The sequence below is a fragment of the Vigna umbellata genome, chromosome 8 (genome assembly GCF_029865625.1).
Source record: "Vigna umbellata cultivar VRB3 chromosome 8, Vumbellata_1.0, whole genome shotgun sequence".
Taxonomy (NCBI): Eukaryota; Viridiplantae; Streptophyta; class Magnoliopsida; order Fabales; family Fabaceae; genus Vigna; species Vigna umbellata.
Window position 1 is genome coordinate 29,229,723 of NC_142172.1, and position 144,179 is coordinate 29,373,901.

Consider the following 144,179-nt stretch of genomic DNA (forward strand, 5'->3'; position numbering starts at 1 on the left):
AGGAGGGCACATGTCTTGACCATCCACCCTTCTCTTGTCTACCAACTTAGCTAAAAATGTTGATCCCTTAGTCAACCCATGGCTTGGACATCCCACCTTGATCAACATTGGGCCTTGATCCTTTGTTGACTTGGGTGGTCAAAACCTTATTCTACTTGGCCCAAAATACAAGGTCCAAAATAAATCCTACACTAATAGGCCCATAATACAAAGTCCAATTAAATCCTATACTACTTGGCCAAAAATACAATACCCAACATTATTCTTACTTTACTAGAAGCTTCATGATGCCCAAGATGTCCTAGGAGACATAGATCTATCTTCCACATATGACTTTAACTCTTTCTGAATGTGCTTGGCCATTACTAGGGGATATGTCATCAGGTGCTCTATGATAGCTTAAGAGAAAGATTTTTGTTTCACCTTGCATAAATGATTGTAGTTCTTCTTGAATGTGCTTGGGCCATGACTAGGAAATATCATCAATAAATCCAACTTATTATGACAGGTGTTGGTAGACCTAACATTGTAAGTTGACATATACAAATCAAACTCTCATATTTGTAACGTTCTAACAAGGATTTCACAGGAGAAACAACTTGTGTTCACGTTCTAACAAGGATTTAACAGGAGAAACAACTTGTGTTCTTGCGTTGTTTTTCATGATAGAAGATTTTGGATCATCGAATGCATATATTGTGAGCCAAACTAACATCACCTTTGGTGTTCCCGAGTTATCTTCATTGTTAATATTGTTGCTTCCTATATTATAAATCCAATGTCAAATTTAACAATGGTTAAGTTTATAGTCTAAGACTTTATCACAAAATATTATTTAACTAAATTTATATATATTATTGTCCTTCTTTCTTGCCTTCAACTCTTTAACGTGTTGGGCAGTGTGTAAGTGAACTCTTGGTTGGTATGTAAAAAATATTGCATGTCTCTTGAGGTGCCTTGCCGCATCACGTAGATCTCTCTCTGTCCTAGCTTTTCTGAGTGACGGTTTGACGTGACAACGATGTACTCGATCCAGTTAGATTTGTTGTCTTAGACCTTGCGTAAGTGTTGAAGAGGAAGTCCTTGAGAAAGAAAACTTTGGTTCTGAAAAGGAGGTCTTACCATAGCAACTCAAGTAAAAGAATGGTGAATTTTTTTCATTGTTGAAGGCATCACAAGTGGCTTAGATGAAGTTAATGCAATGATGACAAAGTCATCCACTAGTGCAGAAACGACTTTAGACGTTTGTTATTTTGGACTTTTAACGTTTGCTCTATGTCCGACGTCTATATGGGTGATGTTAATGAGACATCAGACACTATAGGTCAGATGTCTATATAAACATCTGATTCATATAAGTCAGACGTCTCTGAGGTTGCTCTTGACTCATGGTGATTCGAGTTTACAACTTTATATTTTAGTTGAAGAGAATGTATTATACATTTTCTTATTGGATGGTTTTAAAAACGTGGTGGAGGGAATTGGAGAAGTGCAAAACGCAAGAAATCGCCGCCGAAGAACGCCGCCCAAGGACACGAGAATAACTGCACCAGAACCCAAAGAAAATGCATTTTAATCCGTTCAAATGAAAGATAATGCATCAAAAAGTGATGTAATCAGAGTAAAATTAATTTAAAACGGTGCAAAAGTGAGAAAACGAACCTGAAAAGCGTAACCCGTAGAGAGAAAATGCAACGAATATGATGAACAATGAGTGCGCGTAACGGTTGTCTCGCGTTCGCGGTGTTTTAATGTCGATATTTAGAAGTTGATTCCCCCATAACAAACGTTTAAAGGGCTTTAGAAGTCGGTTACCCCCCATAACAGACGTCTAAATGGAGTCAAAAAGTGATTTTTTAAATTCTTGGGTTGTGTATTTAGACGTTGGTTCCCCCCATAACAGACATCTAAATGGTTTTAGAAGTCGGAGTGGCTGGATCAGACGTCTAAATGAAGTCAAAAAGTGACTTTTTAAATTTTTGGATTGTGTATTTAGATGTCGGTTCCCCCAGTAACAGACGTCTAAATAACTTTAGAAGTCGAAGTGGCGGGATCAGACGTCTAAATGGAGTCAAAAAGTGACTTTTTAAATTTTTGGGTTGTGTATTTAGATGTCGGTTGCCCCAATAACAGACGTCTAAATGACTTTAGAAGTCGGAGTGGCGGGATCAAATGTCTAAATGGAGTCAAAAAGTGACTTTTTAAATTTCTGGGTTGTTTATTTAGACGTCGGTTCTCCAATAACAGACGTCCAAATGACTTTAGAAGGCGGTTCCCCCCATAACAGACGTCTAAATAGAATAATTTTTTTTTAACTTTTTTGTTTAGTTTTGGCGTTTATTCGAGGGAGCCGACGTATATGAGTATCTAGACGTCGGGTCCCGCCATAGCCGACGTTTAAATAGTTGTTTTATTTATGAAAAATGTCATCGGTTATTTTTTACGTTGGATATTCGAGGGTCAGACGTCTAAAGAGTGACGTTAAAAGTCTTTTCTGTACTAGTGATCGTAGGTATTAAACATATATGGTTTATACCTATTGTCATCTAGTCTCATCTATAACATATAATGTTAATTGTGGTGATATTTGAGCTTCTGATGATAAAATATTTACTTTAGAATCAGTACAACAAAAATAAAAGTTTCTTTTATGTATGGTAGTCAAAACGTTCTCACTTTAAGTTATAATCTATCTTTAGTTCTTGAACAAAACACCTCTTTTTTTCTTCCTTTGTAATCGCAATGATGATGGAGACATTAGTGGTGTGATGTAGTGTTTGAATCTTCTCTATTAGTGTAAGATGCCATTAGTAATCGTGAGGGGGCAGGGAGCAATAGCCTACATATTTTCACAAATTTTAACGGCTCTATATTACATCACTACACATTGATTGTTTTACGCATATACCCTCTAGATCTAATTTTAATGGGAGTGTTTCATCCTATACCTCCAAGATCTCATCCTGCACCTCCAAAAATTCCACTTTTAACCTTCTGACATCTCATCATCATTCTGCACTTCCAATTTTTCAAAACTTTATTTCTAACTTTAATAAATATTTTTCCATTTTCTTTTCTTTTTTATTAAAAACAATCTTCACTACCTTAATAATAATTTAATTTATTTTATTTTAAAATTTAAATATTATTTAAAATAATTTTGTATTTTAATAAGTATTAAAATATAATTTATATTATAATAATAGTTATATTAAAAACATAAAAATAAAATAATAATAATAATAATAATAAATAATAATAAAAATAAATTTAATTTAATATATTCAAATATATTAAATTATAATAAAATATTAAAATAAATTAAATAATTATTAAATTTTAAATAAAAATGAAAATTTTAAAAAGCTTATTTATATATTAAAATCTATAAAATATGTTAATACTTTGCTTTTTATTTAAAATTTAAATAATATTAAACTTAAATAAAAATTATAATATGTACTTATTATATTTATATATTTTGATAATTAATAAAATATAATTTATATTTTTAAAATAGTTTTATTAAGAAAATTGAAAAATAATAACTAAAATAAGAATAAAAATAAAAATAATACATAAAATCATATTTAATATATTTAAATATATTAAATTATATCAAAATATTAAATTAAATTTAATAGTTATTAAAATTTAAAATAAATAAAAATTTTGAAAAATTTGTTAATCGGATATCGATATCCGATAAGTTATAAATCGGATATCCATATCCGATAAAGAATGTTAAAATTTTATTTTATATAAATTTTAATAATTATTTAATTTAATTAATATTTTAATATAATTTAGTATATTTAAATATTTTATTTAATATAATTTATTTTTTTGTTATTATTTTTACTTTTAATTATTTTATTTTTTGCTTTTAATATAATTATTATTATAATATAAATCATATTTTAATAATTATTAAAATATAAAATTATATTAAATAATATTTGAATTTTAAATTTAGTTATTATTAAGGTGATATAGAGTCTTTTTAACAAAAAAAAGAAGAAAAAAAATGTATTTATTAAAATTAAAAATAAAATTTTCTATAAAGTTAAAGGTGTAGGATAATGATGATATGTCAGAAGGTTAAAACTGGAATTTTTGGAGGTGCAGGATGAGATCTTGGAGGTGTAGGATGAAACACTCTTTTAATAGCCACTCTCAATTTTTATTTATTCAATATTTTTGGTGGGCTCAAACTCAAAGCCCAAACAGGTATACCTAAGCCCATAGATACTCACAAAAGAAGAAACATAAGTACGCCAAAAACCCTTGGGACGTATTTCTTCCATACTCTAAAGTGGTAGCTCAACGAAGGTTTCATCTGTGGAGCAAGTGGAGAAGATCGGCGGGCTTATGTCTCACATTTTCATTTTGAGAGTTTTTCCCTGTACCACAATGTTTTTCTCCCTGCACCATCACATCTCCAATTTACCCTTGACACACATTTAAAGTTGGCGGTTAAAAAATTTTGTTTTTTACCAATATATAAACATGCACCCCCACCCCACGGAAATGGAGAATCCGTTAACGGATCCCCATTCCCGCCTACAACCATTTTTATTTTATTTTGGTTTTTTAAACAATTATGGAGAATCAAAATGCAACCTTCACTAGGGTAACTCTACTTTTCTCTTCCTCAAACAAAACCCTTGCATTTTTCACGCTAAACACCACACGAATCTACTCATGAGCTTATGCCCTTAGTCTACTGCTACATATCCACGGTTAGCTACCTCGTAACCCAAGCATTCTCAACCCAAGAGAGACTCATATGACAATGTAACAAATACCCTCGTACCATACGAATTCTAGAATTCATTAACACAATGCCTCATACGTGTAACAACATCATATATCCATGCACCATAACCAAAACCGAGACTCATAAACACCAACCATAATGCGTGAAAAGGAACACTCAAAGAGATCAACTCACAGGATCCCAACCTCAACCAAAACAACAACCATACAATAATGGAGGGAGACGAAACGAAATTCACAAAAAGGGAGAGTAAGATGAGGAGAGTAGGAAGAAGAGAGAATGAAAAAAAATGAGATTCTGTTAGGTGTGGGGTAAGCATCACAATGAAAGAGAGAGAAGAGAAGATTAGGGTTTTAGATTAAATAAGGTAAAAGTAAAAAAAAAATTACTGAAGGTTACTTTTGGAATGAAAAGAATTAGAGAGAAGGGTGTGGTGGTGTAGGGAGAAATGTGTGGTGGTGTAGGGAGAATCACTCTTTCATTTTTAAGCATGTTTATTTCTTGCATTGTTCCAAAAACAATCATATGTAATTTATGTTACTATTGATCTAGAAGTCACCACAATAATTTTGTTAATCACGGATGAAATACTACTAAAAATAACAAATCTATTGATATATTTAAATTAATCAAATAATTTTTATCTCCAAATTTTATTTATTGACAAATATTTCTATCAAAGCCATATTCATCTATAAAATTTGTTAAAAAAAACGATAAAAAAGTCATTTGAATTGTTCGTGGTTAAATTATAATTTTTGTTATTGATGAATATTTTAGTTGATATTCATCATAATTACTAACGATCTCATTCTATTAGTAAATTTGTCAAAGATTTAGACAATAAACTTTTCATCCAATACGACGTTTTATATATATATATATATATATATATATATATATATATATATATATATATATATATATATATATATATATAAATAAATAAAAACTTGTTGGTGATGTACGTTGATAATGTTCACCGAAAATGTCAATGATCGCTGATGATGCATATGTGGAGATGATGATTGTTAGAGTTAGAGAAAGAGATAGAAGAGGAAGGAAGAAAAAAAGACCTAGAGGCAAATAAGACCCAAAAGATGAAAATGATCGGGAGGTGGTAGTGGTAACCTAACGACGATGAAAAGGAAAAAGTAGTGTTGCCAAAATGGGTTAGAACTCACGGATCAATCCGGCTCACTACGGATTTAAGTTAGGTTGAGTTTGAAAAAAATGAAATTTTTTTATACAGGACTTTTGACTCATTTAGAACCCACCTAATTTAATTTAATTATTTATTATTTTATGTAAATAAAGCGAAAAATATTTCAAGAGAGTAAAATATTATAAATTTATCCACTCAAGACTCTAATCTTATAAATGGATAAGTGACACAAAAATTATCAATATTATTAGGGCTTGGCAAAAATAACTAATTTGTACTAGTTAACTATACTATGTTATACTAAAAAAACTGATCCATTTTTACTAAAAGTTAAATATACTATTTTATGGTTATTTTTTAAAAATTGAACTTATGACATTTTCGGTTGAGAGAAATGTAATGTGGTTTTCATCCTTCTTTCATTTTCAATTTTTCAATTATTTCTAAAACTGTATTATATTTTTTATGATTTTGTTCAAATTAAATTCAAATCTCAATCTCATTAAATTAGCATTTGATTATTTTTACTGATTTTTATAATTATTTTTATTTTTATTTTTATTTAATATTTATATAATTATGATATATTTTTAATATTTGATAATTAAAAATTGCGCTTCCATCAAATTAATTATAATATTATGTTTATCTTATTTTGATTTTTATATTTTATATAAAAATTAGTTAATGTGTAAAATAATAAATAAATAGATATAATCCTAGATACAAGTACGTTACTTGAGAATGATAAAACAAACTTATTTAGTATAAAAATATAAATTAAAATAAATAAATGAATGATAAAACTTTACTCGTCTATTATATTAAAAAATATTTATTTAATATATTTTATTTAAAATATCTTTTAGAAAACCTTTCAATATTTAAAAAATATAAATATAGTTAATTATTATTTAAATTCAAAAAGTCAAAATTAAGATATTATTAATATTTCATATGTTACATTTTTTTACTATGTATAAAATACATTCATAAAATAAATAATTAACTATTTGGTATAAATCTCTAATATAATAAATCATTGTGATGATTATCTGTAACGACTTGAACTCCATTATTTACCTAGTTCGGTTAAAATTAGTACAGTTTACAATTCAATTAGTAGTTCAGTTAAGTTTATATTGTAATTTAGTACAATTCACTCCAGAGTTTGATAAAACAAAAAACAATTCAGTTCAGTTTGTCTGAACTATTTTACAATTCAGTTTAGTTTAGACAAATTAGTTTTTAGTTTAGTACAATTTTTAATAGTGCAGTGTAGTTCAGTTCCATTTGCCTACCCGTAAATATTATAAATTATTATTCACTTTTTGGGTTTGCTTTTGAATTATATTTGAGTTGTATGTTAATTTTTTACGTTGAATTGTCTTTAGAGTTTAATATCAGTTTAGAGTAAAATTATTTAAATTTGAATTACAAAAAAATAAATTGTAATTGTTTTAGATTTAAAAAAAATTGTAATAACCCATCAACCCGTAGTAAGCCGGATCGGGTTTGAATGTTTCCTGCTCACTAATAAATGAATCGGGTTGAATTAGCTCACTAATAAATGAATTTGGTGGAGAGTGATTCAATGAATTTGAGAGAAGTTGAAGATAAATTTTTTGTTGTTTATTTGAGTGAATTTTTGAGGTAAGTGAGAACGAATTTGGAAGTAAATTTTTTTAATTTGTCACATTAATCAAATTCTATACCAATTCTTACAAATTGTACTTCTAAATTCACTCTCACTTACTTCCAAAATCTACTTAAATAAACAACAAAAAATTTAATTTCAAATCCATTCAAGTGAATATGGACTAAATGACCAACTCGTGGTAGGTCAAATTAGATTGAGTTGTGTCAAATAATCCATTTTAACAATACTAGAAAAAAGATAAAAAGAAAAGAGAAAAAAGAAAATCTAATTACACATTCTACTAACCGATGTTATCGGCAAATATTTATCTACAAACATTTACCTACAAATATTTATCTACAAACATTTATCCATGAATATTTATCTATGGACATTTATTAATAATCACTTTACCAATTGATTTTCGTTCGTTTCATCTATAAAGTTAATTTACTAACATTTTTTTATTATCAACAAATTGTTTTCGTCTTTTTTTTTTATATGCTAAACTTTTCTTATTCTTTATATTTTTTAATTAAAAACTGCATAATATTTGTTCAAATTAAAACGCGTTTAAAAATTTATGATTATTTTATAAATGATAATAAAGTTTCGACAAAAAAAATAATAACCAAATTACTTATTTCAAGGTTCAACAATTTGACTTGCAAATGTAGGTATATAAGTAGTGAAGGCTTGGTAGTTACTAGTATGATAATTTAATAATTAAGGAATACATTTTCTTAATAATGTGAATCGACCTTGCAATTGTTTCAGATTAATACAATTTGGACGTGACATAATGGTAATAATGTAAGTATGGTAGAGATAATGAGTTCTTAGCAATAATTAATTAGAGCTTACCTAGATAATAAGCATTTAAGTAGAAGATTATATCTGTGCAGATAAAATGTCACGTTAAACATGAAAAAGATAATTATTAAGTGACACGTAAGATAACCTGGGTTAATTTTTTCTTCACAAAAAACCATTTACCTTACGAGATTGACCAGGTGAAGTGTTCCATCAATTGAAGTAAAATTCATTCATTTCTTTACCTTTTCTACTCAAACTCGTATAAGTTTGATTGTTTTAATTTGTATACTACGTAATAATTTAATAGAAATTTCTAATTTTAGTTTGAAAACGGAACTAAACTAAAACTTGGCAAGAAAAATACATATGCTACGTAGACAATATTGTTAAATACTCTTATTTTGTGAAATGAAAAAACAATTATAAAGATCAGTTTCATGAAATATCTGATTATAATTAAACGAAATTTGAGAAGTATGTTATTTTGCACCACACAAATTTATAGAATTTTTTTAAAGTCGAAAAGTGATTATGAACAATATTTTATCATCCTAAGTTACTTTTTATCAACCATGTATTTATCAGAATGGTAACTACCAAACCTGAATCAATGCTGGTGGTGATCGTTGTCGATCTCCTTCTCTTTGAATTCTTCATGGTCAATACTCTAGCGAACATGGAAAAAAATATTAATGGCATGAGAATAATATAGAAAGACAAATATATATATATATATATATATATATATATATATATATATATGTATTATAAATTGTGTTTTTATCAAGTGAAATATCAAATAAGAAAAGAAGATCTAAAAATATAAAACATAATTTGAAAAGTAAAACAAATATGGTACCATTACTCTTTGTTAAGAAAAATATTCTTGACCCACTTACATTTTTTTACATTTATTTAATACTATCCTTTTTTGTTTTTTATTCTTTTTTTTTTAAATTACAAAAGTTTATATTTTTATAATTATTTTATCTTTGTAACAGTGTGAAATGAATATAAAAAGTGTGTCATGAGTTATGACTTAATGGTATTTATCAGATTCTCTTGACTATTGATTGTTTCATCACATTATCTATTACATGTAACTTTTTTCATCTTATATTTTCTTTTTTTTTCTCTCCTCATCTTTCCCTCCCTCTTCTATGTTCCCTTCCTTTTTTTTCTTCTTTTTTTTCATTTCATTTTACTTTCTATATTATACCTATCACTTTCTTCCTCTTCTATATCAATTCACTCACACACAAAAATAAAATAAAATAAAGCATTTCCACTGCCTACCTTTAAATTTGGAAGTCCGTTTGTACAGAGAGGGTTTTGCATGCATCAAGAGCTGCAATGGCATAATCACTAGCTCTCACTCCCGAAATAAAGTCCGTTAATTAACAAGAAAATTCACCATGACAAACTAAAATATACATAACAACATCAATATTGGAACTTTGAACCAAACCAAGAAAAGTTAGAGAAGAAGGGTGTGAACATAATATAGCTGATGAAGCAGCAGAATGTTGGGAGAAATGGGATTGATTTCGGGAGTGAGATCCAGTGACTAAGCTAGCAGCTAAGAAAGAGAAAGTTTGGTGTGTGAAATGAATGAAGATATTGTAGAGAGGGTGAGAGGAAAATAGAAGAAGATGGTATTTATATGTAGAAGAATCGATTTGGGTGGTGAGTTGACAATAAGATATCATCTGCAAGTGTTTGAATTAGGAGAGCAGTGTCTGTCAAACAGCGAATGTGTGGTTTGAGTCTAAGTTGTGAGAGATGCATTGGTGAGATGAGAATAAAATATCAAAAGTTTGAACACGTTGTGTTCATTTTCAACATTGCTTGCCCTCAAAGTTCTCTTTCCTAAAATTTTTAATGGATAGAAGGAATAATGTTCATGCAAATGCGGGTTGGAGCGTCACGTCCCTACCTTATCATGGTACAATACGAAACATTGGTGTATGATCAGAAAACAACCAAATCTGAGGTTCTCGACATGATGAGACTTGGGCAGTTTGAACCTAGCCATAATGTTTCTGATTAATAATGACGTGTGTTAATTATGAGACATTTCTTACTAATTGATTCTTCTATATCAGCACAACTGCTTGTGATTGATTGTCAACTGTCTGAGGTTTTAATTTGCATATATAGAAATTAATTCATGTTTCATTTTGACAACAAAAAAACATTGTACCGTATAATTTACGTCAAAACTACATACCACGCACTCTTTCGCTTGCATATCTTAACTTGTGAAATAAGTCTTAACTGTAACATGTTCTCCTTCACACAATATTATTTCTGTTGGTTAAATTTTATTAAAATATTACTCAGAAAATTTGAAAATAAAAAATTATATTTTTTAATGCTTTTTTTGTGTGTGTTTATAAAAGTGTTTTAAAAGACGTATAACTTACGTTAATCCTCAGAAAAAAAAAAGATGGTCATAATAAAAACGATGGTCTACCTTCATCAATTCTAATATTCCTTTACCCATATACTTTCATTTGCAACAACAGATATATATTTATACAGAGAGAGAAAGTGTGATATATATATATATATATATATATATATATATATATATATATATATATATATATATATATATATGTTGGAAAATAAACAAAACAGAAGCTATTCTGTTACTGTGTGTGCAGTTGTGTATAAATATACTTTGTATCATTCATTTCAAGAAAAATAAAAAGTTTTGAAAGTTATACAGTATACCTGTGAGTGTGTGCTTTCTTTTGATCGGTCTGAAATCCTGAGTGGTGGTGCTCCGCCGTGTGTGTGTGGTGGTGATCAGGCAAAGGGGTTGAAACCCTAGCAGAGCTCGGTGACCTTCGTTCTCTCTGATTCTCATTTTCTCTTTCCACGTTTTGTCTCTCTCTCACTCTCACGTGCTCACATTACATTTAAAAGTGAATGTAATATCTAAGTGTGGGAAGTGACACTTCTGCCCTTTATTCTAACATGGTATCAAGAGCTTAGGTTCCTGTCCTGAGGTGTGTGAAAAGTGAGTATTGTATTCTGGAGGTGTGTGTATCCAGAACTGCAGAAAAGGAGGTTTCTTTGACTGGGTTTAGATCAAAGATTCAGAAAGAGAGTAGCAAGAAAGGATGGCTGGAATAGGAGGAATTCAGGGGTCATTACCTGTGTTTGATGGCAAGAATTTTGCAGATTGGAGGATCAAGATGTGGGCTGTGTTTGGCTTTCAGGATGTGTTGGAAATCATTGAAGATGGAGTGCCTGTGTTGAGTGAAAAGGCAACCCAAGAACAGAAGAAAGAACACAAGATACTGGAGAAACTGGACAACAAGGCCAGGTTCTTGATGTATCAATGTGTAAGTCAGAAAATTTTCAACAAAATCTCTAATGCAGCCACTGCAAAGGAGATTTGGGGAATGCTGATGAAAACCTACGGTGATGGAGATAGAAATGCAAAGGTTAAACTGCAAGCTTTAAGAAGGAAATTTGAAACTCTGATCATGGAGGAAAGTGAAACCGTGGCTGAGTATTTTGATAAAGTCCAGGAGTTGGTGAATAAAATGAGAGCTTGTGGTGAAAAGGTAACTGATGAGTACATAGTAGATAAAGTTCTCAGAACCCTAACTCCCAGATTTGACTATGTGGTGACTGCTATTGAAGAAACCCGTAGAAGAGAGGATATTGACAGTGAGGAATTACTGCATTCACTAGAGGCTCATGAGTTACGTCTCAATGAACGCAGGCAATGTCAGGAGCAGGCCCTGCAGGCCAGATCACAATGGAGAGGTAAAAAGGGGTTCAAGAAAGGCGAAAAAGGAGGAAAGAAAGGAAAAGATTATGTGGATCAGCAAGGAGAAGAATCCACTGAATCTGGAAAAGAGAAGAAAGCAAAGAATGCTGATGAAGAATGGAAATTTGATAAGAAAAAGGTGAAGTGCTATAACTGCCAGAAGCTGGGTCACTATGCAAAGGAGTGCTGGAAGGGTGAAGGGGCCAAGAATAAACCTAAGAGGGCTAATCTGGTCCAAGAAGAATCAGATTCAGAGGCAGTAATTTTGATGGCCTATGATGATGAGAAGCAACCAGAAAGCACTGTGTGGTATCTTGACTCTGGCTGCTCAACTCACATGACTGGGAGAAAAGACTGGTTTTTGAGAGTACAGAGAGTGAAGAATAGAAGGATCAAATTTGCTGATAACAGCAGTTTAGAGGCAGAATGCTCTGACAGAGTAGCTTTGAGGGGTGAAGATGGTAGAGAAGTGGTTATTGAAGAGGTACTATATGTACCTGGGTTAAAGACTAATTTACTTAGTCTTGGACAACTGCTTCAAAAAGGCTATGTGATGAAGATGGAAAACAATGGCCTGAGTATCTTCAACCAAGATGGAAAAAAGGTGATACAGACTGAACTTTCCCAGAACAGAACGTTTAAATTGGTGATGGAGGCAGTAAACCATCACTGTTTTACTGCAGCAGAAGAGGAAAATGAGTGGCTGTGGCACCTCAGATTTGGACATCTGAATTTTAAAGACCTATCAATGCTAAGTCAGAAGAATTTGGTGACTGGTTTATCAAAGATAGACGTACCAAGAACTATTTGCAGGGAATGTGTCCAATGCAAACAGACTCGTGGCAGTTTTCAAAGGTTTTTACCCCAGAAATCTGCAGAGAAAATAGGAGTGGTGTACTCGGATGTTTGTGGCCCTATGCAAGTAGAGACACCTGGTGGCAGCAGGTACTTTCTACTATTTTTAGATGACTGGACCAGAAAATGTTGGGTTTATCTCTTAAAGAGAAAAGGGGAAGTACTGCAACATTTTCAGCAGTTCAAAAATATGGTTGAAAGGCAGAGTGGGAACAAATTGAAGACACTGAGAACAGATGGAGGAGGAGAGTACATCTCCACTGATTTTAGTGACTATTGTGGAAAAGAAGAGATTGTTCATGAGGTTACTCCCCCTACACGCCTCAACACAATGGGGCAGCAGAGAGGAAAAATAGAACAATTCTAAACATGGTAAGGTGCATGCTGAAAAGCAAGGGGCTACCTAGTTTCTTATGGGGTGAGGCTGTGTTGACAGCCACCTATGTATTAAATTTTTCTCCAACAAAGAGACTTAATGATGTCACACCAGAGGAAGCTTGGTCTGGAGTGAAGCCAGATGTGAAGCATCTGAAAGTGTTTGGGTCCCTATGCTACAAACATGTCCCAGAACAGTTGAGAAAAAAGCTGGATGATAGAGGAATTCCACTAGTGATGATTGGGTATCATGTTACAGGAGGATACAAATTGTATGATCCTGTAACAGGTACTGCTTCAGTCAGCAGGGATGTAAAAATTGATGAAACTGGAGAATGACAGTGGGAAGATAAAGGAAAAGAGAGCCCAACCATTGTGTTGGAGAGTGAACCTGCAGCAAAATTGGAAGCATGCAGGAGGGAGGAGAGTGTTAGGGGTCCTCTCGGGTTACTCAATTGCCAACCCATTTGAGAGACTATGACCTAGCATATGAGGCAACTATCTCATCAGAAGGTAACTTTGTTCACTTTGCCTTAATAGCAGAAGCAGAACCAGTTAACTTTGAGGAGGCTGTGAAGGATGAGAGATGGAACAAGGCTATGCAGGAAGAAATTGGGTCAATTGTGAAAAACCAGACTTGGGAGCTGACAGAATTGCCTCCTAACAAGAGACCCATAGCTCTAAAATGGGTTTATAAGTCTAAAATAAATCCTAAAGGGGTTGTGACTAGATACAAAGCCAGGTTAGTGGCTAAAGGATTTTTACAGCAAGCTGGAATTGACTATGGAGAGGTGTTTGCACCTGTGGCCAGATTGGAGACAGTGAGACTGGTAGTCTCAATGGCTGTACAAAACAACTGGGCTTTACATCAATTAGATGTAAAGTCTGCCTTTTTGAATGGAGACCTGGAAGAGGAAGTTTATGTGGTTCAACCTCAAGGTTTTGAAGATAAAAGGCACATTTACAAGGTGTATAAGTTGAAGAAGGCCTTATATGGGCTCAAGTAGGCTCCAAGGGCCTGGAACCAGAAGATAGATGGATTCATGAGCAGCATTGGCTTTGAAAAATGTGTGTCTGAACATGGGGTATACGTTCAGTGTTATGAGAAGAAGGACAAGAAGGATATGGTAATTGTGTGCCTGTATGTAGATGATATGCTGATTACAGGCAGCAGTGATGAGAGAATTAACAAGTTCAAAGCTCAGATGCTACATGAGTTTGAGATGAGTGATTTGGGTAAACTGAGTTACTTTCTTAGGATTGAATTTACTACAACTGATACAGGTATGATGATGCATCAGTCTAGATACATTACAGACATGTTAACTAAGTTTAACATGGATCAATGCAACTCTGCTACTACTCCAGCAGAGGTGGGCATAAAACTGGAGAAAGATCCCGAGGAAGAAGCTGTTGACCCGACTGAGTATAGAAGAATGGTTGGAAGCCTAAGGTACTTGTGTAATACAAGACCTGATATTAGCTACAGTGTGGGATTGGTCAGCAGATTTATGCAAAACCCCAGAGTGTCTCATCTAAATGCTGTAAAAAGGATTCTAAGGTATCTAAAAGGTACCATTGAATATGGAATTTTGCTGCCTAAACATGGATCAGGAGGAGAGGTAAGAGTAATTGCTTACTCTGACTCGGATTGGTGTGGAGACAAGGGTGATAGGAAGAGTACAGCAGGGTATGTTTTTTTCTTTGATGGGGCACCTATTTCCTGGAGCTCTACAAAGGAACCTGTTGTAGCTCTGTCCTCATGTGAAGCAGAGTACATTGCAGCATGTGAAGCCACTTGTCAGGCAGCCTGGCTTGACTCACTGATGAAGGAGTTAAAAATTGAAGGGAGAGGGAAGGTCAAACTGCTTGTTGACAACAAGTCAGCCATTGACCTGACTAAACATCCTACTTCGCATGGTAGGAGCAAACACATTGAGACACGATTTCATTTTATCAGAGAGCAAGTCAGCAAGAAGAAGCTAGAGGTGGTGTTCTGCAGATCTGAAGACCAGATTGCAGACATTCTTACCAAAGCACTGAAAGGGGAACGCTTTCTAAAACTTAGAAAGCAGATCGGAGTAGAAAAATTGAAGATTTCACCGATCAATCGGTGAAATGGGTTGAAAATTTTAGTTTTTCTTCAGAATCATGTTATCTTTACCGTTTTGTTTAGGAGGAGTGTTGGAAAATAAACAAAACAGAAGCTATTCTGTTACTGTGTGTGCAGTTGTGTATAAATATACTTTGTATCATTCATTTCAAGAAAAATAAAAAGTTTTGAAAGTTATACAGTATACTTGTGAGTGTGTGCTTTCTTTTGATCGGTCTGAAATCCTGAGTGGTGGTGCTCCGCCGTGTGTGTGTGGTGGTGATCAGGCAAAGGGGCTGAAACCCTAGCAGAGCTCGGTGACCTTCATTCTCTCTGATTCTCATTTTCTCTTTCCACGTTTTGTCTCTCTCTCACTCTCACGTGCTCACATTACATTTAAAAGTGAATGTAATATCTGAGTGTGGGAAGTGACACTTCTGCCCTTTATTCTAACAATATATATATATATATATATATATATATATATATATATATATATATATACACACACACACACACACACACACCGTACGATCTCTCGCACATCTAGGCCGACCGTCCAGGGTCGACCGAACGATTCTCCTAAAGTCGACTCTCTCAGGTCTGACTGAACAGCTCTCCCAAGTCTGACTCTTCCAAAGGTCGATATACTGTATGGTCCTCCCGACCCTGTGAGTCGAACGGTTCTATCCAGGCCGACCACCCATGTCGGTCGCTGACCATCCCGCCCGACTAAGTGCTAGGTCGACCACATGGTAGGTTACAAACGATAATAGCTTATTAAAGCCCCTAATGAAGATTAAGGCGTGATTGAGCCGCCATTAGACCGACGACATGTAAAAGTTCATTACAACCCGTATAAATAAGAGTCCCAGGTATGATTTCTAGGCAGACTGCACACACTGCACATTATGCACTACTTGCATCACTTATTATAATCGTTCGGTCACTTTACTGACTTGAGCGTCGGAGCACCTTTAATAGGTACGCCCCCGTCCGGCTTGGAGAAGGAGGGAGAGCGAGTTACTTCCGACCAGGCCTCAACACTCGTCCGCTACAAGAACTGTCTGTCCGCTTCAACGTTCATCCAGCTCCCAACGTCCGTCCGCTTGGAGCTACGTTCGACAAGTCTCCGACACCCGTTCGTTTGGAGCAAGGTTCGCCCGGTATTCAACCCAGTGCATGGAGCATCGTCCGTTCGCCCTGAGCCCTTCCGTCCGATCTTCAAACTGCTTCGTTTGTCCGATCTGTAAGGTTCGCCAGTCTTCGGTACAATCAGCAGTGTTTTAGCATAGTTCCACTAAACCCGACTGAAACAATATATATATATATATATATATATATATATATATATATATATATATATATATATATATATATTGGAAATTATTAGGAGATTTTGAAAATTAGAGAAATATGAAATATATGAGAGATAGAAAAGATATATTGTATAAAGGGACTTATTTTATTTTATTAACGTATTTTATGTATAAAGTAAAACTTAACATAATATTAAATATAAAATATTTATAATATTTCTAAATATTTATAATATTTCAATATTAATTTTCTAAATTTTCTAAAAGTGAAAGATATTTTTTAAACTGGAATAATTCTTAACAACTAATTTTAATTAAAAAAACATAAATATGTTCAACATTCTTATTTGTTTAACATAAATTTTACTTCTTTTAGTGTTTGATTTTTTCATTTCTTTTGTTTGTAATTTTTTATGTTCTCTTTCTTTTATCAAATCACATCTTTGTTTAATTTGACATTCTTGATTGTTTTTTCTTTTATTAGCATCATTTTCATTTTCTTGGTTAACTGTGGATTTCATGCCACTAACATTCAATTAGACCTTGAATGTTAGAATGTTGGTCTTCATCTTTTTTAAAGTCAAACATTTTTCAGAGACATTAATTTTTTTTAATTTTGATAATTCTTTTATATTTTTTTCATTTGTAGTCAATTCTTCTCTCACTAAATCCAAAACAATTTTTTGATCTTTTATATGAACTTTGAACACTTCTAGATTGTTAGCATATTTGATCACATAATATTTGTTTTCAAAGCAGACCTTGTAACCTTTCTTTTAATATTTTAGCAACGCTTAACATATTTTGAATAATCTTAACATATTTTGATTAATCTTAGAATAAGACATAAAAATTAATTTGATACTTGAATGAGTTTTAATTAAAATTGTTCATGTACCTTTCACATCAAGTTATTCTCCATTCCCAATTTTTACTTTGATAATATTTAATTTGTTGAGCTCCTTGAAAATTTTTCGATCGAATCATGTGGTTCATACAACCACCATCTATAATCCAATTTTTGTATATTTGTTGGTTGTAACACATAATGTTGCAAGGAATAGTTTCTCCTCTTATTTATCCTTCTACAAGCTTTACATTTTTTTGAGGATCTTAGGATTTTCATACCATGTTCATAGCATTTGTAACATTTTACATCCAGAAGTCGTCGGTAATGACCTATTACCGACGGCTTCGCGACGATCAGATTACCGTCGATAAGTCCTTTGTCGCTAACCATTACCGATGACCTTTGTCATTCGGTAATTACCAAAGGGTAAAAGCCTTCGATAATTATCGAAGGACAATAGCCTTCGGTAAATCCTTCGGTAAGATCCATGCAAAACTAAGTCATTTGTATTTGTTATCCAACCAAACAAACCTGCATAAAATATTCACAGCACAGATAGACCTGCATAACATTTTCAAACCACAGACAGACCTCCATAATATGCATCCCAAAATCATCCAATCATTGATGACAAAAACAACTTTATAACATCATTTGTATTCTTCAAATTTAAGAACTTCTATTTATAAATGAAACACGAAACATAAAACAATATCATCTAGACATGAAACATAATGTTCTAACATCCAAATGTTCTAACAACTATGTTCAATAACAAAATAAAACTAATAATCTATATAGTCATCATCAGAATGATCTTCATCATCCTGCTACTTTGTAGATGGCTGGACTGGTGTGGGCTAGATTGATGTGAGTTGGACTGATGTGGGCTGCTGAGGGACGGTGGGTGACAGGGAGGGTCGTGGCTAGGTCGGAGGGATGGTGGAATGAATGTCTGAAGCATCAGGAAACGCTCTCATGACTAGGGACTTGAAGTTTGTAAACTCGTTTCTCAAGTCACTATATTCTTCTCTCAAATCACGATTTTCCTGGTCACGTTGTTGTAGTAGTTGTGTCAAGCGCTCAATGGCTTTGTCAGTAGTAGTGGTGGAAGAAGAAGGTTGGTGCTTCAGAGTACCTCCTCTTGAATTTTCTTTATCAAAAGGAGGGGCCAGCATGTTTATTTATCAAATCGTTGCATGGCTATTAGCTTTTAGAAAGATCAATCAGGAGCAAAATAAAGCAAGGGAAACAAAATAAGAAATCATTTACCTACCTAGAAATGATGAAGTCTTCGACACTTGAGTGTAGTCCTTCAACAATGAGACTTTTGCAACCAGCTTTAACCCATTGTGTTCGAAGCTTCCAAATGTTTTGTGCCCCTGATCGAAACCCCAAAACCTTGTACAATAATAAACAATTTTAATTAGCAAAACACAACAACAACAACAAAAGATTATTCATCAAACACTCTGTTACCAAGAATAGGGGCTCAACTTAAAAGCATTTAAAAATAAATTTGTTGCACCAACTAAAACATAATCTAACTTAAATTGGTTGGGACAAAGTAAAACCAATGATCAATTTCCTCTCCCAATCAACTATGTGCCTATTAACGACAATCATCATCATGCATCATATTTAATCCAAAACTGGTCTTATCCATCCACAAGCCTAATTACTCCAAACAGATCACCTCGTGCACAACTATGCCACCACAACAGATATATATATATATATATATATATATATATACACACACACACACACACATACACACACACCTATTTAACAATGAATCAAGTAGGTGGCATTCAAGAATAAGCAAGAATTCAATGATACTAATGCATTCAGAAACAGAATTTGCAAATTGACTTAAACCAAGATTTGGAAACAGGACTGCAGTAATCAATTTAAAGCTTACAATGAATGTGGGAGCAACTTTCTCTCTTGATTTCACTCCAACTTAAACGTTCACAATTTTCAATTCCTTGATCAAGCAAATTCTTAATTCTGCACAAATAACATTCAACAAAATTGTTAGACTAAAAACTAAATTTTATCTCTCAATTTACCAAAGAAAATAGGCCAAGTCAGCCTCATAAAGCTCTCACAATATCAAAACTATTAGAAACAACAATTCAAGTATCTCACACCTACTTATCTCCCATTTCAAGTCTATCATTATCTAGCAGAATGAGTACACTTGGTGAGTCCAATTTATAGAATGTAGATAAAACATTCACAAACTATATAGTTATAATGTTTCCAAATTCTGCATGATATTATTATAGGTTACTATGTTTGATACTAAATTTTGTTCATAGTCATTATAATGTTGTACAAGATTGATTAAGTTATTCTAATTATTATAATGTTGATAATTCAACATGAGAGAAATCTCCACATTATAATCTATCTATAATAGGAACAATCATATGATATAAGTACTCTTGAAACCTGATTGAACATAATTAAGGCATGGAAAAAAGGAATAGGGCAATATAAGAAAGCAACAAGCAATGACCCGAGTAATGTTGTGACGGATGAAATCTGCTAAGCTTTTTTTTTCACTTTTAGACCTACGTCTACAAGAGTCAATAAAGTTTCTAAGAACATCATATGAGCAATATATACATCAATGCTTAATTCAATCACAACACCAACCACAATGCAATTACACCAATGCCTAATTCATTACTTTTGTTAATCTTTGTTTCAGTGAATTTCAAGTTCAGAGCACACCTCTTTCATTTATCATAATCAGTTTCAAACCATTCATAATCAAGTTTGTCAAACCTCACACTATACAAAATGATAAAACTCCAATCGACAGAACCTCAAACTCAAAATGAACATTCACAACATTTTAGAACAACGTCAAATTCAGGAAACAAGAATCAAAATAAAATGACAAAGTACATCACATCATGCAAATTCAATTTAGCCTTTATAGCAAAATAAAATGACAGAGCACATCAAATTCACCACGACTTTGCAGCACCAACCCATACCTTGGGCTTTGCTTTCCTTGCCTAGTCACGTTTGCTCCCAAGACTCTATTCCTCCCTTCCCCGCTGCAATTCCAATTCCTTCTCAACCTAACCTTATGTTTTTTGGAATGGAAGTGAATTAAGGGTTTTCATTATACATTTGCACACTGTTCATTCACACAGAAGGACCTTACCTCGTCACAAACCCCCTACATTGGCCTCACCCCGGATAGTGGAAGCCCTGGTCAGGCCGCCACAACACCGTCGTCACGTCGCCACAGCACCGGCGTCACACCACGACAACATCGTCGTCAGGTTGCCACAACACCGTCGTAACGCCACGACAACAACCTCGTCAACAAACACCTTCGAACAGCCCCCTCGCAACAATGTAATCCGTCAACCACCACCCTCTTCACCAGCACTATCCTGACGTCGACACAACGATTGCAGAAAAAAGGGGTTAACAATTTCCATTATTACCTAAAGGAAAGAATATCACTCAATAGGCAGAGAAGGTTGAAGAGAATGGTGAAAATTGATGTGGAAGGCCCACTCCTATTTATAGCCAACCACCCTTCTGCCCTTGAGTGATATCAACCGTTAGATCCAGCGATATTCCACGACCTAGATCACGCGACCTTGCGCATTTTACCAGGCACAAATCGCAAAGCGTTTCGCGCCTCTTTTCCAACGATCATTTTATACAATAGGATGAACAACCTCGAACACCACTAATACACCCCAGACCAAATAGTTGTAGTCGCATCTCACAAACCTCTTTGTTAGTTATTCCAAGCCCAGGCTTGGGGGATCGATGTACCGTATGACCTTTCGATCAGTAGTTGACTGGGTAGTCAACTTCCTCATACCCTTAGTTAGCTCTTGGAAATCGGACGACCCTTACTAGAGAGTTAGTGACTGATCGGTAAGGCACCGAATGATTGTTCAGGGTTGTAAATTAAGCACATTTATAGGTAAAGTATGTTTATCAACTATTGAGTCGTAATTAGATGATGTTAATTGAAAGTTCATTCTTAAACTTATAATACAGGTTTAAGATAAGGAGGTAGGTGATCACATTTATTGCACTATTGAGAATTAACTCTAATCACAAAACGGTCATCTACTAACTTAAACATCAGAGTACCTTTTTGTAGGTAACCCCGTATGGTATAAGGAGTATTGGATTAAAAACTTGGATTGTTGAAAAAACTTAGAGATTGTTTAGAGTTTGATACTAAAGATAGTTGATCTTAACCTCACTACCAAAACAGTAAAAATAATTTCTTTTTTATAAATCTTATATATCTACGTTATCTGGTTTGGATATTATTCTAATAATGAATTAGTTATTTTCCTAAACTTCCAATCATAATTTCAAATTAAAAACATAAAAAATTTGTATATCAATATATAAAAATATATAAAAGAGATTATACTACATATTTCATATTTCTATTTCACTATATTATATTTTAAAATTAAAAAGAAATAATATATATATATATATATATATTATATTTCAAATTACTTAAATTGTATTTTAAAATTAAAAATTGTATTTAAAACATAAAAATAAATTAATGTTATTAAATTAAACTAACTATATTTATTTATAAAGGTTGGATATCAAATTGTATTAAAATTTAATTAAATGATAAATTCTAATTTTACGTTTCAAGGAATAAAATCATATTAATTTCTATTATTTTTCTTTTATACATAGTATAAAATGGTACTTTTGTTTTCTAATAAATTATAATTATAGCATGGTTTGTATATTTGAAAGTTTAATTCTTATAGTTTTAATGAATATTTAATGAGATAAAATACCAATTTATTTTTAAATCTTGAAATTTTTATTAATAATATATTATGTTGGTTTAAATTTTGCCATAGATTTTGAATTAGACATGTGTACTTATCCTATTTAGATTTTAATATCTAATGCGAATTCAAATGTGTTGTTTGAAAAGGAAATGTATGAAACCTACCATTTTAATTGAGAATAAAACGACGCCGGTTTTGACGTTTGATCGTGTAAACATGAAAACCTAATTAGTTCCTTCTTCCTTTCTGTTGTCGTTGCGACTCATTAATCCCCTCAAGGCCACCGTCACCGTCGCGTCGTCGATCCCCTTACGCCCTGATTCCGGCAACCGCCATCACCGTTTCTCCTCGTCGCCGGAGGTAGTCGGTCCTCCTGGTGTTTCTCTCCTCTGTTCGCAGAATCGTCGAATCGCATAGCGGGTCCGTCCTCTTCATGCGTATGTCTTTAATTGCGACCTAGTACGAATTTAATATCAGTAGCAACAAGTGTTACAGGTACTTGTTAAATTAATATAAAAATTCAAAGTTTGTTCATCATGTTATAATTCTTAACCTAGAGCACTAGGGCAAACGGCAACCCAAATAATGTATTCTGAGATATATGTAAGAACTCAGAATCTGCTTTTTGCAAAACAAAAGGGCTTATCAAAATGGCTCTGTAATTGCTTCTTATGGCATTCTCCACTTTTCTAGACTATGTATCAAAACTTATTTTTGATAATGGTGGTTTATTTAGACGAAGAATTGAACAATTATTTTTAATCAAGGCTAATTGGCCCCGGTGGTTTGCGGCATTTTGGTGAAGCAATGGCTGGAAAACAGGGTGGCGGCGAGGACTTGTCGGTTAACCTAGCTGGAATGTCGAAGAACCAGCTCTACGATATCGTGTCTCAGATGAAGGTGCATATATCTCTTCTTCATCTTCTTCTTCAGTCATGGAGAACACCATGCTAACCGTTTTGTTTGTTGTCGTCCCTCAGAGTCTGATAGAACAGAACCAGCAACAGGCCAGGCAGATCCTAATCCAAAACCCTACGTTGACCAAAGCGCTTTTCCAGGTTCTTAGGGTTTCTGAATGTCTTGCTTTTATTTTTCTCTTTTTGTTGCTTCACTGAATGCTTCGAATTTCACACATATAACTTCTAAACATGAGTTCATTTCATTTACCAAGGCACGTCTGTATTTGATACTTATTAGTTAGGTAAGGTCATGCAGTTATTTTCTGGTGATTTACATGAGATATTTTCCCTAATGTTTTGTCATCATCAAGTCGTAATTTTTCATGTACGTGTGTCAGTGTATCTATTACTTGGACTTCATTTGAATTATATTCAGAACAATCAGATTTGTATTTGTTTGTTTTAGAACTGTTCTAGTTGTGGTCTCACTGAAGCATTAATATCTGCAAGTGTAGGAGAATCAACTTATTTGTTTCTGGGGCAGTTCGGAATTCTTTAATGAAAACAGTAGTCGTGTCTTTTTTATTTGGAGTTATTGTTCAGTAACCGTAGTATTCAATTGAGGGTCTTCGGCTACTCAAAGCTCTTTGACATTTTTGTCTATTTTGTTTGTTCAATCAGGCCCAAATTATGCTTGGAATGGTGCAAGCTCCTCAAGTGGTATGCACTTACTTTCTTTTGATGTGGTCACTACCATCCCTCGATAGAATTTTGGATGATAAATTTTGTTTGTTTCTAGGTTCCAAAAGTCCAGCCAATGGTTTTGCAGAACAATCAGCAGTCAGTACAACCAGTACAACAACCAAATACTCAGCCTGCTCCATTATTGCCCGGGCATGGTGGGGCACAGGATCAAGCAGGTGTATCTCAAACACAGACTCCTCTGAGGAAACACCATAATCAATCTTCAGTGCCGGTTTCATCTGCTGTTCCTGCAATGAGTCATCAATCTCAGCCCATTTCTGCACATTCTTTGCCAATGCCACAACAGCCTAAAGGACATCTTGCTCCCCAAGTGGCTCTTGCATCGCTTCCACAATCATCACAACTTCCAAACATACCTCCTCCTTCACTTCATTCATTGTCACAACCTCTTCATCCTACTCAAATGCCAACTGCTTCCAGTCAGTTACAGCAACCATTGCAGTCACCTGGATTTCCCCATATACCTATGCAACAACAACTGCCACCGCAGATTAGACCACCACCTGCAGTGCCAACCTTCCATCCCCAATATCCCCCCCAAATGGGTGCAAACTTAGGTTTTCAACATGCTGGTGCATCTCACAACCTTTCACAGTCTATGTTTCATGTAAGATGATGAGCTTCAGTTAACAATTCATAATTGAATGAGATGTTTCATGTAAGTTGAATATTGTTTATTGATTAAATTTTCAGCCAGGTTCAAAACCCACTGCTAGTGTTGGATCTGCATTCCCACAGGGTCAGACACAACTTCCAAGTCAAAAATCATCTCAGCCACCTTATCAGGTATGTTGAGGTTTCCTGATGATTAAGACTTAAAGACTGCGTTTTGGCACCTTGAATTGTGAGGGGGAACAACTAGGCACTAGTGCACCTGCATTATTGGTTTGTGTAGGGCTTTCTATTACTATTATGAATGTATGATTCCTTGCTTCATTGAATAGTTAATCCTAACTTGTCTGCATTAAAGCTTAGTCTTTTGTTTTAAATATAGGCCTTCCCCCCCTAAGTTATTAGTCATTAAACTATCTGCTAGTTTTAATGAATAGCACTGTTTCTCCCATGCTGTCTTATAGACTAGCTTTTACATCAGAAAAATTATATTTTTATTTTTATTGGCTACATTTAGAAGTGTTATTGAAGGGAAATGGAATGAGAAGTTTGTGATTTCTAATAAGCATTCTTTAATTTAACAATCAAAGAAATAAAATAACAAATTATGTTAAACTAAATTTGCAAATTTTTTTGTTTATTTTTGAATTATAATTTAAATAAATAAAATGTTCCCTGTCTTTATTTTCTCTTCAATATTCAACTTCTAAAGATACCCTTAAAAAGAATATATTTGACAATCGAATTATGGTGGTAATGGTAGAACAGGAAAGTAGTTCGTTTGTTTTCTATCCTAGTTTTCTCATACAATTGTTTCTAGAACAACTATTTTTTATTTGGAGTTAGAAGATTTTCCACACTTGAAACGTTTTTTTTTTCAGATATCATTTCTTTTTCCTGCCATTTTTAGCCTTCTCTGTACATAACTGATAATATTTATCGTTGCTTCATTCGAAGGTACTTAATCAGCTTGGTTAATTGATTAACGCGCTGGCATTTCACCTAATCGTAAATTTATTTTGGTTATTTGATTATAAGAAAGTGAATCTATATTTATTTTGTTAGGTTGGGAATATGCCTTTAGGGCCTGATTTTGGCAATCAAGCTGGAAATGCTATGCAAGTTGACAGAGGGTCTTCTTTGATACCTGGTCCCTCAGATAACCTAGCACATCTTTCTGGTCCCCCTGGACCTCCATATGTAGTTTCTGGTCCGATGGGTGCTGCTAATCAGGCTCTTCGACCTCCTGCGGTAGTTGTTTTGAATTACAGTTTAGTTTGTGTAGATATTTCTGCTCAGTCTGTTGATATTCTTTTCTTGGTACATTCAGTTGACACCAGAGATGGAGAAAGCTCTGCTTCAACAGGTCATGAGCCTCACACCAGAGCAGATAAATCTCCTGCCTCCAGAGCAAAGAAACCAAGTGCTGCAGCTACAGCAGATGTTGCGTCATTGATGCAATTCGCACGGTGAAAGTTAGGCAACCTTCGATCCTTCCAGTTTGGCAGAGATTGTTGTCTTATATCCAAACTGACTGGCTGCTAAGTTTTGTAGAAATTAATACAAGTTCATGTAACAAATTAGAGACCATAGTATTCTTTTCTTCTGGAATTGGGCTCCAGTTAAATATCAGCCGTTTGTTGGTGGGTCTATTTGCAAAACCTCTCCCCGTGTTCCGCATTTATTGTTAATTTCACTTGCCCTGTTTTACCGGTTATCTAAATCTATTATGCATGTCTATCTGTATATATACTATAAAATGATGGAAGGATTCACACATTTCCTGGTGGATGCACCATGGTTGGCTAGTTTTATGGAGCTTATGGACGCAGAGAATTGGGTTACTGTCATTAACACCCTCAGCATAGGAACACGTCTTTTTGTTTTCACATTTCTTTGATGTGTCAGCCTTGTAAGTCTTGGGTTTGGTACTTCATGGGCTAAATTTTAGCCTTCTCATCGTTGATGTATTGTTTTGCTTATTAAAAACACATTTTCTCTTGTTGCAACCAATGACTCGTCTATTTTATTCATTTATATATAGAAAATTATGAAATAATTATGTGGATGTTACAAGCTAGGCATTGCGGAAGATGCAGAGTGACAGATATAACTGGACAAAGACGGGATAAGTAGTGACGCCTGGCTTTGGTTTGCTTCGCATTGTAAAAACGATAGACAGTCAAATTCTTAAAATGTTTTTTCTGAGCAATAGAATCAGGTACAAAACTATGTTTCCAATTGAAGTTAAGTATTAAACAACCTTTTATTCATTAGTAGTGGTTTGAGCAATACTAAAGCAAATTTCATAGCAGTTTTGTTTCACGAGTAATATTCCTTAGGTTGGTCTCCAAATTTAACTCAACTATAATTTCAAATTATTTTGTATTGTTAGGTGACAGCATATCATAATTGTTACAAGCTGAGTAACATTTTCCCTCATGAAGTTTCCTGTGTTCTGGTCTTCGTCCTTACTAGGAGTTTTATAATTAATATTAGTCCAAATAAAATTTCCCTTGTTGGCTATATATATATATATATTCTGTTGAAAGGAACGCCCATGGAAGAATAAGGGAAAAGAGGAAGGACTAAGAGGAGGCGGTGGTGGAGGAGGAAGAAGGGGGAGAAGGGTATGTTGGTGGAAGAGGGTGGAGATGAAAGAAGTTAAGAGCAAATAATTTCACAATTCTATGAGGGTACACTTTACGAAGGTGCAGGTTAAAAGGGTTAAAAATGTAATGTACGGAGATGTAGGAAGAAGTTAAAAATATATAGATGACCAAAGAAATTTCTATGGTAAATGAGAAAAAACGAAATAAGATAAACATTTGGTGTATTGTTTTTTTGTTTTGTTTTGTTTTGTTTTTTATCAGAAAGATTTGGTGTATTGTGAACCATGGTGACACTAGCCTTTTTTACTAGTTAAGAATTTTAATTTTAAGTTTGGGGTTGCTTTTTACAGTTATCTTTACACCCCTATTTGAACATTATAACTATCCTTTGCATATTTGAAGTTAAATTAGCGTACAGTTAAGGATTTTTTTAAGAATCAAATACCACTTCAGTTAAATTTGTTGTTTTTAAAATTGAAAATACAATTTTAGTTAAATTTATTTTAAAAACTTAATCAGTTTAATTATAATAATATAACTAAAAAAGTTGTATACAAGTTCAAGGTAAGACAATTTTCATATTTTGTACGACTTTATCATGATAATTGTACTATACGGATCAGACGGTTCAAAGAGGACAACGCTGAATCAACCTAACCGGACGGGGACTAAGATTGGCAGGTAGGTTCTTTGGGTTATTAAGACCATGATTAACTTTTCACTAACCTCAAGCCCATGGCGAAAACTATAAATACAGGTCAAAGGTAAGTGGTAGATAGGTTACATTTACTGCACATTATTATTGTTCTATTGAATTGTCGAACGATTCGTATACTGACTTTGCCATCGGAGGATCTTTGACAGATTCTCTGCCGGATGGAAGAGCAAGACAACGGAGTTTGGAGCGAGATCAGACGACAAGAAGGCAAATTGTGAAGGAGCGTGGTGACTCAACCCCATAACCAAAACATTTTGGCGCCCACCGTGGGGCCGAGTTACTTGTAAAACCCAATGCTAACCACGAGAAACATGAGCATTGACGACCTAGTGGAGATGATCCGGATGCTACAACAAAAGATGGAGGAGATGCAGCAGTGCCATGAGGCGGAATTCATAGCCGTCAGGGTTGAATGTTCGACGCGGATTGCCCGAGAGGGGGCAAGAGAGAAAGGGAAAGGAGAACTGGCTAAGGAACACGGCAAGGCCGTACTGGAAGATCAAGCCGAACACAGTAGTGGGCCGGACAAAACGTGGAAACCCACAGAATCGGAGGTCGATGGAAGCAAAGTCAAATCAGTACACACGGAGAGTGTCGCGGGGGACAAGCAATTGGTAGTAAGAATCGAGACCTCGTCAACATTACTCCCCTTCGTTTAGGAAATCATGGATGTCCAGATATTAGAGCAGTTCATCCCGCCACAGTTTAATATATACGACGGGACGACGGACCCGAAGGCCCACATCAAGACCTTTTCGAACACAATGGCGTTTCGAACGGGCAACGACGCCATCTGGTGCCGAGCGTTTTCCTTATCATTGGAGGGGGAGGCGCTTAAGTGGTTTAACTCACTTCCTCCCAACTCCATCGAGAATTTTGCTGAACTGCAGTGTATGTTCAATCGTCAGTTCGTTGGCAGTAGCACTCAGGACTTGACCATTTTCGAGTTGGTCACCCTGAAACAGGGAAAGGAAGAAACTTTGAGAGCATTCATGGATCGCTACCAGAAGACTGTCCGACGAGTGAAAGGTTTGAGGCCAAAACTTGCCTTATAGTACATCCTACCTGCTCTCAAGCCCGGACCATTCAAGGATAGCGTCTGCCGACGAGCGCTCAAGACCATGGAAGAACTGCGAGAGAGGGTAGCTGATGAGATAAGGGTGGAGGAGATGGTTAATACAGTGACAGGGCATCCCACTTTTGGCAAAGATTTCTACGATAAGGACATAATCCTGTAAGCGCTTAATAAAAAAGAAATCCAAGTTGATGAACGGAGAGTTCCAAACGGAGCCAATGTCAACTTGGTTGGGTGGTGAACAACGAGTTCTTCCCGAAGAACCACTGCCGCCCGGATTGTGCGAAAGTCCAAGTTGATGAACGGAGAGTTCGAAACTGAACCACTATCAACTTGATCGGCGGTGAACAACGAGTTCTTTCTGAAGAACCACTGTCGCCCAAACCAAACAAAATCCCGAGTTGATGACTTTCTATCGATAAAAGTTATTGATAAAGATAACAAGATAATAAAATCAAACGAGCGGTAGGAAAATAATAATAACAAGCTAATCGGAAAGAAATTATATTAACGCAAAGAGGGTATATAAAAAGTCAATAGTGGACCGGTAAAGACAACACCTAGCAAACATTATGATGTTGGTCGCCCGGCCACATGTATGGTTACATCAAGAAATTGTTTCTAACCAAAAACCAACCCCTAACAAAACTAAAAACCCTATCTGGCACCACGGCCGTCAACATTGTCGGCAGCATTAACCCTTTCGGCATCCCCGATATCTTTGTCTTCAACCCCAACCCCTTGCTCTACAGCATCAGCATTCTCCAACTCCGGTTGATGCTCCTCGGCGGCTGGCGACTCGAGTGGGACCAAGACCCCATCGAACACGTCCTTTTCCATGTCGAAACCCAGGGCGAACGACTCCTTGACTCCCATTAGGACGGACGCTTGGCGGAGAGCTTTGTTGAAACTAGAGCTATCAAAACGGGTAACCCGGCCCGACCCGACTCGACCCACCACGGGTTGGTCACTTAGGGAGCCAACCCAACCCGACTCATTTATTAGCGAGCCAAAAAAAATCGAACTCGACCCGACCCACCACGGGTTGGTGGGTTAAACGGGTTGGCTCATTGACTCACTTAATTAACTTTTTTTCACTCTCTTCTTCTCAGATTCTTATAACATGTTACTTTGATCGATCAAATTGAAACAGTAATAATTGGACCAATTGATATAAAAGAAAATGAAAGAAAAGAAATATATTGTTATATATATATTCTAAGCTATCAAGCATAAAATTTTGCCAATTTAGTTTAATGATACATACACAACTGTTTGACTAAGAAACTACATATAGCCGTTAACAAAAATATATAGCACAAGATAAAATTGTCATGTTTGTACATAGGTCTAAAAACAAGATAAAACAAATGATATATTCCTGAATTATCAAATCTATAATATTATCCATCTATTAAATTTGAGTCCTGAATGGATAAATCCACAATATTATGCTCTCCTGAAACATCTTCTTCCTTATCTCCATCTATAATATTATCCAATCTATAATCTTAGGGTTTCATTTGTAGAGGGGAACTTTTGGAAAGACAACATCACGAAAGACTCTATTACTAAGTAAAGGTTGTGCATTTTGAATAATTAATTTGGTTTCAATAAAAAAATAGGATTTGAATAATTAGTTTAATTAATTTAATTTAATTAAAAAAATTAGGTGGGTTGGTGAGCCAACCCGACACACCACGGGTTCAACCCGTGTGAGCTGGGTTCTTAGTGAGCCGGGTCAAAATTGGCTCGCATAAAAAATTTTGCATTTTTTTCCAACCCAACCCGGCTCAAACCCATGGTGAGCCGGGTTGGCTCACGGGTTTCAACCTATTTTGACGACACTAGTTGAAACCTTCCTCATGCTCAAACACGATACCCGCGTTCAACTCAAATATCTTCTCTTTGGCCTTCGCCAAGTCGTCCGCTAGTGCTCGGTTCTTCTAGAGGAATCTGTCCTCCATTTTCTTATGGCGGGCAACTACCACCTTCAACTGCCCGCACTCATCCACCAACCGGTCGTAGTTCGCCCAAGTGTTGCGAAGCCGATTCGTGCTTCGGCTAACTCCTCCTTGACTTCATCAAGTTCGGCTTGGAGCTCGTCATTCTTCTTATCGGACTCGTCTTAAGCCATCAACACCTGCTCCATGGCCGCTCGAAGATCCTCAGTAACCTTCTTCTCGACGAGCAGCTCGGCCCGGACGTCCCCAGCTCCCCTACGATCAACAAACTCCCTGAGATACCAAGCCATAGAAGCTGCCCGAGTAGACATTTCCAGCATAGCATTAGTCAACTCTGCCTCCGACATTGGCTCGATTAACACCCGGTGTGTTGAACTCATGAAATTTCGTTGGTTCACTCATGTTGAACGCATGGCTAAAAACTCCATCCGGAAGCGGGTGGGAGGAGTACCCCTATTTTCCTTTGCGCCTCTTCTTGGAGGATGATCGGGAGGAGGACCCTTCTTTCTCCTTACGCCCCTTCTTGGAGGCATATTTCTCTTCTTTGTGCACCTTCCTCTTCCTAACAAAGGCCTAAGCGAAAGTGGTGGCCGCTTCAGAAGAAGGGTCTACGAATACGGCCAAAAGGCTATGTGGGGGCTCACTTCCCGCAGCAGCAGTAACGCCTTCAGGGACATTAACGGTTGGAGCGGCCTTGGAGCCGGCCGGAGGAACTGCCGGTATCCGACTGGTAGAAGATGCACGTTTGATAATAGGAGGACGGAGAGTGGTCGAGGGGACCCGTTCCTGGACGCTCGAAGAGCTAGCACCAGCTTCTTTCCTCGAAGCCATGAAGTTGGATTTGCGGGGAAGAGGAGCAGACATGATATCTGACAAAAACATGAAAATTAAGCTAAGTTAACATCGACCTATTGAAAAAGACAAACTGAACATAAAATACCATACCGAACGTCTTTCGTTCACAATCCACATGACTAAGGCATTGAACTAAGTTGCGGGCAGAGAGGCAGTGAGGGAGAGCGTTGATGGTTCGAACGACTTTCAAATCGACCGGGTTCATCGTACCAACTGAGTAGGCTTTTATTTTCTTGGTGTTCCTTATCCAATAAAAAGGGAACAAAGGATTTCCCGCCGCATCATGAAACTCATGACGACCGGCCTCGTCAATGATGACTTTGAAAAATTGATTCTTAAAATTCCCTTACGAATTAGAATAAGGACGGAAGAGGGTCTTATCTTTGATGGACGTCAAAGAAACCCAACCACCCTTCTGGAGTGGGCGGACGTCGAAGTAATGAAAGAAAATCGGGATCGTTGGGGTTATTCCAATCGCCGAACACATCGCCAAAAATGCCTGGACGGCTGCCCAAGCATTCGATGTAGCTGTACAGGGGCCACGTTCAACTCTTGGAGAACGACCATTTGAAACTTAGTAAAAGGCACCCGAATACAGAGTTGATCGAAAAAATTGACGTACATAAAGAAGAAATCATCCGGACTCGACCCCTTCCCGTGATAAACCTACTCGTTCCTCAGGCTGACTCATGCCCATATCAATCGGGAATCCTCCACGTCTTTGACAATGTAGAGCCGACCGATTCTCCACGTTAACGCCTTTTTAGTACCATACTCTGATGCGAACAAACTGGCATCGTGTGGTGCCCAGTCGTACCCCGGAATAACGGTCCTGTCACCGTCCGGTTCCAATGGCGCATCATCTACAGGAATACCACCCTTGAGAAGATGGATGGGTATCCCGAAGATAATCCTTTTATCCACACTCATGGGGGAGTTAGGCTCCAGCGACTAATCGTCATTATTTACAACAGAGCGTAATCCCGGTGACCGGTCGGACGCTTCCAAAAAAGAGGACGACACCGAGCTCGGAGAAGAACTACGCTCGCCTTCACCGCTCGTCAACCCCCCGCCATTTCTGCCTGACGACTCCAAAGAAGACTCAACATGGACGACTGCCATTTATTACCTGAGGGAAAAAAGAATGCTCTAAGGACAAAAGAAGAGGAAAGAGTGAAAATGACATCGTTTTCACGCTTCTATTTATAGGAAAATTTTTGTAACCGTCGATGCATCTTCACCGTCAAAAATTGTCACGATTAACGGTCCAGATGCGGGGACACTTCAACTTCTGCCTCTATGCGTACGATACTTGTATTCCCGCCTAAACTCATTTTCAAAAATTGGTGAGCAAAAGCCCAACAGAGTTGGGCCAGTAGCCAAGTTGCACGCCCTCGAGGACGGACGGTCGACAACAGGAGCCCCCACACCCATAACCAAGATATTAGTCGGCCTTAAACCCAAGGTTCACTATGTGCATTAGAGCTTGGGGGGCTTGTGTACCATACGGACCGGACGGTCCAAAGAGGACAATGTCGAATCAACCTAACCGGACAGAGACTAAGACCGGCCGGTAGGTTCTCTGGGCATTAAGATGATGATTAAGGTAAATATCGATTAGAACCATTGGGTCGTGATTAACTTTTCACTAATCCTAAGCCCATAACGAAAATTATAAATACATGTCAAATGTAAGTGGTAGATAGATTGCATTTACTGCATATTTATTACTGTTCTATTGAATTGTCAAACGGTTCGTATACTGATTTTAACATCCGAGAATTTTTGACAGGATCTTTCCCGGACGAAAGAGTAAGACAATAAAGCTTAGAATGAAACCGGACGACAAAAAAACAAATTATGAAAGAATGTAGTAACTCAGCCCATAACCAAAACAATAACCTTCGTGAGCATCCAGACCTAAAACCAAACGAATGGAAATTTTGAAGAATGAAAACTGACTTGTGAAGAAGCTATGCAATGTTCATAGCTTATTGAAGGTTTAAAATTCTTCACTTTGTTACAGCTTGTTTCAATTTTTTTTAGATGAACCGAAATCGTATTATTTTATATTATTTTAAATAAATAAATTTAATCGAAATCGTATTTACACTTGGTCTAACATTTGTCTTTCTAATTTAGCATAATGCAGTGGTTGTTCAGTATAATACTTGATTTGAACAAGGGTTGAGATGTAATTGTAGATTAATTATCATAACTTTTGTAGATTAATGATAAAATACCATTTAGTTATTACTTTATTTATTTGATACAAAAATCTTAATATATTGTATGACCGATTGATCTTTGATATATGACTGTTAACGTTTTCAATCTTATTTATTTTTTTAGGTCGAATGGGTGCACTGAAAAATAAACAACATATCGGTTAAATATATATTAGTTGATCACATCATAAATTAAATATTTTTACAAGTAAAATATATTTATATCTTTATTATGAATTTAATATTTTACTTTATAAATAGATCATCAAATATTTTTTACAAGTATTCATTCAATGTCAGAGAACTTAGAAAAAAAAAATATAAAGGATTGTTTTAATTGTTACCCCAAATCCAAAATGTAATAATAATAGCCTATGTTTAAAATGTAATTAAGCCGAAAAGAAGAATAACAACTTTTTTAATACATACAAGTTGCCCTTGATAAATCTGAACCACAGAATATTCTAATGACATATCTAACGGAGCAGGAAAACTCGTCCACACCGTAGAATTCGTCTCCAACAGAGAAACTGCAGAAAGAGTTGAACTTTAAACTTTAAGCTTTGAGAGGCAGTAGCCGAAGAAATTGAAGATGGCGCTGTGGATGGAAAAGGGTTCGGAGCCCTTAACAGAAAGCGAGAAGGCTGACCTTGAAGCCATTGCTGCACTCAAAGAGTCTGCTGCCTTTGAATTCAAGGTATATATTAATGTTTTGGGAATGCTAAATAAACATTATTTTTCTCTTGTTGGCTTTTGATTCCAGTTCAACCTTCAAATTCAGGAAAAGGGTAACCAATATGTGAAGATGGGTAAGAAGCATTATTCTGATGCCATTGATTGCTACACAAGGGCAATTGATCAGAAGGCCTTGGGTGACTCTGAGACCTCTATTCTTTTTTCAAATAGAGCCCATGTTAATTTGCTGCTAGGAAATCTTAGACGTGCTCTCGTAGATTCTCAAGAGGCCCTCAAGTTGTGCCCTTCAAATATTAAGGTATTTCTGTTGAAGGTTTGTGGTTGTTTGATTGTTTCTTTATGATTATAATTGCCTGGTTTGTTGTCTGAAAGTGTTACCAACTGTGACTAGGCAATTTATAGAGCTGCCAAAGCTTCCCTTTCACTAAATATGTTGGCTGAAGCAAGAGAATATTGTCTGAAGGGTCTTCAGTTGGACCCCAATAATGAGGATTTGAAGAAGCTTGACAGACAGATTGGTCTGAAGATATCAGAGAAGGAAAAACATGAGGCTCAAGTCTTGAAGGCTGTTGCAGAGGCAAAAGTATCGAATTTGAATTTTGAATTGTTTTCTTGTGTGTTTGATATCTGTTTTGGATGTATGAATGCCAATGCCCTTGTTTACTAAACAAAAAACATGCAGGACCTTGTGTCTGCTATAGAATATAGAGGCTTGAAGATCGGAAAGGCAATGTATCGAGAACTTACTGGATTAAAGAAACCTGTGTTGGATAAAAGTAATATCCTTCATTGGCCTGTTGTACTTCTGTATGCAGAGGTTATGTCTAGTGACTTCATTGAGGATTTCTGCGAGACTGACATGTTTTCGGTTCACCTTGATATGATATCCTTTTCTGAGAATTGGGTGATAGGAAAGCAATTTTTTATGAATATGAATGTGTTACATGCACCCTTAGCTATCAAACATATTTGCAGAAGATCAGCCTTTGTCATGGGATGTTGAAAACAACTACAAACGTGAATTTATTGAATTATACTATGAGGTAAGCTCTTGAAATTCTTTTGCCGTTTGACTGTGTTTGTTTTTCTGAATGTAAATTGTAATTTTGAATTTCACATGGGGCAAGATCATATCAGTATGTAGTATATATCAACTGTAAACAGTTCATCTGTATTTTGTCTTACTTAAGGATGGGATACTGCAGGGGATGCTTTATGGAATCAGCACTTGGGGACTTTGGGCATGCAAAATTTGTGGTTATTTACATAAATACTCAAGCTTGTGTTCTGGATCTTAAAATAAAAAAAATAAAAAAAATGTCGCTTCAGTTTGCACATATAGATCTCAAAATGTGTCAAATGGTCCCAATGGTGATCAAATCTGAATGGGAAATTGTAAATGAAAGTAAAAGTTGGCTTTGGATACAACTTAAGTACATAATTGTTGTTGTCATAAGCCCAATCTTCAATTCATTTTGACTCTTTGTTGAGTAGTTATCATCACATTCCACGTTTTCTTTTATAAACATTTTTTTTCTGTTACTAACTTGGACTACTAAGATTATATTTGCAACATCAATTTTTGGGAGCATAGTTCTAATTTGATGTATTATGTATCGGATGTTTGACAATTTCAAAGCATTTTTTCTCACCTTTGGTTTCTGATTTATAAGGCTGGTTCTGGACATTGTCTATCGAAGGAAAAACTTCTTTGTTGTCTATTAGAAGGAACTGCAGCTGCTCACAGTGATAGTCTTGGTGATGAAGAGAAAGATGCTGTTGAGGATTATAAGCAACAAACGGGTATGTTACTTCTGAACTACTTTTCCTCCTTTGCTGTTGATGTTTGAGTCTTACTAGTTTCTCCTTCTTTAGTGATTTATAATGTATGAAGTATTGCAATCTAAATACGAGGAAAGCATGTATTGCTCTAATTTTCGGTGAACCATTTTTGTGATGTATGATAAAACTTTTCGAACTTGTCTAATCTTTATAATTATGCTTCAGAAGGTGTTTGGTTTGGATAAGAAATAAGTATTTCGGAAATGTTTGAGTTCAAACTGACATTGTAATATTTGATACATGGCTTGTCTTAAATTTGATTTTGAACTGTTCAATATCTTTGGTAAATTTTGGTTAATCCTTTTTTAAAATTCAAATAAATTAAAAAGCAACAACGAAGAAATTTTCAGTTAAAATAAACATAGTTAGTTTAATACCAATGTTATAATGGATATTTAACTGGTCGCTGCAAAATTGATCAAATAAGAACTTATTTAAAAGCTCAAGTGATTACAATACATAACACTTAAAGAAAACAGCCGCATCACACTTAGCAAGGCAAAACGTCTGCATAATGTACGTTAAAAACTTCTTTTGTTTTGCCAAATTTATGTCTTCTATTTGACTTCTCTTAGAGTAAGGATTGAATACCCAGAGAAAAGTGAGGACTTCTAACTATTGATTGAAAAGTCAACTGTTAAAATTATGATTAATTATATGCACATGAATGGTGAATCCTCCTTCCTTGGCTAAATTCTTAGGTCTTATGTTCTTGGATTGATCAAATAATTAATCCTTGGCTAAATTAGGACTTCTATTTGACTTCTCTTAGAGTAAGGATTGAATACCCAGAGAAAAGTGAGGACTTCTAACTATTGATTGAAAAGTCAACTGTTAAAATTATGATTAATTATATGCACATGAATGGTGAATCCTCCTCCCTTGTCTAAATTCTTAGGTCTTATGTTCTTGGATTGATCAAATAATTCTTGAATGATATTGTCATGAAACAACCGTACCCAAAGTGTGAAGACGACTGAATGCTTTTTATATTACTTTGCTGATACCCCACATAAGAGCCCTTTAGGACTGAAGCGGGGATAATTCACAGACCCATCTACTGTGTACTAAAACTCAACCTTTTGTTAGAGGAATGAGGACAACAAAAATCATCTCAGTGATTGGTCATGAAGGCTTTAGATGTAAACTATTCCAAAAGCTTAAGCTGTCAGATGAATCCAATGGTTTTATATGTTTTCTAAAATGGATATCTCAAACCATATCAATGTTAAGTGATTATTAATAGTAGTTTGTCTGAAAAATAAAGCAGTGCTTGTGTAAGATTAGCAGAATATATATATATATATATATATATATATATATATATATAAGCAAATTTTAACCATTTGATTACATGGATTTTGTTGTTTGATTTTTCAAAATATAACCTGCGAGATAAAACATCAGGATCAGTTGAAAACTTGATGTGATCTTTTATGTTCACAGGTTCCCCAAAATGGATCAAAGTGAATGAAAGGAGGACACTCCATGATGTTCTCAAAGAGCCTAATTTCATCATTCTTGGAATCCCAGGTAAAATATAGTGCACGAAAATGTATTGTCTCCTTTATCATTGGTTTTGTTTAGAATTTCCTCTGTGATGTATTTGCAGTCTTCTATGTTATATCGAAGAGATCCAGCTTTTACAACAAGTTCAAAGCTGGAAAGTGGGCTCCTCCAAATGTATGAAGGAAGAAACAAGCATGGTTTAAAGGTTGAATGTTTCAAACTGAAAGTCTTGAAGATTGCTTGTAGTTCTTCCAACTGTATGGACTTCCTTTTAAACTAGAGTTACCTTCCCATTATTGAAATTGTTTGGTTAGTGAAAGATGTTAGGCAGGTCTAGTGGCCAATGATAGTACTAAAATACGAGGAATCTCCCTTGAATGAGTCCAAATCTTCTCCCTTATTACGTAGTCAACAAAGTACAATGTTATGTAGCATGTATTTTTTTGGCACAAATGTATAATTTGATAAGTTTTGTTATAGACTTTTATAAGTTCTTGGTGCATAATAGTTTTCATTATGCAGAATGTCCTGGTTATATTTTCACTTAAGCACACCACTGTTGGCTATACGTGGTTTGTTTATTTTTGTTTTCCACTCGATTGCCTTTCGTCATCTTCCTTATAATCCTTTGTACAATCAATAAATATAAAACTAGATAAAAACAGTGCAATAGGGACTAATTTAGCAGCAAAGAGATGATGGATTATATATAGTGTAGTTATTCAGGTCAGAATAACCTATTATTTTAAAAAATGAAAACAAAGATAAACTATTACATTTTATTCACATAATTAAAAGTTGAAAAAAAAAGTACATAAATAACGTGATCACTAAGTTTTTATTTTAACCATTATATATGTAATTAATCAAATTTGATTATGGCAAGGTTTCTGAAAAAAAATTATTCACTTTTTGTGTGAGCATGATTTGGTAAAGGAAAAAAAGAAGTGCAAGAGGACTAGACTTTCCCATTTGGTGTTTTAATTTCGAAACTTTGTAAAGATTTGGCCTTCCTAGTTAAACTTGTAAAAATTTATTTATAAACAGTTTGTACTTTATGACAGAAGGAGAATGACATGAGTCATCCAGTGTCTCTGTTTGCACTCTAGGATTATTTAAGAAGAATTGGTATGGGTGATAACTCACTCCACACTTTTTTGGCAGATATTTGCTACCGTGACAGCATACATTCGAATGTTATTCAGTATCAACATTTGGCACAGTTAAAACTAAATCCACCGCAAAAAGAATTCTGATAGCTAGCTAGTTTTCATGCCAACTGACATGAGAAGATAACATTCATATTATTATCAAGGCATGCATGCATGCACGTCTTTATGAAGTCTACATAGTCATAATTGATTTTACTTGATTTCATCATCACTCATGCATTGCAAGCACACAACGGAGACATCCTCCTTCATGCATGAGGTCAAATGCCTTATTGATCTCCGCAAGAGTCAAACTGTGGGTGACGTACTCATCAACCTTGATTTCCTGCAAAATGATTCAGTCAAGCTTATATATTTTGTCCATAAAACTAATCATGCATTTTCACTTTCATATTTACATTTAAGCTTAATGCAAACACTGGTTCAAAACCTTTACCTTATTCATGTACTTTTCTACAAGCCAAGGCACTTGTGATCGGCTCTTGAAGCCACCAAATGCTGTTCCCTTCCATACACGTCCAGTCACCAGCTGGAAAGGTCGAGTACATATTTCCTGACCTGATGCTGCAACCCCCACAATAACTGATGTCCCCCAACCCTGCAATTTTTCAACAACCTTAAACTTAGACCTTAAACTTACTAACAACTTTGTTTTATGTATTACTTTCTGCTATCAATGTTCAACTAACTTTGTTAACTTTAGATGTTTTAATACTGTCACTAATTTCAGTTTGATAATGTAAAACCTTCAGCACTAAAATGGTTTCACCATGCCCAAAATATGTCAGAAACATCTTCACTTTTTAATTTCAGTTAACTCTGAAACCAACTTTGATTGTTAGACAACTATCAGAAGAAGTTATAAGGGTTTTACAGTATCAATTTTAATTATATACATGTTTCAATACTTTTACTTTACTTAACATAAGATGTTCTGACACTATCATATATACTAAAACACACTTTAGGCAAACGGTAAGAGCTAAAAGATAAAAAAAAAAATGCTTGAACAAGGACTAAATCGTAAATTTGTAAATGATTAAAGACTAAATAATTAATTAAATCTACTTATTTTTTACATCCATGATGGTATTATGCATGAGGGATTGAGCCAAAAAATTGAGGTATAGCACTAGAAGGAATGCAGCAGAGTCACCTTATGGCAGCATTCCAAAGCAGCTCTCATCACAGTGACATTTCCAATACACTCAAAACTGTAATCAACTCCACCATCTGTGAGATCAACTATGACCTGCTGAATTAGTTTCTCGTGTTCTTTTGGATTAAGAAATTCGGTCACTCCAAAGTTCTTTGCTGCAAGTGAAGCAAGACAAGTAAATAAAAGAAGAAATGCAGCTTTTTATGTAGAAAATGAATAAAACGAAGGCTGAAAATAAACAATAGGTTAAAGTAGCACACAGAAGAAAAATCATGAAGCAACAATCGATAAATACAATTACAAACCCAAAGAACAAAGATACTCAGATCATATTTGGGGCTATAATTATCCCACTTGTAAAAATGAAACCATCTTTATCAGACAACATAAAAAAAATGTGGTTTTTGTATGATTGGATCCACAGATGATGGTTAATACACTGAATTTGACAAGTATTAGTCAAAATACATAATAGAGATACTTACAGCATTAAAGGCACACTCATGTCAAAACTATGTCAATAAGCTTAAGGTGTACCTCTTTCAAACTTATTGCTATCAATATCTATGCCAATAATCCTTGATGCACCAACAGCTTTTGCACCCTCTGCTACCTGCAAGTGCAAATTTTGAGTCACATCTCATAATGGTAGCACTGACTCCAAGAAAAAATTTGCCAAAGTTGACTACTGTTATTTTACAAACTCACAGCAAGCCCAACAGTTCCAAGGCCAAAAATAGCAACAATTGACCCCTTTTCCACCTTTGCAGTGTTCCAGACAGCTCCAAGACCTAAAATTTCATACAAAATAATAATTGTATTGGGTACAATATTAAGCAAGCAATATTGTTTTTAGAACTCATACAAAACGGACATGGATAATTTTGAGTTCAACCAAACTAGGAGAGTAATATCACGATTAGTATTTAGTGATGAAACTTGTTTGTTCATCCATAATCTCTTCGTTGGATAAAAGAGAGATATGAAAACTTAGGAAGAGAATATGAAGATGGTTCTCTGTTGAAGGGTTTTGTGAATACATAAATAACGGATAATAATTTCAGAGTACACACTTAGACAAAAATAAAATAAAAATTATAACAAATTAACATGAATACAATCACACGTAATCAAGTATATGTATATAGTTGTAGTTAGCATATATAGCTAACTACATAAAAAAGAGAGAGAGAGAGAGAGAGAGAAATAATGACAATCTGAACCCAACAAAATTTAAAAATGATCTAATAGCAGTTACAAGCAGATGCTAATACTTTAGAAGATAAACTAGACAATGTTTCTTAAAGGATATTTACTAGACACGACACACTCTATTGGAAGCATCAACTAGACGTTGCCATTAGACAATCTACCTGACGAATAAGAAATAAGAAAAAACTCAATAAATATCCTCCTTGACTTGATTCTTCTTCTACGTCAATGTTGTCAGAGATTACCACCAACAATCACCATTGAGAAATTTCAAACACGGCATGAACTTGCTTCACAAACTTGGTGAACATAGTAACAAGATTCTCCTTCATAAGATTCTTCAGCACTTCAATTCGTTCTTTAGTATGAAGAAAATGATATCTAACATCAATGCATTTGGTTTATTCACAATGACCTTGATCTTTAGTAAAAAATAAATTACACTCGGATTGTCATTAAAGAAAATAAATTTCTGGCTTAATTAGTATTTGCTCCCTATATTATAGTATTTGAATTAGTAGGAAAAGTTGGAACCATATTTGTAATTGGATAGATAAAAGGTTCAACTAAAGGCATAGACAACACTTGTTGAACAAAGTTAACATCTTGTGTAGATGAAGAGAATAAAAAAGTTTCTTAAAAATATGTGACACTTATTCATGTAATATTTTTCAGTGTTAAGAGAATAACATTGATATCATTTTTGAAGACAAGAATACGGTAAGAAGACACATTTGATGGCTTGGGCTGAAAGTTTGTCCAAACCTGGAGACACATAATGTACAAAAACAAACATAACCAAAGACTTGAAGAGTAATTGAAAAAAGAGGTTCATTTGGAAATACAATGGAATATGGAACTTGATTGTTCAAATAAAAAGAATACATTTGATTGATTAATAAGATGACAAACAATAAGGATAACATCAATCTAATGATAAATAAGTAAATTGCCCAAATCAATAAAGTACAGGAAGTTTCAACTAAATGTCTATTCTTTCTTTCTGCTGTAACATTTTCATAGAGTGTATAAGAATAAGTAGACTAATGTAAAAGAGTAGAAAAACAAGAAGAAAAATATATTTTTTTGGCATTATCGGTCCTTTAATATCACTTTGCCAAATTGGTTTTTAATTTTATTAAGGAAAGACTCAAAAATATTATGAAATTCAGATATTACTTTCATTACGTAAACCTTAGTGCAACAAGAATATTCATCAATAAAAGTGATAACATAGTCAAACCCAAAGGAAATGACTCGACTATAACCCCAATAATGAATTATAGAAAAGATAGAATTGCATCATGTTTCAATTCTTTTTGAAAAAAAAAAGAATGAACATGTTTTCCAAATTTACTTAACTCACGTTCTAAGGTTTGAATTTTTCTAAGTTCAAGAAATTTTATTTATTTTTTTAATTTTGACAAATGTAGATGACCTAAGCAATCATGCAAAAGTTTAGGAAATGATGATACTAAACAAGACATTGATGTTCTAGAACCAAGATAGGAGAGTCTTCTTATCCTTTCCCGAATCAATTGACCAATACTAAATTCTTGTAAGACAAAAGAATTTGCATCAAAGGTAATGGAACAATTCAAGGATTTGTTTAATTGACTTAGAAAAATTAGATTGAAAGGACAATTACAGACAATAAGAAGATGATTTAGGTTTAAGGATGGAGAAAGGGAGATTTGATCATTAAAAAGTAACTTTAGATTCATCGGCTAAAGTAATTACTCGAGGAATTTTAGAATAAGAAATATAAAGAAAGTAATGAAACATCACTAGAAATATGATCAAAGCACCTAAACTAATTATCCATGAATTTTTACGCTCCAAGGCTTGAGAAATGCAAGTTTTTGACAAAAATAGAATGAGTGAAGGATTGTGCTTGGCTCTCAAATTTTGACCTCGGAAAGGCAGCCTAAGAGACATACATGGCTTAAGGCCTAGGAGACATTCTCATAGGGGTTGGGTCGCGCTGAGGTGCATCAGTCCAAGGCGTCCGACGACAAAAAAATGATGACGAACGGTGGCGAATAGCGAACGGTGACAGACAGTGACGAATTATTTTTAACACATGAGCAGATAACAAGTTATAAATTGTAGTGAAGAGTATTTATTATAAAAATAATTAACATACCAGTTGGAACACCACATCCAAGAAGACAAACTTTGTCCAAAGGAGCTTTGGGATGAATCTTGGCTACACTAACATCATGAACAACAGTGTATTGACTAAATGTGGAAGTTCCCATAAAATGATAGAGGGGTTTTCCGTTAACAGAGAAGCGACTTTTGCGATCGCTCAACATCACCCCTACTCCAGTTGCAGCTCGAACTTTCCCACACAGATTCGTTTTCCCAGATTTACAAAACTTGCACTCTCCACACTCAGCCTGGTAACAAGGTATCACATGATCACCAACCTCAACTTCAGTAACACCTTCTCCAACACTTTCCACAATCCTGCACCAAAACATATTTAACAATAAATTATAATATTTTATCCTGTCCATCAAAACTTTTTCTATTATATATTATACCCTGCAGCCTCATGACCCAGTATACATGGAAAAAGACCTTCTGGATCCTGCAAAATCAATATAAAATAAATTCATGAGACAAAAAATCTCCATGCACCAATCAAACATATCATTGAATTAACCCTAGCAGTGCAAAAACTTAGGTGAATACCAAAAAGATAATTTTTTTTCTACATTGCCAATCAAGTTCATACCCAGAAGAAGAAAACACCAATCAAGCCAAAAGAAAAAAAAAATAGTGGGACAGAACAAAAATAAGGTACCTTGCCGCTCCACGTGTAAGCATCGGTGTGACACAGAGCAGTGTAGAGAATTTTGATTCGGACCTCTCCATTTTGCGGCGGAGCCACCTGAACGTCCTCAATGCTCAATGGCTTGTTTGGTTCCCAGGCCACCGCGGCTTCATCATGAAATCAAAAGTTTCAATCAATGATTCAGGTATGAATACACAAAATGTAAAGATGTTAATAACAAGAGAGGATTTGAAATATGTATTGCGATGAAAGAATGGGACCTTTGCAGGTAATGACTTGTCCTTGAGTAGCCATGGAAGAGAAGAGAAAAGAGCTGAGATTGGTTCAATGAGATATGGACACTAACGCAGTCTATGATACGAGGTATCAGATTGTTTGAAGATTATATATACCAGGTTTATATAGTCAGATACTGACAGTGGGAGTTCAGACCAAATCACATAATGTAAACAATAAAAACCCTCGTATCTTTTTAGGTTTTATTAAGCTCTAGGCAGTGTAATTTATAATTTATATTAATTTATAATTTTTAATTTTTAATTTTTAATTCATAATTCATAGTTTATAATTTTATTTCTAATTTGTTATTTATAATTTAATTGTAACCTAATAAATATACTCAAATTTATCAAGAATTAAAAACAAAAGTTTTTTATTGTTATTCTTCTGTTTTATACATATAGGTACTATAAATTAAAGAATATTAAACTTATTTCAATTACTTTTAAAAATGAGGTTTAATATATTGTTTAAAAATCTCATGACTAATTATTTTATTATACGGCCATGTTAAGTAAATGGAATAATGGAGAGAAGTAATAATATAGTTGTAAAAGTGAGTCTAGTCTCTTTAGACTCACTATGTAAGTGAAAAAATATTAGTTTGGTTTGGATTAGTCAATTAAATGGTTATATTTATTTAAATTTTAAAATTAATATATATATATATATATATATATATATATATATATATATATATATATATATATCACGATAGGGTTAGAAAATGTTAGAATTGTTCGGTAAGGCACGTTTAATACACTCTAGGTTATGTAAATAACTCTATAGTCATTCGGTTACGACAACAATTAGATAGAGTTAAAGTGTAATTAATACGTTAGCAACTATTGATGATTGGTTGACCGGTGTTAGGGACCATTAAGAGGTAAATTAATTGGTCAAAATCTTCTAAATTGTATAAATAGAGATTTAATTTCGAGGTAATGTTTATGCTTTCCTAATTGCATTACTTTAGACATCCTCCAAAGAAAAATTCTGACTTGAGCGTCAGAGTATATTATGCAGGTCGCTCCTAAAAATCGATCGGACACCAAGAGCACGGAGGAGAGCAGACAATCATCTAGGAAGAAGAGTTGAGCAGGAGTCATCCTCGTCCCATTCAGCAGAAACATTTTGGCGCCCACCGTGGAGCTTGAGCTACATCCCGTGTAATCACGAGGAACCAGATGAGCGCTTGGTCTCAGCATCATTGCTTTGGTTATAAAAAATTCATCACCTGCACATTCTTATTCTCATACTATTTATCACTAAGTGCAAGATTATAAAAAATTGTTTTTACAAAAGCCAATATAAGAACAGATAAGTCCAAAACTCTATATTTGCTTTCAAAATATGGATGAACTTTTTCTGATATATATATTTCAAGGGGAGAAAATGAATCCCTTTCTTTTTGCTTTTGAGATTTAGTTTGCTTTACTGTCCTTAGCTACAATTGCAAGGAATTATCAGAACATTTTTAATTCACAACATGCTGGAGAAGGAGAGGAAAATCCCGTCGGCATGGGTGGCATGGGATGCAGTGCATAACTCATTGTTAACCACTATAAGCTGAGGAACAACATCAAGAGCTACAACCTGAGCGACATGGGATGCAGTGCGGAACTCATTTCTATTGACCTGGCTAAGGACCTTCTCAAAGTCAACCCTAACTCCTACACCCTGGTGCTCAGCACAGAGAACATAAACCTCAATTAGTACTTCGGTGACGATTACTCCATGCTCCTCTACAACTGCATTTTCCGAATGGGCGGCACTGTCATCCTCCTTTCCATCTACTAAATAACCTTTCTGTTTGAGTGCAAAAAAAATGATAAATTAATTGATGAACTAGCCACTTACTTTCCTCATGAACAAGAGGGTATTTTTAAATTCAACAGTGAATGCTGGAAGATTTTCAATGTACTTCATACGAAATGCTTTCTTATTTGTCTCCATTCTAATGTTCATATCTGCGGGGGGGAATATTCATACATGATAAGGGATATCTTAAAATAATTTATATAGTCAATCTAAGGCTTGAGTACGGAAAGGCTTCGTGATTGGAGTCCTTCACCAGAAGCACCCTCCAAGAATGGGGTCTTCAAATGGTTATGACCTTTCAGCCTCAACGCATCCTAATGCAATTATCTCAACATGGACATGCTCCAATGTTAATTGCTCGAAAACGTGTTAGCCTTCCTATCTCATGGTTTTAGGCCATTCATGGTAGACAATTTTTCTTTTGTGCATGATATAGCCCAGACAAACCTTGGTCTCTCTCCCGCTCGGTCACAAGGCATTAAGCACTAATATCTCGGCCATGACATCCTAATATGGATTTATCATTTTTGTCTTCAAACGTTCAACTTAAGACCGAATGGTCTCGCTTGCTTGATCGTCTGACCTGTAACAAAATACAATAATATTAATTGTTTAAGTCATAAATGTGTTAGTCTGATTGTCTAACATTTTTTTGATCGTTTAAATTCGAATTATTATTCTTCAGTGCAAATGACAGGATCCTACATACAAACCACTTGGCTAACTTTGAGCAACCTACCGGCAGGGAACGTTTTTCAACTCCTGCTGAGCCCTTCACAGGTGGTCAAGAAACGTTTTTCAACTCCTGACTTACCTTCAACTAGCCGGTAGGGAACATTTTTTAACTCCTGTCGAGCCCTTCATAGGTGGTCAGAGAACGTTTTTCAACTTCGGACTTACCTTCAACTAGCCGACATGGAACATTTTTCAACTCTTGTCGAGCCCTTCATAGGAGGTTAGGGAACGTTTTTCAACTCCTGACTTAACTTCAACTAGCTGACAGGGAATGTTTTTCAACTCCTGTCCACCCATTCAAAAAGTGGTCAATGAACTTTTTCAATTCCTGCCTTACTTGCAACGAGTGGTCAAAGAAGTTCAAAATCTTGGTCAAACGTACAACAACTCACAAAGACACATGTCGAAGGTAAAATTAATTCGCATCAGAAGCATACTACCTAAAATCCCTTCGTACATTATATCGTGCTCAGACTTAGGGGGTTTATGTACTGTAGGACTACTTATGCTAATTAAACTACTAAACTAAACTAAGGAACTCAGTTAATTATGTCACTTAAGAACTAAAACAACACTAGACCTATTTTAAAAACTACATCCAAGTCTATCTATTTAGGCTAAAATACTAGTTGACAAACTATGACACTAATATCTAAATTAAAACTCTATGATCCTAGGATATTCCAAAGCTAATTCTAAGACTTACACTAAAAATGTGCTAAAGTAGCCTAATTAAGCTAAACTTATAAAACTAACCTAAAATACTTCTTAAACTAAATCTAAGTTAAAAACTCACAGTTAACAACTTAAACCTACCCAAAAGAATGCAATTATTCAAGAAAAACTTCAAAGATAAAGAACTTATCACATCCCTACACATGAACTATTGCACTTGGACAAGACAATGAAACAATCTTTAAACTTTCTAAAAACATAACAAATTCTAAAAACAAACTTATATATTTAACTCATTTTCCAATCTAACTCTAAATTGCACATGAAAACAAAATTTTCTAATTCAAGCTTCAAAACTTTCAATTATAAAAACTAACTCTAGATAAAGACATTAGTACTAAATAATCAAAACCAATGACAATGATACACAGATCTATGCTTGTTTTAACTCTGCTATATAAAAGATATTTACGTTCTTATTATACATAGATCTGCGTTTATTTTAATCTTAATATATAAAGAACTTAAGATATGATAATACATAATGATATATTTGATGTCCCATATCATATCATGTATAAATATGATTTAAGGAAGTCAATCAAGAATAAAATTATGACATTAATTAACATTTTCTCCTAATAATGTAGATAAGTTAAAGTGAACAAATATAAAGAATGATCATGATTCTCCCTAGTGAAAATCAAACATCTCACTCTTATCATACAATATTACATATAATATATTTTTCATGAATTCTCCCAAATTTTTTTATAACAATGTCATCAATTTCATCAAATATATATCGAGTCTAACCATAACAAGTAAAAGGAATTAATGTAACACAAAGTATTTTATATCACTTCTTATGATAAATGATATTTAAGTATAAAATTCAGAAAACACAAAATAAATATTTTTATTTATTTTATAGAAATCGAATGGAATACAAAATATATTTTATAAAATATTAGATTAAAAGAAGCCTGTGTATAACCTACCTTATTAAATCAATCCATAATAGAAACAAATTTACTTTAGTAATTACAAAATATTCAGAAATTAAGTGAATATTTTAAAGACTCATTAATTAGATTAAAACGACTAATTTATAGTATAAACCGATCTATTTTAATAGCTTGGCCATTGTCACATCAATACATGCATTCATCTTAACATGTTCATCACACCGATAACTTCTTAAAAATTATACTATAATTTAATCGTGATCAACATTATTCAATAAAAAAAAGGTAAAAAAAAATGAAATCTAAAATTGTAGAACGTGAAGTCTTGAAGACCAAAATGGCTGTGTTTATTAATTTTAAGCAATTAAAGATTGATAAAGTGATAAAATAAAAATACCTATCCTGAACTATATAATATGGAGTAAAAGTATCATGAGATGCTTTTATATTTTATTTGACAAAGAATATAAAAGGAAAATAATTATAAAAATATAAATTTTTATATTTTTTAAGAAAAAAAAAGTAAAAAAGGTAATATAAGTAAAAAATTTAGGTGTGTAAATTTTTTTTTTCTACAATATGAGAGCACATACATTACAGAGATTGTGAATGTGAATGTCTGTTCTTAGATGATCTGAAACAGTGGGTTTAGGGTTTAATTCGATTGGATTTATTTAGATTCCTCATATCACAGCGCCATTGGAAGTGTTTGGTTTCTTCCACAGAGAGTGATTACTGCGTAGCAGTAGAAAGAAAAGGATTGTCGAAATTCTAGTTTCAGATTCTTGCTATATATATTTATGGCAACTATGCGTGGAACTGCGAGAAATTTTTTGATTTCCTTTTACCGAACCATTTCCTCTGCAACTTTTCCACCTCCTCCCGTTGTTTCTTCCCGAAGAGTAGTTGTTACTGGTAACTAACTAGCTAACTGTTCCTTCATTTCATATCATGTTTGTTTTTCGGTGCTGAGTTCAGATTCCATTTCAATTGACGATGTTTTAGGCTTAGGTATGGTGACTCCTCTTGGCTGTGGAGTGGGCACAACGTGGAATCGCCTAATTGATGGGGAGTGTGGGGTAAGGGCATTGTCTTTGGAAGACCTCAAGATGAGTTCTTTTGATAAGGAAACTCAGTTGAGTGCCTTCGATCACTTGACATCGAAAGTTGCTGCTCTTGTTCCTACTGGAACCAATCCAGGTGAATTCAACGATCAAATCTGGCTTAATTCTAAGGTAATCTTTTTATTATCATTGTTATCGTTATCTCCTACACTGCCTGATGAGATGACTTTTCGTAGATACAACACTTTGTACTTTTAACTGGGATGAACTTCTTTTATGCTTATTGATGTCATTGTAGTACTGTGACATTTACCTTAGGACCATCGATCAATAGCAAGGTTTATAGCATATGCACTGTGTGCTGCTGATGAAGCTCTCAAAGATTCTAATTGGTGTCCCACTGAGCAGGAAGACAAGGAAAGAACGGTATGCGTTTTTGGAATTTGGTTAATAACAAATCATTTTTTTTTTTTAATTTTGCCTTGTAAGTTGTGTTAAAACTTCAAAAACTATTAGGGAGTGTCTATTGGTGGGGGAATTGGAAGCGTTAGTGACGTCCTAGATTCTGCTCAACTGATCTGTGAGAAGGTCAGTTAATTGAAACTCACTGGTCTTGAATCTTTCCCTGTCAGTTTTTCAACAAGAGTTTTTAGTTATGGCAGCGAAATATTTAGTAATTTAAATAAAGTATACTGCATTTGATATTTACTTCTTCTACCCTGAATACAGCGTCTTCGTCGCCTTAGTCCATTTTTTATCCCACGGATATTGATCAATATGGCATCGGGTCATGTGAGCATGAAATATGGGTTCCAGGTGAAGAGACTACTTTCTGCTGAGTTATATTCTATACTACAAAGTGCAAATATTAATGAGCTCCTGGCCTCCTTCAATTGCTGGAGCGCAGGACACGCAACCACATTTTCATCTGCTAGCTTATAAATACGTGTGTTGTGAATTTTAAGATGAAAGTTATTTCTATATTATAGAATTGTTTTCCCTTCTATAGAATGGATGTAGGAAATATATCTTCTTGCTTCCATGTTTCTTCATGTTATAATAATTTCTAAGATCATTATCCAATGAAAAGTAACAGCTTCTGAGACAAAAAATTCCTTCATGTTAATTTGGATGAGTAATTGTCTGTTCATCAGCTTTGAGAGTTTAAATTCTCAAAGAAAAATGTTATATCTCCCTGTAGAACAATTATTAGTTTATAACATATGTCAACAATATTATCAGTAAAAGGAGTAGTAAAGCTAATGTTTCGGAGCTATTAGGATGTTGTTATGCTATGACTTTTTCTATCCTTAATAATCCTGAGCAATGGAAGAAGTTATTTCGTATTCCGGAATTCTTGAATGTAGGGACCAAATCATGCTGCAGTTACTGCATGTGCCACTGGTTCACATTCTATTGGTGATGCAATGAGAATGATTCAATTTGGGGATGCAGATGTTATGTTGGCTGGAGGCACAGAGTCCAGCATTGATGCATTATCAATTGCAGGATTCTGCAGGTAAATTATGATCAATGCCCTGTGTCCTCTGTTATTATTGACAACTTTAGTAATCAGTTGTCCTTTTTTCCCTCTGCATTTTAAATCTGATTATGGAGACTTGCAGGTCTCGGGCTCTGTCAACAAAATATAATTCAAGCCCTCTGGAAGCATCACGGCCATTTGATTGTGGTCGAGATGGGTTTGTGTAAGTATATTTGCTTTGAACATTTGTTTCTGATTGTAATCATGTTTGTTGTGATTGATTCATTTGGTTTGTTTGCCTTGCTGCTTATATCAAAGTTACTTTTACTCAGGATAGGTGAAGGTTCTGGAGTCTTGGTCTTGGAGGTTGGTTAAGAACTTTATTGTGTTTCATATTTTATTTATAATATTTGACCTTTCTTAATTATTTGTTCTCCTATCTTTAAGGAATTTGAGCATGCAAAAAATCGAGGAGCCAATGTCTATGCAGAGATTCGTGGCTATGGGATGTCAGGTAGTTTGTTGCAGGATATGGGATTTTCTTCTAGCCTTAATTTTAAATTTGGTTGACTTCTTTCATGTGGAATTTAACTAGGTGATGCATTTCATATCACTCAACCTCCTAGTGATGGAAGAGGTGCCATTATGGCTATGACTCATGCTTTAAGACAGGTATCGTTTATCTTCCTGTATTGTTTGCATTTGTTATGCATCATTAGAGGTTCTGTCGGCTGAGCTGCCAACTTTTGATCTACACCTGTCCTGATGGTGTGAGCTGTTATTCTGTGTACCTTTCCCCTTGTTTTTTACATTGTATTGGCATATAAATGAGAAGGTATACTCGCTGTTTCATTTCATTGACACTGAGTAGGGATGACAGTCAAATTGGTAGCCATCAAAATTACCCACGATGGTTGTCGGTGATATTCAAGTACTAGGAGCTACCCATGAAATATAAGTTTAAGGACGATTATCGTAGAACACTTACCCAAGCCCAAACCTGCTGATAGGTTTCTTGGCAGCAAGAAACCCAAGATACCCTTGGTTAAGCACACAACACACACACACACTCACAAAAACAGTAAACTGTATTGATTTCTGAAGAACAAGGACAAGTTCGATAGCCACCAAGGAAGCAATTCTTCCTTCACACAGGATGTAATATTCCTGTCAAACAACTAACAACAGAAACCTTGAGACACTCTCCCCCCCTTTTATAGCTAACACCTTAACCCAAACACACCTACCCTAACAACCTAACTAACTTTCCCTCCTCCTAACCCTCATGTCTTGTTTATAATTCCCTTCTTCCTTTCGTATACCCTTAGGGTCCTATCACCTGCCCTACCCAAAATTATGTAAGTGAAGATTCTGTTATGTTAGTGTCCACACTAAATAGCCAAACCATTATTATAATCAGCATATGCTAGATACTTCGGTGCTTTTAGCATTTATTATTTGAGAGATCTGCACGCCTCTTTAGCAAAACTTTAGTCTTAATGATTAAGAATTAAATTCTTCTGCCATGTTGTATTTTCGTTTGCTTTGTGCATTGGCTTAGACGTGTCCGGATATACTAATTTTAAACGATTTTCATGATACGCAGTCAGGTCTCCATCCTTCTGATGTGGATTACATAAATGCACATGCTACATCTACACCTTTGGGCAAGTGAAGTGAACCTATGCCGATTCCAGCAATTTAAGCTTGAATATTGTTATTTTTTAATACTACCTCTCTGTGTGTCTGTGCTTTTGCCGTAAATTTTCTCACCAGAATTCTCTATATAGGCGATACCATAGAAGGTCATGCTATCAAAACCATGTTCTCTGACCGAACAAGCTCATCTGCTTTAGCCTTCTCCTCCACAAAGGTAAAGCTGCAATTTTTTACTTATCTGATTGTCTGTATAATCTAAGTGTCGGTTGCTTCTTCGATGTGAGCTCTCACCTATGGCAGATGCCATTTAGTTTTTATTTTATTTTGATGGGGATATCTATGATTAATTAACACAATTTCTTCAGGGGGCTATTGGTCATCTCCTAGGTGCAGCTGGAGCTGTTGAAGCGATTTTCGCAGTTTTAGCAATACGACATGTAAGCAATTTTTTTATGCACTTTTTTCAAGAAGTTGTGGGGAAGTATTTTTGTACGTACTGTTGCTTTTACGCATAGTCTAGAGCCAGACCCTGTATGTTTAATCTATTATAACTGTTTCTATGATGTTCTTATGACAGGGAATTGCTCCATTAACTCTTAATTTAACTAAGCCAGATCCTGTCTTCGATGATGGTTTCATGCCATTGTCTGCTTCAAAAGAAATGCCAATTAGAGTAGCCATGTCAAACTCTTTCGGTTTCGGAGGCACAAATGCGTCCCTACTTTTTGCTCATACTGGTTCGGACTGATAAGATGGTTACATCTCATTCCATTGGTATTAGTTGACAAGAGCTGCTTGTGTCATGCTGAGGAGAGTTTAATGACCTAAAAGTTCTTGGCAGCAGGCATGTAATTGGAGCTCATGTTCTGCTATGTACATTTGATGCTTCTAGTACTTTTGCAAATTAGGTTTTGAATGCTATTAGCTCGACTGTTTGGAACGCAGCGTTGTTGATTGAACATTCATAAAATGAAGGATCTGATTCCTAGTTTTGTTAAAAGCTTGAAAAAATTTGTAGTAAAATTAAGAATGTAGATTTTATCCTATGAAGGTTAAATAAATTTCACTTAAGTTTTGTCAACGAGTTCCTTAAACATTTTATTTAAGAAGATTTATGTTATTTGTACTTTAAATTCTTACATTTTATAAAATCTGCAATCTTTAGTTCCTAAGTTATTTTCTGTAATTTTAGTTTTTAGTTTTTAATTATTAATACTTTTTTTTTACTTAGAAATTAAAATTTCTAATTAACAAGTATTTTTAATTTCTCGTGCTTAATGATTGTTTTTTTAAACAAATCGAAACCTCCCTAGTTGGATGGTTCATTTCCATTGAGGCAAAGTGCAATAAATGATATCGTTGAAAAACAATTTGGCATGATTTGATTGGTAGTTGTTAAATATGGATACCCAACTTCCTCATATCATAATATTGAATCTCTCCGATCCCAAATATTATATTTTTCTCTTCAAAATCCCAGTGAACACCACCCAACACAAACCTAGTTTTTCTCAGTGCTCTACTGTGGTCAACTTTGTTCTTTATAATATTTATTCTCTTCCTCGACCTCTTCCAATTCTTCCATGGCTTCCGATTCCAATTCAAATCTTAGAATCACCATTGAAAGCAATCCTCCCGAGTCACGTCTAGCTGAATTGAATATCAAGTGTTGGCCCAAGTATGCATGCATGCTCTCTTCTCTTTTCCACCTCTTTGTTATGATATTTTCTTCTGTCTCCATTTAGATTCATAACATCCATGTATGATTATTTATGGTCTTCCTTCTTTTCTTTTGGTGGGGTTGGAAAAAAAAACGAAAAATGAAAGATGGGGTTGCTCTCCAGGGAAGTACCAATTAAAGTTTGATGCTGAAGAGACGTGCTATTTGTTGAAAGGGAAGGTGAAGGCATACCCAAAAGGGTCATCAGAGTTTGTGGAGTTTGGTGTTGGAGACCTAGTGACCATCCCAAAGGGACTCCATTGCACTTGGGATGTTTCAGTTGCTGTGGATAAGCACTATAAATTTGAATCAACACCATCATCTTCTTCTTAGCATCAATTAGCATTGTATATTGTGATTAATTAGTTTAATTAGCACCATTATTTGTTCCAATTCTTTCACAGTTTCATTATTTAGTATTTTGTGGAAGACAAATGGGGTTGTTTGGTTGTGCTGGGAATTGGGGATTTTAGTCAAAGGAAGAACCAATCAGTCAAAGGTATAGCTTTAAAGAGTTAGATATTTGATAGGTACAGCTTTTAATGTTTCTTTGACTCGTCCATCTGTCCATCAGATTTTTTTTTTTTTTTAATATCTCAATAAGTCCTTATTTTTGTTCAGAATTTGAAATAGATCCCTTTATTTTTGGCGTCTCAATTGGGTCCTTATTTTTGTTAATTTGAAGCAAATAAATCCTTTTCGTCAATTTCATCAAACGGCGTTAATGAATGTGTGACGTGGCCTGAGAACAGTATTGACACGTGTAAGGCCACGTCACACATTCATTAACTGCGTTTGATGAAATTGACGGAAAAGATTTATTTGCATCAAATTAACAAAAATAAGGACCCAATTGAGACGCCAAAAAATAAAGGGACCTATTTCAAATTCTGAACAAAAATAAGGACCTATTGAGACATTAAACCATTTTTTTTTTCTCATCCCAAATTTTGTATCTTATAATCTTCCTCTATTTTTATATTTAAAGACTTAAATATTTGAAATGTAAAATTTATATGTTACATTCTAAAATACACAGTCCTAAGTTAAAACAGAAGTACGTGAAGATTTTTATTGGTACAAAACCTTTTCTACCTGTCACCCATAATTTCTAACGGTACCTCATAATTTTTTAAAATAACCATTTTATCCTTTGTTAAAGAGACTTCAGGATTGGAAATCCTCTGAAATTTCAGAAACATGAATTTCAAAATAGAATTTTTGGAAAAAAAAAGGGATTTTCAGAACAAGATTTCTATCGAAATGCATTTTGGAATGAGTTTGTAGAACAAAATTTCCAAAACAAGCTTTGATGACATAACCCTAACAATGATCAAGAATACTAAAGAAGAGTTGGAATCATGTGTGGAAAGTGGGTCATGGGTCAAGTAGTTTAGGGTGTCCTTTTGGATCTTGTATTTGGACTTTTTGAGTCTAGAGGAGATGGGTCAAACGCTAGTGAGTGATGTTTACTATATGCTGTTAAGTTTCTTTGAAGGCTGGTGTTACAGTTACAATAATTGATGTAATGCTAAACTAAATTGGGAAATCTATCAGAATTTGATCATTTCCTTCGTCTACGCCTCTTTTGGCGAATGCACAAAAAACTAAATAGCAAAATACCTGTCAAAAGTAAAATACATGAAGCATAAACAAAATAAATATAGGAGTCCAAAAATGTATGGTAAAAAAACAAGTATTTTACTAACCAGTTACTGCAACAACAAAAGTAAGCAACCAATTTCCAACAACCAACACAGGTGCATCAGGCTATAAAAAATGATCAAAGAATCCACAACATCAACAATATGAAGTTTTTAATTACAAACATAAAGGTCAACACTAAATGACAAATAAAATAGTTGTACCTCTTCCTCAGAGAATCACCCTTTCTTTTTACATTCAACCTAGGCTGCTTAATGTTACGAGTGCCAAAGGATGAATTGGAACCCCTTCCCAAATCAATGACAGGAAAGTCGAGCGGCTTCAGACAAAGGAAAGTTTTTGTTTAATTTAATCGGAGAAAAGTGTTGGATCTCTAACATCTTCACTGGTAAAATCCAGTATTTTTCTCAGAAAGGTAAAACAATTTGTAATCATATCACTGTTGTCCAAACAATTAGAGTCCCCACACATAGCTATGTGACCTTTGCCCATTGCCATGAGACCAAGAATTGGAGAATATGTTTGTTTCACCAAAAATAAACCATATTTCAAATTAGAAAGTATCTTTTATTTTACCTCTTGTATTTCAAATCAGAGGCCACATTTATCAATTTTTATTTTAATACATATAATTTATGGGATAGAAGGTGTCATGTCACACATGCTCAATTTGTGTTAAAGAAAATACTTCAACTACATCAAGTTTTCCACCCCTAAAATATTCCACATAATACCCACATGCACTATCATATATATATATATATATATATATATATATATATATATATATATATATATATATATATATATATATATATATATATATATATACACACACACACGTGTGTGTGTGTGTGAATTACTCAAAATCGGGTAGGACAACTAGTAAAAGTGATTCCTTGCACATATGGTGTAGTTGTTCATCTCTTTCATCCATGCTAATCTTATTAACATGGAGGTATTATTCAATTTTTTTTTTTAAAATTTATTTTCATTAGTGTGAAGAAACAATGCAAAGTAAACTAATATTAAAATTATATTTTACTTAGCAAGCTGACGCTAAATTAAATAAATTTTAAATAAAAATGAATTATCATTGGTCAAAATGATGTTAAAATGCTTTTATTAAAATTAATGATAAATTAGTATGGGTTAAACCGACGCTAGTTAGAGTCAATCTTCATAAACTAATACTAACACATTAGTGTTCATAATTTTAGAGTCACATGTGTTTGATGCAAATTCAACACTTATAACTATTTAATGTTAGTTTTTATATCTATCAATTTTTTTTTCTAGCATACAAAATGGTCTTAGATGTTGGTGAGAAAAAGTTTTGCTTAGAAGTTAACCAAACTTATATCTATTCTTAACAATTGATCATAAAATTTGATTTATATTTAGGTTTAAACTCTCATTTGGTCCTCATATTTGCCGGTCAATCTCAAGTGGGTCATTATTTTTTTTCGGTCTCAATTGGATCCATAAACTTGTAAAATTGTCTCAATTGGGTCCAAATATTTGAAAAATTGAGTCAATTAAACCTTGTCGATTAAGTTTTCACAAACGGCGTTAAAATTTGCTCACGTGGTGCAAACTTAATATGTTAACGTAAGACTATTATATTACGTGGAATTTTTTAACTAAATTAACCGTGTTTGACGTGGCACAAAACTGAATTAGTAATGTTAAGAAATTTTTAGAATTTTTTAATAAAATAGGGTTAGAGAAAGGAAATTAGGGATTTCATCTGTAAATTCAGTAGAGGAACGCACCAAAGAAGACGAAGCACTAACCTCACCCAACCATCATTCTCCGCCATCATGCAAGCCCTAAACTCGCTCACCTTCCGCGTTTCTCCCTTGGACTCGCTTCGCGCTCCCAACAATGCCGCCAACAGAAGGGTCGTCGCCGCCAAACGCGTCTTCTTCTTCTTCGCCATGGCGGCGCCCAAGGTCTCTGCCCTGCGACGCCAGAAGGACCCCAATCGTGTCTTCTTCGTCTCCGCTTCGCGTCCGTGTTTGGAAACGACGTCGAGGATTATTATGAGAAGCTTTAATGCCCTTATTGTTGTCACAACTTCTTCAGATTTATGCTTTTGGAGGGGTTTGGTTCACCGGATTCGTCTGATTCGTAGTCTCGATCGTTTGATAACGATCTTGTTGCTCTGGTTCCAAACCTTTGGACAAAATTTTGTCACGGAGTGAAGATTTGCCGTTCGGTTGCTAGTGAAGAATTCTTGAAGCGAAAGTGAAATCTCCTTGTTGTGGTGGTTCGATTTTAACCTTAGTAATATGCAAGTTGAGAAGAGGAAGAAAAAGAGCTTTGCTATATTGTAATGTTTGATTTTCATTTTAGTTTTAATACGAGGGTCATTTTTCATATTATTTCAGAGGCCCTTTGATAATCGTCCTTTGTTATTATTGATTATCGTCCTTGTCGGAAAGAGTGCCATCATCACCATCGATCGCTTGGACGCGTCCAAGTTTCCCACCCGCTTCAGCGGCCAGATCCGTGGCTTCTCTGCCAAGAGCTACACCTTCTCCCAAAATTTTAATTTTTTTCCTACCCTTTTTGTTGTTTCTGATTCAGTAGGTTTCAATTGTCCCTGGTTTATATTCTTCTGGATAGTGAGCCTGACATCATCGATGGTGTGGTCAGTGTGTGTGAATTGTGGATTGGAAGAGAGCCACTGATGGAAGCCTAATACATTGCGGCTAGCTTCGGGACAGAGGTTTAGGGTTTGGAGAATCAAATATGGGGTTGGAGTGATGTAGGAGTAGCTGAGGTAGAGGCACTTCGAAACTGAAAGAGGGTCAGAGTCCGAATCTTTCAGAAGCTCACTGTGTTATCAAGGTGCCACATGCAACAATTCCGATCGTCGTCGCTCACCATTGTCAACAACCATCACTGTCGTTGTTGGCGGAGGACTATTTTCGATCGCGATGTGCCTCTAACCCTATTTCATTAAAAATCTCCTAATTCGAAGAAATTCTTAATCTGGACAATTAAATAATATAACACACGTCATATAACACTTAGATAATACTTAATAAAAAATTAAATAACAAATTCCACGTAATATAAGACATATACACCAGCAGATTAAGTGTGTACCACGTTAGCCAATCTTAACACAATTTGTGAAAACTTAACGGAAATAGCTTAATTGGCTCAATTTTACAAGTTTATGGACTCAATTGAGACTGAAAAAAAAAGATGACCCATTTGAGATTGACCAACAAACATGAAGACCAAAAGCGGGTTTAAACCTTTATATTTACCTAAAAATGATATTATTATAAATAAATAATTATGATTGATAATGATCGAAATAAACTTACTAATGTAAGTTGAAATTATCGATTAATATTAATTAAGAAATAATTGATATAAGGTTTAATAATTCACTAAGTCCCTATTTTCGCATGGAATCTCAATTTCGTCCCTTTCTTTCTGAAAATATCAATTGGGTCCCAATTTTATGAAAATTGCAACAAATCGATCCTTTCCGTTAATTTGGCTGGACGACGTTAAAAAAATTGATGAGTGAATGCTGAGATGACAAACGAGCGCTCGTCCACTAGCGAACGAACGCTCGTCCAGCAGCGAACGAACGCTCGTCGACCACCGAACGAACGGTCGTCCAGTGTGGAACGAACGGTTGTCCAGCAGTAAGAGGTCCACGAGCGTTCGTTCTCTGGTGGACGAGCGTTCGTTCGCTGCTGGACGAGCGTTCGTTCGCTGGTGGACGAGCGCTCGTTCGTCATCTCAGCATTCACTCATCAATTTTTTTAACGCCGTCCAGCCAAATTAACGGAAAGGATCGATTTGTTGCAATTTTCATAAAATTGGGACCCAATTGATATTTTCAGAAAGAAAGGGACGAAATTGAGATTCCATGCGAAAATAGGGACTTAGTGAATTATTAAACCTTGATATAAATTGAAAGAAACATCAAATTATACTAATTGAAAATAATTAACATTGATTAAGAAAACTCTAATTAACTTAAGATAAAAATAATTCTAATCAATATTAAAAAAGATAAATGATTAGCAATGTCAATCTAAAATAATCATTAATGATTTTTGTAAACAATCATGTCAACTTCAATTAAAAAAATATTATCAAGTCTAATGTTTACAAAAAAGTTAACTTCAAATCATCACTGAATAAATGATGTTACGGTAAAAACGAACAATCAAGATAATAATATAAAGAAAAATAATAACTAAACTTAAAATATAAAAGTATATAAAACTTCTACTTCTTATTTTTGAAATAAAAATTTTAAAATAATCATATTACTTTTAAAAAGACTTAATATCTATTTTCATTAATTTTATTTAAAATGATCCAAAATATTATATCATTAACTATTTAAACGTAGTTAAAAAAACTATTAAATTAAACAAAATTTAGAACCACTTTTAACACACAAAAAAAAGACGAAGACCATAATAGAGACAAAAAGAAGAAAAACAATAAATAAACTGCGTCACATTTTCAGGTCCTCGAACACCTGATTCGACTACTAGAGGAGAAGCTACTGGTCACCTATGAATGCAGGGTCAAGTCAACGGCAGGGCTCGCCGGCAGTGACGTGGCAGCTTCCCGGTTTTCGTCCGGTTGCGTTGACATGTGCGTATTGCGCACGTTGCGTAGACCAGACGGGACGACCTGGTCAGTCTCGCGCACACCAAAACTACCAAGAATAACCATTTTCTTGCATTCCACTTCTCGCCATGGTGAATCCCAATTGTAGGGTTCCTCTTCTCCTTTTCATCTCTTCCATATTCTTCTCTTGTTTTCCAGGTAAAATTTTTCTCCCGAATTAACTGCTTTTCTTCTTCCTCATTAATTCATAATCTGTCAACTTGTTCTTTGACCAAACATTTTCGTTCATAAAGCGTGTGATTATTCGGTTCTTTCCTGGATTGGTATATGTGGGTTTTTTAAATACAACGAGAAATTAAGTAAATTGTGTATTGGTATGAATGTATGTTGTTTTGTTTTGCACAGGGTCAACGTTATGTGCTGTTGTGTCGCTAAAATCAATTGAGGTTTTTAAAACGCACGAGTGGCTGAAAGCCACTACAACTGTGTATTTCCTGTGCAAAGGGGAAAGCAAGACCGTGCTTCTAGATGTCAGGAAATCACATACCTTGTATGCTTTCAATGGTGAAGAATCTTGGCAGGTTATTTATACAGTTTTTGCTCTCCTTTTAGGATTTCAATGGGTTACTTTTATGTCTTAATTCTTGTTTCTGTTATTTTTTATGTAGGCTTAATTAAGTTTTATTCAACTCGTTGGCTGAGTCCCTAATAGAATTTTCGTTTTCTTTAGAAATCGAAATATCTTTTATCTTGGTAAAAGTGTTCTGTTCCTGCTTGATTTTTGTCGTGACATTTCAGACTTATCTATCAACTCTTTCTTACCTTCTTCAATCACCTTTTAACTCATCAACCAACTTGCTTTTGGAGATGATTGGAGAGGGAAGGTGCAAGTTAATGAACAAGTTGGAGATGATAAGATGGAATCAAGGACCACGCCATCTTATAGACGGCAAAAATCAAACGATTGTGTACTTAGATGAAAAAAATAAAAAAGTGTTTTGAATGTTCAATAGAACAAAAATTAAATTCTTAATAGAGATTGAAATGAAAGTAGTCAAATTCACAAGGTATAAAGTGAATTCAAAAACACACTTATATGGAATTGGGACTGTGTCATGAGGGAAGTTTTGACCACTTGCTTATTTCTCCGAATAAGACCACATAATTGATAGGCTTTCAAAAGATATAATATCAATGACACTACCTCTAGCCCAAAACCTTATGGCAAAAATCTTTATATGGTGTTCAACTTTTTCTGTTCTATTCAATGTAGACTTAGATTCACTTGTATTTCCCAACATTCTCCTTCTCAAGTGTGAGTCCTTCACATTGATACTTTCCTCTCAAGCTAACCACAAGCATCTCTCACTTGTACGGTTGTTCATCATAATGGAACACACTTGTTTCACCTTTCATTAGGAAGACTTTCGATTAAGATAGTCATTTGAACTGGTAACCAAGATCAACCATTGACTCTAACACTAACACTACTGATGGTCTTTTGAGAGAGTATTTATGGGAAGATACAACACCAATGACACGTGAACCCAACTCACATATAAGAGATTTATCACCTCTAACTCAAAACCTTATAAGACAATGGATTTATAAGTCTTCATTCTTATATGGTACTTAATTTTTTTATTTCTATGCAATGTGAATCTTAGACTCACACTTAGATTTTCCAACAATAATAAGTTTTATTAGATACTTTTTGTTTAGTTCTTGTTCAAGGGGACTCTGTTTTCATCCAAGTTCTTGTACAATTTCTGGATTAAATTTTGAACTTTGTGGAACTGCTTTGGTTAGGAACCTAAAGCTCAGTCATTAAATTCCAAGTACCTTCACATTTGAGCTGCATGTGTTACAGTTTTGGCTAATATTTGGATTTTGCTTTGTACTCTCAGCCTTTAAGCAACTTTACAAGTAAAGAATGCAAACGGTGTGGATTCTATGAGGAGGACAGCATTACTTTAGATGACGTACTTGACGAATGGGAGTTTTGTCCATCTGACTTTACTGCACCTGATGGTGAATATATTCGGTTCAAGGAAAATCAATTCGTTGCTACTTTTCTGTGTTCAGAGTGCTTATCACTCGCTGCTGGTGAGTACTTGCAATTCTTTTTAGAGACTCTTTATTACCACAACCAAATACAATCATGCCATTTGACAGCATATGTCAACTACTTATTTGAAAAAATGTTGTAACCTAGGAGACGCAAGTGCAAAAGTTGTATAATTTTCGAAAGCAATTCATTTCAATTCATATGAATGATTCTTTTGATTTGTAGTTCTTTCTAGTATTTATTGCTTACATTTAAAAGAATCATTTATGTCAATAGCCTTTTAATTCTGATTGTTAGCAGACATAATAATACTGATAAACTAAATTGTTATGTTTATCTTCCCTTGTGTTTACTTTGCAAACGCCCCTCTATTGTGAAAAGTTGCATAGTCCCAGAAAGTGTTGTCAGCAAATTTGTTAATTGGGCCACCAACTCATGGATTTTTTTGGTTTAATGTCTTCTCTATTCTTATTCAGCGTCATATGTAGATAGAACAATAAAAGATATACATCCATCTGTCTGGTGTATAAATGAATTGAAGTGTCATCTTGGTACCCAAGCATGAGTTGAAGAATTAATTACACTAAATGCATTTCCCCACCTCTTGTTCGTAAAAAAAATACTTTTTTCATCATAACTCTTATTTTTAAGATTGAATCTTTGTGGAATTACTAGGTATGCCAGAATTAAGTTTGTTCTACTTCCTTGTATTTCTGAACGAATCTTTCAGGATTTTTTCGTAAGTTAGTTTGTTAATCTTGGAGAAAAATATCCACAACCTCCCCGCCCCGTCTCCCAGACTTTTTTTTTTTTTTTATGTACAGCATTTAAATTTTATTTACTTGGTGTGCTTACATTGTTTGTGATTTTACTTGCTTTCCTTCAGTGTATTTTTATTTTATATATTAACAAAATAAGTTGTTTCATGTTCTGTAGTTGATGAGCACGATGATGGAAAAGGAATGCATATAGTTGTTGTGGTTTTGCTGAGTGCTTTGGTCTCAATTATACTGATTCTTGGAGTGGTGGGTGCATACAAGTTTTGGGAAAAGAAGATTAGGGAACAGGACCAGGCTCGGCTTTTGAAGTTATTTGAAGATGATGATGAAATTGGGACGAGCTGGGCCTTGGTACAGTAATATGAAATAACGATAGCAAACAAACTTCGTCGTGCACCATTATACGTCAACCGCAATTTTCTTTACGAAACGACGAAAAATTATTTCTTCTGGTTTGATAGGAAACTATCGCGATGTATAGGAGATAGATATTCATCATGGTGGAAAGAAAGGTTTCAATGTTCGGATCCACTTGTACATATGACAGAAGGCTAAGTTGCATATCATATTTTAGGTTTCCTCAGCTATCTAATAGCAACTGGGGAAAAATAAACTAAATGTCGTATTTTAGATTAGCTCGGCCATGTGTTATAAATAAGGAAAACAAATAAATAGGTCATGAATGACCTAGGATTCTTGTGCATTTCGCAGAGTTTGTGTAGATTCTAGTAGTTGCTATCACTCAAAGGAAGTCAATAACACCCACCATCACGGTGTATTCAATCTCAAGTTTTCTTTTCTTTTTTCTTTTCTTATAAAAGGATTACTTGGATTTTAATAGATTATGAAAGAACATATGTTTTTTCAAAAGAATTTTATGATTAGATTTTGTAGTTTAGTTTTTAAAGAATTTATGAAATTTGAAATTGTACCTTATGATCGTACGAGTGTGGAAAAGGTCCATACAATTAAAATCATTGAAATGATCGACATTGAAAGGGTTGACCGGTCTGAATGATCAATACTATTAAGCATCATCCAATCAAGATTATTGGTAAATACTGTTTTTAGTCAATGGATCGTTATTAGAAGTTCGTTAATCATAAGCTCATCTTAAAACCCATCAATACAAGTCAAAAATAAGAAGGTAGGTGATTACATTTATTATAAATTTAAAGTTTACTGTGACCCTTTGACTGGATTAATTACTAACTTGAATTTGACACGTATATCCGGCCGGTTTGGAGCTTGGATAAAGAAGGATTAATTATACTCAAACTATCCCCTCTTTTGGTACCCACACCACACCATATTGTCCTATCCACCCCATTCCCATCCATACCACAACCTTCTACCCATACAAGACCATCACCTACTTCTATACCTTCCACATCTTCAATATTGTCTCCTATTATTGCTCTTATATCAAATTCTCCTAATTTACTCACTGAAGTTGACTTTTTCTCTATGATTAACCGATGATTAAATCTCATGATAAAAAATAATAGTTCATATTATCTGAAAAATTAAATTATATATTATATTACTTATTTAACCTCTTGGGTTACTTTACCTGATTTTTCTACTAGGTTTGAAAGTTTTACTCTTTAATATATCTATTTTATCTATAAAAATTTATATTTTAATAAGTTTATATAGACTGTCTACACAACCAAATTAATATATATATATATTATAATATATATATATATATATATATTATATAAAAATTTAAAATGGTATTTAAATTCTAAAAGTATAAGAGAAAATATGCTTATACGTTAAGGCATCAATAGGCAATGGTTCACACCTTAATTAGTATGCGACCTAACGAAGAGGATGCAGTGGTCCTACAGTGAAATAAAGGAGAAAGCTTAAAAGTTGTGTGCATTTATGGTTTGGAATGGATGCAGTTAGGTGTATTTTATCTCCTTTGCAAAATCAAGTAAAGTAATGCAACAGCTTTGTACATTTCTTCGAGTGCAGAACAAAAGCGAAATACGAACCCTTATCATAATTATGCTTCTGTTGCATAGCATGAAACAATTAATTTAATTATTCTAAAACCATTTTCACGAACTTCATATCATAATTACCATTTGTCCCTACTTGCGTTTTACTTCATTAGTTATCCCCATTCTTCTAATCATTTTGTTAATCTCTCATATCTGTTAATTTTACCAATAATTACTCTTAACAATAAAATATTGTTAACTTCTTTTTAGTAAGTTTTGTTCTTTCAATCATATTGTTTTTCTCTATATAATATTCAAACCTAAAACTTCTTTCTTAAAAGATTAGATCAAGTAACACTCACTCTACATAGTTTTGTTTGCTATTAAATATTTCTTTGTTTCTACAATAGAATACTCTTAAAACTTTTAAGAGGATGACAAAAGAAAGTTTATATGTGATTGCATAAATTCATCTGGAATCATATTTGTGACAAAACATTTTAAGCAAAGCAATGTGCATATATTGCTCAGTTATATACAAAATAATCATTTACAAAATCAAACTAAAAGAACATTTATCAAATACTTAAAGGAAAATTATGTTTTTCTAAATTTGTTTGGTTAACCTTTTTATATTTTTAAGATGTTTTTTTATGAAAAAATTCTCTGTAAAAAAAAGACAGTTTTAAAAGAGATTAAAATAAAAGTAAAATGACAGTCTAGTAGGGTCAGAAATAAGCTCTCTCATTTTCTTTGATATATAATTTTTTTTATTACTGACCTATTTGAAATTATGAGTGAGGAGGAAAGAATATGGAAATAATATAGCTGGCAGGTGAAGGGATGAAATTAACTCTACTATTTATTCTTTTTTTTATTTTTTCAATTTTTTCCATGCACCTTTTTTCTATTTTATTTATCAACTTATTTTCATCTAATCTACTTCTTTCATTTTTATCAAACAAATCATGTATGAATAAAAATTATATCAACGATAACTTTACCAAAAATAGTTATTCCCACTCTCTTTATAACTTTAGTTTTTTAACTAAAAGTTATTCTTTCTTATATATTACTTTTTAAATGTCAACCTAATGGAATATTTTAATTGTATTCTTATGTATATTTTTATAGTAGATTAAAAATTATTTAAACAAGGGAAAATTGAAAGAAAAAATGAATAACTTGTTTAAAATACATTAAAATAGAATAACTAAATACCTTTTTTTAATTTTAGTAAACAAAAGTTTTAAACAACTATTATCCAGAAGAAAATAGAATATTTAAAAATATTAGTTATCTTTTATGACAAGCTATTATCTCATAGTTATAACATGTTTGAGTTTGAGGTGTTTGGGTGTTTATTAACACAGATATTTCCGAAATTCTCAAAGTGAATTGATAAAGTTAAGTACATAAGCTCCCAAACTCAAGAGCGATAAAGAACATGTAGGTAAAACGATATTTTGGATGAATGAGTTTGCTTCCTTAATAAGGTTTAAGGTCATATTTTGAAAACCATCATTTTAGAGATCAATGCTCCTATAGGTTGTTTCATCTTGGCCCTTCAATTTCAGAAAAAAATGTTATCAATGGTCTGATTCTCGATAAGCATTAATGATGAGTGTTTTTGGTTTTGAAATATCTTACTTGGTTGTTAACACCTCATAATTTTGCTGGCCTTGAGATATGATATTTGGTTGTTGTTGCTCTATGGGATTAGAAGTATTTTTAAATGTTTTAGCCACAAAATATTTAAGTGTAAGGACTTGGTTTTATGCGTTGTGTTAAGATAGATAATTGATGTAAATATATTTGTCGATGGTAGGGGTGGAAGATTAAGGAGAACTTAGGAATAAACTAAATTAAGAATTAAACAAAGAACGTAGAAAAATAGTAGATGCTACTTAGAATTACATTGAGGCCATATGCGAATTACACACAATAGACACTATGTATAAATCAAGCGGACTAGACAAGTTATAGTAGGCAAGACACATTTGGAAAGAGAATGGACAATCATGACATGGAACTTGATTATCTTAGTACAATTTCGTTATTTTAAATAGTTTAAGCTATAAAGAGAAAGAAATTTGGTCATCTAGTTTCTTTTCATGAACCTTATTCCTTGCCACTACTCGTTTCTTTTTCTCTCTCTTACCCTTTTTGGCTCAAGTATAATGTTTCTCAAGTCTCAAGATCGTTTGCAAACAAGAGTTTTGACATTAAAAACAAATTTTTTGAACTGATCAAAATAAGTTCATCCTAAAAGTCTTTGTGTGGTCTCAATTTAATACTAAAATGGTGATGGAGAATTTCATTTGTATATGATTCTTTTGGGTTTAAGAGGAATCTTTTTAAGTCAGAGAGTTCAAGAGTATGTTCAAATTTCTTTCCAGTATATTTTTTGTGTATTGTAGAATAAACCAAGGAAATTAAACACAAGGTCATATCAAGCTCAAAAGGACAAAAGTTGAAGCTATTAAATTAGAAAATGGAACACAATCAAACACAAATATATTGGAAGCAATAAAACAATGAACAACAAAGAAACATTTCAAAACTTATAAAGCAAAATCTTGAAAAATATAACCTAATTTAATTATAAGTTATTATTTATAAGAAATATTTCATAATATATTGGAACTATTGATATTTTAAAATACATTAAAGTCCTTTTCAATACCAATGCTAATATAAAAAAATTGTAAGAAAATCAATAGAAATTTTGGATTAGTCCTTTCTTAGCTTTTAAAATCCGATCTTTTCAAGACCTGATATCTATGAAGAATGTTTTTATTTTTAATCAGTTTCCAAAAATTATCTAACTATTCACTATTTAATTATGACTTAGATTGTAAGATGAGAAACTAGTAGAGGAATATGTTCTAATTAATTTTTAAGTAATTAAATAATAGGATTTATATACATATAGAAAACAAGTTAATTAAGGGTGTTTAATTATCATTTTTTTTTGTAAATAAATGTTGGTATCTCATTCCATTCTTTACCACAACATATTTTAAACATTAATACTACTTGCATTTTCAATTGAGTATAATTGAATAAAAAAAAAAATCTGTGCAATTATCTCTCAAGCACAGGTAGAACCATTTTGAAATTGTGGCTTTGTTTATGAATGGTGTAGAGGATACAACTCAAAATAAATACATAGTATTTGTTAAATATAATGAAAAATATATATGGGATTAGTCTCCCTTGTGTTGAATATACATAAAGTCCTTTATTTATAATAGAAGAAATATGGTCTAAGCCCAAAATAAAAATAATAACAAACTAACTAAAGATAAAAATAAAAGATAAATATAAAATAAAGATAATATATCTAACATTCCCCTTCAAGCTAGTGCATACATATGTATCAAGCTTGTTACTAATATAATTCATCAAGTCTTAGTGAAAATATCTGCTTCTGCACTCGAGTGACACCAAATTGCTAACGATTTACGAGACAACATAGAAGACGGAATATCAACCCAAAGGACTCCCCCTGAGCAACAAATTTGGGAGGTTGTTCAATGTAAATCTCTTCTTGCAAATTGAGGAATGTCATTAGTGGATAAAGAGGTAATTGTTGGAGAGTCACCATGACTATAAATAAACTAACGAAAACCATCTTTTCCATGGGGAAAAAGCATATATGGACGAGTCAAATGCAATGGTGAGAAAAGAGAGGTCAGAAGAGACAACAACTGAAGAAGTCATAGATGAACACGAGAGAGAAACTATTAAAATTAAAGATTCTCCAATCAAGGTACCTGAAAAAGGAAAAAGAGCAACCTCAATGCTCTAAATAGTTGCTTAAAGGGACGTGCAACAACAAAGGATGAACCTGAAAACGAAAAACGAGTGACCTCGACACTCTGAATTACTACTAGACATGCAATCATGCACAACGAAAAAGGGAGCAAATCCATAACTTCAAAAGGTGTTAAGAGCGCGTATGAGCTCCGATGAAGGCGTCATTAATGACATGGTGGTCGCCTAGCCGAGACGATCAAAATCATGTGATCGTCAATCAAAACTAAAACTTCGATAATGACAGCGGTAGACAACATCAGTAGACGACAGCACCGCCAGTAATAGTAGATGACGCCGCCACCGGCAGCGGTGGATGTATGTTAGCTGCAAAACCAACGACAAGTGCACCGGTCGCAGTGTAACAAGTGATAAATATCGTTCTCTCCCAAGGGACTTGTGTAACACATGATAATTCTTCCTTCCGTAACTCAATTAGACATCAAACTGTACAAAATAACACAAGAAACTCTTTTTGGTATTTTTATCAAATAGTTGGTGTGTAAAAAATTTAACATAGAGTATTTACAATGGTTGGACTTTGGTGTTGAAGACACTTAGAAATGGAATAGACTAGAAATGATATGAAAAGACATTGTTAAGGTTAGGTTTCACCAATTTACTCTTGTGCATACACAATTTCATCTCCTTTCCATCAATTAACTAAAGTCAATCCACAAAATTACTCTAGCCCTAATCCCTTATGTGAAAGAGCCTAACTTTTACCTATTAACTATCAATCCCTTGACTAATTAACAAGCAAAACTCGCATTAAGAACTAGGATTTAAGACAACATGTGAATCATCTTCCATCCCTAGAATCAATGAACCACAAGGACTCTTGTTTCAGTTCTGGGTTCCATCTTACGTCTCCATAACCCATGAAACCCCAAAATCAAGTCATGAACGTCTCCATTACATGCAAGCTTTAAAATTGGAAATAAGAATACTAGCAATTGATAGAAAAGGCATATACACACACACACACACACACACACACACACACACACACACACACACACACACACACATATATATATATATATATATATATATATTCAAATCATTCAACAATTACACAAGATTCAAAGGCTACAACTAACCCCAACAAGATGAGTTTGGCTCTCAATTTCCATGGAGAGCCTTTAAGCTTACAAAATGGCCATGGAAGAAGAAGAACCCAAAGAGGAAGAAGGGAGTGTTCCCACAAGCCCTAGCAGCCCTCCAAGCTCTCCTCTAAGTGAAATCACGCCTCCAACCCACCAAAGACCCAAACCCCTTCGCGTTTTAGGGTTAAATAAGCTCAATCTGCCACATCAGCGAGACTGGCGCCCGGCCCCCTACTTAGGGCGCCCAGGCGCGAGCGTTGCGCGGAAACTGGTGCTCAGCCCCCTTTCTGGGAAACCCGGCTCAAGCACATCAGAAATCAGCTTCTGTGCAGGTGGCACTCAGTCCCCCTGGTTCAGGGGGGGGCCTGACCTGCTTTTTCTGCACTGCATATTTTTCTCTTTTTCTGTAGATATGCTTGCTTATTGTGGTTGGTTCAACTCTATACATTGTTGGAGATTGTTCCAAACACATTATTAGCTACAGAATAAGGGATTATAGATGAAATTACATCAAAGTAGCCCAAAACATAATTATTCATAAAACTAAGATAAATTAGAGGATTAAGCAAGTTACAAGCTAGAAAAGAGTTTATTTTGCTATTAAAATATGCTTAGATAATAGTAAGAATTAGCATTATCAATGTAGTGGTAGAGTCACCATAAACTTTTTTCTCAAAAGAACCTTAGGTTCTAGATAAACTAACTAACTAAAAATAAAAGATAAAGATAAAAGATAAATATAAAATAAAGATAATATATCTTGATAAATTTTCTTTGAAATATATATAATATGGAAGTATGAGAGAGGTGTTTGTGGGAGAGATTTCTGATAAATGCAATTTTTGAAAAGCTATTTTTTTCCCATCTATCTTAATTTTGTAAAGTTTGTCTTTATATGAACACTTGATGTATTATATTTCATTAGCGATCCTAATTTGAAGAATTTACAGTAATTATAGGAATGATATTATTATTTAAATTTGGAGAAATTTGGTACAGTGAGATGGTTGAGAAGTAAAAGAAATTTAAATAAGATCACGTGATAATAGAAGAGTAGCAGGTAGTGAAGAAAAAGTTTGAAAAAAAAAATCAAACTCACCCATTTCATGTGAATTCAAAATTTAAATTTAACAAGGATGTTTCAGATAAAACCAATATATGCTGAAGAATTATCTCTGTCAGTATCACACAAAACCCTCTCATTGTGTGCGCCTGCTGTCCGCCTGCAACTGCATCAACTATATTTTAATAACCTACTTCTAGATCTCCTTCCACTCTTAATTTTTAAATAAAGTCATTCAAATTAATAACATTTAATAAATTTAAATCATCTTACAATTTTTTTAATGTAGAAAAATCTGTAGTTGATATTTCTCGAATATTACATAGGACATCTTGTAAGATTGCCTGAAATAAATATTATGTCCAATAAAATAACACTGATCTAATTTATTCTTTTTTTTTAACAATTTCTGGTGGAAAATTAATTTGTTTTATTAAATTTTATTTTGAAACTCAAACAGGGTTTTAAAATCAAAAGTACAACCAGACAATGAATTCAGAAACAGAAACACCAAACTCAAAACAGTTTAATTATTAATCAATAAACAAAAATACTGTTAATATTTCCCGTTGTTAATATTTAATATTCAGCTTTGACAATTGCAACTGCAACTGCAACTGCAATATGCATTAAAACATTAATTAATATGTTAATTTCTTCACGCAAGCCTCTGAGTTAGACGTGTTTAGCTATAATTTATGTTTGATCGGTCGATAGTCTCACTCAAAGTGAAAGAAACTGGGTAATTGAATTTCACTAAAAATAGAAAACGATAAAATGATACATTCTTTTTTACAAATTTAGTCAAAAAAAGGACACTAAAAGAATGTTTACGTGATTATAAATGTCTACTCACATTAACATTGTTTTAGTTGTTGAATTTTAGAAATTTGAACGGTGAACAAAGCGTAAGGAACAAGATCTCTTTTTTATAGGAGAAAAATACAGAATGTGTTTTTAAACTATTACCGTCATTCAAGTGTAGTTGTAGGTGAGTATTTAATTATTCATTTACTTATAACTCTTGGACAGGGACTTCAAAATAAAAAAATCACCTTGGGTGAGTTGTTGTGAGCAAGATTCCATTCCCCCTATAGATTTTTTTTGAAAAGGCAAAGTGCATTTGTTTTTGAACCTTACAAGAATTCATCTTCCAAAGAACCATTACATTCCCTTTTTCCCTGTTCATAAAAGAACTCAAAACACTTCTGAGGTCTGATCTGAAGACAGTATAGATGGGGTCTTGGTGTGGTGAAAATGTAGGTCACCAGCAAGAGGTATCTGCTGATAAGGACCACATTTGGAGGTGTGTTTCTGTTCTCTTTCACTCTTTATCTATCTCACTTACATTGCATTGTGAAATGGGGCACCCAGTGGCAACAAAAGTGGAATGACATTGTTCAATGTGTCAATTCAGCTGCAAGAAAGTGGAAGAGGGGGGTCTGAATCTGAACACTGTGGAGTCCCTGAGAGGGAGATTACTGGCAGAGAGACAGGCTTCAAGGGTGGCCAAGATGGAAGCAGAATCAATGGGGAACAAGGTAACATACCATAACATAACACTACAATGCATCTTTTGTTCTAACAACACCGTCAATCTTGAATAATTGTTTCGTTCACTTTATGTGGCACTGTTTGGATCACCTCTGTAAAGGAAAGAAAATGGCATTGCTGTTCATCTTGTGTGGCTTTTTGTCTGACAAACTTTATCCTGTGTTTCCATTTTTCTCTCCCGAAAATTAATGAAAAATTATTCTGGAGACAGTTAGTTGAGCTGGAAAAACTGCTTAGAGAAGAGACGAAATTAAGAGATAAAGCTGAAAGAAGGCTCAGATTTTTAAAAATCAAGGTTGGATCTTTCAGCATACCCTCCAAGTCAGGGCAATTGGAACATTCTGATTCGTCGGAGAAATGTGAAAATTCTTGTGGGTCATCTTGGATTAGTTCACTTTCCAAACATTCAGAAGAAAACGAAAAAAAGCACGATGCAAAAATTCCAGCTTTGCCAGAAAATGTAGATCACAGTGACAATGTTTCCGAAGCCTCTACTCTTATTCAGAACCACAATGGTCCGTCCAGTACAAGAGACTGTGACTCTCAGAATACTGATAGTTTCGGTAGTAATTCATACACGGGTGATTCTTCCCCACAAATCCTAGGCGAAAATCCGAATCTGAGCTATGGGAATTTGAAGAAGGGTGAAAGCAGGTACTAGATTTGAACGTTTTGATGCTGACATTTAGATCGTTTGCTTCGGGCTTTGGTTCTTTTTCAACGAGGGAATGCACTTTTAAAAAGTAAAATACGTTTATAGCTGTTTATTTCAGTGAAATTTCTCTGTTGTATGGTCTTAATATTAGAGGAGTTGAGTATAATAAAATGAGTTTTACTGTAATGTAAGGTTAATGTAAATGTTCTAAAGATAATTATTACCATAAAAATCATTAAAATTATTATTTACCATGATTTGTGAATAGACTACATATGTAAGAAAATCTTTAAACTATCAGTTGTCTATAAATTAAATCCTCAGGTAACAAATTATGAAGTTGTTGACTGCTATACTTTATGAGTGTATTATCATTTTAGAAGCAAAATACCTATTTGGTGAATAGTTTGTGGTTGAAATAGAATTTGTTTGATTAAGGCACCAAGCTTTAATTTTTGTGCTTTATTTCAGGTTTAGCAGTTTAAGCTCAAGATCATCATCAGTGACAGAGAATGAGAGTAATGATGGATATCTGTGTGATAATTCTCTGGCATTAGTTCCCGTGACTGTGACACCTACATCACAAGGTACCAGTAACCCGAAACCAATTACTGTTAGTGTCCTTGAAGCTTTAGATGCATTGAGGCATGCCAGAGAAAGGCTCCAAAGTTCAATGAGAACAAGGCAAATGATTCATGTTGGCCCAATGTAAGCTCCTACACAACACTGGCATAGTAATAATGCTAAATTATTGCAATATTTATGAATTATAGGTAGTGAGATTGTGATTTAGCATTAGAATAGACGGGAATATCAGAAACCTTGAGTTCCTAAAATTAATAAGATTGGTAGCAGAGGTAAAATTCTTGTGAATTGTGGTTTCACTCTCCACAGAAAGCATGTGACGTAGGGATGTGTTGTCATCTCCTTTGGGGTCCAACTCTTGTGTCCATATTCTTTTATTGTGCTTTTCCTTCACATACTTTTGCTGACTTTAATGTGGTCACCCCTTGATTCCTGTGACTTGCATCAACATTATGGTTCATGAGAAGGACAAGGCTTATCCTCAACCATGACTATGCTGTAACGTAACTAGCAATTTTCTCATCTGTTGCTCCCCTAGTTTTGTTATAATATATTAATATTGTAAAAGTTAAAACCTTAATTTGGTTACGAGATTTTGTTAGTTTTGAGATCTTTTTAATTTTGTAATTTTAAGGATAAGTTTTTAAAGACAAACTACGTGCTTCAGTTGGATAAGTTCTTAAAAACAATTAAACTAAATGTTCAGAAAATACTATTCATCACTTTTTTCTATAACAAATTTCACATATCAAGTAGTGGAACATCATCATTTTACATGTCTAATTTAGTGTCACAAACCACAATCAAAGAATAAATTGATTTGTAACTTATTAATTTTGATTTGATTTGTGTTATTTGTATCAGATTTTGAATGTTACATCGTAAAGGGATTTAGAAAGCATAGAAAATCCCTTTGGTCCCGTGTGTTTCCCTCTTTGATTTCACTGAATGCCCTTGTCATTGTCAAATGTATAAGTAACACTGATTATGTGTTGACGTTGTCACTCTTTGGATGTTGTTTGCTTCTACGAATCTCACCGTCTAAATGTAACGCGTCAGAAAGAGCGTGTTCCATTTGTCGCTAAAAAGTAAAGAGAAATTATAAGGTGGCGCCTCGTCATTCACGGTTTAGAGAAGCAAAGGTTCCTATCAACTCATTTTAATTTTATTCAGAAATAATAATCATTTATCTCTTTCAGAAGATAAAACGCATGTAATTCTTTATTTAAATTAAATAACCATTTAATCCATGATTTTAGTAAACATTACGAAATCCTAAATATGTAATAAAGAAATGTGATATGCTACTGTGGATAGTGCATGTGGGGCATGTAACATTTGTGTTGCGTAAATATTAGGACACCAAAATTTATGTAAGTATTATCATGAAATACATCAAGAAAATGAAAGAAACATGATAACTTTACAGTCATATAGGAAATGACCTGTGAGTTAGGGACGTGTGCTCTAATTATCATTATGGGCGGCATCTCTTATATTGTGACTTCCGTGGGAAGTTGGCCTACCAGAAGTTTTTTTCATCATGAATTAATTCATCATGAATTTTGTTATTTCCAAATATTTTGACGTTGTGGTTGTGCTGTTTCAAATTTGAACCGTGTTTTAACAAGAGTGATATAGCATCCATACATATAAGTTGCTCCGCATATCATACGGTGACAGTTCAATATAACTTGCTTCACAGTAGTTATCTTATATATATATATATATATATATATATATATATATATATAATATATATATATATATTATATCCTTCTTTTATTGATGGTTTTAGTTTTTTCTTTCTAAAACTATTGATTAATGTTTTACAAATTTCATATTTGATTAATTAGCTAGATTTATTATTTATTCACTTATGGATTACTCTTTCATGTTACTCGATTTACTATGAATCCAAATAAAGATGACTACAAAAATAACAACGACAATTTTGTAAATAATTGAAACTTATTTTTATCGGAATGGTAGAGGTTTAACATAAAATTGTTTAATTAATATTTTTATCTTCTTTTTTTCTTGTGATTTATCTTTTTTTTTTTATTTTCATTCTTTCCTTCGGTGACAATAATAACAATTTTCTTGCATGGAATTTTTGAATTTTTTGGATGTCATTTTTTTGGTTTGAATTGGATAAAGTTTATTGTCATAATAAATATATTTTTTCAGTACTTTGCTTAAAGTAGGTTATACGTTCTTTTAGACATGACTTCAAGTGAAGAACATTATGTGAATATCTTTTTTTTTCTAACGTCCATTTTTGATATTTTGATTTGAAGTTTGTGGATGCGTGTAGAATAGCTCATATGCAAAGAATATAGTAGATTGTGCTGTGCATACAATAGATGTCTTTTCTTGATACTTTTGTTGCTTTTGAATGTTGAGTATTTAATGTCATTTAATGCTTGCTCAGAACAACAAAATGCTTTTTGATTTCTTACCATTAAGGTACGTTTAACAATTAAGCTTTTCTTTTATAGATACGTGTTGGTTAAAGACCGATGAAGTAATGTTTTGGCTCATGGTATCATTTAGATAGAGTAAACGTTTATTGTGATTTTGTCTTTTCAGACACACAACATTTAGCTTACTTTAAGTTTTCTCTTAATGCTTTATGTTTTAGTTTTTTAGTTTGTTTTGTTAATGACATCGTCTTGACATGTTTTGTTTTCAAAGCAAAATTGAATATCTTTTAGGTATGATAAGTTGTATGCATTTAGCTTCAACTCTCTTAGACACTTTTGACTTGATAATTGTTTTAGCATTATGTTTGGGCTTTTTGTCTTGGTTGTTTCTCTGTTTCCTAAAATCCTAGGTGTTTTCTTAAGGTTTTCTGTGTTGGGGATTTTGGTTCTAAGTCTTGTGTTTTCATCCTATGTTCTTTTCATATTATTATTTCATTTAATGTTATTTAGTTAAACTTCAAAACATAAGAGCGTTTAAGCATATAAACAATTTTGACTTAACATCTAGTATCTATCATTTTTTAACAATATTTTTATCAATCGTTGTAGTCTGGAGAAACAACTTTTGGATTGGCTTTAGGCACTTCTAAGTATGAGCCTTTTGAGCTCCTCTTTGCTCATTTGGTTAGACGCTTTGGAAGACACTATGGTGTTTTCTTAAATGATAGATCTTTTGTCACCTAACATTTAGACTTTTGTTGTCCACAGGGTTCCTTAGTGATCTTGTGTAGTCTTATTGATGAGACATGTTCACCTTTCTGGTTTAGCTTAAAGGGTTTTTTTTTCTAAGATGATATTTCATTTTCTCTTTTAAGTTAAACTTCAAAACTTAAAGATGTTAAACGATTTTGTCTCAACATGTAGCGTAAGATTTGTAAACAATTCAACATGATCAAACAATTGCAAAAGACAATTTTTTGTACTAGTACAAAGTAATAATAAGGTTTAAATTTTGGTCTCTATTTTCACCAACTATGTTGAATGTGGGACTCAATTTTTTTTAATGTTCAATGTGGTTCCTTTTTTAGTAAATTATGTTCAATTTGGTCTTTTTACATGATGTCATCTAAATTATCAACAAAAGATGAACAATATGTGTCACATGTTATTTCGTAGTTTTTTAATTTTATATTAATTATTTCAAATTTTTTCTTAATTTTAAAAAAGTTATCCACATGTCAAGTCAATATTGGATCATATGACAATGTTAATGTCACATGTCAAGTTAATGTCAGTGTCACGTGTCAAATCTGTACTAGTGTCACGTGTTAGTATTTGTCAACATAGAAGGAAAATTCTTCATAATTTTTAAAATTGGAATAAAAATTCTTCATTAATTTTAAAAATAGAATAAAAATTCTTCAAGATTTTTAAAATTAGAATAGAAGTGCTTCAATATTTTTAAAAATTATAAGCAAAATTCTTCATTATTTTTTAAATTAGAAGGAAAATTCTTCATTATTTTTTAAATTAGAAGGAAAATTCTTTATTATTTTTCAAATTAGAAGAAAAAGTCTTCATCATTTTTAAAATTAGAAGGAAAGTTCTTCATTATTTTTCAAATTAGAAAGAAAATTCTTCTTCATTTTTTAAATTAGAAGGAAAGTTCTTCATTATTTTTGAAATAAAATTCTTCTTTATTTTTAAAATTATAAAGAAAGTTCTTCATCATTTTTAAAATTAAAAGGATAATTCTTCATTATTTTTAAAATTAGATAGAAAATTTTTCATTATTTTTAAAATTGCAAAGAAAATTATTCATTATTTTTAAAATTAGAAGTAAAATTCTTCATTAATTTTAAAATTAGAAGGAAGATTCTTCATTATTTTTAAAATTTCAAAGAAAATTATTTATTATTTTTAAAATTAGAAGGAAAATTCTTCATTACTTTTAAAATTAGAAAGAAAATTCTTCATTATTTTTAAAATTAGAAGAAAAATTCTAATTTATTTTTTAAATTAGAAGGAAAATTCTTTATTATTTTTCAAATTAGAAGAAAAAGTCTTCATCATTTTTAAAATTAGAAGGAAAGTTCTTCATTATTTTTCAAATTAGAAAGAAAATTCTTCTTCATTTTTTAAATTAGAAGGAAAGTTCTTCATTATTTTTGAAATAAAATTCTTCTTTATTTTTAAAATTATAAAGAAAGTTCTTCATCATTTTTAAAATTAAAAGGATAATTCTTCATTATTTTTAAAATTAGATAGAAAATTTTTCATTATTTTTAAAATTGCAAAGAAAATTATTCATTATTTTTAAAATTAGAAGTAAAATTCTTCATTAATTTTAAAATTAGAAGGAAGATTCTTCATTATTTTTAAAATTTCAAAGAAAATTATTTATTATTTTTAAAATTAGAAGGAAAATTCTTCATTACTTTTAAAATTAGAAAGAAAATTCTTCATTATTTTTAAAATTAGAAGAAAAATTCTAATTTATTTTTAAAATTAGAAGGAAAATTCTTTATTATTTTTAAACATAAAAGAAATTTTTTTAATTAGTTGGTTTAAAAATAATAAAAGAAATATTTAATTAAAATATGAATTTTAATAAAAAATAAATTTGATCTCGATTTAGAGATGAAAAAAGTTAGAACTGATTTAAAAAAAAATTAACAAAAATTGGACTAAATTGAACAAAATTAATCAAAAAAGTGAGACTCAATTTAATATCACACACTAACATGTGACATTAATATTGACAAGTGACACAAAGAATGAAAAAAATACTCAGTGTACACAGAATCAGTAGCAGATAATTTGTAGTGCGGGTATTCATTACACGCTGGTAGGAAGTACTGGGTATCATACTACTTATAGTACCCATATTTGTAGGTATCCATTACTCATAAAAAGTTAAAATAAAGATTTAATTTATATTTTATTAAGTTAAATTTAATTAAAATTAGAATTAATTTATATTTTATTAGGTTAAATTTAATTAAAATTAAATGTTAATTTATATGGTATTTTATATTTTCTTGTGATTTTATTTTAAATTTTAGGTTTAATAGGTTCAGAAGTCCCTATATTTGTGGGTTAGTTTCAATTGGGTCCTTCAATTTTGGAAGTGATCAATTGAGTCCCTGTTTTGGTAAAATTGAACCAATAATGTTCTTGCCGTTAATCTTAGTAAACGATGTAAATTTCTAGCGAGGTGGCATGCTGAGGTGGCTTTTAATTAGCACGTGGCACGTTGTGTGGAAACCTTCTCCCCTTCCCCTTCCCCTTTCCCGAAACCTTCTCCCCTTCCCCTTCCCGAAACCTTCTCCCTTTCCCCTTCCCCTTCTCGAAACCTTCTCCCATTCCCCTTCCCCTTTCCCGAAACCTTCTCCCCTTCCCCTTCCCCTTCCCCTTCCTCTCCAACTCCAACCTCACCTTCTCCCATCTTTGGGAAACTTTCTTCTCGCCCTCCCACACCCGCGCCATCTCCCTTTCGCCGCCACGCCCCTCATCCGCCACCTCTACCTCGGCAACAACTTTTTCTCCGGCCAGATTCCTCCTGAATATGGCACTTGGCATCACCTCCATATTATTTTTATTTTTCTCAAATCACTGTCAGACATTACAACAAATAACACCAACATTGCATATATGCGATTCCAACATAAAAAGAAATTGAAAAAAGAAAGGAGTTGCTGCAAATGTTTGGACTGGTCAGGAATATTGCTGCAAATGTCTGTCACGAACCTGAACCGTAGACATTGGTGCGCCACCGCAACTCCGAAACAACGGCGGAGGGCGAAGTAGAGGTTGAGGGGGTTGTGGAGGAGTGCGACAGTAATGAGACGGCGAGCGACGATGAGAGATGTGGAGGCAAGGGAGGTGCGCTTGACGGTTGGATTGGGGGATGGGCGTGAATGTAGATGTTGAAGAGGTGGGTGTGGGAGGGCGAGAAGAAAGTTTCCCAAAGATGGGAGAAGGTGAGGTTGGAGTTGGAGAGGAAGGGGAAGGGGAAGGGGAAGGGGAGAAGGTTTCGGGAAAGGGGAAGGGGAATGGGAGAAGGTTTCGAGAAGGGGAAGGGGAAAGGGAGAAGGTTTCGGGAAGGGGAAGGGGAGAAGGTTTCGGGAAAGGGGAAGGGGAAGGGGAGAAGGTTTCCACACAACGTGCCACGTGCTAATTAAAAGCCACCTCAGCATGCCACCTCGCTAGAAAGTTAACACCGTTTACTAAGATTAACGGCAAGGACATTATTGATTCAATTTTACCAAAACAGGGACTCAATTGATCACTTCCAAAATTGGAGGACCCAATTGAAACTAACCCGCAAATATAGAGACTTCCGAACCTATTAAACCTAAATTTTATAAAATATCTTTTCTAAATATTCGTGGGTATCCACGGATACCTGAGAATATTTTAAAACCCGCAAGTATTTTTTAAATAGGTATCTGACGAGTAACGGGACAGGTAACGAGACAAGTTGCGCGAGGAATAACGGGGCAGATAATAGGTAAAGTTTTTTGTTACAAATTAGATAGTGGGTAAACACTATCCATGTCTGACCCGACCCATTGTAATCCTTACGTGGCACTGATACTAACTTGACACGTGATACTAACACTGACTTGACACGTGACACTAACATTGCTACATAAAATAAGGTTGACTTGATATGTAGACAACTTTTCTTAAATTAAAAAAAATTTAAAAATAAAACTACAAATTGACAGATTACTTACATTGTTCATCTTTCATTAATAATTTAGACGTCATTAAAACGAACAAAAGTGAACATAATTTACCAAAATATAGATTACATTGAAAATATAAACAAAATGAATCTCACATTAAACCAATTCAACCAAAATAGCAACATAATAATATTTAAGGTAAATAATAACGTAGCATATCCTTATAAACAAAGAATACATTGATTCTAATTAAATGGTTGTTAGTAACTCTAGAAAGTTAGAACTTTTTTCTGTAATGTGATGCAAAGTCATCAACAAACGTCTGTTACTTCAAAAAGTCGTTTTTACACTATAATACAACACTTGGAAAACGGTTATATTTTATAACATTTTTAATTGTCACTTATTAGACTGTAACATAATGTAAAATGTAAAATAGTTAAGATATCTTAACACAATTTTTTTATATTTGTCAATTTTTTTGAATTAAGTTTAAAATATTTCAGTATAATAATAAATAAGTAAATCTTATTAAAATGTTTCAAAATATTTTTTTATGTAAAATATAAGAATAACAATACTATGACAATATTTTTTTGACCACATTTTAATATTATTTATCTGTCATTCTGTGATTAGTTCAAAATTGTTTCACAATCAATAACAATAATCATAAAATCACACCATGACAAATAGATAGTATTAAAATATTGTTAAAAAAATGGTGTGAAACTATCCTTCTTTTAATAAATCTCAAAATTTTACTTTGAGGTTGCTCTCACTTCTGAATTTTTCTCTCAATCTCTAATAAATCTGGATACTTTTTACTCTGTTTTGAAACCCTCTGAAACTCACATTTCTTTCCTTCTCAGATTTCCCAATCTCTCTTTATTTTTTATTTTAGGTTTCACTGTTATACCTGATTGAGGTTTTTCACGCTGACCAGCTCCAATCCTCCCATTTCAAAACACTCTCCGTTCACTCTCGCATTCCCAAATGATTTCTGTGTCACAGTTGGATTTGAGTGGTTGGACCCAATCGATTTTGCTAGTGTTCTTTGCTGCTTCAAGGTAAGATTTACTATTGTCGTAGGCATTGTTCTTCCCTTTCTCTTTATAAATATTCGTTTTCGATTCACATTTATTCCCTATCATTCACTATTGTTAGTTTTCATCTCTTGGCTTCAATATATTTAGTTTCATTCCACTTCCATTTTGCTTCCCTTTTGTGCCCTAGCTTCAATCTAGGATGTGGTATGATTTTGATGGTGTTATACTTGATACTCTTTGTTTGTTTATACAATTTTTGGTCTCCAGGATCCAAAGTGTTAAAAAGGAACATCCTTTTGGGATTGCTAGAAGCAGAGCTCACTTAAGTCCTAGTGGAAGAACTGAGGACAATAATAATATGAGGCGACAAATGCATGGAGTTGCTTTAGATGTAAACAATTTATAGATGCTTGATGAGAAGAGATATCTTTTATCTTCTCTCTTGCATACTTCAGAATACAAAACCTGTTGACCATCAGGTATTTCTAGTATTGACTGTTTTCATGGTTTGGTAGACAAAATTGCTAATTCTCATGGTTGCATCATCTGATCACTGATTTCTTTGATTTTGCTCATGTGCTGACTGTAGGACCTTGTTGGTTTAGTAATCTCAATGTTGCTTCTAGGAGATTAGAGTTTAGTATTACTTACTCTGCTTCATAATGCTTCATAAATGTTGTGAATAATCTATCAAATTTCAGCTGGTTGGGGACCTATCTTTTTTTTTGTAGTGCACGTAGTTCCTTTTAACAAGCCTACCGACATGTCATTAGTTTGTACTTTTTAAAATATGCATAGAAATAAGTTCCCAAGTTATACACATAATTGATCCTTTCTCAAGGAGCCAGGTTAAAGCCATAGATTAGGACATGAATCTTCTATATCAGTAGTACTATTTGTAGCCTAAGCACTTTGAAACAAAATCAAAGTTTTATTGTACTTATTCTTGTTTAGCCAAAGAAACCTAGTACAAGGAGATGAAAACTTTGTTTCTTAATTACCTGTACCGATGTGTGTTAGACTATTTGAGAAATTTATATCTTTGTCCCTAATTGATCCAAACTTTTGATAGAGTCGTAGGTTGGTCTGGTGTCAATGGTTAGTCTACCAAAGAGAAGAAAACGCTGTTTCTTATAATTAGATGCCAGTGTCAATTATCCACGGAACAATGTTACACTCACGTGTCATCTTCTCATTCAAGTTTGTCTTATGAGTATTTAATATTTCTACCAATTAAAATTGTATTCTTTTGTTCTCCTTTTTTGTAGTAGCTAGTTCGTTTAACTTATGCAGTTCTTTGTTGGTGGCATGTAAGTGAGCTGGTGAAGTTGGGTTACTCTGCTGATTGGAAGAAGGTGCTTGTTGACTTCTTTGGAACGCAGCAAATGTAAGTATTCAAACTAATGTTTCGTTTGATTGCTTGAATGACGAGAGTATGGTTGTTGTGGCAATTGATTTTCTTAATGTAATATTGTTACTGTGTGATAAGATGGGCTCTATGGCCAAAATTAAGTGGTTAAAAGATTTATATTGGATGGGACAGAGTTAGTTTAATTATTTCACATTTCATTATTTTCTATGCCACGTGTTTTATCTTGACTATGCCACATTTTCACATAAAATATGTTTGAATTTGGATTTGTTGGTTCTAACTATCGGAATTGTTCTTGTTGGGTGGCTACATGATTTATGCTGCAGTGTTAGGAGCGGGGATCTCATGATGTGTATAGGGGAATTAGAGACAAACACTTACACGTTGGAAGTGGTGTGTCATCCCCCAATGATATAAGAAGATCAAGTGGTGAAAGAAAAATAGATTAGGATTAGGATAACAATTTTAAATGTAAAATTGCCTTATGGTTTAACAATTTTCAATATTTTTTTTTTCTTTCATATTCAAAAACTGATATTTTGACGTAATTATCAAATGCACCGTGTGATTGTAATTGTGAATGAATGATTTAAGTACTTTGTTATCTTAAATTATCAATAATTTCTTTTTTAAATTATGTATACTTTATAAGTGTATATATTTATTTATTTATTATTATGGAAAAATAATTTTATTGAATAAAGAAATTATAAATGCAGGGTGGATATTTATAGATAATATAAAAATTAAATTACGGTAGTTGAAAACACAGTAATATAACATGAATAATGACATTACAAAATATGTATAAAAATAGGTGGATACTAATAAATATATATAACATGAATTCTAACAGTTTCTAAGTGTCATTTTTATTGGATTTTTTTAAATTAAGTAAAGTCATTTTTAACCGATATTAATTATCTCTTTAAAATGTCACTTTATATAATATATAAAGTATCGGTTGTTGCGACGTTTTACTTATTATATTTTGTGGCAGCAAGATTTATGACGTTTTGAAAATAAGTCACGTTTGAAAACATTTTAATATATAAAATAAATATTACAATTTATATAATTTTTTTTGTGGAGTATTATGATATCGGAATGAACTTCTTGATCTGATTTTAATTCTGAAAGACCATGATCTTCCTTGAATTCTTCATGAGATAGTGTAATGCATCCCACATGTCCTTGGTAGTGATCATAGTACCAACTTTTCACTTCATCTTTTGATAAGTTGCATAGTAACATACCTTGCTTTGCCACCCAGTTGACCTTTGTATCCTGGCTTTTATCACCAAACAATGTAGGAATGTCATTCTCAACAATTTGTAGTACATCTGAATTGATAAAGTCAAAGTATGATACCATCTTAATTTTTCACATGTCATACTTTTCTCCTTTGAAAACAGGTGGACATTTGTTCTCCATATCGTTTACGAGTATCTTTCCTCTTGCTTGGTTAATAATTCTCTTATAGGCTGACTTTGATACCACTTGGTTGTGCAAAGTGATTATAGGAGGAGAGATGAATAGAGTCCATAAACATTTTTAATTTTTTTTTGCAAGCATAATATAATCAAATTAAACTAAAGAATAAGACAAAGAAGATTACAAACAATAATTTATACTAGTTTACCTAGGCTATGTTTAGTTTCTTAATCAATCTATTTAAGAAGTTTACTAATCACCACCCTTAACTAAGCATGAATCTCTCCACGTTACAATTACAATCAAAATAATGCAAGAGAATTGGTGTATCTTTCAAGTTTTATAATGATTGCTTATATAGCTAAATAGAGAATAAAATCTCATAGTATTAGGCAATGTGAGAATAAATTAAACTCCACAGTACTAACAGGGTATTTAAATTTCCCTTGGCCTTGATTTCTAAGTGATGTGGGACTATTAGGTGTAGCGGAACATAAGCCTCCTAGCCGATGTCTAAGGGGAGGGCTAAGGGATCGTTTTCGTTACTCACAGACAAAGTCAATATTCTGATCCTAAGTCTATTAATTGTCATCGTTACGGTCAAACACCACTTCTAAGGTATTGTCCATTTTAAAATCTAAAATTCCGTCACAATTTTGTTTTTAAAAGATGTCCAAAAGAATTGAAAGAATAAGTATTAAAAGTTTCATTGATCTCGACTCCAAAACAATATAAAAGTATTGAAGTATATTGAAACATGTACTCTAATCTAGGACTAATAGAGTTTTCATCTCCTCCTACAATATTAATTTTCCAATTTCAAAATCAATGAGATAAAATCACTCAAAACAATAATTGCATCTCAATTCTAAAATCTAAAACTCTATCAAATCTTAAAAAAATAAAAAAAGAAATAATTTTTCTTAAGTCAAATCCTAAGTGATGTGAGATGGTTGAATATATATATATATATATATATATAAATTATATTACTTTAGTGATTCATGTTTATAAATATCCATATAACATATATTTTTATGCTAAAATCTGAATCGATATTTTTGGTTATGATTATTTAGTTTCAATAATTGGATAGGTTAAATTTATTGTTTATATAAAATCATTGACAATCACATTATATAATTTGATGATTTTTAATATTTTATAAATTAAAAATGTTTAAAAGAAATTTAAAAATGCTCATAACATAAATAATTGAACACAATCAGCAGCCATTCAGTCACAATCAATCATTTCAATGCCTGAATTATTTTTTTAAGGCTTAGTTGATAATTCACTTTTATAATGCATTACTCATCATATTTGAATTTATATGAATATAATTGAATAAATAAGAAAGCACGTTAAACTGAACTTATAATCCATTAATGTATTAAATCACGATAATTTTACTTTATAATAAAATGCATGTATTTGATAAAAGTAAGAATGTAGGATTATTTTGGAAACGCAATAGCACAACAACTTGCATATTCGAAAAAGGAACAGTTCAGATATGAATATATTTGACATATTTAAACCACACATGCAATGATAGAAAGCGTGAATAAAAAAAATTAGAGAATGCATGCATTGTTAGGCGTGCGCGTAGCATATATTTTTGTGTGTGAAAAGACTGAAAGGATGGAAGGCACCTCGTGATATTTTCCTGTCACACTTTACAGACTTTATTCTTTACTGTGTATGTATTAAATCAATGTTTGTTAGTTGGTAAACATAAAATTACATAAATAAATATAATTATCAAATATAACTTTTTAAATAAAATTATATCATCATATAATATAGTTTTAAAGTTTTCTTTTTTAACTTCAATTTAAGATTTTATATCGTTATATACTCTTATAACGAAGTTTTATTACATACGGTTTTTATTTATTTTTCATAAATTTATAATTTATATTTTAAATTAAATTATTTTATATTTAATTTCTTAATAATTTTATTGTTTGTTATTTTCACATAAAATATGACATATATTTGTTAGTTCAAATTATAATGATCATTCTTTTAGTTTAAAATTCATAAAATACTAAGTTATTTTAATAAATACTAAAAGTAGTGTAATAATTAATTATTTTTTAAAATTAAAATATATAGTAATTAATAAAACGAAACTAGTATTATTAAGAAAATGTGTTGAAAAAATAATAAATAATAATGTAATAAAATGAGATAAATTATGAGCTAAAAATTACAAACTAAAATAAGTCATAAAATATAAATTCATAATATAACGTAAACACTTTAGGTTAATCAAACTAACTTAAGTTGATAATTAATTTATTCACCTTATTATACATATAAAAAATGAAAAGCCGTTAATATATACTTACATATATTTGATAAAGGAAAAAAAATAAGGAATGAGACGTAAAACTAGTGATAATCAAAATCAAACCTCACGAGAGTAGATGAGAAAATATAAAGTGAAAAAACATAAAATATTATGATGAATTTGATTATTGAGTTGTTTTTTTTATTGTTAATTATTATTTTTTTTATAATAGATATTTTTTTGAAATGTTTGTAATGCAAGTTTATTATAGATTAAGTGTGTGTGTGTGTTTTTTTTTGTTTTTTAATAAAAATTTTATATAATAATAATTATATCTAATATAAGTCTATTTAGAGTTAAATTTATTTTAACAAAAATACAGACGATTAAAAATAAAAAGAAAAATGTTAAGGATTAAATTGAAGTTTTAAAAAAAAAATAAACAATAACTTTCAGAAAAAAATGTAAAAGTAAATTTTTTTTGAAAAAATATTCTATTTTTATTTTTCTAGTATTTTAAGTATGATTTTTTTAATTAAAGTAATTAATTTTAATTTATTAGTATTCAATATATGATTTCTTAGGCCTTTAAAAATAGTGAACAAATTATCAATCACCAAACTTCTACTACTATATTAAAAGAATGTGGGTTTTTGTATCTTATTCTTAAGATTAAATAAAAATAAATGTTGTAATACATTTAAAGATAAGTTAAACCAGTATTACATAATATTTCCTTTAAAGTTTTTTAAATAATTTCTCTTTTTACAGAGAATTATATAATGTTTATAAAACTTTGTAAAGGAAAAGAATTTAAACAATAATATTCTCATTTTATCTTAATTAAGATTTTTAATTACACATGTACTTCGAAAAGAAGCATGAGTTGAATTGAACTGAATTGAAGTCAAAGATTAACACATATTATATTATCTTTACTAAATTGTTATTACAATAAAATTATATGATAAAAGTATTTTTCCACTCATGATAGGATAAATTCTTATCACTTATCAAATACATTCTTTCACAAGAAAAATTAAGTTTTAGAAATTTTCTTCAACTCTCACTGTCTAATTTTTTCTTTAGTGTGATTCCAATATCAATATTTTTTAGTATATCTCATAAATTTCTAATTCAATACATAACCTAAATATCTCATTATAGTATTTTTTTTCCTTGAAAATAACTATATTTAGAATTCATCAACGGAAACTTACCACATAAATACATAAAATCAATATTTCAATACATGAATAACTAAAAGAAAGAAAAAGTTTATTTTTTTAGATGGAGAAAAAATATTTTCACTTGAGAGAAAATTTTCTCAATTGAATGCAAAATTCTTGGCTTGACAGAAGATCTGGTAGAGACAAAATTGAATTGTAGTATTAGCTTTTCTTGAGTGAAAAATCATTTGCTTGAACAAAAATAGAAACCAGACAAGAGTTTTATGGTAATACTATTATTGCTTGAGCAAAAATAAGGTCAAGAGTAGCCTTGGATTTTTGTTCCATTTTTACCTAAACGAAAAATTCTTCTCTTAACAAAAAAATATCATAAATTAGTTTTATGCAACAAAACCAACCAACTTTCAACTTTTTACTCAAAATCCATATAAACTTTACAAGTTTTAAACAACTTTGAAAATCAATTAGGATTTTAATTTGTTCAAATATAACATATACTCTCGTTTAACTCATAAGTTATCATATATCTCAAAGATTTTTAAACTAAAACTCATTTTCAAATATCCAACCTAATCAACAACTTCCACAACTATATCAAACTAATATTCAATCTCAAATAAGTAACCTGATCAACAACTTTAGTAATATCACTTCAAAACAATTCATAACACAACATAACATCATTCATTCATCTAAATCAAAATTTAAATATGAAACCATCAAAATCCCGCATATTTACACTTTGAAGATATAAATTCAAGCATTTTCATTAAATAACATCCCTATAATATATATATATATATATATATATATATATATATATATATATATATATATATATATATATATTAGTGTGACTAAGTTGCATCTAGATAGTAAAAAATTACTTAAATAAAAATAATTTCTAATAATTGGAGAAGAATGTTCTACTTTTTACTAGGATCATTATAATATGTTCTCATGTAAAAAAAATCTAGAGAGAAATTCAAGAATGTAAATAAAACATCTTAAATGAAATTTGAATGATTAACTTTTTCTATTTATAAATTTTGTTTAATAATATAATGTTCTTCATTTAAATTATATCTTCTACTCTTAAAAGAAATTATTTGGTCCGTATAAATATTGAAACAATGAAATTTATATAATAAATTGTAAAATGAAGCTTGATAATTATAGTATGACTTTTCATTTCATTTTATGATTTTAAACCATATATTTTGATTCTCATTTTATTGAATATGCAATTGTACAAAATATTAAAAAAAATAGTATTGTAATTAATCACATTCCTATTCAACTTAACATAAGATTTTATCTTCAATAAGATATACATATAACTTGCTATTTATATAAGACTTTAAATTGTATACATTATTAGTATACAAGTTTTCGCACTATCAACAAATTAAAATTACCTTACATATAATTTCTTAAAGGTTGTTATAAAATTATTTATTCTTAATGAATTAAAACTATTTTTCCCGAGTGTAAAACTATTGTTGAATTACATTATAAACAATAGTACGCTAGTGTGATTATAAACGTGATTCAATTATATATATATATATATATATATATATATATATATATATATAATATATATATAATTGAATTTATTTTCTAATGTTACTATACATTAAATTTCATGTTACTTGATTAAATTAAAAATATTATGTCAGTGTTAGTATGAGTGAAACTAAGTTTGAAGACTTTAAATTACGTCTTAATTCAAGTTTCCTTGTATGAAAAAACTTGTAGAAGAGATTATTATAAGTATAAAAATTTCATATCTATAGTATAAATCATAAATTAGAAGTATAAAAAACTTATAAAAGAGATTATTAGAAGTAGAAGAGAGATTACATATAGTATAAATTATAATAACCCAACTATAAATCCCCAACCATAAACTAAAACATTTTAACTTTTTCAAAATACCTACAATATTAATTTTCCAAGAAAACTTATCCCAAACGATTATCATCTAAAACGGTCAAAAATTCATCGACAAGAAGCTTCAGAAATTCTTCAAAGTGTTAAACATAAAACATGTCATAAGCTCTCTAGAACACCCATAGACGAACGACCAAACAGAAGCTGTGAATAAAATCATAGTGGTCAAGCTAAACAAAATATTAAGGCAAGCTAAAGAAGCATGGGTGGACAAGCTACCGTAGGTGTTATGGGCATATTGATGTACTCCCACATATCAATAGGGGAAACTCCCTTGAACTTAACTTATGGAACATATGCTATGCTCCTGATAGAAGTAGGCGAACCCCCGCTAAGGAGGCAAGTGCAAGACATAGACGTCAATGTCAATCAATTAAGAGTAGAGCATGACACGGTGACCGAAAGGAGGTATAAGGCAACAATAAGGGTCGAAGCATGCAAGTGGATGGTGGCATGGTGTTATAACTCTAAGGCCAAACGAAGAAGCTTCGTCCAGCGGGACCTAGTATTGAGGAAGACGAACGAGACTCATAAGAAGTCATCATACAACAAGCTTACTCCTTATTGGGAAGGATTGTTCAAAATGGTAGAAAGCTTGGACAATGGTGCATATCGGTTGGAATGCTTGGATGGGAAGCCTGTACCACACACATGGAATGTCTTGCACCTCAAATTTTATTTCAGCTTAGTCAAATGTAATATCAAACTATTACTCTTTCCTACCGTCAAAATTTTTGCCTAAGAAAGGATTTTGGTCAAGGAGGTTTTAACGAGGCGACAAAATAAAAAAAAATCATAAATTTCATAAGTGTTTGTCTTGATCTTTCCTCTTAAGTGAAGTTCCTCTAATCAGTCAATTAAAGAAAAGTTTACTCGTTGAACCTCTATCATACCCATCAATCAAGGAAGAGTTCTACTCGAACTCATGTCGATGGAGCACATGCAAATAGTTAAGGAAGATTTCTACTCGAACCTCTATCGTCAAATAAATAAAACGGTTAAGAAAGAGTTCTAAAAGAACTCTTGCTGAACTGTCAACATTAAAAATGGTTTAGAGTTTATCCAATGAACGTCTATCTAACAAAGCATGCATAAACGGTTAAGGAAAGGTTCTAAACAAATCTTTATCGAACAATTGCCATTAAGAGTGGTTTAAAGACCATCCAATGATTAATCAAGAACCTATCACACTAAGCTTATTTTAAATCAACCACAATAAAGGAAAAAGAAGAAAAATTGTAAAAGACAAGTATGAAAATGAAAATTGCTTGAATTGCTTTATCTTGAGTTGAATAGAGTGAAAGGGCCGATTCGGTAGCAATCAGTTTACAAAAAGCCTAGTTTAATCGATAACATCGGATCGACCCATAAAAGTATACAAAAAATAAACATAAAAAGTGAAATTAGAGTTCAACATTTAGGAGGATAAGAGGTGTCTTTATCGACCTCATTCCGACTGTAAGGGTTTAGGAGGACTTCATTATCTATAATATCCTCTCTAGCATCTTCAGCACCATCCTCATCGTCCGGAAAGCTCGTCGAGGTTTCCCCACCCTTACGGCTATGCATGGGATAATGGGTAGAACCAGACTACTCTCTATGCTTCTGTTAGCCCTTTCTTCTCTAAGCCTCTTCCTACCAATTAGTGGGAGCGACAAACATAGTGGTGATTCGAGGAATGTTGAGGACCAGAGTAGGGGAAGCTAGCATCCCATCAATAGGATTGACAAGCATCTTTGCTTCTATTTCCCTATTCGAAGGGCCTTCACCCTATGCGGCCCCAAAACTTCCTATGTAGATGGGATGTTTATCCAACAATTTCTTAAAGAAATTGATGTTGCATGGTTTAGTGCGGGCCATTATAGATGTAACACAAAACAAAATTTAGCTAAGTTAAAAATTGATCGAAAATAAACCAAACAAGGAAAGACTATTTACCATAAACATCCTAGTCAAGGTTTTGGGAGCGAAAACATTTTAAAAGCTCTCTGGTCATGAGCTTGGAAAACAACTACTCAAATTTTAAAAGCAGTGCACTTCGTAGGGTCATCATCAAGGACTCCAGAGATCAGAGCGAGTAGGGTTTGTTCTAATGCAAAGGGAACTTAGGCGATCGTTCCCATCGAGAAACAACTTGCAACCTTTGAAAGGAATGACGATCTTGAAGAACCGTCCTTGCAACCCTTGTAGGAAGTATTAAATAGCTAGAAGAGATTTCAATCAGTTTTGCTTATTAAAGACACTCATCCTTTATGAACGATTAAATAGGTGTGATAGTGATGAAGAAATAAGGTTGGGGTAGGAGTGAGACTTAAAGCCTTGCACAGGTTACCGAACACCTACATAGTCTCCTGTGCATTCGGGTGAATCTGAGTAGGAGCAACGTTCAACTCCTGCAGGACCCTAGCTTGAACTCCTCAAACGGTGCATGAAGAAGCAAGAATATACAAAGAAGAAATCCAACTTCAAGTTTTCCTGACTGTGACACGCCTGATCGTTGCCATGATACACGAAACATCGTCCCTTAGAGTAAAGGTTCGGCCAACGAGGTCCACCAAATCGTTTCACCATGTTAATCGAGTAACATATTCATAAACCTTGTGTGCGGCCCAATCGTACACAAGGACGTTTGAAAGGTTCTGCTCATTCCCTTTAGTAGTGGTGTTGACACAAATTCCCCAATTCTATGGCCACTTCTTTTTTCTACAAGACTCTTCCTGACCTTGGTCCTTAATCGAACCTTTATTAATAGTTGGAACATGCATCGTAACACTATTTATAGATGCCAAGCTTTGCTCAGATTATCCCTAATCCCTGGATGATGACCCGAGCTACAATAATGATGCAAAGGCGTCATCGACATTTCCCCTACCCTTTCGACCTAGAGCCTTCCGAAGAGATCTATGACAAACACTATTACCTTAAGAATGAAAATAATATGAAAAGTAGGTAGCGTAAAGATGAGTTCATGAGAAAAATTGATGAAAATGATTGGCCCTATTTATAGGAAACTTGGGAACATGTAGCGTTGTTACAACTGTTAGATCTTGCACCATCCAACGATAAGGGACATGTGATGTTTTGCATCCATTGTTAGAGCTAGCAAGATAGTTCACGAGGCAACACACCCATTCGTTGCAACGATCATATTTACAAAGGCGAGCCTAGCGAATGTAGTAGTTCGAGAAGCATCAACATGGTTCAAGGGGGGACACACCCATTCATTGGCAACAGTCATATTTTCAAGGACGAGTCGAGTAAATGTAGCAGTTTGCGAAGCATAGGCACAATTCACGGGGTGACACAACCATTCATCATAACGGTCATATTCTCAAGGTTGAACTGAGCGGTAATAAACTATTTTTGCTTGTGGTCTTAACTTAAACCTAAGGCTTTGGGAGCCTATGTAATATATGTACCATTAGTGCATATTGATTGAAATAACATGATCAATTGTTCAAGCTTAAAGAAGACTAATCGATCGCAATCAAAGTTAACTAATTATTTATTAATCTAAACAGGTTAATAATCAGGTTTAACAGAATTGTGTTATGATTAGACCAACCCTAATCAAAATCCATGAAAAAAAAACTATAAATATAAGTAAAAAATCTCATTTATTCTAACTTTAACTACTTAATAGATCGAACATAAGCTGACTTAAAAAAAAAATAACAAGTACACTTAATCGATTAAAAAACAAATTATACCAAGAGATGGAAAATAACTAAAAAGTAAATGATGGGAAATATTATTTTAAATAAACATTTAACTCAGAATTATCTGCAAGTGTGGTGATTAATGACACAAATTGTACGTAGTAGTTTTATTTATCCTTACACAACTAGAATAAGGATGACATTTCACTTTTTGTTGTGTAAGAAATTCATAGGGTAAGTGGTAATTACTTTTCTAGTATGATGATACGTTACAATAATGCAATATTATGCGTTACCTTAAAATACGTTTGTTTTTCCTTTTCTAGTTAAATTTGTCATGTAACAAACAATCGTGAATAATGTTTTAATAACTTGAAAATGCGTTTGACCATAACACAGCAGACATTTGAGCCTACAATTTAAATAGAAGAACAGTGTTAGAGAGTAATTAATTTCCACTTTCTTCTTTTTAAAACACTTATGTACACGAATTAGTTTTAAATTTTCTCCAAATTGGAACATTATAAAACAATTGCTTAATTATTTAAAAAAGAAAAAATCTTGATTAAAAGGAAATTAGAAGAATGCAAGAGGATCACAGAAGCTTGTCGGTCATAAACTGAAAATGTAATAAAGTGTTTGATTATCACGAAAATTAAACCAGGGGGAAAGGATGACGTTAACGTTAACCCAAAAGATTGGAAAGTGGAAGTGTTATACGAACATAGTTGTCTATAAACTTAGGATTATTGCTGAAAAAGATGATGGAACTCAAAATCTCAGCCATGAAATAAAGAAGTTTAGAAACCCACTAGGCCACATAAACATTAATTACAAGGGACAAATAAAAGGACAAGAACAGCAATGTCAGACTATGCTGTTTATTAAATCTCTCTTCCCCTCCTGATCTTAGATCTCGTCTGACACCTACTTCTCTTACGATCTTCTGCCATAAACCTCCAAATCCTTCTCATATCTATTCCTCTCTTTGCCCACTGAGATCACAAACCAACTCTGCCATTCAATCTTTATGTGCTTTTACAGCTAAATTTGTTTCTGAATCATGCCACACTTTTGAACTCCAAACGCATTCAACTAGGATTCAAGGTACAAAGTACCTATACGCCTCCGTATTTTTTCTTCTTGCATGAAAAACTATTTGTTTTCACTTTCCAAGGTACATTTCTCAGCAAGTTCTTCCCATACCTTTTTTGCCTTTATCTATATTTTGTTCTTATCCAATTTTATCCGCTTCTGCAGACGCGTATATATAAAACTGAGGTCGTGTGCTACAAGCAAAATCAACAAGAACTTGGTGTTTGTTGAATTGCTGGATCACTTGGCTGTTTATGTGAAACATAAGGTTTTGTAAAACAAAAGGGTAGCCAAATGATGGTTAGATCCTGTTGGAAACCAATTGTTGATGGTGATGAAGGAGATGGGAGTGGGAGAGTTGATGGACTTCTATGGTACAAGGATTTGGGAAGCCATCTTTATGGGGAATTCTCAATGGCTGTAGTTCAGGCAAATAGTTCGTTAGAGGATCGAAGTGAACTTGAATCTGGACCTTTGAGTTCCAACCCCTTGGGCCCTCAAGGGACCTTTATAGGTGTCTACGATGGCCATGGTGGAAACGAGGCCTCACAGTTTGTCAGTGACAATCTCTTCTGCAATCTCAAAAGTATGCTTTAATTCTTTATTCTCAACATATTGATTGTTTCTCTAGATCTTGTTTTATGCAGATTGAAAACTAAGGAAGCCGAGCCACTTTGTCTGTTACGATCATTTTATCATGTATTTCAAGCTGGAGAATTAAAAGTATTCTTTGCACAGAAATTCCTACTGACCATTAAACTAAAATTAGAACTTTCTATCCAGGGCTTGCAGCCGAACATCAAGGTATGTCAGAACATGTAATCAAAAGGGCATATTCAGCAACAGAGGAGAGTTTTCTGTCTCTTGTGAAGAAACAGTGGCTGAGTAAGCCTCAGATTGCATCTACGGGAACTTGTTGCTTGGTGGGGGTAATTTGCAATGGAATGATATATATTGCAAATTCTGGAGACTCCCGGGTGGTGTTAGGAAGAGTAGAGAGAGCAACAAGGGAAACAGAAGCTATACAATTATCTACAGAACACAATGTTAACCAAGAAACAGTGAGAGATGAACTTCGCTCAAAGCACCCTTTTGATTCACAAATCGTGGTATTGAGACAAAACGTTTGGCGTGTGAAAGGCCTCATACAGGTACGAATTTGGTAGATCTAGGGAAGATTTTAAGTTGCATGCTCAAATGTTTTTCAGCAAAGAAAACAAACATTAGGAGTTATTGCTTCCACTACACAAGACTATGGTCTTGAAAAAACATATCTGACTACTGCTAATTACTCAGAACCATTTGATTTACACAGAATATGATGTTAACACAAGTGGTTATGGCAGGTTTCACGATCCATCGGGGACGCATATCTGAAGAAAGCAGAATTCAACAGGGATCCTCTACCAGCAAAATATAGGCTGGTAGAAACATTCTTCAGGCCAATTCTTAGTTGTGAGCCATCAACATCATCCCACACACTCCATCCAGATGATCAATTTCTGATATTTGCTTCTGATGGTTTATGGGAGCATCTTACAAACCAAGAGGCTGTTAACATAGTCAACAACAACCCACCAAACGTAAGCTTCAATTAATTCTTCATATCCATACAAGGCTAATGTTCTTCATATCTGTTTCTAACTATGGTGGTTTCCATGCACTTGTTTCATGTAACAGGGAATTGCCAGAAGACTTGTGAAAGCTGCACTTAGAGAAGCTGCTAAGAAGTGTGAAATGAGGCTTTCTGACCTCCAAAAGATTGAGCAAGGGATGAGAAGGCACATCCATGATGACATTACAGTTATTGTGGTATTTCTTAACTCCAGAAGTGAGAATACCTCTCTCTGTGGTTCTCCTCTTTCAATCAAGGGAGGTGCCTCTGCCAATTCCTAGATTGCTATCTCATCATACAAAAGTAACAACAATTTTATAATATATATATTACTATATATACGGGTATGTGTAGATTAATATGATGCAATAATTATCACTGTAATTTATATGTATCAGGATGATCATATCTCCGGTTTATAATCGTGTTAACATGAACGTATATTTATATGTTAATTGTAATAACTGCTCCTGTCTCTCAAGACAACAAATCTATGGTGGTTCAAACTAAGCCAGATTACGCAAGTGCATATACTACTCTGCATTTTATCTTAATATATTTACCTCTGCCTTTTATAACTGAGATGTTTCTTTACAAGCTTCGTTTGTATGTAACTTTTTCTTTGACAATATATATGTGTGTGTGTGTGGGTGTTCACGCACACGCTCCACTCAGTGATCAGGGAAAAATTAAAACCGCGTATGACACAGAAGTTCAAAAAAAAAAATAGGCAGATTCCTCCAAGTTGTAAACTGATAGCTAGGTTTTCTCATAATTAATCACTTTTGTTGGAGAAAAAAAGTATTTCTGATTCTTTTCAATTGATATACTAATTTTTCCCCCAAAAGTCACTTTTAAATATGGACTTTATGATGAAATATTTATTACTTTTTAGTTTGTTGAGGAAATTTTATTTATTTGACCCCTCAATAATAACAACACATTTGATACATCTACACATTATCTATGATTTGAGTTAATAGATGTACGTGTAGCATAGTGAATGATGGTATATGTTTCATTTTCTATTTAATAAGCTTCACTATCAATTCAATAGAATCCATATTAATTTCATTCAATAATAAAAAGTACATTTGAGAGAACATGCTACGTCAACGTCCATTATTTTTTATCATTTCGAAAATTTATATGAATTATAATGTTTCTGAGGCTCAATTGTCGACCTCAAAATCCCTTTTCAATTGTCAACTTCTAATCTTAAATTTATTGTACTAAGAGCAGAGCATCTTTAGTTTAGTCGTGAAACTTTACTTAGAAAATAGAAAAAGAAGTTATAGGATTCAGAGAAAGCCGTAACGTGTTCGATGTAAGAAATAGATTATCCAAGTTTCACATTTCAGACAAATAAATAGTAAGAAAAGCACATAAATAATAATAATTCAAATGAGAGGATAAATACAGTTTTTTTTTAAATTGAACAAAGGCGAAAATTAGAAAAACCTAAAAATAATTTAAATTATATAAGAAATACATTTTTCTGTTAAACGAAAGAAATATTCAATTGTTTCTTTTTAATAATTACATATATATTTAAATAATTAGAAAATTAGGTCAACAGATCAAACTTTAACGGCGCAAAGGAAAAGTTTAGAGACTCGAAGCTGATCAATTCCATGTTATTTTCTTTCTTAATAGAGTTTTTATTTATTTATTTTATCACTTTATGGTACAATTGCGTAATAAAATAATTGAGTTTGAAAAAAATAAAAGGATTGAATTGATTTCTTAATAATGGTGTTTTAAAAAAGCTTTTTCTTTTTAAAAATTTGATCCAATAAAACAATTAATAAGGATAATTATATTTACAAAGTCTAAAGGCTTCATCGTTGTAGATGGTTTGACATGTGATATCGTTTAGCCTATCTAAACGTCTCTTTGAGTTGTTTTTGTTTAGTTCAACAACGCATTTAGCAAGGTATTTTTCAATAGAAGTTTTTAGATCATCGTTTAGGACTTTTGACTTTCTTTCCAAAAATATCTTTTGACACTTTCATCTAAGAAGATGATATATTGAGAGTTCGTTTGATCATCACCTAGCAATGTATATCACTAATCCATTCACCAAGACTCTCGTTGATGCATTAAATAGGGAAACCGTTTAATGATGTGTTTATTCATACATTGATGTTTTTACTAAGGCTTTTCTTAAGGTAAAAAGCATTTTCATAAACCATTTATATGTTAGTTGTATTGCTTTTTTAATGATAACAGTGTCATATGCTTATTTTGTTTATTATTGTTTGTTAAACGTCAAAACATGTGAGGACGTTTAGATAGTTCAGTCTTATAGACAATCTTGTCTTAACAGTTTTCTCCTTGTTGCATCCATAACATCTTGTATTCTTGAATCATTGAGTTGTTTCTTACGCGTTTAACATTATTTGTTCCTTCATGTTGTCAACACTCAATTTTGTCCGGGTTGAAAAAGTGTGTTTTTGTTGATTTTTTTTTTATTTTTATTTTTATTTTACCTTTTTGTTTTATTTTTATATATTTAGATTTTTGCTTTTAATTCAATTTCTATTTTTCTCATCTTCAATTTGTTTTAATAGGATTACTTAATCAAAATAATTAAAAAATTGAAAAAATAAAATTAAAATTAAAAATAATTAAAAATAAAATTGAAAAAAATAATAATAAAATAAAAATAAAATAAAATAAAAAAACAAACAAACAAAAAAACGTGGAAAAGGGGTACGTGGGAGGCGTGTCTCAGCAGGGGGGACCAGGTGGTTAGAATAGGATAATTCCAAGATTTTGGGGGAGCAGAATTTGGTTCTGATCAGAGAGAGAAAAAAGGGAAAAGGGTGCACACGAGAAAACCATCATCTGGGATCATCATCCAGGGTCATCATTGGCACCAGCACCGGCAAGAGGAGGTCACCGGATACACAGCTAGCAGTAGCAACAGCCCTAGCAGCAGGTAGGTCTTTTGTTCACCTGTACATTCAAATTCATCATGTATGCTTACTGCATAAACTCCATGCACCCCTGTCTCGCCAGCCCATGCACCATTATTAGAATGATCTATCCCACTCATGCTCATATGCACACTACACACTCATCGTTTCCAATACTGAATAGAGAGAAATCAATCAACATTAAACCAATCAGAAAACAATAAAAATTAAGGGAGGCAGAGAGGAAAAATGGTGTTGCGGGGGGCATTTGGCAGTTGAGAAATTACTCGAATGGGGAAGAAGAAGAGTGGCGTTGGTGGCACCGGTGAGGTTAGTGGCGCGAGGGTATTGAGTCCCGGCGGCCTGGAGCTGTTGAGAAGGAATCTGGTGGTCGTGGAGGTGACTGAGGAGGTAGACGAAGGTAGGCACGGGGAGCCTTATCGCGGTAGTGGTCGTGGAGGTTTTAGTAATGGTGAAGTTGATGATGATGGGTGTTGATGACGCGAAGGGATCGGAGATGAACGTGGAAGAAGACCCTCCCTGAGAATCGCTGTTTTCGAAAAGAGAAAGGCGGAGACAGTGGCGTCATGACTGGTGGTGGTTCTGGTGGCGCGAGGTGTCGCCAGCGAGGCCAAGGCTTATTCTGGTTGAGGTGACGGTGGCCGGATATGGCAGAGGTGGTGGTGAGTTCGTGGTGCAGAGCTTGGGACCTTGGGTCAGAGAAGACGCGAGCTGGGGAATGGGGAATGAGGATGAACCTCCTTTTTGACCGTTCGCTCAACCTTCTCCCTAACGAGTGTTCGTTCTCCAAGCGAATGAGTGCTCGTTAGCTAAACGAATGAGCGTTCGTTAGCCTTAAGCCTTTTTGACCGTTCGCTCAGCCTTCTATCTAACGAGCATTCGTTCTCCAAACGAATGAGCGCTCGTTAGCTAAACGAATGAGCGTTCGTTAGCCTTAAGCCTTTACGTCCGTTCCCCATTTCAATAACGAACGTTCGTCTTTAAGCTCCCATTTTTTGAACGTTCGTTCGCCATTTCAATAACGAACGTTCGTCATTCAGCCCCAATTTTTGAACGTCCGTTCGTTACTTCAATAACGAACGTTCGTCCTTAGGCTCCCAATTTTTTGAACGTCCGTTCGTCTTTTCAAATAACGAGCGTTCGTCATTAAGCTTCATTTTTGAACGTCCGTTCGTTATTTCAATAACGAACGTTCGTCCTTAAGCTTCAATTTTTCAACGTCCGTTCGTCATCTCTTCAACGAGCGTTCGTCATTCAGCCTTCGCTCTCAACGTCCGTTCGTCATATCTCTTGACGAACGCTCGTCATTCAGCTCACATTTCTAAACGTCCGTCTGTTATATTCCACAACGGACGTTCGTCCTCTCCCCAACGAACGTTCGTTCTCTACCTAACGAACGCTCATTATTCTGAATCTCTTCCCAACGTCCGTTCGGCAGTTCCATTTCTTTTGTTTGTTCATTTTATTGTCTAATTTTATTTTGCTTTATCTATTTATTTTAGACATTTACTTATCCTAAATATATATTTAATAATACAATATTGATAGTTTAAATAAAAAAAAATTTACAAGAAAAGTTTTAAAGGTTTAAGCGCACGTGTGACCGCTCGCGTCGTCCTTGTGCTAAAAAACCTTTTCTTCTTCCTTAAATAAAATTTCAAAAATACGTTTTGAAGGTTAAGCACACGTGTGACCGCTCGCGTCGTCCTTGTGCTAAAAACCTTTTCTTCTTCTTAAATAAAATTTCAAAAATATGTTTTGAAGGTTTAAGCACACGTGTGACCGCTCGCGTCGTCCTTGTGCTAAAAAACCTCTTCTTCTTCCTTAAATAAATTTACAAAAATATGTTTTAAAGGTTTAAGCACACGTGTGACCGCTCGCGTCGTCCTTGTGCTAAAAACCTTTTTCTTCTTCCTTAAATAAATTTACATAAAAAATACGTTTTGAAGGTTAAGTACACGTGTGACCGCTCGCGTCGTCCTTGTGCTAAAAACCTTTTTTCTTCTTTTCTTAAATAAAATTTCAAAAATACGTTTAAAGGTTGAACACTCGTGTGATCGTTCGCATCGTCCTAGTGTTCAATACTTTTTCTCTCTTATTTACGTAATATTAAACGAGGGTACGAGTGCTCGTGCGATCGTCCGCATCAGCCTAGCACTCAATACTCTCAAGTCTTCCTAAATAAGTAAATAACGGTATGAGTGCTCGTGCGATCGTCCGCATCAGCCTAGCACTCAATACTCTTAGGTCTTCCTAAATAAGTAAATAACGATATGAGTGCTCGTGTGATCGTCCGCATCGTCCTAGTGCTTAATATCGTTATTTCTCTTTTTTAAAAAAAAAAGATGATTAAAAATATTTAAATATCATTTTAAAGGTATGAGTACTCGTGCGACCGTTCGCGTTGGCCTAGTACTCATTACCTTCTTTTTCTCAAAAATATTAAAAAACATAAAATCTCCAAAAATTAAAAACATCTGCTTTTTCAAACAACAAACAATCTCTTAGCTAGAACTACGTAACCCTGATTTCTCATTTTGAATGAGAATACGTAGGAGCAAGGTCAATCCTTGTCGGGCCCAAAAAACTAAAAAAATATGTTTTGTTTATTTAGAATTTTATTTTAGGGGATAATTAAACATTTTGAAAACCACATCATATTCGTGCATTTAGTTAAAGGTACTGCCTTAGGGCAGGCGTTGTGGGGTGCTAACACCTTCCCCACGCGTAACCGACTCCCGAACCCAACCTTTGGTTTTCGTGGACCGTGCATTATCGTTTTGAGGTTTTTCCGTAGTTTTCCATAATAAACTATGGTGGCGACTCCAAATCTCTTCTAAAACCCGTTTCTTTTCGGATCGTCGTCCCGTCGCGATTCCGGTTGCGACACATGTGTTGGAAGTCTCACATCGACTAGAGATAAGACCAAATTATAATATATAAGTAGGTGCAAACATCACCTTACAAGCCGGTTTTGTGTGGTTGAATTATGGTTAAAGCACACTTTCTAATATGGTATCAAAGTCGTCCCACATCGACTAGAGATAAGGTCAAATTATAATATATAAGTCCATTGTGAAAAAAACTTAACTTTTGAAACATTATCAACAATAACAACAGGAATAAGAAAACCATTAACAACAACAACCCTATTTTTCAAAAATAATTTGATAATTGATTATCACCATGTATATTTAAAAAACAATGTTTTTTCCTTTAAGTGTTTGAATGTTGCTACTTCGTGACTCTTAGACTTAGCCTAAAATACTTTAACAACTATAAGAGTATTTTACAAAGGCAGAACATTACAACAAACAAGATACAAGTCTTTCAAATATTCCTTGGCTTCTATTTCATCTGTTCACCATCTTCTTTTATCAACACGATACACTCTTTTTTAAAATGTTTCTTCTTGTATTATAGTACTACCTCAATTTCAAATATACATATCGAATTAGGTTATAAGAAACTTAATTTGATACAATTTGTAATTATTTTTGATAATCCATGTAATAAAACCTAGGAAAAATATTTATTACCGTAAAATAGATATAGATATTAATATGTATTTAAATTATTATTATTATTTATTATTATTATTATGTTAAAATGTTGTGATAGTTTGTTTGATTAGAAGTTTTATGTTTGTAAAAATGGATAAGTTTATCCATAATAAGCCTTTTATAACTTTTCCATAATTTCTCCTTTTTTTCTAAATGAAATCAAACCCTGTTTTCATTCGAAACACGAAGCATCTCACGAAAAATTAATTCTCTCTCCCACCACTATTTCCTTCTAGCCCAAATTTCCCTTCTACCTAAAATTTAAAGCAGGACAAATTAGATATGGAATGGTGCAAAAAACATTTGATAGTGGTGGAGGGAGCAACACTCTAACATCAAACCTTTGAAAAAGAAAAAACCTTAATCTTGACGTTCAGTGTACGATTACTATATTGGGCTTCTTCGGCAATACTATTTCGGCCATTGCTTCATGCACCTCCATATATTTTTTCATCCCATAACTTTTGAAATGCTAGTTATACACCGAATGCAATGAATAAAATAATGTTTTTTGCTTTTTAACTTAAATAAATTTCATATTTTACAATCTGTAGTTCTTTCAGATTAAAAAATATTATACTTTAATATTTTAGATGTAAAATTAGTATTTTGAATTATATAATACAAAATGTAAAATTTTACATTTTGGATACAAGGGTTGGGTACAAGGGAAGAATGAGAACGAAGGGTAAGGCATAGGGTGGTAGCTGCGACAATGGCTCTTACATAACAATGGAGGAGAAGAAGAAAAAAGAAGAAAATAAAACTGTCATTTCATCATGCTTATAAAGTGCAATAAGAAAATATCCGGTGCTGGTAGCAATGGCCCACTATGTCCCACTTTTTTAACAGGGTAGAAGAGTGACGTTCAAAGAAATACGGAAAAGTATAATGTCCAAACACAACAGATGTGCTTAATTTTTTCCTTTGTCTCAGTTTGGCATCTAACATAGTGAAGAATTTACCAGCCAGATTGTAAGATGCTTTCCTCCATACTTTGCTTGCCATTTTATTAGAAAAATAAAATAAATGGAATCAATCAAATACACAGAAATGAGAAAAAAATCAAAAAAGAAAAACAAAATAGTATAGCAAAAATTGGGTAAAATTTGGAAAAAATATGGCTTCTCAACATTGTAAGACGTGGTCTGCATGACCAAAACATTCAAATTGATTAGACGAGTAAAATGTCAAGACACTCAACCAGCATCAAATTGATAAGAAAATGAAGTTCAGAAAGCTCGAAAGTTGATCATTTCATTCATATTATATTAATATTAAATATTATTATATTATTAGACGAGTAAAAAGTTAAGACACTCAACGAGCGTCTTGATCATTTATATTATTATATTAATATTAAATATTATTATATGTTATAATAAATTATTAATTTTAAGAACCATTAAATTTTTGAATTCTTGTTATTATAAATAAACTCTTCTTATTGGTTATACATATGTTAAAGTTATTTAAGGGCATTAAAACGGTCCATTATAAATACTTCATTTCTTACAATTTTTTTGAATTTTGAATTTAAAATTTAAACTTTGTTGTCTTACTTTTACAGTTTTTTTACATTTCGAATTTTAAAATCAAATTCTCTTATTATATATTTTGAATTTCAAATTTAGCAGTACAAATCTTAATTTTCGAAAAAAATTGAATTTGAAATCATTAGTTTATTTGTATATTTTGAAACTTGAAAGAATTTATAATTTTTACTTTTTAATAATACATAAGTCTTCTGTATATTATTGAAATTAGTTTTAAATTATTATTTAAATTTAACATAAGTCTTTTACTGTTATTTTTAATATTTTATTATTTAGTTTATTAATGATGTTATTATTAACTATTTATTTATTATTTTATATCATTTTAATTTTTATTATTATTATTTTTCATTATTTATACATTTTAATAAACTTTTGGAGTTTTCCGTATTCTAGACTTGGTTCCCATCTTAAATATATGAACTCTTAGAAATATCAGAAAGTTATTTAGAGGCATTAAAATTGTCCATTAAAACACTATATTTTTTACAGTTTTTTTGAATGTTGAATTTTAAATTCAAATTTTGTTATTATATTTTTATATTTTTTTTCTAAATTTCAAATTTAAAACTTTGTTACCATATATTTAGAATTTCAAAAGTTTGACAATATTACTACTAATTGTAGAAAAAAGAAATTAAAATTGAAATCGTTAATTAATTAATTTTATATGTTTAAAAGTTTAAAAAATTTAAAATTTTCACAAGCACATTAATAATACAATTAGAAACAAAAGATTTGACACATTAAGTAATATATAGAAAGACCCACTCTGTTCCTGAATATGCCTGTGTGCATTCAAGCTTAAATGCAGATTAAGCCTTGCATTTCTTGCACAATAAATATTGTATTTATTTCACAGATTCTTAAACTTGCATTTAGATATTTTGCTGATAGACCCAACCAAACCACAATCTTGACCTAGAGTTAAAATTCATCGTGGAAGTATCGTAAAACACTTCCCCGTCCTCACATACCCATCATACCCATGGTCAGTGCAGAAAAGAAAAAATGAATGCAGGGCCTACTCATTCTGCTTGATTGATTGCAGTATGCATATACTGCAAAAAATGGGTATCAAAGATTTAGTTTTAAACTAAAATGTTCAAGATTTAGTTTTCAAAAATCTAAATTTTAGATAACATTATGTTTAATATATGTATATTATAAAATTGTATAATAAATATATTACAGTTTTCTTATAACAATGAGAAAATTTTACTTAAAGCAATCAATGAATATTTTAACAACTTCAATATTTTAATTAATATAAAAAAATCAAGTGAATAGTTTTAAAATAAATATAAAAATATTTAAAATTAATTACATATTATAAAAAGTATTTTATGAAAAATAAATAAAAATATCAATTATAAAATATTATTTTCAAATATAATATAAATAAATATATTTAAAGTTGTTAATTTTTTATTAACAACTTTAAATATATGAAAACGATAAAAATCTAGAAAATTATATTTTAGTACTGGTATAAAATTAATGAGACTCGATTATTTTAATGTTGAAAGGAGTTAGTATAAATAGTTTTGTTATAAACTTGTTTTATTATTTTAAAACACATTATTCTCTATAAACTATTTTCTAGAGTTTTCTGATTTCTCTCTTCTCTTTCTTACTCTATGCTTGTTTGATTGAAGAACCGAGACCATAGGAATGATTCTTGTGATAAGTTTTTCAATTTGGATCGATCGATTTTTTTTGAATAAGTTGAGTTTCAACCATTTTCTTGGTTTACTTTTGTTTTTGGTTGCATGTGAGACTTCTTCCGCTGGCATGCGTCTTGTAAATCTTTAATATGAGTCTCTATTAATTAGTCCTAATCATCTTTGTGATGTTTTTATGTGTAGAAGAGCATTTTGTGGAGCTAGAGGTGTTTTGGTTGTCTCGAATAAAGGGTCGAACTCTATCGATTTTAACATATAGTTTCGTTCGGCCCAGTCTTCTAGTTGAGCTTTGGTACAAAAACACGTGGAGAACTCACTCATATCGTGCGATGCCTAGTCATAACCCATTATGATCGACATTGTCTCTCCCTGCCCTTCGTCCTCCTCGGCACCACCAATTATTACCCCACCATAAAAGAAAATTGTGGACCACTCTACAAAATTTCCTTATCCTCATTTATGATGGTCGCGCCACCACCTGGACCCTCACCCCGCTCGGTTGACATAGGGAAGGTAGACGAAGACTTTGGCTCTACCGAGGACAAGACGTCGTTGTCATTGCCTCGTCCACCCCTCCCGAAGACTCCTTAGACGAAGGCAAGTTCATGGTAGTCATTATTACCTAAGCCAGAATGAATCGAACAATGTTACAAGAATTTAGATGAAAAAGGTAAAAATGACGTGAAAGACCCACCATATATATAGGCAGAGAATCATGGACGTAGGAGCCACCCTAGCTGTTGGATGAAACAAGATCCAACGGTTCAATTCAGAAAACTCTATAACTTCCTCCTATTAGTTTTGTAATTCAAGCTTTAATGTTTGTCAGTTTTGTTAGTTAAATACTGTTTTACTGTTATTGTTGTATGTTACATATATAAACATTCTGTAACTCTTTGTCAAGACAGTTCTTTTCTCTCTATTACATTTCTTTCACAATCATTGTTACATCTTCTCTGCCTATCTCATTTTCTGCTATCAGTTTTCTCTGCATCACCTTTTCTGTTATCAGTGGTATCTAGAGCTTTGGTCGAGGAAAGGGCCTAAGGTGAATTGTGGGTTAATCCGGGTACAGTGCGGTTGCACCACGTGAGTTTGAAAGATCAAAGAAAGAAGTTCTTTGGGCAGGAAAGAAGAAGGATCATGGCTGATTTTTCTATGATAAATCTTCCCATTCTTACAGATAAAAATTGGAGCAGGTGGAGTACACAGATGCGGGTTTTGTTTCGAGTTCAAGACGTCATCAGTGTGGTTGAAGGACAAGATTCTGCGGTTGATTTCCACAGTTCAGAGGATCAGAAGGAGATGCATCGAAAGAAAGATGATAAAGCTTTACTGATAATTCACCAATGTGTGGACGACACACATTTTGAAAAAAATCCAAAATGCGAATACAGCAAGGGAAGCGTGGAATATCTTGGTCCGTTGTCATGCTGGAAGGGAGAAGATTAAGAAAGTAAGATTGCAAACACTGAGAAGACAGTATGAATTGCTGCAAATGGAGGACAATGACAAGGTCAGTGAGTATTTCAATAGAATTTTGTGTCTTACCAATCAAATGAAAGGTTGTGGTGAAAAGCTCACTGATTTAATGATAATGGAGAAAATAATGAGATCATTACCTAGACGGTTTGATTTCATTGTTGTTGCAATCGAAGAATCTAAAGATCTTGCAGAGTTAAAGATCGAAGAACTTCAGAGTTCTTTAGAGGCTCATGAGATGAGGCTCTTGGACAGAGATCCTATCAAAGCTAATGAGCAAGCGTTGAAGGTCCAACACATCAGAGGAGAAGGAAAGAAGATGTATAAGAATTGGAAAGGCAAGTCTGCTACACAAAAGAAATGGAAGAATAATGACAATTCAGATGATCATGAAGAAAAAAGTGAGTCATCTGAGAGAAAAAGTGGTTCAAGGAAGAACTATAAGAAGAAAGACAAGAGAAATATAGAATGTTTCTCCTGTCATAAGATGGGACATTTTGCCTCTGAGTGTTACTCGAATAAGGATAAACAATACAAGAAAGAGTATAATAAAGAGGTTCATCTTGTCAAGGAAGAATCTGACTCAGAACCGTTAATTCTGATGGTTACAACGTTTCCAGAAGATTCACCATCGTTGAATAAATCTTGGTATTTAGATTCAGGATGTTCAAATCACATGACGTGTAATAGAGAGTGGTTGATTAATCTGGATGAATCTAAGAAAAGCAAGGTAAGATTTGCAGATAACAGCACATTAAGAGTAGAAGGAATTGGAAATGTTACTATAAAGAAAAAAGATGGATTGCACGGGACTATAGAAAATGTTCTGTTTGTGCCAGAAATGAAGTGCAACTTACTGAGTTTGGGTCAATTGATAGAAAAGGGCTTTACAGTGATTATGGGAAACAACAATCAAGTGGAAGTGTTTGATAAAAACAAAAAGTTGATTTTGAGAAGTAAAATCTCGAAGAACCGCACGTTTCAAGTTTGTATGGATATGGTTCAAAACTTACAGTGTTTGTCTACGGTAAAGGAAGATGAGAACTGGAAATGGCATTTGAGGTTTGGGCATCTCAACTTTCAAGATTTACAGAAGCTAAGTAAGAAAAATATGGTTTTTGGACTGCCAGATATTATTCTACCAGAGAAATCGTGTGAATCATGCATTGTTGGGAAGCAAACGAGAAGACCGTTTCAAGCACAATTGGAAATGAGATCCAAAGAACGACTTGAAGTTTTACACTCAGATATATGTGGACCTCTAGAAGTGCCAACGCTGGCTGGAAATAGATATTTTATCACTTTCATTGACGAATATAGTAGAATGATATGGGTTTATCTCATCAAATTGAAAAGTGAAGCTCTTGAGATGTTTAGAAGATTCAAGGTCAGCGTAAAAAGAGAGACATGAAGACAGATTAAAATTCTGAGAACAGACGGTGGGGGTGAATACACTTCATCTGAGTTTGAGATTTTTTGTCAGAGTTACGGAATAGAACACGAGGTAACCGCACCTTATACGCCTCAACACAATGGTTTGGCAGAAAGAAGAAACAGGACCATAATGAATATGGCCAGGTGTATGTTGAGAGAGAAGGCTATGCCACGCGAGTTGTGGGGAGAAGCTGTGTCAACGGATGTCTGTGTGCTCAACAGGTGTCCGACGAAAAGGTTGTCAGGCAAGGTTCCACATGCAATTTGGACAGGTATGAGACCTTCTGTAAAACACTTTAAAGTTTTTGGATCTTTGGCATTTTGTCACATTGCAGATCAGAAGAGATTGAAGCTTGGAGACAAAGGAGAGGCTATGGTGTTTGTTGGGTATCATTCAACCGGTGCATACAAGTTCTTTGATCCTGTAAAGAGAAAGATGTCAATTAGCAGGTGTGATCTTTCTTGAAGACGAAAGCTGGGATTGGAACTCCAATCAGTCGAGCCTGAAGAAAACGAAAATTATGATGCATGTACCAAAGCAGGATAGAGTAGATACTGATACAGCAGGAATTTCTGAAAGCAGCATTGAAGATGAAGATTCTGCAGAAGTCTCAGGAAGACCAAGAAGGCAAACGGCAAGACCTTCCAGATTTTCTGAATACGAGATGTACTCAGATGCAGGAGTAGATGAAGAGGGTGATATCATTCACTTGGCTTTGATGGCTGGAAGTGAACCGTTGGATGTAGATGAGGCTCTTGCGCAACCTATTTGGAAGGACGCCACTGAAGAAATTAAATCAATTGAGAAGAATAATACGTGGAAGTTAGTTAAGTTGCCACTCAGAAAATAATGCATTGGAGTGAAATGGGTTTTCAAGAAAAAGTTAAATCCAGATGGCACAATATCAAAGCATAAAGCCAGACTCGTGGCAAGAGGATTCCTACAGAGACGAGGAGTAGATTTTACAGAAGTATATGCACTTGTGGCAAGGTTAGAAACAATTCGATTGGTTATTAGTATTGCTTGTGCTAGAAAATGGACATTATTCTCACTTGATGTAAAATCTGCTTTTTTACATGGTCCTTTGGAAGAGGAGGTATATGTCCAGCAACCTCCTGGATTCAGCAAAGAAGACAAGAAGCATTTAGTGTATAAACTGCATAAGGCTCTATATGGGTTGAGGCAAGCTCCCAGAGCATGGAACAAACGAATTGATGCATTCTTTATCAGTCAAGGGTTCAATAAGTATGCTGTTGAACATAGTTTGTATGTGAAAGATAGTGACAGCGGAGGGAAAATGATAGTCTGTCTCTATGTGGATGATCTGTTGGTGACTGGGTCAAGTTTGAAGGAAATTGATGAGTTCAAGCAGATGATGAAAGCTGAGTTTGAGATGACAGATCTCGGGAGGCTTAGCTACTTCTTAAGGATGGAGTTTATGCATACATCCACCGGTTTAATAATGCATCAAAAGAAATATGTGAAGGACTTGTTGGAGAAATTCAACATGAACTGCTGTAATGAAGCCAGAAGTCCACTCGAGGTAAATGTGAGACTAAACATAGATGACGATGAAGAAGGCATAAATGAAACTGATTATAGACAACTTGTTGGATCTCTTCGTTTTTTATGCAACAGCAGGCCAAATTTAATGTTCGGAGTTGGTTTGATTAGTAGGTTCATGTGCAAGCCAAAGAAAAGTCACATGACAGCAGCCAAGCGCATGCTCAGATATATCAAAAAGACTTCAGATTATGGCATACTATTTCCTTATGGTATGAAGCAGGAAGAATTAAGCATAGTTGGATACACTGATTCTGATTTTGGTGGAGATCAGGTTGAAAGAAAAAGTACATCTGGGAATATATTTTTTGTGAACAAGGCACCCATATCATGGAGTTCTAAGAAGCAAACTGTCATCGCCCTATCCAGTTGTGAAGCAGAATACATAGCCGGTTGTGCTGCTGCTTGTCAAGGGGTGTGGTTGAATGAGTTGCTGATGGAATTGCAAATTCAGAAAGGAAGATCTGTAGAATTGAAGATGGACAACACTTCAGCTATCAGTTTGGCAAAGAATCCGGTTAGTCATGGGAGAAGTAAACACATTGAAGTTAAATACCACTTCTTACGTGATATGGTTAACAGAGGCAAGATTGAACTGGTGCATTGCAAAACTGATATTCAGCTGGCAAATTTGTTTACAAAAGCTCTAGATTCTGCCAGGTTTGAGTATCTCAGAAAGGAGGTTGGAGTTGTGACACCAAAAGGCTTGAATTAATGAGGTGTATTAGTTTTGTAATTCAAGCTTTAATGTTTGTCAGTTTTGTTAGTTAAATACCGTTTTACTGTTATTGTTGTATGTTACATATATAAACATTCTGTAACTCTTTGTCAAGACAGTTCTTTTCTCTCTATTACATTTCTTTCACAATCATTGTTACATCTTCTCTGCCTATCTCATTTTCTACTATCAGTTTTCTCTGCATCACCTTTTCTGCTATCACCTCCAGCGCGAGAAACGAAAAACCTCATCCAGCAGTTCAAACTTTGTAACTCCCTCCCAGCACGAGAAACGAGAAATTCCTGTCAGCGGTTACGGTTTCAAAAATAAATCATCCTAAGAACTAGACCGCACGTACGAGTAAGCCAGAATTCATAAAGTCCTTCACCGATTCTTCTCGGCTCAGGCGTGGGGGACCTGTGTACCGTATAGACCGGTCAGTATATGTCACTTGGTCGATCAACTACATAGAAAGTCAACTCTAAAAATCCCAAAACAATGTTAATCGAAAGATTTCAAAATTCGATTAACAAAGTAAAAAAACATGTTTAGATGACATTGGATCGTGATTAGGTGAATCTTAATCAAAAGCTTATTTCGAAATTTATAAATACAAAGGTAAAGTAAGGAGGTAGGTGATTATATTTATTAAACATTTAAGATTAACTGTAATAATCGATCGATATAATTAAAAATTGATTTGAGCGTTGGAATGTCTTTAGCATATATTCAACCGCTCAGACTTAGACTTTTTTAAAGAAAATTTGACAAGAGATTGAAAAAGAAATAATTTAAAATAAGTAATTGGTTAAAAGTATAAAAATATACTTCTCAACCTTACATACCACCGAAACATATTATAATTTTGTTTATATAAATTATTTGTTTTTTCAATCACTTCTAAATTGTTTCAATTCATTTAAAAAAATAAATAATAATTTAGATTAATATATATGTAATTTTTTTAATAAATATTTTTTATTTATTTTAATTAAAATATAATATATAAGATTAATAATTTTGTATATATAATTTTTTTTATTAAATATTGAGTTCTATTATAAAATAAAATATGTGCATTGAACGGAATAAATACCAGTGATTCTACATCATATTAAAATAGGTACAGATAGAATGTTTGCCACTTCAAAATGAGTGAAAGAATTATGAGGCTTGTAGCAAATTAGCAATTAATGCAAATGAAGTTGCAGCACATGCAATAAACAATGAGGAATACATTGTGAAACAATTAATTCTCTTACTTGATTAACCTACAAATGTTTATTATTTTAAAATAAAAATATTGTTTTAGAAGTATTAAATAGACGTGGAGCTAAAAACATGGTGTTTATTTATCATACCCTTCATCTATTACTGATTCTATGGACATAGATCTATCGGAGTCCTATACATTGACGATGTTACAACATTCAGAACCTCACACCTGTAAGTTTTATCTATCTATGCATCTATTCATTTGGCCACACAATCAGACCCTTCGCCTCTACCACAAGAGTCCCTCTCTATGTTCAAAAACATCAGAATCAAAACAAACCCAACCAGTACTAACAATAAAATCCCCAAATAACAAATCCCAAACTGTGGACCCCACCTCCCCCTTAGGTAACAAACTAAAACATAACAATCAAACATTAATCAACGTTAAGTAAGATGTTTCTATCCCCTTCAACCCCTCTTTCTCCACATTCTGTAACCATTTGATGTTTTTCTTGTTGCAATGACCGCTTAAGGAATTAGTAGCTACGAATCTTTTGCAGCCGTTTTAACCAAGATTTCCCACAGCCGTTGGATCTCTCCTACGACATCATCGGACGGTAACCGAAACCTGCAGCAAGGACACGTGTTCCTCTTCCCAAGCCACGGTAAGATACACACCCAATGAAACAAGTGCTGACATGGCAACTCGCACACGTCCCTCCCTATTGTCATCTCCTCTCTGCATATCGCACACTCTATCCCACCGGCCCTCACCTCCACCGATGGCAGCGCCACCACCGCCGTAGCCGACGCAGCCACCTCCCCCGATTCCTTTCCTCCGCCGCATTCCAGTGCACCGACGAGTCTCCAGCAGCGCGTCACGGTCTCCACGAAGGGAATCAGCACCGTCGAGCCCGTGCATGACCCAAAGGGTGCAAAGGAAAGAGTCAACAATGAATCGGAGAAGATGGTGCTGAGGTTGACCCTCCATTGGGAAAATGGTGCCTCGAGGGCATGTGGATTGTGGTTGTGCGTTTCGCAAAGGAGGAGGAGGAGAAGCGCAGCGTCGAGGTCGCGCTGCCTCGTGGCTGTGGACAGCGACGGGGAGGTGGCAGTGAGGAGGTGGAGAAAGGAGAGGAGGTGGCGGGCGATGAGAAGCGTCTTCTGGGAGAGAGAGAGGTTGTGGAGGTGGTGGAGGGTTAGAGAGAAGAGCGTTGGGGAAGAAAGGAGGAAGGCGAGACGGCGATGGTGGTGGAGCGTAGTGGATAGAATGGAGTGGGTGAGATCTGAGAATTGGGAAGGGGTGAGGGTGGAGAGTGCCGCCATGATGATAGATGTTGATGTTTCTTCCATTGTGGGATCATGTGCTTTTGGACTTTGCTTTTCAGACCATGGAGGAGGAAGAAGAATATGGCTTTTTATGTACGTGGGTGAGTGTGTTGGGGTATTACCGATTATTACTAAAATAAATAGACAACTATGTCTTCCACTCTTGATTGTATTGACCAATGTGTCCTCCGTTTCTGTTTCCTTTTCTAACTTCTACCGTCATAAGACTATTATCTTCTAGGTCGGTTGTCCGTTATATTTTTAGGAAGATATGATTGGAAACGTCACTGCTTGACATTCTACTTCATCATTCCGTATGTGTAATTCTGACAACCATTATCTGACTTCGCAGGAGGTAATAATGATTCTAGTTCTAAATAGTTTAATTGTATTATTGTCAGGTTATATATTAAATTAAAGTAATAAATACACGGATTGGTAGAATGAAACATACACTGAAGAGATCTTCATTAGTAACAATACATACCATCTGATACTCTTTGACTTAGTCATTAATGTTCTGAACATCAATAATCTGTTGCATATAGCAGTCATAATCAAATACGTAGTGAACGGAGAGAAAAATATTAACAATCCTGACCTTTAAATTCTAGATTAATGTAAAATATGCAATTAAACACATTAAAATATGTTCAATAGTTAAAAAAAAAAATATTCTAAACTTCAAATCAATCAGTCCTGAAGGTAGGTAGTAACAGATGGATTTTATTTAGTTATTGAAGGCAGTAGAAAATCCACGACAATTATGTTGAATGTGGAATAAATAAAGATGGTGTGACCTTGTGGTCATGGTGACCTAATGGTGGCAAAGTTTGTCCTCACGTTAAATGTCCAGAGCAAGCACGTTTCTTACTCTAGTGCTTTCCATTTTCTCTCAGATGTTTTCTCCCGACCGAATTTGCTAGGGTCAACAAAACAAGCAGAAGAGGAAGTTCCTTCATGGCCCATGCTCATGGCTAGTTCCTCTTGTCACTAAACCAAATTTACAAAACGAATACAATAATGTAGAAGAATTGGGCATCTTCATTATCTCATCCTTTGTTTACATGCGCACATCTAATTTCTCAAAGCTCCAGTGTCTCTACCTACCATAGTGGAAACCTTGCAAATTGCTTTCGTGGCGCGATGAAGTATTTACTGGGATCGTGTGCATTCTGGAGAAAATATTAAAATATAATGCCTCGTAGCCATTAGCCCATTGCCTATTATTGAGAAAGAGGGCACAATGTTGGCAACTCAGGCTATGATTAAAGGAAAGGATATTTAACAGATCTTGGATGCTTTAATAGCAAGAAAAGAGACACGAATAGGGTAAAGATGTGAAAAGGAACAGGTGGATGCAAGACAAGCCCCACAAAATAAGACTATACAAATTAAACAATTATGTTTCCTGTGTTAAATTCCAACTGGCAGCGTCAAAATCAATGCTGAATGAATTCCCCCAAGTCTGAGCTCACCATTTTGGCGATCTCCCAAAAATCTTCAAGCCATTTTCAACAGAAAGTGTCCCTTTGTTGTAGCTTTACAAAAAATATTAGGTCCCCATCTCCGTGTCTACTTAAATATCATAAATTTTAAACAGAAAGAAAAAAGTATTCGTCCTGAAATTTGGGATCCCAACTCGCATAACATGACCACACTGTGGATTTCTTTTACAATAAATCAAACTACTGATACAATGGAAACTGGTAAGTTCCCCAAGACCCATTTCAGTAATGTTTCCTTTAGCCCAAACAAAGTATTTAACGGCAAGGAAGCTCCTTTGCCCAAAAAATAATATCTGGGAACTAGGGCAAAAGTTATTGCTGCCAGCCAGACTATAACTTTTCGCTTAATCACAGAATTGTGTCATCAGTCACAACCTACCTGGACAAATCAGAGTAGCTTTATCAAACAAAGCAGTCTTAACTGAACCCACGAAGCAAGCAAGGGTAGAATCTCAGTTCCCAAAAGAAAAATGTTCAAGTACTCCCTGGAGTCATGCGGTTCTAGGCCTAGACTATCTTGGGTGAAAAATTATCAATCAGCAAGCATAAATTTAGTATACACAGTAAGGCTTGATAAAAAGGGGAGTTGATTCCTAACCTAGTGCACCCAGTAAAGCTTGATATTTTGGCTGAGTACTTTGATAAATGTGTTATTTAGTTTCAGCATCTCAGAAGTTGAGTGACCGCTTTTTCTCTGCCTATACTAGAGATGAATGACCATATTTCAGTACAAGCTACCACATAAAGTTATTAACTGAAAATTCTCGTAGTCTAACTCTTCCTGTAAAACATATCCTTCTCCCCTCGTCAAACCAAACAACCTTCCAGCAACGCCTAAATTTCATCAGATCTACCATTGGACACATCCTTGGCAACGAAATTCAGTAACCCTCCACTCGTTTCAATCCAGCTACTTCCACGGACCTTCTGTAACCCAATTGCTTTCATTCTTTCCCTAACCTCCCTAGCTTGTTCCCATTTCCCAGCATTTGATAATAAATTGGCCATGATCATGTAATTCCCAGTATTTTCAGGCTCGATCTCAAACAAATGATCACAAGCAAACTTTCCCACTTCAACATCACCATAAATCGAAGCCCCGTGCAGCAGAGCACCCCAAACTTTAGCACTTGGTTTAATTGCCATTTCAGAAATGAATAGTGTAGCTTCTGAGAGTTTTCCAGCTCGACTAAGAACACCCACCATGCACGCATAGTGCTCTACCAAGGGTTCAAAGCCACACTGTGAAGGCATCGAATTAAAGATATCCCAAGCTTCATCGACCAATCCGGAATGAGCACAGGCTGTCAATACAGAAGTTAAAGTCACCGGATCAGGTTGAATTCCTTGATTTAGCATCTGACTATACAGACTAAGTGCCAAACCAGCATCACCATGAGCAGCGTAAGCAGATATAATCGATGTCCAAATAACCAAACTCTTATTCGATGAAAGATCAAAAACCCTTTTTGCCCCATGAATATATCCGAGCTTTGCATAAGCATCAATAATGGAGGTTGCCACATATACATTTTGCTCATAACCTCTCCTTATAGCATAACCATGAACCTCTTTCCCTCCTCGAAGGTTTGAGAAATACGAAAAAGAAGGAAGAACGCTAGCAAGTGTAACAGCATTGGGACACAAACCAGAACCCTGTATATCCCGTAACAAATCAAATAACCCTTCAAACTCTTCATTCTGAACCATACCAGAAATCACAGCATTCGACATATTCAATCCAGGGTTCTCCACCCCTCGAAAAATATTCATGGCTTCTTCCACAAACCCGTAATCCATGTACCCTGAAATAATTGCCCCATAAGTAACCTCATCCTTCTCCCGCATTTCTTCAAACAACTCCCGCGCATACTCCAAATGACCACACTTGGCATACATAGCGACCACAGCATTTGAAAGCGAAATATCCATCTCAATTCCATTCTCCTCCACGAAACGGTGTACCTCAATTCCAAACGCAAGGTCCATGGACTGCCCACATGCCTGCATCATGCTCATCGCGGTAACCACATTGGGTGCGACCCCGGAAGCAGTCAACATCTCCATGTACAACCTCTTACACTCGTCGTAATACATCCTCTGAGAATACCCACCAATCATCGCGTTCCACGTCACGGTGTCTCTGTTGGACATTCCGTCGAACACCTTCCGCGCAAGCCAAACCTCATCGCACCTGCAGTAACACGTTATCAACGCGTTGAGAATAAAAATATCCGAGTCAAACCTGCGACGAAGAACGAAACAGTGAACCTCTTTCGCCAAATTGGGGCTACAAAACGACGACGGAATAGTCTTCAAAATGCAGGATATGGTGAAGTTATCGGGGGAGGCGTTGGCGTTTGAGGAGGAGGTGAACGACACAAATAGATTAAGCGCGTCGCGGAACATTGCGTTGAAGGAGTAGCCAAGGAGCATGGCGTTCCATGTGAAGGTGTTTCTGCGGGGAGTCGCGTCGAACACCTTGCGCGCTTCGTGCGCGTGGTCGGACTTGGAGTATAAGAGGATGAGTTTCGAGGCGAGGAAGTTATCGGGTTTGACGGAGAGAAGGATGAGGCGAGCGTGGAGCTGCCTCCCCTGGCGGAGGAGGCGGTGGTCAGAGCAGTACTGAATGGCGGAGCCATAGGCGGAGAAGTCGACGCCGGGGCGGGAGAGCCGTTGTCTGAGGTTGCCGGTTTGAAATTGAAGGGTCGGAGCCACCAGGCTACGGATCCCCATTCATTGATTCATAGAGGGCACTTGCAAAATTCGAATTTTCACCCGTTGCTGCGTATTCAACAATAATAAATCATGGGCTGGGTCTTAGGCCCAATTCATTTTTAAGGGCCTTTCAGCTTGCAGCCCCATGAAGTTGTAAAATGATATATTTGTTCTTATTTACTTCGTCTTCTCCTTCTTTTTCCTCCACTCGAACTCTTCTCTCTCACCCTTATTTTCTTTTTGCAACAGTCTCACTGTCCTCCCCCTATTCATTTAGAAATATACATTCTGAAAAGTTTCTAGATTAATCAATCTGAAGCTAAAAATGAAAATCACATACTAAAGGGTAAATTTGGGATTTAAAAGTTTATGGAGGTGTCGGTTGATACTATGGTGGTGTAGGAAGAAGCTGTCGGTGTTTTTGTTGCTCAAAGGTTTTGTCAGCTACATAAACTCTAAGAACAAAAAGATATTTTTGTTTTGTTTTTAAATTTAAATCAATTGGTGCCAACTATTCCATTATTTTTAGATGCACAGCTACTATTCAAATTGAGAAAATTTTACTAGAAGATCTAATATCAAATTACCATAATTAACACACTTTTTTAAATGTATAATAAAAAGTAAGTCCTAATTATTATTAGAAAAATAATAAATAGTACTTGAATTTAATTATCCATTTTAGTAGTTTTTATTAATGATTTAATTAGTGATCGATTTTTTATTTTTTATTTTAGTGACCTTATGACTAAATTTTCAGGATCTTCGTCACTAAAATGATCACTTATTAATTTTGAACTTTTTTTATAAACAAATAATTAAAAAAGTATAACTTAAAAAAATTATTTTAGTTTTATTCCCCTCGTTTCTCGCTCTCTCCCTCTTCTCATTCACGGTTCTTTTTTTTAAATTCCTCATATAGTATTATATTTATTGTTTTTTAACAAGTCGGAATTTGGTTTATAAGAAAACGAATTTTGACTTTCAATTTCGTGAATATAGCTGGATTATATGTCGGAATTAGGTTCTCGAGAACATAGTTTCGAACATCTTTATTTTTTCTTTAAAGGTCAGAATTTGGTTTTTGAGGAGTTGAATTCCTAGCTTAAATTTCGTGAATCTTGATTGGGTTAGTCGGAACTCGGTTGATGGAAAACCAATTTCCGAACTGAGTTTCTATCTTATTTTTGTTCATTACAGATCGAAATTTGGTCCTTGAGTAAATTTCGAAGTCGTGTTCATGAACCTTATTCTAGCTACCAATAAGAAGACGTTTTTCGGAAAACTGAATTTTGAGCTGGTTGTGTGGTTTTCTTTATTTTTATAATGAGAATTCGGTTTCCTAAGAGACAAATTCCAACCTTATTTTTCATTAAGACCAACTGGGCTACTACTGGGAACTCTGACTTTATTTATTTTTATTTTATATTTCATTCAAATGAAGAGTTGGGAATCAAAAAAAGTTATATTTTTGTGATGAAAAAGTATTTAGTTATAGTTTTGAAATATTTTTTTTTACTTTCATTTATTAATCCATAGGAGATAGGAATAAAAGAAAAATGTATAAGTATACCAAACAAATATAAATTTCATTACTTTTAATTAAAGACTATTATAAAATAGAAATACGAATTCTATTGCTCAAATTTAAACCATCACAAGGTTGTAATAAAACTCAAATACATAAAGAAATGGAGATTACATTGCCTTATTTACAAAACATCTCAACGATTAACATTAATCACTCCACTATCATCAGTGGATGATGAACTACAAACATCATCAGACATCTCAATCTTCATAATATTCATATAAAAAGATATTGTCTTCTAATGACTTAAGTGTGACTCTCTTAGTTCCAACAAATGAATTCTAATGATATGACACATTTGATAGTAACCTCATTTGGAAAAGTATAGAAGACAAACCTTTCATCTTCAAAATTTACATTATCATCAAAGGAATTGAAATCATCCATCTCATAAAAAAATCATGTTTACTTCTTCTACCAAACAACACCACAACTTCTAAACATATTAGGAACATCCTTTTATAATACTAAAATATGAACCATGAGAAGCAAAGTAACCCTTGTTTGGAAATTTGTCATCAAACAATTCAATTTAGATTAGATTAGATTATGAACTTGATAAAACTTTAGTTGTGAGTTTTATTGGATAAGCATAAAAAGAACTTAATCTTTCAATGAATGTTCACATTGGTAGATGCTTTAACAACCCAATCTGACAATGAATGCTACATGACTACTTTATTGGGTAAGCATGCCAAAAACATTTTTGCTTTCAGTGTAGTTTAATCTTACATTATGTAGAAGATGTTCTAATGATTTAGTCTCTCAATAAATGTTTTCACATGTACTTTGTCACAAAGACAAGACTTAATACCATTATTAGTTAAGTATCTAAGTAGAAAACAATGTGTAGCAAAGGTGTTTGGTGCACTATTTTTAGTAACAAACCAATCATGGGCCAGGTCCATTCTCGCGTTGCACTTTCAAGCCTCTTTAATCCCCCCGTAGTCTTCAGAGCTTGGGGGCTACTATACTAGGGGAACCTAAGAATGTCCAATAACCTAAGATAATGGATTTTTTCTTGCAAAGGCTAGTGTATTATATGTCTAGTACACCTCAACCCCAAGAGGTCAATGATAATGTTGAATTTTACCTATATTTCTTTTATGAATAAGTAAACAAAATCAACTTTGGAATGCAGCTGGAGTGCAGCTGAGCGCTCTATTACTGGAATGTTGTCGTTGGGTGCAGTTGAGCGGTGGCGATGCTGATATGGCAAAGTTGGTCTATTTAACTCAGAAACGCAAAGAACTTTGCATCTTTTGACACCCAGACACGTTTTCTCTCATTTGGAGCACCTGGAGGTGAGCTAGGAGTTGTGGAAACCGTCCATCTTCTTCCTTGAGTCTTCTTCCTTCTTCCATTTCCACCATTGTTGTAAGCTCAAGTTCTCCATTCATGGAGAGCTAGTTTCATTGTTGTTGAGGGATTGATGTAGCCATTGAACTCTTATGTAAACCACTGTGTTTTGAATGAATATATGTCTCTTTCATTGATTGTTAGTGTTTAATTCCTTTTCTTAATGTTTGTTGTGAAGTTGTTACTCATGACATGATTGTAGGGTTTGCTTGATATTGGGAAATGTTGGATAAATCTGGACTTGGATTGAACACCTAAAGGAAATAGTATCTAGGGATAGAACTAGGACCTTTGGTTGTCTTAAATCTTAATTCTTAATGCGGAAATAGTTGTTAGGTCTTCCAAGGGATTGAAGCCTAATAAAGAAGTGTAGACTCTCTCTACCAAGGGATTGTGTTTGAGTAATTTAGTAGATTGACATTGGCATATTAATGAAGAGGAAGTGATTTTCTATACATAAGAGTGAAGTAGGTGAAATCATAGTCCCAACAATATCATTCCATATCATTTCAAATCTTTCCATTTCCAAGTGTTTGAGTATCAAAGATCACTTTTATCATTTATGTTGCATGTTTACTTTAATTGCACTAAAACCCAAATTATGAAGCATTCTTTAGTCTAAGTTAGTTGGAAATTATACGATTGTGTGGTGACACGAGTCTCTTGGGACACGATATCCGGTCTTACTGGTTTTATTACTTGAAACGATTTGGTATACTTGTCAAAGTCTCAACAATCAATGAAACCTTAACAAAACTCCCAACTAGTACATCTTGAATTTAAGGGGCTAGTGTACATATATGCCTAGTAGGCCTTGGCATAGGAGGTCGAAGACACCTCGACAAGACTCTCAACTAACATGTCTCGACTTTTGGGAGGCTACTACACGTATATGTCTAGTACACCTTAACCCAGGAGGTCAAAGATACTTCGACAAAACTCTCGACCAAGTACATCTCGGCCCCCAAGATGGTCGAGGACACCCCGCCATGTGCTACAAAATCAACGACATGTATATCATTATTGTGGTACGAATCTACCTAGGCGAAAGGACAAATTACAAAAAAAATTAATGATAATAGACATACTAAGAAAACTCTAAAAGGAGGTAATCATGTAAGGCTTAAACCTAATAAGTAAGGTCCATTTAAGTATTATAAATAATCATTGTTCATGAAGTAAAGATAAATAGACATACTAAAAAAACTCTAAAACAAGGTAATCATGTGATACTTATACCTAATAAGTAGGTCCATTTAAGTAATATAAATAGTCATTATTCATAAAACATGTTAGTGATTTTATTTATTGTGATATGACTATTTACGGCTAAACATAAGATTAATATACTTCTAAGTATATCTTCACCTAATAGAACTAGTGATTTTATTTATTGTGATATGACTATTTACGACTAGTAACTAACATGATATCTTAATCTAAATATAAGATTAATATACTTCTAAGTATATCTTCACCTAATAAAATTAATGATTTTATTTATTGTGATATGACTATTTACTACTAGTAACTAACTTGATATCTTAATCTAAAAATAAAATTAATATAATTTTAGGTATATCTTTCCCTAACATAACGAAATTAAGTAACAACATTAAATACTTTTAATTATGCAAATATAAGTATATTTAGAATATATAATTTAAAAATTTAAGACATGGATAACTTAAAAAAACTGTAGAAGATTTATGAAATGTCAGAAAATAAAAATAAAACTTATTTCTTTCTCAATCACAATGATATTTTAATATAAAATTCAGGTAAGTAAATAAGTAGAATAATATTAGAAGTTTTTCTTTTACTAAAGTGACCGAAATCTTGTGCAGAAAAAGTTGTTCAGTGTATTGGAAATAGGTTTGGGTAAAAGTAAGAATGAAAAAAAATTAGAATAATATACAAAATATAAAAAATGTAAATTAATAAATTATATTTTAATTATTATTTTAATGTTTTTTATTATAGAAAAATCAATAAATATAATTGCTCTGATGTCAAATTCGTCTATTGTTATGGTTAAAATTAATTGGTATTGTGTATTTTAAAAATTAGATCTTCATTATATTAAAAAAGAATACTAATATTATATTAAAATATAATTGTATAATCTATTACATAAATAAATATTTTATTATATTGATGCATCTATTCCAAACTTTTCGTATTTTATTTTTTTGTTTTGAATGAAAAGTGAAAAGTATTTAAAAAAGATTGTTTGACATTAAAAATAAATATTTGACAATTTTAGAAATAAAATTATTACAAAATAAATAAATTTTTGTATTCATACAAATAAAAGAAAATGAAAAATAGTGAGAGATAATATAAAATAAATGTAAAACGTTTTTGAGCATCAAATAAAAATGATTTCTTAATGTGTGTTCTTAAGGTTGGTGGTGTCGTTCAACCTTAGCCATGGAGTCTCTCCCTGGAATTCAGCACTATCACCTCTCACTCTCTCACTCGTCACCACTACGGAGTCTTAAGTTATTGCATGCTTCTTCATTTCCAACACCCATCAGAGCTTCGTCTTCACCCTCACCCAAACAAAACGTATCTTACAAACCCCAAACCCCGTTAACCCAACTTCTCAAAACCCTAAACCCTCTTCTCTCCCCTCTCGTCAAACCCACCTGCATCGCCATAGCCACCACCGCATTCTCCTTCATGCGCCTCCATCCTCCTCCCGTTGCATCGGCGCTAACACATGCCCCTCCGCCACCCTCCTCGGCCTCGGAAATTCTTTCCGACGATACTGCCTCATCGGAAATTCTTTCCGACGAGACGGCAGCGTTGGAAACTCTCCCCGGCGACACTGCCGCATCGGATATTCTCCCCGACGACACTGCCGCATCGGATATTCTCCCCGACGACACTTCCACGTCGGATATTCTTCCCGACGACAAGGCCGCTTCGGAAACTCTCCCCGACGAGGTTGCCCCGGCGGAAACTCTCTCCGACGAGAGCGTGGCCCAAGAGCAATTGAGCGACGACGTCGTTGAGCTTGAGTCCCTCCTACGTACAAAAATGAGAGCCAGCGAAATCGACGAAGCGCTCCTCGTCCTGGACCGTCTAATTGAACTGGAACCGGAAGAGCTGGAGTATCCGTTCGTGAAGGCGCACCTGCACCTCCTCAACGGCGAGCACGAACTCGCCTCGATGGGGTTTGAGGAATTGCTTCAGAGGGATCCATTCCACTTGGAGACGTATCGATGCCTGTTAATGCTAATTTCGGAGACGAAGGCGCCGACCGTGGAGCTTCTGAAGAAAATCGAAGAGGCCGTGAAAGTTTGCGCGGAACAAGAGAGGGATTCCGATGTGAGAGACTTTAAGTTGTTGATTGCGCAGATAAAGGTTATCGATGGGGACTTATATGATGCGTTGAAGGTATATGAGGAGCTTGAGAAGGAAGAACCCAAGGATTTTAGACCTTACTTGGGTCAGGGTATTGTGTATACTATGCTGAAAAAGAATGATGAAGCTGAGAAGCAGTTTGAGATGTTTGGCACGCTTGCTCCCGAGAATCATCCATATAAGCAGTATTTTGAGGACACTTCTAGGATTTTGGAGACGGGACTACAAGACACAAACAGCTGACGGTAATTTTCTTTCTCTAGAAAATTAAGGAATAGAAATCCTTTCAATGATCCGTTTTCTTTATGAATGGAACTAGTTTAGGTGTTTAATGGTTTGTCACACTGATTTTTTATACATATTGATAGTGTGGTTTAAGAACTGGGTTATTTGTGCTCCGAAATAGAACTGGCGTGTGCCTCAGTCTATTTCCATTTTCCCCTGTCATATTTTAATATTTTTCCTCCTTGTGGTGTGCCTTTTGAGAGGTGTAGGAGCCTGGATTCCTTACATAAACCACAACACTGATATAGGATACTCGAGATAATGTAATATATGCTGGGACACTCTGGGGTCGAGGAGTGTAGGTTTTGAAAATAGTTTTTCCATTGAAATTAAATTTGTTAATATGTGTACATTGTTAGCAATCTGGTGGAGAATGACGAGTGAAAGTAAGAAACTGAAACCTCATTGGACGTGACGAGTTTACAATGAAAATTAAATTCAATGCACAATATTATATTTGGTGTTGTTGAAATTTTATTATACTTCCATTTACTATGGTGCTATGATGTTTTTGAATCCAATTACGCTAATTCTTGTTTTGTATTTTTATGGTGGGTTATCTGTCTCAAACTTTGTGTTTCTTGATGTTGTATAAATAAGTGTACCAGCCTGCTGGGTGAATTTTGCTTACGCAGCTCGAATAGTTTCGACTTGTGTCATGTTATTTTAAATGTAATTACAAACAGTATGCTACTGGAAAATCATTTAGTGGTGTTGCTTGCAAAATGAATAGTGGAGTGTTTAGTCTGTTTAAATCATTTATCTGCCACTAGAAATTGTTTCTTGGTCAGTAACATGGTATTTGAGGAGATTCTTGATGATAAAAGAGTGTATGTGGCTAAATGCAGCTGCAGATCTTTGATGATAAAAGAGTGTATATGGCTAAATGCAGCTGCAGATCTTTGCATTGTAGAGTGTACTGGTAGTTGGATAACAATAATTTGTAAATGAAAGAGTGGAAGAACTGAGTGGAATCAGGGTTTTTAAATTAGTATATAAACATATGCTTACATCACTGATAATTTGTAAATGAAAATGTGTAACACTGGTTTGTTTTGAATGCTGGTTTTAATTTATGACAAAACTGGCTATTGGTAACCAACTCAATCTCTTGCGTTTTTTTCCAAATCTGCCTGCAACCGAATATGGCATTTATAAAATATTTGGAGAGTGGATTTTCTCACATGCTGGCCCTTTCCTTTCACTACCTCTCTTGAGTGTGCAAAAGTCATTATCCTCTTAATTATAATTTTTTTTGTCTTGTAGGGAGATGTTTTTGCCCTCTGTGATAATCTAAGAAAGAAAATAAATAAATAAGAAAAATTGTGGAGGAAAGTATAATAGAGTGGAAATATTATTGATGATTAATTATTGAGTATAGATAATTGATTATGAAATTTCACATATAATAACACTGATAATCAATTATTAGTGACTGAAGGCGTGATTAGAGGTCAATCTTCACTGATATCAGAGAGGAAACACATCTTACTTTTATATTTCCCTACCAACTTATCTCCACACTACCAAATTAACTTTATTTTATTCTTATTTCTTCGCTACCAAGTGAAACATTAATTTCACAAAAAAGAAAAAAAGAGAAGAAAAGAATTTGAGGTTTTGTTTCTTCATTTCTTGAGTGATATAACATTCCTTTGTCTTGGATGAGCCATTTGGGATGTTGATGTCTTGGGTTTAAATAATCCGTCTCACGGAGTTCGACTTTTGGAACCCAATGTAGAATAAAGATTATATTCTAATTTTTAAAAAATGCATATTTAAGTTCAAGCATATATATGAATAGAGGATGCTTGCTATTAAAATTGAAAGGTGGATTGAATCGTGCTCCTAACTTATTATTTATCTGTAACATGTTAATAAAAAAGTTTACTAACAGATAGTTATAATATATTATAAATTTTAAAGGAAGAACATTTCATGTATTATTTGTATTTTATTATTTAACAAAGTCAATAACATTTGTCGTTCTATAGTTAATGGTTTAGTTTATCATGGTAGTTTTTTTGTTAACCAGACTCACGCATTATTTTGGATCTTGAACCTACTTGATTAATATCAGTTTTTTTAATCACAAATGTAATGTAGTGACAACCAAAATATCAATCTAAAAATATGGTAAAGCAAATGAGTAATTTGTTAGTGTGTGATCTGATTTGTTTGGGGAAACACATGAACGTTAGTCTAAACTGCCTAAATATACTCTATATGCGGTGCAAATGATGTATCCATTTTCTTCCTAAAACAGAACACTGAACTAGTGCAGAATACTATGCTAATCACGGTTTTAACATCCTAAATGCATGTGTAATGAACAAAATTTTGATATGAATGTATGGAATGCATCTGCAAATGATATGGAAGTTGTGATGAATCTTCAAACTACTTAAAATGATACAAAATGCCAATTAATAAACTGTTTGTGGAAAATGCTTAGAAGAAAACCTAATTTATAACGTTTGATGAAATTCCTAAAAAAAACTAATGATATGATTTTTACAATGTAAATGACATGAACATATTCTAAATGCTAAAACTAATCAAAATATCCAACTAAAACTGATTAACAACTTTTAACAGAAGTGGTTACCTAGTTCATGTTTTGTTGTTTTTGCTTCACAATGCGACTTTAACTAAAGGACATGCTATACGAATACTAAAGAAACAGTGGACAACACATTTCAGCGGATTTAGAGGAATGAAATCAAAGTAACAAATCAAGAAAACAATGGAACAGTAAAACTACCTGCCAAAGCAGTGTTGAGTTTTGGTTCAATTTCAAATTGAGTTCTACCTATGATTTCTAAGAGTTACTTTGCACTTCTTGAATGTAAGGAAGGTCTCTTTGTCCTCACCAAACTAGTGTGGTTACTTTGCACTCATACTACAAACTATTTGTTCTTCAATCAAAATGCAAAACTGTTTTGGAATAAATTGTGAATAAACATAAATTAGCCCCGAATTATAAAATATTGCATGAAAGAGGAATTCGAATAATGAAATGATTGAGAATAATTTTTTACTTGTAGAAAACCTACAACAATGTGGGATGAATGTTACAATTGGGTAAATATCAAAACTATTTTACTTTAATATCTATCTGACCTATATTTATAATATTATTATTGACATATCCAATAAGCCTAAGATCCAAGTGCAACATCCATACGATATATTAACATTTCTAAAATAAAGAAAAGATAATATCAATAGGATATATGATATTATTTATAATATAAACAGTATATGTTAACAATAACAAAATTCTATAAATACATCCTATCACAAAAAAAAAAACAAAATACAGGAATCTCATAATTTCTCTTATTCATATTCTCAATCAAAAATTAAAAAGACTCAACCTGAGTATCGAAAGTGCGTATGCAAAATTCAAATCAAGAAGCATGATAATGTCAATCACATAAGCAAACAGTATCTCAAGCGATAAATAAGAAGAATCTTATTAAAACGTGATAATGATAAGATAAATGATAAACAATTATACCTGTAAGTCCAAATTGGATGATTTCTACTAATAATTATTTAACGCAAGATGTTTCATCAAATCACCAATCCAAAGCATGAAGAATCTAAGGACAACCATCATTTTATATGGCAAAGAATAATGAAAGGTGCTTGAGTCCGACACAAATCAACTACGTTGCTTCATGAAAGAATGCACTCAGAAGCAATTAAGTTAAATCTTATACAAGAAGTACAGAAAGAGGCTTGTGGCATAAAAAATACCTATTTTTGGATTTAAAAATATTTTGATTGTGTTTTATCACTTTTACAAATTGAATAAGAAGAAAAAAAAAATCAGTGTGAATCTTTTTTCTAGCTGTTAAACAATTTCACACTCAATCATCTTTCTTACATTTGATGAACTTTCACGTAAAAGATGTATTAAATATGTTTTATGCATTGAATTTTTTTCCCTTTAAGTGGCATTTGAATAAGTAGATTTACTTAAACATATATAATATTTGAACTTGTGAAAAACATAGAATTGTAAAAAACAGATAGAATTTTCAAAATTGACAAAGTATATATGTTACTTAGGAATGTTGAAGCAAGATAGCTTTAGCTCAGATTATAAGAGATTATTAAAGTGATGTAAGTTTTTTCCAAATCTTCTTGGTCAAAGTTAAGAATTGTAACATAAAATAAGAAAAATGATACTAACAAAGTATGATATTAACATAAGGCTATATATGTATAGTCTAAGCATCACAATGTTTATCAAACATAAAACAAGATTATACAATGTTATATCATCTTAGAAACAAAAATATTTGTATCTTTCAATTTATTATTTAAACAAAAAGCTTACATATTTTATATTTTGTTCCTTTCAACATTTAATGAAAATCATAGGAAAATTGGACTTTTAAATAATACCCTAAATTATACAATAATCATTTTTTCTATATGATTGAAATAAGTAATAATAGTCGATTTTTTTATATGATTGAAATAAGTAATAATAGATAAAAAAATTTATAATAAAAAATAATAAAAAATAAGAAATAATAATAATAAATTAAACTAACACCTGAAAATACTAAATCGTTTATTACTTATGAGCTAAAACATATAAAATAAAACTACCTTAACATATTTATCACGCACTGTATTGATCAAACTAATTAATAAGTTAGTTAAATAAATAAATAAATAGTTACTTTATTGAACTTATCAAACACGATCAAACTTATTAAATCCTCTATTATTAAGAAATCTTGAAATATTTTACAATCCATTATTTTTTTAATCAAATAAATAGCATAACATTGAATGATGTTTGATAAGAGAAAAAGCGATTCTCTAAGTTTGTTTGTATTCATGCATATATTTTGAAAAAAAAAATTATTCATTATATTTGGAAACGTATTTATTACGTCAAGTCGTAACACATCACATGAGTACTTTACCCTAAAAAAAGTAAAATTATATCCGCTTAATTAATCACAATTAATAATGGGTAAAGTTGCTGATGAAAGAAGTACTCAACCTAACGCACTTAACATAGAAGGAAGAATAAGCAAGTGCAGCTTACTGGAAGATCGTTCCAATTACTCGCATTTATTGTGTCACTTTGACTTTTCCATTGACAAAACGCCATTTCAAAGCATTTTATTAGGCCACTAAAATGAATTTACATAACTCATAGTGATTTATATTCTTTAACCAAATGATACAAAATTCAAATTCTGAAAACATATTTTTAATGTAAAATAAGTAAATCATTTTAAAGAAAAAATATTTATGTCGTAATAATTTTATTATATAAAATTCATTTTGTTCCTTACATTAGTGTAAAAATTATGTTTAACATAGTGAGTTTAACATCTAACAAACAAAAAATCAATTTAAAAAAGATCAGTGACAGTTTTGTAAATAAAACGTCATCGACTACGAAAAGTCCCTACATTTTATAGTAATTAGACGCCAGTCCCCCTCAGGTCCAACGTCAAATGGTTTGCGAAAAGTCATTGTTATATGGACTTTGAACATCGAGGCCTTTGATGTCTTATTTATATTAGACATTTGATCTCACCACCACCGACGTCAAAAAGATGCAAAAATATCCCATTTTGGGTGCCAAGATTAACCTTTTTACAAATAAGACGTCAGTTGGGAAAGAGAGCCGACGTCAAATGCCATGTAATTTCACCAACTCCAGAACGCAAACATCAATTACGCATTTTCTCTCTCACTGCTTCGTCTTCTTCCTCTTGTTTTCCCGTTCACCATTATTGTTCAGGTACATTTTCTTCAACTTTGCACCGTTTAAAATCATTTTGCACCGATTACATTATGTTTTGACTCATTAATTATATTTCATTTGCACTGATTAAAATTCGTTTTCCCTGGCTTTTGGTGCAGTTTCTTATGCGTGAGTTCTTGGACTTTGACGATGGCGCTTTTCCTCTCCATTCTCCATTGCTTGTGTCCATTTTCTTTTGATGATTTCTATTTTCAACCTTTCAAGAAGGCTATTGTAATTTGCTGGGATGATTTTCTATATTTCAAATGTGGTATTGCAAAAGCAAAATTATTTAAAAAAAGAAAACAAATTGAACGTCAGTTAGTGTTAAAAGTGACGTGAATTAGTGTCTCATATGGAATTTGATGTTTATTAGGTCTCCAAGACTGATCGTTGAAGGTCTAAAATAACAAACATTAAACAACTTTTTTAAACTTATGTTAGCACGACAGGTTAGAAATCTTACAGTAATGATTACGTTATAAAATAAAAGAAAAGTAAAAGTCATAACCAAGTTGGTTACGTAAAACTGAACTATATATAATATGAAGTAGGGTTTTCATCATCTTAAAACAAAGGGGAGAATGACAATGTGTTTACCAGAAGTGATTAAGATGGTTGACTAAGCTTTTGTGATTTTCGTAATACTGTGCCTAAGTTTTGACATAGATTCAAGCCATATTTAAAGTAGTGTAAAATATGTTTCTTTTATTCTTTTAAAATATGTAAAATACGTTTTAATTTTTAAGAAAGTATCTTGTTCCTCTGATTTTAAAATACCCTATTTTCTTAATCTTACAAGTATTATCTAAATTATTTATTTATTTATTTTAAAATATATACTGACATGTTTATTTATAAATAGGGTGTTTCGGTGTCGTCATGGACAATAGACAAGTGTATTTACCTAAAGTCAAAAAGTTTGTTACCACATTGAAAAGCATAATTATTTGGACCTACATCAAATTTATTATAGGCAAATCGCTTTAAGCTTTTGTTGTTTATTTTCCTTTCGAGACCATTTCTACGAAAAAGATAATATTCCATCTATCATGCATGCATGCATCTTAATCCCTTATGTTCAGTAGCCAATCACGGTTGTCCTTCATATATCTTTCTGTCTAAATTTGCTTCTAAATTACACTATGTCATTTGTGTTCTTCATTTCAGCCAACTACTAGCAAAACCACCCATTCATTATTTTACTCATTCTAAATTATAGAATTTCTTTTACCATTTTAATCTCTCGTATGAGAGTTCAATTTTTTTTAAAAAAAAATATGATATAAAAAATTAAGTTGTCATAAATAATTCTAACAAATTATTAAAAAATATATCAATTAAAAATGAAATTACATATATACAACTATTCCTTTATTATCTTGTAAGCATAAATTAGATTAAAACCTAGTTTCGTAATCATGGTTTATATTTTAAAGAATCCATCTCACAAAGTTTTGAGAGGCTCTTAAATCCTTAAAAATATAATTTTGTTTGAATTAAATGTTTGCATTGTAAGAAGGGTGCACATGCGACTATAGACAACATATGATTTATGATTTGATGGTTGGTGGGAGAGGACCAAGGGCTCTTTGCTTTCACACGCTTCCATAGGAAGAGCCATTTGATTAAAGAAGAGGACGACGTAGAAGGTGAAGAATCATTGTGATTCCACAGAATGCTTTGGGGAACTTTGGTCTGAAGATGTTGGCGACAAAATTAACTTTATAGTTGTCGTGTCTTTTCCATTGGATCCATCTGAAAGGACACTGAAACCAAAGATGCCCCTCGGAGCTATCTCCAACATACCACACTACACAATTAAACATAGCAAGTGTTATAAAAATAGATCACTCGGTGTGATTCAACTCGATCCATCATAAATTGATCATTTAATAAGTTAATTTAACTCGATTCATTTGTTAATGAGTCAAAAAAATTTAAATCTAGTCCGATCCACCACAGATTGATGGGTAATGGATTGACTATTTGGTTCATTTAATTTTTTTTCACCCTTTTCTTCTAAGATTCTTATAACAGGATTGATAATAATTCAACCAATTAATATAAAAAAGAGTTTTGCATAGACATAATAAGGGTTTGACTTACAATGTTTTTTTTTTCATTGAATAATTAATTAATTTTATTTCATTAAAAAAAAATTAAAACAATAGGTAGATTGGTGAGCCAACAGGTTAAATCCGATTGAACTGGATTCTTAATGAACTAAATCAAAATTGACTCATATCAAAATTTTACTTTTTTTTCAACCAAACCTAACCTAAATCTATAGTGGACTGAATTAGTTTACAAGTTTCAACCCATTTTAACAACACTACCGATAAGTTATGATTTTCACATGTCAATCCACAAACCCTAATTTTGGCCCATGATTTCTTAACCACCACGTTTTAACTTGTCCCTGTAATATTAATCCTTGTGCAATGATTCCAACCCCTTTAATAAGTCAAAAACTTGCATTGGAGAAAAGGCCGCGCTATATACTCCTATCATAATGTGCATATATATTATATATTCCTCTTTGTGGCTCCCTTTCTCACTCTCTCTTAAAAGAGAGAAATCAAATTATGAATATAAATGTAAAAGAATGTGCCCAACTTTTTTTAGTTTACCTTTTTGACTTTCATGTGTTCAATTTAAATATTCATCACCATGCCTATGCTCCCTACCTTCTACCTAGTTGCTTTCTCTTCCAACATTTAAACTTACAATATAGTAGTTTGCATAACTTTTATATAAAGCTACAGGCGATATATATGAGGTTTAAACAAAGTAAAATAAAAATAAAAATCGATTTATATATAAATCTTTTGTTCTTGATTGGAAATGAAGTAATCTTTTACCAATTGTGAAAGAGATAAAAATTATTATGGGTTAAATATTTACCCATGTATATAGAGTATAGAAAACAAAAAGTAGGTATATGAGACAAGCTAATACCTGTACTGTACCTAACAAGCACCTTTCACTCTTAACTTGGATATATGAGACAAAAACAAATTAAAAATAACGAGCCTGCAGTTCATTTCTGATTCTCAAAACATTTGTTTTTTGAAAAATCTACACACGACAAGATGCCCTGCCTGGTGAGGTTTATATGAATATCAATTTGGACTCAACCAGATAATAGAAGAAGAAAGTAAGATTAAAACAACATAAAATAACTATTTTTTTTCTATAATTTGATTTAATTTATGTACAAATTAAAAACATAATTTTTAAAAAAGTTGAACAAGAAAATTTCTTCCGAATAATTTATACATTAATTTCCTTATAAAAATTGAAAAAAATATATTATTGTTTTCTTCTTATAATATATTTAAAATAGTGGCACGCTAGACAGAATCTCAATTGAAATTTTTGTTTGTGACCCTACTAAAATTAGTTTACTTTGCCTTGTTCTAGTTTGATCATATGATGGCGACTTCTTTTGCATGGAAGACCATAACATTATAATGTTATTGTCGTCCAAACCTTAATCAGACATGCAAGCTTTTACCACTGTATCGCAGGATTTAGCGTAAAAGTTGTTCTTTTTATATTGCTTATTTTATAATATAGCCTTCAATTTTATGGTTTGTCCTAACGTGAATATTAACAAGAGGAGTTATTTAAAGGTCACTTTAATTGTAGAAAGTTTTGATTGTAAGATGGTATTATATTATATTCTAATCTATTATCGAGTCATTTGCTCTTATAATTGTATAATGATTCAACTGAATTATATATATATATATATATATATATATATATATATATATATATATATATATATATATATATATATATATATATATATATGAATATGATATATATAGGAATGTTCAACGATCACAAACATTATTCATGGATGCAGCATTTATCTTTATATTTTATATTAGAAAATGAAAGTACTATTAAGGAGATTAATTATGATTTAAAGGGGTTAAAAAAACAGAGATCCAAACGATTATTTTTGTTTTTGCTGACTTGTAAAATTTTAGGGAGCCTAATTAGATAACAGTGACTAGGTAGGTTCAGGAGCTTTAAAAAAGGAAATGATGATATATGATATTTCACATCTTTACAATATGCAAATAAAAACTTGTTGATAAAAGAAGCACTCAAGAAAGGTTATGGAAATGAAATCATTCTTGTTTGGACAAAGAACGATTATGGATTCTATTTACCTTTGATTAAATAATTTTTTGAACAATAAGAATAAGTGTGCTTTAGAAAAAAATAAGAAACAGAACATTTTATGATAATTTTTTTTGCTTGCATTGTTTCTTACATAAGAAAAACAAGGCATATTTCCCTTACCAATAATCTGTTATTAATAGGGCAATTGATTTAAAAGAAATTTTTAGAGACAATGTTGTTGGGTGTTAACAATTGTGACAATGAGTGCTTGGTATATAACAAAGAGTAATTGTATCATCACACACTTTTACATTCATTTGACATAAAGTATAAGGATAAAATGGTCGTAAAAATATAAAGTTTTATATTTTTTTAAGAAAGAAGAAAGTAAAAAATAAATAAAGATAATGTGAAATGAATATAAAAACTTTATATGTGTCAAAGAATATTTTTCATAACAGAAAAGATTTTAGTGGTAGTTGAAATCTTTGTCCACCAAGCCATGAGAATGGTTCTTAATTACTTGAAGAGGTAACTAGGGTTAGCAATTATCATGATTTTAGAAACATACATGTCTATTAGAGATTTGAAAGAGCCGTCCACAACAATTATTTAAGGCAGATTTAAATTTTTGGTTTGTATAGTTACTATAACAGAGCAATTTTAGGTCCCTAAGCATTTAAAGTTTTAGTCTATGGCTTTCACTTTTGTGGTTATGAACAGGCTTCACAACTTTAAAGAACACACGAAATCCTACATTATAAATGCTAACTATATTTATTGCGCCGTTTAATTAAGTCTTTCAAACTGTCATTAAAGTACATTTCGCATATCACTTCTTTTTAAACTATTTATTTTTCTTATTCTCATATTACTATACTTTTGTTACAATTATGGTAATAATGGAAGAGAAAAGAGGGAGTACAAAATAAGGCTAGATGAATATGCAAGCTGATGAAAAGTATACATATGCCTAGTTATGCTACTGTGTAAGTCACATACGTAGAAGGGGAATTTTGTCATGGAATGAGAAAGTGGAAGAAGTGAAGCATTAGTAATTTAATATAAGAGGAGAAAAGAGATTTTTTTTTTAAAAGAGAAATAACTACTCCAATAATTTACTTAATTATAGGCAAAATATTATCAATCACAATAAATTTGCGATGAACTCTAATTTACTAATTTTTATATTTTAATTATCGATAAATATTTTCATTTATACGATATTTGTCTATAAAATTTGTTAAAAAAATTTGTCCATAAATTATAATTATTATTACGGATAAATTTATTCACCAATAACTTATTGATATTTTTGTTGACACTTTAAGTGGTAAATTTTTCACTCAATCTAATGGTGTGTATATATATATATATATATATAAGAAATGAGTGAGAAGAAGACAATGAGGAGAAGGAGGAGGTGGTTAGGGTGACATGGAGGCTTGTCAATTGCATATCAGTAACACACGCTGATGATCGTCCGCATAAATGGAGGATGTCGGTGGTGTGCAGAGTTAAAGAAGGAAGTGAAGAAGGAAAGGTGGAAGAAGAGACAAAGGAAATAGGAAGGCAAATAGAAGTAGGATGGTATCACAAAAAGGGAAAATGGCCTAAAGGTGGCGGTGGTGGCACAACGACAATTTGCGACAAAAGGATAAAGATGATGAAATAAAAGAAAAAGATCAGGAAAAGAGGAGAAAGCAAGAAATCCCATCGGTACTTATCGATGGATGTTATTAAACATTTATCGGTGTTTAGGTTTATGAGGTCGATGTTATGTTTGCTTCTCCAAAGGGTTTCCAATCTTCAGGCTTAGGTCAAGATTCAATCTTCGGTCCTCTTTCACTGTTGTTTGGTTGAACTGAGGTGCTACCTGCAGAAAACACATCGATGCTAAAGTGAGTGTTTGTCTAATAACACTAGTAATAAATGTGCAATCAATGTAACCAACTGCCACAATACCAAACCTATATTTATAGATTTTGTGATTGACTTCTGATTAGTTATGTCGTAATTACGACCCAAATGATGATGATCTAACTTAAAATTAATGTAATTATTCTTGACAGTAATTCTGTTTGTAATTTGACCGATCAGTTCACTGACCGACTCATGTAGGATCATAGGTTGTTGACCGTTCGGTTAGTAGCTGATCAGACTTTCATTTTGTACGCATGCCCTCCAAGCCCGAGCATGTCTTTCATTGGTGAGATGCGTAAGGGTTTGTTTAAGGTGAGTAGATGGTCGTGTGTGTTAAGGGGGAATGGGTTTCGCTGAGCCGCTTGTTCATAACAGTTGCTCGCATGGACAATTACCATGATAGTTGAGAGAAAATGTAATTGATGTAAGTGGAACATATGGCTTCTCAAGATTTGTGTGCCCATTTGAAACGAAGGGTCGCCTCATGAAGAGTTGGATTACACTGGTTTCAACGAATAAGATTTGTTAGTCGAAACCTTTTTTTCGATTATAACTAGGAGATGAGGTTGATATCATGTTCACACTTGCTACTCTTCTTATAAAATCATAAACTTTTTAATAAACAAATATCGTTTTCAATTAGTTTACCTTATATATATATATATATATATATATATATATATATATATATATATATATATATATATATATACTTAAATTCTGGCAAGCTTCACACTCTCAAAATTCATCGTTTATTTGACAACATGTGTTAACAAACATTAATTTAAAAAAATAAGCAAATATTGTATGTAAATTAGTTTTAGGATGAGGCTTTGTTCACTTGAGTGAATTTGGAGGAGAATAATTGAGGGGATTTGAGAGGATTTGAGAGGATTTGAAGATAAATTTTGTTGTTGTTTATTTGAGTGAATTTGGAGATAAATGAGAGTGAATTTGAAAGTAAATTTTTTTAATCTGTCACCTCAATTAAATCCTACACTAATTCTTACAAACTTTACTTCCAAATTCATTCTCATTTACTTCCAAATTCACTCAAATAAATAACAAAAAAATTTATCTCCAAATCCTCTCAAATTCCCTCAATTACTCTCCCCCAAATCCAAGTGAACAAGGCCTCAATTATTAGTTTAATTCTTCATTTTTTATTGAAATTTAGTTTAATCTCTTATATTTTAGGGAAAAAAATCAATTTAAACCTTTATTTTTTTAAAATAAGTTAAATTGGTCATTGTATTAATTAAGAATTTACATTTATTGAAAAATTATCAACCAATGAAAACTTTTAACTAATAATTAGAAATTTGAAAAATAAATAAAAGTTAGAAAAAACAAAAAGTGGCAGCTGAAAAAACAAAAATGGATAACTGAAAAAGAAAGAATATGAATGATGAACACAATAACACACAGAAAAATCCATGCAATGATAACAAAACACAAATTCCAAAAAGCAGTGACTACTTAAGCATAGAAACACAAATCATGAAACTCATGCCTCTGATCATTTTTCTTCTCTGCAAAAAACGGGTGCAGAACACAAAGATAAAGCTAACACATGAAGTTCCGAAGGGGAAAGCAACAGTGCCAGAGAACTAGCCAATAAAGGGAGAGGAAGAATGACAGAAAATTTGCAAAGGCAGGATCTTTTAATATTTTTATTATTGTGATAAACTGCAGTTATACATATATATATAAATGAAAATTATATCAACTAATACTTTTATTAATTACTAACGTAAAAGGTTTTTGCTAATTCTATATATGAACTTTAACTAAGAAAAAAGAATGAAAGCTTCATACATATCCCTGCAATGAAATGTTTTACAGTTAACTCTGCGAAGAAAAACAAACATGTCTGTCCCCAGAAACCAAAACACATGAGCGCGTGAACTCATTAATTAATCATCGCAAAACAAAACATAAGATTTTGGCCACATATGACAATGATGTGTTGTTGTGTTTAAGAAGCTGCATGCAATCAAAATTATAAGATTCTTTTTGGCCACTTAGGTTTTGTATTGTAGCTACCTTCCGCGAGTCGTTTATTTATTAATAAAAGGTAGCATGCTGCATGCTTCATGCTTAAAACAATAGACAATGGTATTTTGATATCTATTTTTTTTTTCACTTATTTCATATTATCTTTCATTATTTTTTATTTATAAATACAAAAATTTATTGTGTACAAAAGATTTCCATGCTAGTGTTTCATATAACTTTGTTTAAGAGACTAATTTAAATACACTGATAACGATACTTAAAATTGCAATGTGTGTTTTTTAAGGAATTTGTCCTTCCATTCACAATATGGGATCATGTCATTGAAAGACAATAAATAATAGCTAATTCGTGTAATTATTATATTAACAAAAATTAACAAATTTTCTAATCATTGACAGAATACAAATTTCTAAACAAGCTAAGTTCATGAAAATTAAAACTAATAACAAAAATATAATAATTAGGCAATCTATTAATAATATGTCGCGTATAAACTATTTCAATTTATTTTATATAAATAATTTAATTTTCCTGTAACATAGATAATTAATATGAATGGAGCATATTAGCGTGTATACCATTTTAATTTTAAATATATATATATATATATATATATATATATATATATATATATATATATATATATATATATATATATATATATGGAGAGAGTTGTGGTGGTGATAATGGGAGGGAGAGAATTACAGGAGGACATTTATGATGTATTCAAAACCCTTTGTCGTTATCTATAAAGTATAGTTACAATGACTTCCAAATACAACAATAGAAATAGAAATGAATAAAGTATCAAGAACGAGTATATAAAATTAAAATTTTTTGAGTCATGTCATATACATATAAACAGTAAATAAAAATCACAATCTAATAACTAATATATTATCTTTAATTATAAATTAACACATGTAAATATCAAATAAATTTATAATAACAAATATCAATTTATGTTTTTTTGAAAAATTCATATTAAAATACATATTTAAAGATAAATATCAGACACATTTTAAGTATTTTAGGTATAGAAATTTCAGTTGAGACAAATAGTAGACACATTTTAAGTTTGATATTTTTTATTTTTTACATGTGTTAATAATTTTGACGTTTATGTGGATAATTTATGTTAGAGAAATTCTTGACATAAATTTATATCGGACTTTATTATGATATCTAATGTAAAGTTTGTGTATTTATTAAAATAAAATAATTTGTTTCAGCATAAAAGCATAACTTGTGTAAAAAGAGATATCAATTACAATTATTATGTTTTTTACATACATAAAATACAAATGATACTAATATGCATACATTTTTTTATTAAGATTAAAAAAACAATCACACTTATATATCTTGTATCGTATCCAGTGGAGGCCAAACGGTTAACAATCAGCACCGTTCGGTTCATCCACTTAGGTCAAAGATTGGATCGCAATTGGGTCAACGCTTAAGCTATTGTTGGGCCAACAGTCCAGCAGATGATAAAATAATCAAAGAATATCTAATTAAAGATATTGATAAGCAGGTTATAAACAACCAACTAGATTTTCAGGTAATCTGTTTATATCTTATTCTGTTTATATTTTATTGAGCTTGTATCAGCTCAGGATCCATGAGATAAATTATAAATACAAAGCCAGGACCGAAAGCCAGGTACGTTCAATTCACCCTTCATAACACCCAAACATTTAGTAGTGATAATCCTTCACTGAATACTCAATCAAGAGCCGAGGCTCTTCAAATTCACGCTTAACTTGAGCGTCGGAGTATCTTTTACAGGTACCTCCCCCTGGAGCACAAAGGCAACCGATCGGCCAAGACTGAAGTGACCGAACGGCCCAGACGAAAGTCAACCGAACGGCTCCGACAGAAGAAAGGCAAGCAGCTCAGGCGATTCCAGCCTTCGGGAGGAAGGAAGACACGTCAGCAAAGGTTCGTCTCTCGGTCCTGTAAAATCCTACTAAAACATTTTGGCGCCCACCGTGGGGCTGAGCGGCAAACCCAATGGTGACCACGAGGAGCATGAAGGAACAACAGAACACTAGAGATTTGATAGCGTAGATGCAAGCACAGATACAAGCACAAGCAAGAACCATACAGGCGCAGGCGCAAACACAGCAAGAGATGCAGCGAAAGCACGCAGAAGAGACTGCGACGCTAAGGGCGGAACAGGTCCATACTGAGCGGTCCGCCTCAAACCACGAGAATGGAAACGAGGGAAGTAGTAATCGGCAGCCATCCCAGCACACCAACCCGAACGGTCGAGGAAGGAGAGGACCTCCGCCCATCAAAACCGTTCGGCCAACCAGCTTACTCCCTTTTACAACGACCATCATGCAAACTCCAATCCCAGAGAAAAATCCTCCGGTATTAGAGATGTATGATGGCTCAACGGATCCCGACAATCATCTTAGGATCTTCACCAATGCAGTGGCGTTCTACACGGACAATGACCTGGTCATATGCAAAGCCTTCTCCTTATCTCTTAAGGACGAAACATTGGAGTGGTATAACCCTCTTCTCCCAAACATAGCGGATTGCTTCGCCACTATAGAAACCCTCTTTAGAAGGCAATACGCCTCCAATCAGAAGCAGGAGATAACACCAGCAGAATTAGTAAATACTAAGCAAGAGAAAGGGAAAACTTTGAAAGCCTTTATGACAGAAGTCAACCGAACGGCTCCGACAGAACAAAGACAAGCAGCTCAGGCAATTCCAGCCTTCGGGAGAAAGGAAGACACGTAAGCAAAGGTTAATCTCTCGGTCTCGTAAAATCCTACTGAAACATATCTCAATAATGTACTTTATCCATAAAAATTCTAATACAGGAGAAAAAAAATCATTTAGCTACTAAAATAATAAAGTCTCAAATTATGATTGAAATAGTAATCAATTTATATTAGTTTTAAAGATACAAAATGACTTGTTAGTGATATTAGTTCGTAAAGGTACTGACAAAAAAATATTAGTGACAAAAATTTGGTCAGCTAAATTGGTGCACTAGTGAAAAAGGGTTTTCCACAACATTAATTAATGACATTTAACAAGTATCATAGTAAAAGAAATTATTCACTGACAAAAGATGAAAAAGGAATTATTTTGGTAACCAATAAAACCTGTCACATCTAGGGTTGTCGATGTAAATGATATTTTTTATGTTTGATAACAAAGGGTTTGAACATAAACAAATGGCTCTTATTTACTAAAATTTAACGACACCTTTTTAACGTTTGATTTTATAGTTAAACGTAAATCATATAATGTAATTGAACCATTTTTCATTAGTGGTTTAAGACATCAATATACAACATATATTACATATGTGTAATAAACTTTCATCTAACTTTTAACCAGATTAAATCTTAATATATAATATTTAGATACTTAATAAAGTTATAATGTTTTTGTTATATATAGGTAGATGCACTTAATACATACAATAAGCATATTAGGTCAACATACAACTTAATATCATCAATTCAATCAAATACATAGATCTTTATACATATATTCATATTATATACTTTTAAATTAGTTACCATTCATACAATTCAATCAAAGATATTAATTGTATTATACCTCAATTGTACTAATTGAATTGAAAAATTGTTGTAATTTCTTTTAGATTTAAATTTGTTGAATGACTTTAAATTTGCTTGACAAATATATCTAATTCAACCATACTTATGATTGACATTGATCTTAAATTTTGAATTAACTTTTACTAAATTAATTTATAATCATTATATCTAATTCGGTCATACTTATGATTTTAGATCGAAAGATTTTTGTTGAGTGAAAATAAGTTTAATAACAAATTTCAAAACTTAAATCAAACATTCAAGTCCCAACGAGTTTAAAATGTACATTTACAACTAATTATTGCATAACTTACATGTTTCAATAATTTCAAGTTATAAGTTGGAGATCAAAGATTCAATATTTAGTTGAAAACATAATAAGCAATCAATTCTCTTCAAACATTTCAAAGAATAATCTTAATAGATCTAATATATAATTTGTAAACTACATATACTCCGTAAACTAAAGTTATATTAATTCAATCAACATAATATTTTAAATGAATAACAACTTAATATCCATCCTTACGTCCAAAAAAATTAATATCAAAATTCAAATTTCCAACCCTACTATGAATTATATTTGATTAAATAACTTTCTTTATCTCAATTCCTGTATAAGGAGATGCTCCAAAAATTTAGAAAAGTTAGAGAGATTTTTATTGTAGTTTAGTAGAGATTCAAATATTTGGCTTA

The 144,179-nt window shown here is 33.2% G+C and overlaps 9 protein-coding genes, 1 long non-coding RNA gene and 2 pseudogenes across 17 annotated transcripts; 9 read left to right on the forward strand and 3 right to left on the reverse strand.

Annotated features, from left to right (window-relative positions):
* Window positions 1-22,704: 22,704 nt before the first annotated feature.
* Window positions 22,705-26,796, forward strand: ESP1 (hydroxyproline-rich glycoprotein family protein). 5 transcript variants are annotated; one of them, XM_088097675.1, is made up of 8 exons: window positions 22,705-23,002; window positions 23,244-23,407; window positions 23,488-23,565; window positions 24,088-24,126; window positions 24,206-24,778; window positions 24,865-24,957; window positions 25,849-26,034; window positions 26,114-26,796. In XM_088097675.1, exons 2-8 carry the CDS (start codon window positions 23,315-23,317, stop codon window positions 26,237-26,239), a joined length of 1,188 nt encoding a protein of 395 aa, XP_087953801.1. In that variant the 5' UTR covers window positions 22,705-23,002; window positions 23,244-23,314; the 3' UTR covers window positions 26,240-26,796. The 5 variants fall into 5 exon arrangements, with proteins under 5 accessions (XP_087953801.1, XP_087953803.1, XP_047152243.2 ...); XM_088097677.1 differs by having other exon boundaries at window positions 23,313-23,407; XM_047296287.2 differs by having other exon boundaries at window positions 22,705-22,944; window positions 23,275-23,407.
* Window positions 26,797-34,709: 7,913 nt separating this feature from the next.
* Window positions 34,710-38,772, forward strand: TPR2 (Tetratricopeptide repeat (TPR)-like superfamily protein). 2 transcript variants are annotated; one of them, XR_015781435.1, is made up of 8 exons: window positions 34,710-34,932; window positions 35,017-35,229; window positions 35,323-35,514; window positions 35,614-35,814; window positions 35,897-35,974; window positions 36,137-36,188; window positions 36,605-36,734; window positions 38,220-38,306. XR_015781435.1 is itself a non-coding variant. In XM_047296289.2 (8 exons), exons 1-8 carry the CDS (start codon window positions 34,828-34,830, stop codon window positions 38,460-38,462), a joined length of 1,083 nt encoding a protein of 360 aa, XP_047152245.2. In that variant the 5' UTR covers window positions 34,712-34,827; the 3' UTR covers window positions 38,463-38,772. The 2 variants fall into 2 exon arrangements, 1 of the variants encoding a protein (XP_047152245.2); XM_047296289.2 differs by lacking the exon at window positions 36,137-36,188 and adding an exon at window positions 38,386-38,772 and having other exon boundaries at window positions 34,712-34,932.
* A 766-nt stretch (window positions 38,773-39,538) lies between these two features.
* Window positions 39,539-45,047, reverse strand: LOC124823947 (alcohol dehydrogenase class-3). The gene is made up of 9 exons (XM_088096753.1): window positions 44,889-45,047; window positions 44,638-44,774; window positions 44,375-44,421; window positions 43,972-44,297; window positions 41,322-41,404; window positions 41,151-41,226; window positions 40,611-40,768; window positions 39,891-40,052; window positions 39,539-39,779 (listed from the first exon to the last, which is right to left on the reverse strand). The coding sequence occupies exons 1-9, from the start codon at window positions 44,920-44,922 to the stop codon at window positions 39,663-39,665; spliced, it is 1,140 nt and encodes a 379-aa protein (XP_087952879.1). The 5' UTR covers window positions 44,923-45,047; the 3' UTR covers window positions 39,539-39,662.
* Window positions 45,048-49,694: 4,647 nt separating this feature from the next.
* On the forward strand, window positions 49,695-54,393 carry LOC124823953 (Beta-ketoacyl synthase). The gene is made up of 14 exons (XM_047296290.2): window positions 49,695-50,021; window positions 50,112-50,341; window positions 50,489-50,596; window positions 50,687-50,758; window positions 50,900-50,986; window positions 51,538-51,689; window positions 51,796-51,876; window positions 51,986-52,019; window positions 52,101-52,167; window positions 52,249-52,325; window positions 53,260-53,320; window positions 53,444-53,526; window positions 53,678-53,749; window positions 53,890-54,393. The coding sequence occupies exons 1-14, from the start codon at window positions 49,907-49,909 to the stop codon at window positions 54,058-54,060; spliced, it is 1,410 nt and encodes a 469-aa protein (XP_047152246.2). The 5' UTR covers window positions 49,695-49,906; the 3' UTR covers window positions 54,061-54,393.
* A 262-nt stretch (window positions 54,394-54,655) lies between these two features.
* On the forward strand, window positions 54,656-55,689 carry LOC124823948 (uncharacterized). Its single transcript, XM_047296283.2, has 2 exons — window positions 54,656-54,990; window positions 55,140-55,689. The coding sequence occupies exons 1-2, from the start codon at window positions 54,896-54,898 to the stop codon at window positions 55,363-55,365; spliced, it is 321 nt and encodes a 106-aa protein (XP_047152239.1). The 5' UTR covers window positions 54,656-54,895; the 3' UTR covers window positions 55,366-55,689.
* A 5,518-nt stretch (window positions 55,690-61,207) lies between these two features.
* On the forward strand, window positions 61,208-64,953 carry LOC124823954 (uncharacterized; annotated as a pseudogene).
* An 8,094-nt stretch (window positions 64,954-73,047) lies between these two features.
* LOC124823957 (uncharacterized) lies at window positions 73,048-75,297 on the forward strand. The gene is made up of 4 exons (XM_047296295.2): window positions 73,048-73,416; window positions 73,528-73,651; window positions 73,876-74,318; window positions 74,791-75,297. The coding sequence occupies exons 1-4, from the start codon at window positions 73,346-73,348 to the stop codon at window positions 75,029-75,031; spliced, it is 879 nt and encodes a 292-aa protein (XP_047152251.2). The 5' UTR covers window positions 73,048-73,345; the 3' UTR covers window positions 75,032-75,297.
* A 7,523-nt stretch (window positions 75,298-82,820) lies between these two features.
* LOC148194407 (uncharacterized) lies at window positions 82,821-85,079 on the forward strand. Its single transcript, XR_015781748.1, has 4 exons — window positions 82,821-83,094; window positions 83,341-83,552; window positions 84,389-84,460; window positions 84,772-85,079. It is a non-coding gene; the product is annotated as an uncharacterized LOC148194407 (long non-coding RNA).
* Window positions 85,080-95,781: 10,702 nt separating this feature from the next.
* Window positions 95,782-98,247, forward strand: LOC124823958 (putative protein phosphatase 2C 38). Of its 2 annotated transcripts, none has more exons than XM_047296297.2 (5): window positions 95,782-96,160; window positions 96,244-96,664; window positions 96,862-97,229; window positions 97,425-97,661; window positions 97,759-98,247. In XM_047296297.2, the coding sequence occupies exons 2-5, from the start codon at window positions 96,373-96,375 to the stop codon at window positions 97,972-97,974; spliced, it is 1,113 nt and encodes a 370-aa protein (XP_047152253.1). In that variant the 5' UTR covers window positions 95,782-96,160; window positions 96,244-96,372; the 3' UTR covers window positions 97,975-98,247. The 2 variants fall into 2 exon arrangements, with proteins under 2 accessions (XP_047152253.1, XP_047152254.1); XM_047296298.2 differs by having other exon boundaries at window positions 95,782-96,090.
* Window positions 98,248-113,965: 15,718 nt separating this feature from the next.
* On the reverse strand, window positions 113,966-115,538 carry LOC124833107 (E3 ubiquitin-protein ligase SGR9, amyloplastic-like). The gene has a single exon (XM_047307491.2). The coding sequence runs from the start codon at window positions 115,206-115,208 to the stop codon at window positions 114,399-114,401; it is 810 nt and encodes a 269-aa protein (XP_047163447.2). The 5' UTR covers window positions 115,209-115,538; the 3' UTR covers window positions 113,966-114,398.
* Window positions 115,539-116,804: 1,266 nt separating this feature from the next.
* Window positions 116,805-119,611, reverse strand: LOC148194408 (pentatricopeptide repeat-containing protein At2g37310 pseudogene; annotated as a pseudogene).
* Window positions 119,612-124,741: 5,130 nt separating this feature from the next.
* Window positions 124,742-127,119, forward strand: LOC148194409 (uncharacterized). 2 transcript variants are annotated; one of them, XM_088095776.1, is made up of 2 exons: window positions 124,742-125,977; window positions 126,872-127,119. In XM_088095776.1, the coding sequence occupies exon 1, from the start codon at window positions 124,794-124,796 to the stop codon at window positions 125,973-125,975; it is 1,182 nt and encodes a 393-aa protein (XP_087951902.1). In that variant the 5' UTR covers window positions 124,742-124,793; the 3' UTR covers window positions 125,976-125,977; window positions 126,872-127,119. The 2 variants fall into 2 exon arrangements, with proteins under 2 accessions (XP_087951902.1, XP_087951901.1); XM_088095775.1 differs by having other exon boundaries at window positions 124,743-125,977; window positions 126,866-127,119.
* The last annotated feature ends 17,060 nt before the right edge of the window (window positions 127,120-144,179 follow it).

Coding starts and splice junctions, on each gene's coding strand:
- ESP1 (XM_088097675.1), top strand. CDS start 23,315: ATGGCTGGAAAACAGGGTGGCGGCGAGGACTTGTCGGTTAACCTAGCT. Junction 24,127..24,205: donor TGGTGCAAGCTCCTCAAGTG/GTATGCACTTAC, acceptor GTTTGTTTCTAG/GTTCCAAAAGTCCAGCCAAT. Junction 24,958..25,848: donor CATCTCAGCCACCTTATCAG/GTATGTTGAGGT, acceptor TTATTTTGTTAG/GTTGGGAATATGCCTTTAGG.
- TPR2 (XM_047296289.2), top strand. CDS start 34,828: ATGGCGCTGTGGATGGAAAAGGGTTCGGAGCCCTTAACAGAAAGCGAG. Junction 35,230..35,322: donor TGTGCCCTTCAAATATTAAG/GTATTTCTGTTG, acceptor AACTGTGACTAG/GCAATTTATAGAGCTGCCAA. Junction 35,515..35,613: donor AGGCTGTTGCAGAGGCAAAA/GTATCGAATTTG, acceptor AAAAACATGCAG/GACCTTGTGTCTGCTATAGA.
- LOC124823947 (XM_088096753.1), bottom strand. CDS start 44,922: ATGGCTACTCAAGGACAAGTCATTACCTGCAAAG. Junction 40,053..40,610: donor CTTTGGAATGCTGCCATAAG/GTGACTCTGCTG, acceptor GAAAAATTGCAG/GGTTGGGGGACATCAGTTAT. Junction 39,780..39,890: donor TAGAAAAGTACATGAATAAG/GTAAAGGTTTTG, acceptor ATCATTTTGCAG/GAAATCAAGGTTGATGAGTA.
- LOC124823953 (XM_047296290.2), top strand. CDS start 49,907: ATGGCAACTATGCGTGGAACTGCGAGAAATTTTTTGATTTCCTTTTAC. Junction 53,321..53,443: donor TGCTACATCTACACCTTTGG/GCAAGTGAAGTG, acceptor TTCTCTATATAG/GCGATACCATAGAAGGTCAT. Junction 53,750..53,889: donor CAGTTTTAGCAATACGACAT/GTAAGCAATTTT, acceptor TTCTTATGACAG/GGAATTGCTCCATTAACTCT.
- LOC124823948 (XM_047296283.2), top strand. CDS start 54,896: ATGGCTTCCGATTCCAATTCAAATCTTAGAATCACCATTGAAAGCAAT. Junction 54,991..55,139: donor AATATCAAGTGTTGGCCCAA/GTATGCATGCAT, acceptor GAAAAATGAAAG/ATGGGGTTGCTCTCCAGGGA.
- LOC124823957 (XM_047296295.2), top strand. CDS start 73,346: ATGGGGTCTTGGTGTGGTGAAAATGTAGGTCACCAGCAAGAGGTATCT. Junction 73,652..73,875: donor CAGAATCAATGGGGAACAAG/GTAACATACCAT, acceptor TTCTGGAGACAG/TTAGTTGAGCTGGAAAAACT. Junction 74,319..74,790: donor TTGAAGAAGGGTGAAAGCAG/GTACTAGATTTG, acceptor GCTTTATTTCAG/GTTTAGCAGTTTAAGCTCAA.
- LOC124823958 (XM_047296297.2), top strand. CDS start 96,373: ATGATGGTTAGATCCTGTTGGAAACCAATTGTTGATGGTGATGAAGGA. Junction 96,665..96,861: donor TCTCTTCTGCAATCTCAAAA/GTATGCTTTAAT, acceptor CTTTCTATCCAG/GGCTTGCAGCCGAACATCAA. Junction 97,230..97,424: donor GTGTGAAAGGCCTCATACAG/GTACGAATTTGG, acceptor TGGTTATGGCAG/GTTTCACGATCCATCGGGGA.
- LOC124833107 (XM_047307491.2), bottom strand. CDS start 115,208: ATGGAAGAAACATCAACATCTATCATCATGGCGGCACTCTCCACCCTC.
- LOC148194409 (XM_088095776.1), top strand. CDS start 124,794: ATGGAGTCTCTCCCTGGAATTCAGCACTATCACCTCTCACTCTCTCAC.